At 39.9% G+C, this 139697-nt stretch overlaps 13 protein-coding genes and 1 long non-coding RNA gene across 35 annotated transcripts in view; 7 read left to right on the plus strand and 7 right to left on the minus strand.

The window, feature by feature from the left end:
• LOC131327430 (monooxygenase 2-like) overlaps positions 1-756 on the plus strand; it is a 3157-nt gene extending 2401 nt beyond the window's left edge. The window contains exon 5 of the mRNA XM_058360592.1: positions 68-756. Within this exon, the coding sequence (XP_058216575.1) occupies positions 68-618 (551 nt within the window). The 3' untranslated portion in view covers positions 619-756. The remainder of the gene's footprint in view (positions 1-67) is intronic.
• A 1426-nt stretch (positions 757-2182) lies between these two features.
• LOC131327431 (uncharacterized) lies at positions 2183-5608 on the plus strand. The gene is made up of 5 exons (XR_009200300.1): positions 2183-2429; positions 3840-3938; positions 4102-4158; positions 4709-4777; positions 5368-5608. It is a non-coding gene; the product is annotated as an uncharacterized LOC131327431 (long non-coding RNA).
• A 3341-nt stretch (positions 5609-8949) lies between these two features.
• Positions 8950-29003, plus strand: LOC131327429 (monooxygenase 2-like). Of its 3 annotated transcripts, XM_058360589.1 has the most exons (6): positions 16269-16394; positions 16547-16643; positions 17173-17319; positions 17751-17819; positions 27815-28215; positions 28300-29003. In XM_058360589.1, the coding sequence occupies exons 1-6, from the start codon at positions 16301-16303 to the stop codon at positions 28851-28853; spliced, it is 1362 nt and encodes a 453-aa protein (XP_058216572.1). In that variant the 5' UTR covers positions 16269-16300; the 3' UTR covers positions 28854-29003. The 3 variants fall into 3 exon arrangements, with proteins under 3 accessions (XP_058216574.1, XP_058216573.1, XP_058216572.1); XM_058360591.1 differs by lacking the exons at positions 16269-16394; positions 16547-16643; positions 17173-17319; ... (1 more) ...; positions 27815-28215; positions 28300-29003 and adding exons at positions 8950-9714; positions 10253-10399; positions 11314-11382; positions 11609-12012; positions 12493-13166; XM_058360590.1 differs by lacking the exons at positions 16269-16394; positions 16547-16643 and adding an exon at positions 9560-9714.
• Positions 29004-29818: 815 nt separating this feature from the next.
• LOC131326735 (GDSL esterase/lipase At5g03980-like) lies at positions 29819-32112 on the minus strand. Its single transcript, XM_058359601.1, has 5 exons — positions 31792-32112; positions 30944-31156; positions 30653-30801; positions 30278-30551; positions 29819-30181 (listed from the first exon to the last, which is right to left on the minus strand). The coding sequence occupies exons 1-5, from the start codon at positions 32063-32065 to the stop codon at positions 29964-29966; spliced, it is 1128 nt and encodes a 375-aa protein (XP_058215584.1). The 5' UTR covers positions 32066-32112; the 3' UTR covers positions 29819-29963.
• Positions 32113-34066: 1954 nt separating this feature from the next.
• Positions 34067-41386, plus strand: LOC131326811 (probable 26S proteasome non-ATPase regulatory subunit 3). 4 transcript variants are annotated; one of them, XM_058359694.1, is made up of 9 exons: positions 34067-34256; positions 34412-34507; positions 35332-35522; positions 36778-36915; positions 37019-37155; positions 37371-37425; positions 37524-37634; positions 39522-39761; positions 40412-41386. In XM_058359694.1, exons 2-9 carry the CDS (start codon positions 34423-34425, stop codon positions 40922-40924), a joined length of 1470 nt encoding a protein of 489 aa, XP_058215677.1. In that variant the 5' UTR covers positions 34067-34256; positions 34412-34422; the 3' UTR covers positions 40925-41386. The 4 variants fall into 4 exon arrangements, with proteins under 4 accessions (XP_058215677.1, XP_058215678.1, XP_058215679.1 ...); XM_058359695.1 differs by having other exon boundaries at positions 34101-34256; positions 34399-34507; XM_058359696.1 differs by having other exon boundaries at positions 34113-34256; positions 34393-34507.
• Positions 41387-43412: 2026 nt separating this feature from the next.
• On the plus strand, positions 43413-50867 carry LOC131325719 (probable ubiquitin-conjugating enzyme E2 23). Of its 3 annotated transcripts, XM_058358121.1 has the most exons (9): positions 43413-43616; positions 43694-43740; positions 45629-47623; positions 47889-48026; positions 48346-48822; positions 49321-49390; positions 49490-49629; positions 49767-50078; positions 50218-50867. In XM_058358121.1, exons 3-9 carry the CDS (start codon positions 45629-45631, stop codon positions 50467-50469), a joined length of 3384 nt encoding a protein of 1127 aa, XP_058214104.1. In that variant the 5' UTR covers positions 43413-43616; positions 43694-43740; the 3' UTR covers positions 50470-50867. The 3 variants fall into 3 exon arrangements, with proteins under 3 accessions (XP_058214104.1, XP_058214103.1, XP_058214105.1); XM_058358120.1 differs by lacking the exon at positions 43694-43740 and having other exon boundaries at positions 43472-43616; XM_058358122.1 differs by lacking the exon at positions 43694-43740 and having other exon boundaries at positions 43600-43616; positions 45591-47623.
• A 1537-nt stretch (positions 50868-52404) lies between these two features.
• On the minus strand, positions 52405-58431 carry LOC131326990 (uncharacterized). Its single transcript, XM_058359933.1, has 2 exons — positions 57819-58431; positions 52405-52813 (listed from the first exon to the last, which is right to left on the minus strand). The coding sequence occupies exons 1-2, from the start codon at positions 58254-58256 to the stop codon at positions 52799-52801; spliced, it is 453 nt and encodes a 150-aa protein (XP_058215916.1). The 5' UTR covers positions 58257-58431; the 3' UTR covers positions 52405-52798.
• A 1432-nt stretch (positions 58432-59863) lies between these two features.
• Positions 59864-68758, minus strand: LOC131326960 (transcription factor ABORTED MICROSPORES-like). Of its 5 annotated transcripts, none has more exons than XM_058359888.1 (10): positions 68491-68758; positions 65810-67014; positions 64385-64487; positions 63797-63973; positions 63414-63501; positions 63257-63325; positions 62032-62613; positions 61066-61338; positions 60623-60799; positions 59864-60301 (listed from the first exon to the last, which is right to left on the minus strand). In XM_058359888.1, the coding sequence occupies exons 2-10, from the start codon at positions 65811-65813 to the stop codon at positions 60086-60088; spliced, it is 1689 nt and encodes a 562-aa protein (XP_058215871.1). In that variant the 5' UTR covers positions 65814-67014; positions 68491-68758; the 3' UTR covers positions 59864-60085. The 5 variants fall into 5 exon arrangements, with proteins under 5 accessions (XP_058215871.1, XP_058215873.1, XP_058215874.1 ...); XM_058359890.1 differs by lacking the exons at positions 65810-67014; positions 68491-68758 and adding exons at positions 64831-64890; positions 65031-65246; XM_058359891.1 differs by lacking the exon at positions 65810-67014.
• Positions 68759-70761: 2003 nt separating this feature from the next.
• On the minus strand, positions 70762-78646 carry LOC131327036 (transcription factor ABORTED MICROSPORES-like). Of its 5 annotated transcripts, none has more exons than XM_058360001.1 (10): positions 78519-78646; positions 75986-76088; positions 75534-75710; positions 75074-75155; positions 74903-74971; positions 73236-73581; positions 72712-72905; positions 72313-72594; positions 71854-72030; positions 70765-71215 (listed from the first exon to the last, which is right to left on the minus strand). In XM_058360001.1, exons 2-10 carry the CDS (start codon positions 76081-76083, stop codon positions 70997-70999), a joined length of 1644 nt encoding a protein of 547 aa, XP_058215984.1. In that variant the 5' UTR covers positions 76084-76088; positions 78519-78646; the 3' UTR covers positions 70765-70996. The 5 variants fall into 5 exon arrangements, with proteins under 5 accessions (XP_058215985.1, XP_058215984.1, XP_058215982.1 ...); XM_058359999.1 differs by lacking the exon at positions 78519-78646 and adding an exon at positions 77095-78022; XM_058360000.1 differs by lacking the exon at positions 78519-78646 and adding an exon at positions 76657-78022.
• Positions 78647-78704: 58 nt separating this feature from the next.
• Positions 78705-81479, minus strand: LOC131327039 (uncharacterized). Of its 3 annotated transcripts, XM_058360008.1 has the most exons (3): positions 81453-81479; positions 81354-81413; positions 78705-79800 (listed from the first exon to the last, which is right to left on the minus strand). In XM_058360008.1, exon 3 carries the CDS (start codon positions 79776-79778, stop codon positions 78867-78869), a length of 912 nt encoding a protein of 303 aa, XP_058215991.1. In that variant the 5' UTR covers positions 79779-79800; positions 81354-81413; positions 81453-81479; the 3' UTR covers positions 78705-78866. The 3 variants fall into 3 exon arrangements, with proteins under 3 accessions (XP_058215991.1, XP_058215990.1, XP_058215992.1); XM_058360007.1 differs by having other exon boundaries at positions 81354-81469; XM_058360009.1 differs by lacking the exons at positions 81354-81413; positions 81453-81479 and adding an exon at positions 81168-81261.
• A 1228-nt stretch (positions 81480-82707) lies between these two features.
• LOC131327040 (uncharacterized) lies at positions 82708-88491 on the plus strand. 5 transcript variants are annotated; one of them, XM_058360011.1, is made up of 9 exons: positions 82737-82942; positions 83152-83212; positions 84149-84274; positions 85452-85601; positions 85988-86160; positions 86330-86570; positions 87054-87190; positions 87282-87510; positions 88110-88491. In XM_058360011.1, the coding sequence occupies exons 4-8, from the start codon at positions 85478-85480 to the stop codon at positions 87507-87509; spliced, it is 903 nt and encodes a 300-aa protein (XP_058215994.1). In that variant the 5' UTR covers positions 82737-82942; positions 83152-83212; positions 84149-84274; positions 85452-85477; the 3' UTR covers position 87510; positions 88110-88491. The 5 variants fall into 5 exon arrangements, with proteins under 5 accessions (XP_058215997.1, XP_058215995.1, XP_058215996.1 ...); XM_058360012.1 differs by lacking the exon at positions 84149-84274 and having other exon boundaries at positions 82727-82942; XM_058360010.1 differs by lacking the exon at positions 83152-83212.
• Positions 88492-89760: 1269 nt separating this feature from the next.
• LOC131327046 (14.7 kDa heat shock protein) lies at positions 89761-91439 on the minus strand. The gene is made up of 2 exons (XM_058360020.1): positions 91032-91439; positions 89761-90291 (listed from the first exon to the last, which is right to left on the minus strand). Exons 1-2 carry the CDS (start codon positions 91192-91194, stop codon positions 89993-89995), a joined length of 462 nt encoding a protein of 153 aa, XP_058216003.1. The 5' UTR covers positions 91195-91439; the 3' UTR covers positions 89761-89992.
• Positions 91440-96711: 5272 nt separating this feature from the next.
• LOC131327503 (uncharacterized) lies at positions 96712-98858 on the plus strand. Its single transcript, XM_058360665.1, has 3 exons — positions 96712-96964; positions 97086-98372; positions 98701-98858. Exons 1-3 carry the CDS (start codon positions 96712-96714, stop codon positions 98856-98858), a joined length of 1698 nt encoding a protein of 565 aa, XP_058216648.1.
• Positions 98859-101359: 2501 nt separating this feature from the next.
• Positions 101360-103621, minus strand: LOC131327041 (aquaporin PIP2-7). Its single transcript, XM_058360015.1, has 4 exons — positions 103127-103621; positions 102032-102327; positions 101786-101926; positions 101360-101577 (listed from the first exon to the last, which is right to left on the minus strand). The coding sequence occupies exons 1-4, from the start codon at positions 103422-103424 to the stop codon at positions 101452-101454; spliced, it is 861 nt and encodes a 286-aa protein (XP_058215998.1). The 5' UTR covers positions 103425-103621; the 3' UTR covers positions 101360-101451.
• Positions 103622-139697: the final 36076 nt, after the last annotated feature.

Raw genomic sequence — 139697 nt, forward strand, 5'->3', positions numbered from 1 at the left:
CTATAGAATTTGGTGTGCTAATAATTACCTTCTTTTATTAATGTTATGCATTCGTCGAACGATATAGACAAAGAGGTGGAGGAAAACCCAGCTAAGATGAAAGAATTTGTTCTTAGCAACCTTGGCAAAGTACCAGACAAAGTAAAAGCTGTTGTGGAGATCACTGAACTCGACAATATTGCTTGTTCTCCGTTAAGCTTCAGACGTCCGTGGGAGCTTTTCTGGGCAAATACCAGCAAAGGCAATGTTTGTGTCGCGGGCGATGCGCTCCACCCGATGACACCAGACATCGGGCAGGGCGGGTGCGCAGCGCTGGAAGACAGTGTCATTCTAGCTAGGTGTTTAGCAGAGGCCTTGAGGGAAAAGCCGAGCGGCGGAACGGAAGAGGGAGATGGGAAAGAGGAGTACAAGAGGATTGAGAAAGGGTTGAAGTTGTTTGCTAGAGAGAGGAAGTGGAGAGGGTTTGTGCTCATCAGTGCTGCTTATATGGTGGGTTCTGTACAACAGAGTAGTGGGGTTGTGGTGAATTTCTTGAGGGATAAAGTGTTGGCTACTTTTCTGGTTGGAATGTTGTTGAAGATGGCTGATTTTGATTGTGGCAAGCTGAGTCTTTCTTGAAGTTGAACCAATCGGCACTTGTGTGTCTTTGTTTTTTTGTACAACTTTTTGGGCATTCAATTGGAGACTTTTGTACTTCTTTTTGGATCTTCTTGCTATGAAATTTGACAAAATTAGTGACTTGAATTTCTCCACCAACGTTGTTTTGTTTTGCAATCTCCTACTTTTTAGAAAATGACAAAAAAATTATACTCCAATAATAGCAAAAATTCAAGGAAATATAGGTGCAACCATTACAACAAGAATAAGCCCTTACTGATACTCTTCGTCGGGCGAACCACTCAATTTTGACCTATGAATTTTGAAAACGACTTTACTGATATTCGATTGTGTTGACTTTTTATGAGAAGTCATAAAAAAATATTTCTAAAAGAATGAGTGGTTCAAATCATATTTGCAAGACTTGAAGCGGGCCCCGTAGAAACATATTTGTGGGGGATTATGTGTGCAAACAGACTTTCCGAATGTCATACAGAATGTGTGGCATTTCGTGAGGACATTTGATTTTCACCACAAAATGCAATGCCGGTGGCTGGGCTCATAATATCAAGAATGTCATTGCCACATCAGCTAGTGGGAGTGTGGTAAGTGTCACTCGACCCTCAATTTCAAGTGAATTTTTTTTACTTTTGCACTAAGGTAATTCAGTTAGGCACTTACCGGTATTTGGACAACTTAGTATTTTATACAAATAATGTAAAAATTTCTTTTAACAAATTGAACAATATGGCCCATAACAATAATAGCTTAATGGCTTTCCATTTGAAAACCACAAGAAAGTCGGTCCAAATTTTCATCTTTTGAATTAAAAAAAACAACACACGACAAAACGTAATTATATGGAATGTTTACGCAACCTCCATCTTCTCATTTTGTGGACAACGGACAACAACAAAAGTGGAAAATTTGGACCGACTAAATTGCAAACCACATTAACTTGAATAATATTCTTCGAATTTAAGACTGCGATAGAAAATCTCATCATGCCATCTTAAAGAATGACATATTTTCGAGAAAGTCAACCCCAACATACTTGCCACAATTTCTTTCAAAAGGTTTTTGGTAGGTTAATACAGTTAAACGTTGGCACAAAATATGAGAACTCATCTAGGATAACTATAAATATATCCCTTTATTCTCAAAACATTGTCTATTACGGAACACAACTTTCAAAAAAAAAAAAATTTAAAATAGTATATATTTTTAAGTTTTCATTTTGCTTGGTATTTAATTTTTTTACTAGAATAGAGGTTATGTTTTCTGACCTCACTATTTATACAATGAGATGAGATTTTGTACATATGTCATTGGCTAATAGATCAGCTAGTAGAGTTAAGGCAAATTCTGAACATTGTACTTCAAATTCCTGGAGTCCCACTTCTGTAACTTGCCTTCTTTGTGGGCAACGTACAGTTTCTGAGAACTTTTGCGTTTTGAAACCTCAGCAATTTTGGCAAGATGAGATTTTGAGAGGTTTTGTTGCAAATGATTTCACAGTATCATAAGGAAGCTTGCTTTGCCACTATGGTCAAGCACATATAGATCGAGGAATAGAGTTCCAAAGTTATTAGAGGACTGCATGCACAACCTAATTTGCTTCTGGACTAAATTGTTATTGATGTTAGAAGTGCTCCTATCTGTTCGGTGGAACCACCTACCCACCCTTTTGTTGTAATGGTTATCTTGCATTATAAAGAAAAGAGTAAAATACGATAATTCGTTTACTCACTCTCATACTTTTAGTTACTTATGGTAGCCAGAATTTTTTTCGCGTATGGTTTCCTTAGTTATATTGGTCTCATCTTGTACAGGTGTTTGTCTATTTTACTTACAGTCGACGAATCGAGTAAGAGTTGTTGAGCGTGCTGGAAATGTGGGTGTTTGTGGTGATGGAGTTTGGTTTCTTGCCGTATTTCAGGACTTCTCTGGAAGCAAACTTATTGAAGTGAATGGAGATGAAAGAAGAACAACAAAATGGACTTTATTATTCCTCGAGGTAGAAGTCAATCGACTATGAGAACACAATCGAACAGACAGTTATGTTACAAGCTACTCCTAGAGCAAGAAATGTAAAGTACAGATAAAAGTAGAAGCCTTTGGGCGATTGATTGGGGGTCCTAAATATCTTCTATTCTTGTATTTATAGGCTGTCATCGACTTGAAATTCAAATCATATGGAATTCCCTCCTTCGATTTGAATTAAGTGGCTCCATGCTCCCTATTTTTGCTCCACCACCCGCACGAGGCGGTTACTTCTCCATGATCTCACATGTTCCAATCGTTGTAATTACTTCAACTGCCTGCTTGCATTAACTGTCTTGCCCACGATCTGTATATGATGCATATTCCGAAACGTGTTCAGTTGAATATCAACCGTCGATCAGTCCACTTGATTTTCCTTAACAGGCTTTACATTGCATTTTTATTAATTAGTCTAAAACGTGTTGACACGTGTAACATTTTGACCCAATCGATCATATTAGACTAAAATACTAAATTATGGTGTAAACAACAGGTTCAACGAAATGTTAGACCCAATCGATCATATTAGACTAAGAGTTGTTGAGCGTGCTGGAAATGTGGGTGTTTGTGGTGATGGAGTTTGGTTCCTTGCCGTATTTCAAGACTTCTCTGGAAGCAAACTTATTGAAGTGAATGGAGATGAAAGAAAAACAACAAAATGGACTTTATTATTCCTCGAGGTAGAAGTCAATCGACTATGAGAACACAATCGAACAGACAGTTATGTTACAAGCTACTCCTAGAGCAAGAAATGTAAAGTACAGATAAAAGTAGAAGCCTTTGGGCGATTGATTGGGGGTCCTAAATATCTTCTATTCTTGTATTTATAGGCTGTCATCGACTTGAAATTCAAATCATATGGAATTCCCTCCTTCGATTTGAATTAAGTGGCTCCATGCTCTCTATTTTTGCTCCACCACCCGCACGAGGCGGTTACTTCTCCATGATCTCACATGTTCCAATCGTTGTAATTACTTCAACTGCCTGCTTGCATTAACTGTCTTGTCCACGATCTGTATATGATGCATATTCCGAAACGTGTTCAGTTGAATATCAACCGTCGATCAGTCCACTTGATTTTCCTTAACAGGCTTTACATTGCATTTTTATTAATTAGTCTAAAACGTGTTGACACGTGTAACATTTTGACCCAATCGATCATATTAGACTAAAATACTAAATTATGGTGTAAACAACAGGTTCAACGAAATGCTAAACCACCTGTTTGTAAGCTCGCGGACTACAACAAGGAGAAGTACAAACAACAAATAAAGGAAAAAGACCGTGCTAAAAGCAAGGTAATGGGTTTTGTGCTCTTGATACAGTCTATGCAATTGATCAAGTGGATTGGCTGATATTTTCATTATGATGTATCTTCATTTTGGTTTCTAGCTAATCACCATCAGAATCGCTTTAGAGACTCATTATCAACTTGTTTGTTATGTCTATCTCTTAGTGCAGTTTGAAGTGACTTTACGGAAAGGAGGTTGCAAAGAAGTTCGGTTTTCTGTTAAAACTGTAAGATCTTTATCTGATAATTTGTTCTTTGTTTTACATTCTCGTGTTTATGCTTCCTGAAGCTCGTACTTTAGAAAGCTAATATAAATATCATATTATCATGGATGCCATCGATTTATTCTTTAAAAGCAGGAGAGCAATAAAATTTTCCCAACTCTTTCCAACGTTGTTGATTAAGCTCTGTGTAAATAGTAAGTACTGTTTGGAAATTTGTATTAGATTGTAGATGCCCCTTTCACCCAATATCTCATGAGATACAGGATGGTCCAATGGAACCATCCCATAAGTTGATGGTTCGTCCGAATAATTATTTTACCTACCTATGGAGTTAAACAATTTAACTCATCCCAGGATTTGTGGCTAACTGCTTAGGCATTTGAAAATTTTGAACAATCGAGTTATCAAGCTCAGGTTCCATAGTTGTGAATTAAATAATATCCAAAAATAATAAGTGAAGTTAAAGAATGTTTAATAGATAGTACAAACATAGTATATCGTTTTGTTTGCATGGAATGGAGGTATCACAATTAGATACAGCTGCTATTTTCAGGAACAAAAAGATCTCCAAATGAAAGCAGATACGGTGAAGAGGTTGATGGACTGTGGTTATCGAGTCAAGGTACTCTCTATAATTCTACCCTTTTTCTTAAGACAACCTGCTGATTATTGTTACCCCGCTAATGTACTAGGAGTTATTTTGGAGCATTGTTTAGCGCTGATATTGCTATTTTGTAAAGGCTAAAAGAATCTACCTGGAAGTTTTTACCGTACAATCTTTTTTTGAAATTCACCTAATATTGAAACAGAGCTATAGTTATTGAGCTTTGTACCCACACTTTTATTGAAATTCATGTAATATTTAGACCTGGAACATAACTCAATACAGTAAATTGTGAATACTTGATCTGGTTTTGTTGGTGAACTTTGATAGATCAACTGTCTCTGCGTTTATAATGGTCTTCTAGATGCAAAGACTGTAGAGTGGCATTTTAAGTAATTTTGCTTGCATGACAGGGAAATGTTTTGAATAACAAGCATTAGAAACTTCGAAATGAGAACAAATCTCAGAATGTGTGCTCTTCTCTCTGTATTTTGTCCCAAAACTTGCCTTTTGTACTGCACATTATTTGTGTCCGAGAGCTATACCAACTATTTTGCCCTTCTTTTTTTCATCAGCTAACTATTTCACATTTTATAAGTCTTGAATAGTGTATGGCCTTGGGTAAGGAAGATGACTTGGGGGGAATCTCATCTCGTTTTAGCGCTCTGGTATCGCCTCATCTTTTTAACCATCTCTTGCATTTCTCCATTCTTGAGATTGTTCTTTATGTCTTGTATTTTTATGCACCCTTTACTTTATTCGCTTTATCCAGATTGAAGATGTTTTTGTCGTGGAAAGTGGACCCAGGGTGGAAAAAAAACATGCTTATGTTATTGTTGGGCATGTGAAGTTTGGCCCATCAAAGAAAGGCTCAGGAAGAGGCAGAAACGCATATTCCAGACAAGAAAAATGATACTTGGTCAGCCCTTGAGGCAAACGATGATTATGACAGTGTGTTTGATTTGGGGGTTGAGGCAAAGACTGGAAAGAATTCTGGAGATGCACCAATGAATCCTGCACCAAATAGGTTTTCAGACATCAGCCCCAGACATGTTGATCCTGTAAGAAAAGAAACGGTTTTACCTTCCCCAGTAGAGCCGAGGAATAATAACCCACCTCCAAAATCAGTGGACGGCAAGGACACTAGTTTTGGTATATTTAGTGCTTCAAAAGGTAATGATACTCCCGATAGACATGGTCTATGACCGCGTCGTTCCGTGTCAAAAATAAATTTATAAAAATCAAGAATTAACTACTACTCCGTAGAATAATGGTTAAGACCGAGTATCGTTCCAACGGGGACTGAATGGCTAAGTTACGACAAATTCGATTAGTTTGCAGATTAGTTCAGAAAGAAAAGAGTTGATTGATTTGGTTTGTTCGGAATAACCTAATTAAATTAAAACAATGAATTAAAAGGTTTGAAAACGATGGAGGAAAATATCTAGGGTTTGGAATCCACTCCGACCACATAACAAACAATATGCATAGGTTAGGTTTATTTATTCGAATCAAAAGGGATTATCGCTAGTACTTGCAAATCCTAACAATAATCGTCAAGAAAATAATCATGTTATTAAAAGGCATAAACTATCCCATAGCACGGACCGTCTTTCAGTAACACGATTTGGCCACCTAACGGCACGATCCGTTTTACGAGCATAATCTATCTCAGAACTCTAACCACAATCGATGAAAACCATTGCAAAACTAGGTATTTGAAATCCAGAATACAAATACTCAATAGATAAGAAAAAGTAAAATCATTCCATTCAATTGAAACGGAAAGGATTCTTAGTCTCACAATCGATCCGAATAATAAACCTAAAACCCATACATAAAATAGAGTTACTTGGTGTGAAGTTTCATCTTCCCCCTAGACAAGGGATTTAGCCGGCCATGGAGAAGAAAAATGTGATCGAGATTGAAGAACGAACGAAGAACATGGAGAAAATCTCCCTATCATGCCTCTTTTTTTCTCTCGTTTCTGGACAGCTGCTGGGAAAAGTTAAGGTAACCTAAGTAATAAACTCCCCTTTTATAGTTGGCCCACAAACGAAATAAAGAATTAATGCCCCGCTGCCCGCTGGTCCCGCTGGTCCGGACCAGCAACTCCATTGTCCGGACCAGAATATCAGATTGTTCAATTTCTATTCCAGACTTGGTTGTCCGGGCCAGCAAGTCTTTGGTCCGGACCAGATTGTCAGCCTCTGCCGTTTCGCTCCTCTTCTCGCCGTGGCCTCCACCGGAACATCCTTAATTCACGATTATTACTCCAAAACATATCTGAATGCTCCGTAAGCCCTAAAACACTATAAACCAATTAAATCTCGTTAAATAACATTAGATAGGACCGACAAAACCTAAGTTAATGGGAATAAACGGGTGCTTTTCAGCACGTATCAGTCTACCAGCAGAAGTTAGTAATAGGTACAAGAAAGGAAATTCGTCCTCCAGACGAGTGCAAAGGCAAGTTCATCATTCCAGCCGCATAGCACTATCCGTGACCAGTTTATGAAACTTGTAACTCCAACATTCTCGGGCTCTATAGAACACCATTAGAGGCGGAGAAGTGGTAAAAGAGAACGGAATCTATTTTAGAGGTTATGGGTGTTTCTAACGATCAACAAGTAGTTATTGCTCTTTTATGTTTAACGATGAAGCTCGATTTTGGTGGGCAGCCACTCTAAGAGGTTGTTGACTACTCCTGCAGTTGGGGAACCAGTGCCTCCTGTACCGATAAAAGTATAAATATCAGGGATTATCCTGCATATCAAGAATAATACGTCTACAAAGACTATTAAATTAGTTCTGTTACAAAACTTTCATCCCTTACGAACCAGGGCATGCATCAACATCATGTAGGAGCAGTAACATTACAATCCCAAGGCTGACAAATAAACCAGGGTAGCCTAAACTAAGGAACTGTCACCGCCGCATTATTGGTACCACAAGTCGAGAAGCATGGCTTGCGAAACTCACTGTATGGGTACTATCGTCGAAATTTCGAATAGCTTTCAGAATTCCTGCTGGGTACCCCATTCGAGCTCTCTGTGCTGAATATCCCCCATTTCCCTTGTTCGCCACTATCAACTCCTGGCCTTCCACCTCTATTGGTGTCTGACAAAGGCGTGCGTGCGTTTTCTGAAACCCCTCGAGGCATAGGGTGTCTTCTTGAATCATGCTGGTACATACCTTCTTGCACAATTAGAATTTCCGTTTGAGCACAAGAAGTGTTGCGACTTCAAAAACAACCAACAATAATGTAATCCACATTGTCTGTTCAAAAAAAATGTAATCCACATTGTTTCATTTTCTAAAGTTAAACTTTTACAAAAGCAATATAATTTGCATTATTGGTTTGAATGTGTTAAGGAAATAGAATCCTACATTGCTTGGGAGTGAAATGGGTGATCACTTAATAACATCTGGGACCTCTCCACTCATTGCCAATTGATTTTGAGATGGATATAAAATTTCCACATGGTATCAGAGCGGGGCCCGTTCCATCCCACATTTTAAAAATTAACAATCCACACCCCACGATAACGGACCAGCAAAAAGTCTGCACAATGATATAACCCAAAAATAGCCACACGTGACAGACCTCAAATGCGGCTGCACGTGAGGGGGGATGTTAAGGAAATAGAATCCCACATTGCTTGGGAGTGGAATGGGTGATCACTTAATAACATCTGAGACCTCTCCACTCATTGCCAATTGGTTTTGAGATGGATATAAAGTTTCCACAAAATGGCTACTGTTGCGACTTCAACAACTACTGCAAATAAACTCAATGCATTTGATAAGTGGGCATGAAAAAAAATAAATAATTGTCCCTCATGAGATCACACGTTTGAATCCACGGAGGCGAAACATTTCAAATCTTGAGGTCATTGGAAGGTTTGCCGTGTCGTTAACTGTAGGGCACCGAAATTAATGGAGGTGCGCATAAGATGGCCCGGACATCCGGTTATAAAAAATTTAAAAAAACTACAGCTACTGGGAATAGCCTCCAAGAATCCTCACATGGAATGCATATCACTACACTTGCGTCCAAACTTACATACGCAAGGGCTGCCATCAGCATTATCTATCTTTATTATCCTTAAATTTTTATTGGTCTGGTGACATTGCAATAAGTGCTCTCTGATGCTAAGGACAATCCTCCCCTTGTGAGAATGTAGACTAGCCTACATGTGGGACATCCATACCCCTCCATACCCCATCCATCCATGCTCCTATTTCCTTCGTCCACATCTCAGGTCCGAAATTATGATCCGAACCGTTTAAATCGTAAGACATACATAAAGTACAAGTCTCCAGAATATCTATATGATCTGACATCGATAGATGCATGAACACGTTGCAGATTGTTATGCAAATTTAATGGTAAATATACTCTACGGTTTATCCTTAAAATTTATGGGCAAAGTTTAACTTATTCCAACACGTACACATACACATATATATCTCAGATATCTGATCATTCCGGTGTTCCGTAGTCTTGTAGTTTTTTGCAAGTTCTACGAGATGGACAATTCTGATCATACTTTTGGATCCGAGATGTGGATGCATATTGAAAGCATAGAGGAGGGTACGGAGGGATGAGGTATGGGGAGGAGCTCATCCCCCCACATGCATATCCATGGACGAAAACTTGGTTTTGGTTTATTATAATCTTTAAAAATCTAGTGAAGAAATATGTGACATCTTCTTTTGACAAGAGTTCAACAATTTTTAGGTGGATTTCTCCCTCATTATATACTGTCGTCTCATGGGTTCCATGTGATATGTCTTTCCTTATTCCAGACTTCCAGTATTCTTTTTCTTTTCTTCAAACATAGAACATAGAAAACAGCTCTCAGAAATACTACCATGGAAGGGGTTGAAGCAGAAATTGTGATTGTTGGAGCTGGGATTGCTGGACTCACCACATCCTTAGGACTTCACAGGTACCAACAAGCATATCCGTAATCTATTTTTTACAGAAATTTCAGTAGGACGGAAGAGGGGACTAGCTTTTTAGGTGGCTGACTAGTCGGGGCCTGAGCCGTTTTTATGTTGGCATTGGATCCCGCATAGTGCCAAGGCGCCGACTAGTCAGGTGTCTAGACCAATTACACAGAGGTGCTAGAGGTGCAGCTTGCACGGATCCGTTTTGATCGGAGCCGTTCATTTTGTTCAAAATTTATTTTTTACGGTCGTTGTAAAAAACCATCTCAGTCCGATATCGGTAAGGATGTTTACGAATCATCCAACTTTGCTTCAGAATTTAGCCAAAACAAATTTTGAACAAAATGAGCGGTTCCGATCATCTTTGTTGGACCCGATTCGGGTCCAAAACAGATCTGTGCAAGCTGTTTGTACAACTGTTGCTGTGCTCATATCATTTATGTTTTTGGAAACAGAGGGTGTGAGTACTAGGAATTGTTGGTTTTTATTTTTTTTAAATTTTATTTATTATTATTATTATTATTATTTTTTCTGTAGGTTAGGAATCCGGAGCTTGGTACTGGAGTCATCAGAGAGTTTGAGAGTGACTGGATTTGCAATCGCAACATGGACAAACGCTTGGAGAGCATTGGATGAAATCGGCCTCGGCGACTCTCTCCGCCAACAACATCACCAACTCTATGGGTAAATATCATTTTCTCCAAATTGGGTCTTCAACTTGAGAAGTTTTTGGGTGCAAATAGGGTATAGTTCACGTGGTACTAGTACCCGAGCACGCAATCAAGTCGTCCGAACGTGTTTTGAATGGCCAAGATTTTAGAGAGAGAAGGAGGAGAGAGAGTGGTCGGCTGAGGGGGAGAGAAAGTGTTCAGATCTGAGCCGTCCAAAACACGTTTGGACGGCTCGGATGCGCGTTGGGTACCGCCAGGTAAATATCATTTTCTCCAAATTGGATCTTCTACTTGAGAAGTTTTTGGGTGCAAATAGTATATAGTCCATGTGGTATCCGAGCTCGCATCCGAGTTGTCCCAACATGTTTTGGACGGCTAGGATTTGAGAGAGAGAGAAAGAGGAGAGAGAGTGGTTAGCTGAGGGGGAGAGAGAGTGTTTGGTTATGGGCCGTCCAAAACAAGTTTGGACGGCTTGGATGCGCACTGGGTACCGCCACGTGGTAACCAAATATGGTATACCTACGTTCAAAATGGTGAATCTAGTGATTCAAAGTGATCCTGAAGTTTTTCCTCTAGATTTGTGATAATTGAATAATTAGACAAGTAGCATGTCATACTCTCTGTTTTATTGGAAGATTATCTGTTGAAATAAAATGCTTTCTCAAAATATAATCTGTAGAAGTCTACTTCTTGCCTACTCCTACCGTACCGCAATTTCAAGCATGTGCCGTAACACGATTCTGTACCTGTTCCTCATAAATGAACGATCCGCATCCACATAAAGCAGGTTTACATTTTCACACAAAAATAAGCCAAGAAATTATGCATTCCATACCCCTACTTCCCACACCTTGTTGCTTTTGATGAATGCTTTTGTTTACTACTAGTAATAAACACTGCCTGTTTCGTGTTTTGAGATGTGTCCAGGATAGTGGCTGCATCTACGATTTCGGGGCTTCCCACTTCAGAAATATCATTTACGACCAAAGCGAGCCGGTGAGTTTTCCATGGAGAAGTTTAAGCACACACTGTGCATATGGCTTTGAGTTTAGACAGTACCATTGATTTCAGAATTACCATTGCCACATTCTTTTATGTGCACAATACTTCAAAATGGATCTCGTTTCCCTTGAGAAAAATGTTACTACTTCTGAATTTTCTGCATCGAAATTGTTTCTCCCCAAGGTCCATTTTTTCTCACTTTCTTCCTTTCGGTGTGCAGTGGACACCACGAAGTTCGATGCGTAAGAAGGAAGGTGTTACTGGAAGCCCTTCAGAAGGAGCTTCCCAGTGGCACCATAAGGTTCTCATCCAAAGTGGTTTCTATTCAAGAGGAGGAATCAGGAGGTTGCTTTAAGCTGGTCCATCTTGCCAATGGTTCCGTAGTAAAAGCCAAGGTGCTGATTGGGTGTGATGGGGTGAATTCAGTGGTGTCAAAGTGGTTGGGCTTCAAGAAACCGACTTTCGTGGGCCGATCCGCCATTAGGGGGTTTGCAGATTTCAAAGGCAGCCACGGGTTTGAGCCCAAATTCCTGCAGTTCTTCGGAAAGGGCGTGCGATCCGGTTTCATCCCTTGTAATGAAGACACTGTGTTTTGGTTTTTCACGTTCACTCCCTCCACTAAAGGTTAGAAGCCTCTCATGCCATATTTTGCTTGTATGCAAACAAAAAAACTAGGTGCACTCCCTCCACTAAAGGTTAGAAGCCTCTCATGCCATATTTTGCTTGTATGCAAACAAAAAAACTAGGTGCGCAAAGCCGGTCACATAAGTGTGCTGAAAGCTCCAGATTATCGGTTTTAAAAACTTTTTTAGACTACATTTCGAAATTTTCGATTTCCCTATGCGAATTATGGGGGGGCGCTCCTTCAATTGTATGTTGGCACGCGATCCTGATTTGTTCCAAAATCCTAATGCCTCTCTAGCCCAATGCACATCTACTCATTGATCATTTCTCGAGATTCTTACATGATTCTTCTACTGTTGGGAGCGCATTGGGATACAAGGGCATAGGAATCTGGGACAAGAGGATCCATAAACCCATAGAATTTGGTGTACTAATAATTACCTTCTTTTATTAATGTTATGCATTCGTTGAACGATATAGACAAAGAGGTGGAGGAAAACCCAGCTCAGATGAAAGAATTTGTACTTAGCAACCTTGGCAAAGTACCAGACAAAGTAAAAGCTGCTGTGGAGATCACTGAACTCCACAATATTGCTTGTTCTCCGTTAGGCTTCAGACGTCCGTGGGAGCTTTTCTGGGCAAATACAAGCAAAGGCAATGTCTGTGTCGCGGGCGACGCGCTCCACCCGATGACACCAGACATCGGGCAGGGCGGGTGCGCTGCACTGGAAGACAGTGTCGTTCTGGCTAGGTGTTTAGCAGAGGCCTTGAAGGAAAAGCTGAGCGGCGGAACGGAAGAGGGAGTTGGGAAAGAGGACAAGAGGATTGAGAAAGGGTTGAAGTTGTTTGCTAGAGAGAGGAGGTGGAGAGGGTTTGTGCTCATCAGTGCTGCTTATATGATGGGTTCTGTACAACAGAGTAGTGGGGTTGTGGTGAATTTCTTGAGGGATAAAGTGTTGGCTACTTTTCTGGCTGGAATGTTGTTGAAGATGGCTGATTTTGATTGTGGCAAGCTGAGTGTTTCTTGAAGTTGAACCAATCAGCACTTGTGTGTCTTTGTTTTTTTGCACAACTTTTTGGGCATTCAATTGGAGACTTTAGTACTTCTTTTTGGATCTTCTTGCAATGAAATTTGACCAAATTTAGTGACAAAATTTAGTTAGGCTCCGTTTCAGAACGGGTTTAATAACTTATTTTTTGTCTAATAATAATAAGGCATGTTCTACAAAATGGTGAATAAATACTTATTTTTTAAGAAGACAATTTCAAGCTCAAAAATCATGTACTTACGCAAATAATTTTTCTATCAATATGGATTTTGTTTGATAGATCTCATTGAGATCATTAATACGGTGCAAACAAATTTGAAAAATTATTTTTCATTTATATTATTTTTGAGTTTGAAATTGTGAAACAAACTGCTTATTTGGGCTTTGTGAAACAATCCTTCTTTTTTTTCTTGGAGAAGTTTCAAAATAAGTACTTATTTTTTAAAATCGAAAGTTTCTGGAATGGAGCCTTAGGCACCTACCGGCATTCGTCCAACTTTGTATTTTATACAGATAATGTAAAGATTTCTTTAAACAAATTGAACAATATGGCCCATAACAATAATATCTCATTGGCTTCCATTTGAAAACCACAATAGAGTCGGTCCAAACTTTCATCTTTTGAATTAAAAAATAACCCACGACAAAACGTAATTATATGAATATATACGCAACCTCCATCTTCTCATTTTGCGGACAACGGACAGCAACAAAAGTGGGCTCCTATCAAATAGTGACACTTCTGAATTTCATTCCACGCATCGCTACGGGTTATTCTGAAATGTCATTACCAAGATTTCTACAAACAAGTCTGGCACATACCTTCTTGCACAAATGCAGTGTACTTCTTCTGCCAACAATAATTGAATCCACATAGTCTCATGACTCTAATTGCCCACGAAAACTTACACAAAAGCGACATAATTTGTGTTTTTTTTTGGCTGCTGTTGAGGAGAAGTTTTTGGATGGAAATAAGGTATAGTCCACGTGGACCTGAGCACACATCCGAGCCGGCCAAGCATGTTTTGGATGGTCATGATGATTTAGAGAGAGAGAGAGAGAGAGAGAGCACTGCCGGCTTTGGGCTAAGGCCCAAGAGGCGTGGGCCTTAAGCCCCTCAAAAATGTCAAAAAAATAGGGCCCCACTTATTTTTAGGACTTAATATATATGTGTTGTTTTAGGGACCAATTTTAAACCCAATAAGATATTTTATAATTAAGCCCTAATGGCCCAGAAAAATGGAACACGGAATGCAGGAAAAAACAAAAGAAAAAAAACAAAAAGGAGGAATAAAAGGTCACGGGATCGCCAAAAATATCTGGGGCCTTTCAAAATTATTCAGTGTGGTGGATGTATGGATGTATCTTTTTGCCCCCTTAAACGCTACTACTCCTGTACTTCTCATTACAAACAAATACTATATCCGAATCAAAATTATTCAGTGTGATTGACTTTTTATTTGATTTTCGTTTACAATTATTAAGGGCCTCACTTTCGAAGACCGTCTTAGGCTTCCAAAATCTCAGAGCCGGCCCTGAGAGAGAGAAAGAAGAGATAGAGTGATCGATTGAGGGGGAGAGAGAGTGTTTGGCTCTGGACCGTCTCAAACACATTTGGAAGGCTCGGATACTCGTTGGGTACCACCACGTACGTGGTACCCAATCTTGCATTAAAAAACTTCTGGCTGTTGAGAGTCTTGAGATCGACTTGTTTGACTAATAGCCTCTTGAATCCTACATTGAATGTATACCCACTCCACTTGTGTCCAAACTTATGTACGTAATGGCTGTCTTCAGCATTATAAATCTCTATCCTTGGCTTTTTCTGAGGTCATTGCATAGGTACTCAAGATTGGATTGGCTTTACAGCAAGTGATTGGATCAATGGATAAGTATTCTAATTTTCTTACTCAAGTAATTGTGTTCAAGTCTCTGCAGCTGCTTTGCGGGGGCTAAACTTACTCCTTTCATGCTCAAAACACGCGGTGGGACCTAAGTTTCGGCCTCGCACATAAGTGCAATGGATCTCTTGCACGACTAGGTGATGCTGGGGACAATGCTCCCGGCAGGTAATTAAGTTAATTGAGTAGCCTATCCACTTATTCATATCAAAAAATAATTGGTTTTCAGGGGCAACTGCACTTATAGTTGAGGGGGTTCGACCGAACCCTCTGGACTCAAAAACTTGCATTAAGATTTGTATTGTTGTTTACAAACAATTAGATTTCTCTTTCATATTGCATGTCGGCAATGAATTGTTTATAGGTAGGCAAACTAAAGGAACACCACTTTATTTGTGAGTTATATAGATAGTATAGCTTAACAAAACAAAATAAATTAGATCCAATTCATTTTCAATCAAAATAAATATGTTTATTTTATCCAAAGCTTTGTATACGAAAAATTTATTTTTGTTTTCGTTATCGTTGAACTAAATTCTGAAGCCACCCTTGGGTGTTTATATAAATTTTTTTAAAATCTAGGGAAGTCATTCTTGGATTTATTCTACTATATTTTGTGGACTAGCATATTCATTTATATTAAAAGTTCTAGATTAGTTCGACTATCAAATTTACAGAGTATTTGTTTAGACTCATTTGGTTAATGATCACCATTTTGTAATAGGTCATTTTCATGCACTTAATTTTATTAATAGTATAAATTTCGTTAAGTGTGGGCTTAGTGTTATATGGTTAATTTGAACCCATAATGGGCTATGTCATTTTATAAGCATAAGAGGAGATCCTACTCCCATCCTCATGTATATATACATTAGTGTTTGTGCCCGTTCAATGCACGTGATAAAAAAATCACATTGGTTTTTTTCGGTCTTGTGTATCGAACGGGCACAACTCTAGTGATAAAAAAGATAACTTAATATTTTTTTGGTCCTGTGTTCGATGCACGGAAGCACTGGTCTCGTTTTATGCATTGAAAGACATATGTGTGGTAGAAAGTAAATTTGGAGTACCACGTGACGTTACCTCTGGGAGGACACAGAATAATTTTTCCTCCATATTCAACCTTTTTTCCTCCATATTCAACCTCCAAGTCTCTCTCTCCCTCCCTCTCCCACGTTCCTCTCTCTCCCCCACTTCCCCACGCTTCTCTCTCTCTCTCCCACTCCCCCACATTTTTTTCTCTCTCTCTATTTTGTATAAACATAAAAAAAAATGTAGAAAATTAAAATCGAAGGTTTGGAAGTTTTTGAAGAAAAAACACATTTACTTATAGTATGTATGTATATGATTGATCGATTGATGTGTGCGTCTAGCCCATTGAAACACACGACTAAGAAAAAGGTTTCACCTATGGCGTCTTCATCTCCCACAAGTATTAACAGTCATATGTGACATCTTCTTTTTACAACCTTCCTCTTTAGGTATATTGCTCTTTATGTACTGTTGTGTTGTGGGTTCCTTGTGAGTTGTGATGCATCCGAGTCTTTCTGTCCTTTTCCCTCTTTATCTTTTCTTCAAACATAGAAAACAGTCTCAGAAATACCATGGAAGGGGTTGAAGCAGAAATCGTGATTGTTGGAGCCGGGATTGCCGGTCTCGCCACATCCTTAGGACTTCACAGGTACCCATAAGCATATATGGTTTTCATCATTTTCAGAAGGTGCAAGTCTATGTCGCATAGACACGGGCACGTGACACGACACCCCAACACGTAAATTTCAAAAAATTAGAGGGCACGAAACGTTCGCGGACACATTTTAAAAAAAAAAACATATGCGTGTACAATTAAAACTAACAAAGTAAGGCTATATTTTAAAAATATGCAATACCACATATACCTTAAATTGTACTCATCATCTGTGTGTCTTTCTAACTAATAAACCATGATCTGTCACACACAAAAATACAGCTCCCCTAATTAGATCCTACTATTTCGTTTGTCACCCCAACTTGTTTTTCTGCAGTGTCCGGAGCATTTTTTAAAGTGCTGGGAGTGTCCAAACAGAAGACATTGAGATAAAATACGACACTTTAAATTTGAGTGGAACTCGTGTCTGGATAGTATCAGTGTTCCACAAGTGTCGGACACAGATACGTGACCTCCGACGAAGTGTCTGCTACATAGATGTAAGTACTAATTTTTTTGGCAGGTTAGGAATCCGGAGTTTGGTACTGGAATCATCAGAGAGTTTAAGAGTGTCTGGATTTGCATTTACAACATGGACAAACGCTTGGAGGGCATTGGATGAAATCGGCATCGGTGACGCCCTCCGCCAACAACATGATCGACTCTATGGGTAAATTCAAATTGGGTCTTTTCATGATTGATCGTGTTTACTAAATGCTAATAGCCTAGAGAATTATGCATATTTTTTCGAAACAGTAAATCTAGTGATTCAAAATGATGCGAAAAGACAAATCTTATGAGATATTGGACATAACGCTTCGAATTTTGTTAGGATTGAATAATTAGAGACAGGAACGTAATACTTTATTTTATTGGAAGATTATCTATTCAAATAAGTACGTTCTTAGATTATAATTTGTAGAAGCCCATCCTATCCCTCTCGTACCTCAATTTCAGGCATGTGGCGTACACGATCCCCTACCTCTCAAACGGAAACGGCCACAAAATTATGCATTCCAAACCAAACCCTACTTCCCCATGCTTTTGATGAATGTCTTTCGTTCGCTACTTATTAGCCTATGTGTTTTGTGATTTGTACAGAATAGTGGCTTCATCTATAACCTCGGGGCTCCCCACTTCAGAAATGTCATTTACGACCAAAGCAAGCCAGTAAGTTTTGCATGGAGAAGTTCAAAGCACACATTTGTGCAAATAGTTTTTAGTTTTGACTTGAAAGTTATATAAGGGCGCGTCGGTCGGCCTTCGGGTGGCCTAAGGTAGTGATACATTTATGGGTAACGTCAAGCGAACATAATATTTGTACAAGAATCGCTTTCCGAATGATGCGGGACTCGCTGCGGGCGAGTCGGTTGGCCTTCGGGTGGCCTAAGGTAGTGATACATTTTTGGGTAACGTCAAGCGAACATAATATTTGTACAAGAATCGCTTTCTGAATGATGCGGCCTTTTCTAGTCCTTTTGTTGGAACTAATAGAACTGCTATTGCAGCTCATAATTTCATAAAGAGTAACAATACACAAGCAGAAAGCCGACATAGAGAATAGAGAACTCATACCGAATGTCGTGGTTGAGCTAATTAGGGAATATTTTAAAATACCCCTGAACCTTTATTTTAAATTTCAATTAGACTCCCAACCTTTTAAAAAAATCAAAAAACTGCTCAAATCAAGTCCCCTCCTTTTCGGAACGAATTTCGATGATCTAAGCCGCTCAATGTGTTCAGAATATAATTTTAAGGGTACTCGCGAAAAATCAGAAAAAAAATGATCGGGAAGGGCTTCATCTGAACAGTTTTTTATTGAATAGTTCAATAAAAAAATTGCTCAAATTTAGCCTTTCCCGATCTTTTTTTTTTTTATTGATTTTTTGCGGATACCCTTAATATCACGTTCTAATCATATTGAGCGGCTCGGATCATCGAAATTCGATTGGGAAAAGTAGAGGTGCGGACTGTAGAGACCCGTAAATTTCCTTATTTTAATTTTAATATTTTATAAAGGGATAAGTGATGGTTTAGTGTGGAATTTGTGGTTGCGGGTTAATGTGCAAGAGTATGAAAAATGTGGGTGTTAGTGTAATATAGTGCATGTGTGTATATGTGTGTGTGCCAGGAGAGAAAATTCATTTCTCTCCTCCCTCTCCATCTCTCGGTTCTCTCTCTCCTCTCCCGGCTCTCTTCATCTCTCTCACTCTCTCACCCAAAAACTCGCCTCTAAACTCAAAACCCAAAACTATCAACCTCAACTCCATTTTCTACTTGTGTAATCGGGCTCGTAACGCATTGGATAGAGCTCGGTTCGGTGTATTTAGCTCGGTTGGGATTCCGGAAGCTAGGGCTTGCAGAATCTCTTTGGTTTCGGCTTGGATACTCGAGGTAGGGAATTCTACCTCTCTTTATATGTTTTATGGGTGATTTGGTGCATGAATCGTGCTTGTAATGTCGTGTTTAAGTTTGGATTGAAAATTCGTAGTTGCTGTTAGAATTGTCTGTTTTTCCTAGATTCCTACCGGTAGGCCTGTCCTTTCTACCGGTAGAACGTTGTTACTTTACAAGAAAATCGATTCCCTACCGGTAGGAGCCTTTTCCCTACCGGTAGAACAATTGAGAAATTTCTTCGTAACCAGCTCAAACGTACAGCAGCAGCTCAAAAGCTGCTCAACGTATCGAACTTCTACCGGTAGGAATTCCATACCTACCGGTAGGTCAAGCACAAATTCGAATGTTGACCTTTCTGTTTCCAAGTTCTACCGGTAGGACTTGCTTGCCTACCGGTAGGTTGCGTGAATTGGAGTTTCTACCGGTAGGACTTGTTCACCTACCGGTAGGTCTAGGTTCTACCGAAATGTTGGCCTTTCTGTCTTCAAGTTCTACCGGTAGGACTTGCCTACCTACCGGTAGGAGACTAGGAGTTTGAGCTGCTTTCAGCTGCTTCCTTGAGCTGCTGCAGTATCTTTCAGCTGCTTTCCTATATCCTTCAACTCGCGTGTCGAAGCTTTTCATTGACTCTATTGGGTTCGTTTACGCATCATTTCTAGTGTTTGGAGAATAATACATATTTCATACCTAAAAACATGCCCGATGGACTTGAATGAACTTATTGAGTTAATTATCACGGAAACTAGGATCAACGGATTGACTTTAATGGATTACGAATATAATGTGATATGCTACCGCCTAATTTGAACTGAAAACCGCAGTGAGTAGTTGATGCGTGGGTCATGGGTTTAACTTGAAGTAAAAGGTTAGTAGATTGCTTAAAGGGGAATTAATGACGGTTTACGAACATGTGAAGAACACAATGATATAAAAGATAGCTATTCGATGTAACGTGAAGCACGTATTGTGAATGTTGATATCTTTGAAACCTGAAGCTGAGAATAAAACATGAGAATCAGATGTACGGGGTCTTAAGAACCCGGAATGAGAATCGGATGTACGGGGTCCCGAGAACCCGGAATGAGAATTGGATGTACGGGGTCATGATCACCCGGAATGTAAATTGGGTATACGGGGTCCTAATGCCCGGAATGTCTTTTGATTGATATCATAAGGTGACGATGTGAAAGATTTCTTGCGTGCCCATCAAGGATCCATAGGGAACTTATGAGATACTAAGCGGTTGTAACGTAACCATATGAGGTGGATGCGTGAAGATCGAAAGATGAGTAAAAAAATGAATTCGAAGGACAAAGATAGGTTAACTGTCAAGAGTGAAGTGTTCGTTTACGTTCTAAATTTCTAATATAGTACTTGTGTCTCATCCATGCTCCCTTTGTTATTCGAAAGTCTATGTTTCATCGACATCTTTCATCTCATTTGCATATAGAGTTTGCGTAGACTTTTCTACTGGGCTAGTGTAGCTCAAGCCTTATATTATTTTCAGGTGCTAACCCGGAACCATAGCTTGCATTGCTTGGCGTGCTTGGAGTGTGGACATTATTTTTGAAAGTTAACCGAAGGAGTTGCCTATTCATCTTTGTAAATTTATTTTGAAAGATGTATTTGTAACTAAAATTGTAATTCTTTTGACTCGAAATATTGTAACCACTAATTCTTTTTCGAACTTCGCTACTTATGATGATCTGGGGCCGTCGAGCCAATGTTGTAATATGTTGGAACATTATGGACTTGGAAGCTTAATTGAGGGAATGGGAACACAGTGATCTTTTGGGTACAGTACGGATATTTGTGAGTATTTTAGTATGAAAATCATTTATAATTATGTTAAAATTCGAGGGCGTGACAACTTGGTATCAGAGCGTCTAGGTTTGAATACTTTGAGACCGTGGGGAGACTTTAGTCTCATGGGTTCAAAATCATAGCAAAATTTTTACATGATATGTGTGCTTGCATTAAGGAGTCAGTACATTGGCATCACATTGCATTTACGATAATGTAGATTGTCAAAGCATGGTTGGCTTGTGTTGGGAAAGTCGGACGTTTAGTCACACGGTGGAGTCGTGGTTGTTATTGTTGATAGTTGTTGTCGTTGATTGTGTTATGTTTTCAATCCTTGTAGCGCGATGCCTCCGAGACGTGAGAATAACCTTGCTAGGGAGATTATAGCGGCACTCGCAGAGTCGAATCTTCTGAACCCAGCACTTAGGGCTAACACGAATGACCGTGCCATGGAAGCAATGAGGGCATTCCATCGTATGAAACCACCAGAGTTTGATGGGGAGAGTAGCGATCCTCTTGTGGCTGACCATTGGCTTGCACAAGTTCGTAAAATCTTTAACGCTCTTAGGATTACTGAAGATGACCTACGAGTGAGCATTGTGGCCATTCAACTTACTGGCGAGGCGAATGAGTGGTGGGAATCGGTTTTAGGAGCAAGAAGAGACGCTAGGAGAATGGCAAGGGCGGTTAATCGAATAAATGAACCTGATGCAGAGAACTTGACTTGGGCTGAGTTTGAAGAACTCTTCGAGAATCAATATTTTCCAGAAACGTATCGCGAGCAACTTAGAGAACAATTTGAGAAACTAGAACAAGGTAATATGACCGTCTCCGAATATGCTACGAAATTTCAGTCTCTGTCCCGTTTTGCTCCGGAATTAGTGGCATCAGAAGAAAGAAAGTGTAGGCGTTTTGAGAAGGGATTACACCCATCCATTAAGTTGTTGGCTGTGAGCCAGCGCATTGGAAGGTTTTCCGAGATTGTTGAATGTGCAAGGAGTGTTGAGAATCCAGTGGGTGCGCAGGGAGAACCAAAAGTGTGGGAAACTAAGCAACCGACCTCTAGTGCAAGTTTACCTTCGAGAAGTTCTGAGAGCCAAGGGAGAAAGCGACAGCGAGAACCACATCAATCATTGCATGTTCAACAGAGTTTGGGGCCGCCTACTTCTTCGGGAAGTCATGGAGCTTTTGTCAAACCGCAAATAGTGTGCCATCGGTGTGGTCAGTTAGGTCACTTTCGTGCTCAGTGTTCACAACAACAGAAGACATGTTTCATTTGCGGTGCACCTGATCATCTTGCGAGAAGATGCCCTCAAAAAGTAGGAGAGCATAGTGGGCCTAGTTCAGTGAGACCAGGGCAGAGTCTAGTTCGACATCACTCCCAATTCCAGTCTACTTCGGGTCAAGGGTCACGCGCTGAGCGAGGAGCGAGTTTTACCATTTCTCAAACTCCAGAGACACCAGATGTGTGGGGTAATTTCTCCTCTCTCGTTTAATCCTTTGCTAGGATTCTTTTAATTTGGGAACATATCATCTTTCCGTGGTTTGCATCTTTTCTTTTACTTGAATTTGAACACCAAGGATTCCTAGACCATTCTTATTTGTTGAGTAACACCTCCAGATAGTATTAGCCGAGACAATGAGTTGGTTGTTTCAGGTTATCGTTTTGTCTGTGATCTCAGTGTCTTACGTGAGGTGAGGTTTGGTCTTGTCTTGAGAAAAGATTGGCTATGCCAGTGATTGCTTGCTATATGTCGAGCGTGTCTTCATCCGAGTTTTTCTTTTCCCGCTCTTCTCTCTATGGTTTAGTTGAACCTTGATTGAAAATTGTATCTGGGCTTGCTATCCATGAAGTCGTTTGTTCATTAGCTTGAATAGATTTTGACATCTGCATCTATTACCACACGATCCTTTCAAGTGCTACTCTGTGCTACACGAATCCTTGTCATGAAGTACCATGTGGTGTACCTACTATTGATTTTGAAGTAACTATTGTTGAAATCTATGAGTACTTCTCGTCTATTATTCTCATTCTACCCCTTATGTTACGATTCATGGTATAAAATCTCGTTAGTCGAATTGAAATTCTATTGCTATGGTTACAAGTTTCTTAGTTTGCAGTAGCTATTCACTTGATCTCTGTTGTTACAGCCCCTATCTATTAAAGCTAAGTTAGTAGTGATGTCTTCAACGACATCGCATCCTTTTGTGTTGTCAAATTCAAATCTTGTTGTGATTGTGGCCTCTCTCGGGCGTTTAAAAAAAAAAAAAAAATCTGATATAGTCCTCAGCCTTGGAGGTATATAGTTTGTTCTATACTATTTCGTTCTAGATTATCAAGAGTTATGCACCTTTCGGTATTAGTCTAAGTATGGTTGCGCATCATTCGTTAGTTTTGGCGCTATCTTTTATATTGTGCTTATCATTGGTATCAGGATACTCGTTTGCCAAGGCGTATGTACTAGTTTCCTAGACTCGTGGACTAGTGGGGCAGATGAAGTTTCTTTTCCTAGATTCTTGGGTTTATTATGAGTTGGTGCATTGAGTTTGTGGCCGCTTTAAAGATTTTCCATATTCCATATTATACAAATTCATTGGTGCCATTAGATGCGGACTTGCCATTTTTGCCTACTTTAGCATTACAGTTTGTTGTGACTCCTCAACGTTGAAGTTACGAGATTTGAACTTACTTTTGCTTCATATCGGCTTGCTCATTTAGACTTTATCGATTGGTCTAAATTCCGTCATTGCAGCCTCTGGTCTATTTATTGAAAACTGCTACTCTATTCAAGTTCTTGTGTCTTAACACTCACTTATTGGAGACAAATTTTTTTTTTGGTGACCTATTGGTTGATATTGATTTATAGTTATTGTTCGATTCAAATTCACTTGTTGTAGTTGGTCTCTGTGATGTTCAGATTTGTAGCCTTCGTGGTAGTCCCTCGACTCTGAAAGTATAAAACTCATTCTATATTGCTCAATTTCACTCTGTTAGAAGTTTTGCTTATCCTTGGTATTGGACACATTGTCGATCTTGCATCAGTTCGTTTACTTAGTGAGCTGTCCTGTTGCTATGTGTTTGTCCTCAGTATTGAAATCTATCATTTGCAAGAGATTGTTCACCAACTCATTTGGCTTGTAGAGTAATGAGAAGGTTACGATCGGTTATTTCTATGTTCCTCGGTACGTTGAGTTGGTTGTTTAGCGAATTTAAAGATTTCATGTGTTCCTTGGATTCCGGATGCCTCGTCTCCATTCTTTGAGTCCTTGATCAGTGTTGTCTGAGTCTTGAAGCTCATTGTTTCGTTTGAGATAACCGAAGGATGATGTTGACCGTTGTTGATACCCCTTTGTCATTCGAAGTGGGAGGACGTATTTCGTAAATTATTGCCGCGTTGAGGTTAGTTTCGTTGAGGCAGAAAAAGGAGGAGCTTTTATAGTTTGAAGAATACGTTATGTATCGGATACGGTGCGTGTCTTTCGGATACCCAGGCGACAACCGACGAAATCCAGTTGGAAGAGGCGATTGATCACCGCCCATTCCAGATGGAAGTCTCGGGAAGTCAATTGGACTATCGGGTATTCTTGATGCATTTTAATACATAGGTATTGAAGAAGTATGAAACGAATCCGTTGCATGTGTTAGAGAGGTCCGAAGTTGAGTTAAAAGCCGACGTGTCCTAAGGTGAGAATCCGACACGTATCCTAGATTTGTGTAGCCAAGTTTTGAGAGGCAATACGATACGATTAATATGAGTTTACATGGGGAAAGGGGGACGAAGTTCGAAGGAGATATCCACCTTCGTTTTAGTTGATTGATGTGAGTATGACATAGCACTTTCATGATTATTGAACCGTTGTATATGTAAGTTGTTGTGATTTTGCGTATCAATATGATACTTGGTAGCGTTGGACCTGGTTTGGCAAATTTCGGGACGAAATTTCTTTAAGGAGGGTAGAATGTAGAGACCCGTAAATTTCCTTATTTTAATTTTAATATTTTATAAAGGGATAAGTGATGGTTTAGTGTGGAATTTGTGGTTGCGGGTTAATGTGCAAGAGTATGAAAAATGTGGGTGTTAGTGTAATATAGTGCATGTGTGTATATGTGTGTGTGCCAGGAGAGAAAATTCATTTCTCTCCTCCCTCTCCATCTCTCGGTTCTCTCTCTCCTCTCCCGGCTCTCTTCATCTCTCTCACTCTCTCACCCAAAAACTCGCCTCTAAACTCAAAACCCAAAACTATCAACCTCAACTCCATTTTCTACTTGTGTAATCGGGCTCGTAACGCATTGGATAGAGCTCGGTTCGGTGTATTTAGCTCGGTTGGGATTCCGGAAGCTAGGGCTTGCAGAATCTCTTTGGTTTCGGCTTGGATACTCGAGGTAGGGAATTCTACCTCTCTTTATATGTTTTATGGGTGATTTGGTGCATGAATCGTGCTTGTAATGTCGTGTTTAAGTTTGGATTGAAAATTCGTAGTTGCTGTTAGAATTGTCTGTTTTTCCTAGATTCCTACCGGTAGGCCTGTCCTTTCTACCGGTAGAACGTTGTTACTTTACAAGAAAATCGATTCCCTACCGGTAGGAGCCTTTTCCCTACCGGTAGAACAATTGAGAAATTTCTTCGTAACCAGCTCAAACGTACAGCAGCAGCTCAAAAGCTGCTCAACGTATCGAACTTCTACCGGTAGGAATTCCATACCTACCGGTAGGTCAAGCACAAATTCGAATGTTGACCTTTCTGTTTCCAAGTTCTACCGGTAGGACTTGCTTGCCTACCGGTAGGTTGCGTGAATTGGAGTTTCTACCGGTAGGACTTGTTCACCTACCGGTAGGTCTAGGTTCTACCGAAATGTTGGCCTTTCTGTCTTCAAGTTCTACCGGTAGGACTTGCCTACCTACCGGTAGGAGACTAGGAGTTTGAGCTGCTTTCAGCTGCTTCCTTGAGCTGCTGCAGTATCTTTCAGCTGCTTTCCTATATCCTTCAACTCGCGTGTCGAAGCTTTTCATTGACTCTATTGGGTTCGTTTACGCATCATTTCTAGTGTTTGGAGAATAATACATATTTCATACCTAAAAACATGCCCGATGGACTTGAATGAACTTATTGAGTTAATTATCACGGAAACTAGGATCAACGGATTGACTTTAATGGATTACGAATATAATGTGATATGCTACCGCCTAATTTGAACTGAAAACCGCAGTGAGTAGTTGATGCGTGGGTCATGGGTTTAACTTGAAGTAAAAGGTTAGTAGATTGCTTAAAGGGGAATTAATGACGGTTTACGAACATGTGAAGAACACAATGATATAAAAGATAGCTATTCGATGTAACGTGAAGCACGTATTGTGAATGTTGATATCTTTGAAACCTGAAGCTGAGAATAAAACATGAGAATCAGATGTACGGGGTCTTAAGAACCCGGAATGAGAATCGGATGTACGGGGTCCCGAGAACCCGGAATGAGAATTGGATGTACGGGGTCATGATCACCCGGAATGTAAATTGGGTATACGGGGTCCTAATGCCCGGAATGTCTTTTGATTGATATCATAAGGTGACGATGTGAAAGATTTCTTGCGTGCCCATCAAGGATCCATAGGGAACTTATGAGATACTAAGCGGTTGTAACGTAACCATATGAGGTGGATGCGTGAAGATCGAAAGATGAGTAAAAAAATGAATTCGAAGGACAAAGATAGGTTAACTGTCAAGAGTGAAGTGTTCGTTTACGTTCTAAATTTCTAATATAGTACTTGTGTCTCATCCATGCTCCCTTTGTTATTCGAAAGTCTATGTTTCATCGACATCTTTCATCTCATTTGCATATAGAGTTTGCGTAGACTTTTCTACTGGGCTAGTGTAGCTCAAGCCTTATATTATTTTCAGGTGCTAACCCGGAACCAGAGCTTGCATTGCTTGGCGTGCTTGGAGTGTGGACATTATTTTTGAAAGTTAACCGAAGGAGTTGCCTATTCATCTTTGTAAATTTATTTTGAAAGATGTATTTGTAACTAAAATTGTAATTCTTTTGACTCGAAATATTGTAACCACTAATTCTTTTTCGAACTTCGCTACTTATGATGATCTGGGGCCGTCGAGCCAATGTTGTAATATGTTGGAACATTATGGACTTGGAAGCTTAATTGAGGGAATGGGAACACAGTGATCTTTTGGGTACAGTACGGATATTTGTGAGTATTTTAGTATGAAAATCATTTATAATTATGTTAAAATTCGAGGGCGTGACACGGACCAATCCGGATTTTGTTCAAGTTAGGACGTCCAGATTTTACTTCAGTCCGCACCTCCCCTTTTCCGATCGAATATCGATGATCCGAGCCGCTCAATGTGCTTAAAAAGTGATTTTAAAGGTATCAACGAGAAATAAACAAAAAAAATGACCGGGAAGGGCTTGATTTGAGCAATTTTTTATTTAACTGTTCACTAAAAAACTGTTCAGATGAAACTCTTCCCGGTCATTTTTTTTGCTGATTTCTCATGGGTATCTTTAAAATCACGTTCTGATCATATTGAGTAGCTCGGATCATCGAAATTCGATCGGGACGCTATTTAACGGAGTTTTTAACGAAATCCGTTAGTCATTCGGACTGAAGGAGGCGTTTTGATTAACGGAAGATAACATTATGAGTAAAATTGACTTTTTTGAAAGGTTAGGAGTCTAATTGAAATTTAGAGTAAAGGTCGGGAGTATTTTGAAATTTTCCCAGCTAATTAACCTACTATATAATTTTAGAAGAAAAAAACGCTTTCCAAGTACCATTGATTTCAAAACTACCATTGCCACAATTCTTCTGGTAGCTACTGTGTACGATAAGTCGATACTTCAAAAGGAATGACATGTCCCTGAGAAAAATGTTACGTCTAAATTTTCTGCATCGATCAAAATCTCTTTCCCGGTCCATTTTTCCTGTTGAAATCCTTTTGGTGTACGTGCAGTGGAGACCATGAAGTGCGCTGTGTACGAAGGAAGTTCTTATTGGAAGCCCTTCAAAACGAGCTTCCCAGTGGCACCATAAGGTTCTCATCAAAAGTGGTTTCTATTGAGGAGGATTCAGGAGGCTGCTTTAAGATGGTCCATCTTGCAAATGGGTCTGTAGTAAAGGCAAAGGTACTGGTCGGGTGTGATGGGGTAAATTCAGTTGTGTCAAAGTGGCTTGGGTTCAAGAAACCGGCTTTCGTGGGTCGATCTGCCATTCGGGGGTTTGCAGATTTCAAACGCAGTCATGGGTTTGAGCCCAAATTCCTGCTGTTCGTTGGAAAGGGCGTGCGATGTGGTTTCGTCCCTTGTAATGAAGGCACTGTGTATTGGTTTTTCACCTTCGCTAGCTCCACAAAAGGTTAGAAACTACTTATTACTGTGTTACAAACTTTCTTAGATCGAATTTCGGAATAATGTTGGGTGCCTTGATTGAATGATACAGACAAAGAGATAGAGAAAAACTCAGCAAAGATGAAAGAATTTGTACTAAGCAACCTTGGCAAAGTACCGGACAAAGTTAAGGCTATTGTGGAGATTACCGAACTAGACAGTATTACTTATTCTCCATTAAGGTCCGGACGTCCCTGGGAGCTTTTATGGGCAAATATCAGCAAAGGCAATGTTTGTGTCACTGGCGACGCGTTCCACCCGATGACACCAGACATCAGGCAGGGCGGGTGCTCTGCGTTAGAAGACGGTGTCGTTTTAGCTAGGTGTTTAGCAGAGGCCTTGATGAAAAATTCAAGCACTGCCGAAGCGAAAGAGGGAGATGGGAAGGAGGAGTACGAGAGGATTGAGATGGGGATGAAGAAGTTTGCCAAAGAGAGGAAGTGGAGAGGGATTGTGCTCGTTTGCACTGCTTACATGGTGGGTTTTGTGCAGCAGAGTAATGCGGTGGTGGTGAGTTTCTTGAGGGATAAAGTGTTGGGTTCTTTCATGGCTGGATTGCTGTTGAAGAGGGCTGATTTTGATTGCGGCAAGCTGAGTATTTCTTGATGTTTTGTACCAATCCACACTTGTTTTGTTTGGGTACGTTTTTGACAACTTTTTGGGCTTTGAGATGGACAATAAAAATCATGCTACTCTCATTCGAACTGCTTGCTAATTTGTTACTATAAATTTCGATAAAAGGTTCTTTTCGTGGACTGAGAGTTATATATCCTAACATTTTTTATAAGTTATTGTAGTAACGAAAGTATAGAAAAATACACTCACCGCATGCAGCTACTACAAGAAGATCACATGGTAGCGTTAAGAGCAACCAAGTAAAAAAACATTTTTGCCAAGATAAACTCACCCGGATTAGTTATTGATCGATATCTAATCAACGTAATTCTGTACAAATTAAGTTGTTAGGCTTGACGATCTCTACCCAATGAACGAATCCGGATCCAAAAGAAAATCAGAAATCATTGAACTGCACCCTTGCAATCCACTGTCAAATTTGAGGCAAGCTGCCTCCGAAAAGATCGAACATGAAAAGATCTAGAAAAAACAATTCAAACAATCAATGTATTTTATTTTTATTCTTAATTTTTTTATTTCTCAAAATTTTCTACGGAGTAGTACTTAAGAAAAGTTGAAAAAGTATAAAAAAAAATAATAATAACGCAAAACTGAAAAAAAAACAAAAACAATAATTAAGGCCTTAAATAGCATCTTCCATTTAGGATCATACTAAAAATTATTTGAGACTCTGCAATAACTAAATCAAAATCACAATTAATCGTCCACGGTAACTAAATAGAATTACCGTGTTCGTTTCGGGGTCTCAAAATTCCTGGGCACGGTCTCCAATAAATTTTTTTTATTTCTCTTCACTCAATACTTTCAAAAACCTCCCTCAAAACCAAAACCGAACATAGTAGCTTACTGGGATTTCCATTGGCTTGAACCATTCATCAAGGACAAGGGACACTTGAGCAGTTGATATTGAACTTTTCTAATTCTGAATAAAATTAATCAAATCATGCATAGGAAAGTAAGATTTCACATGTCAAATTAATTTCTCTTCCAAATTACTAGAAAAAAAAAAAGCCATTAAAAAACTTTGAATTCTAATTGTTCCAAAATTCTATACCTAAAAACTGTTAAAACACAAGCTAATTAAAGACGGCACTGAAGCTTGGGCAACAGGTCACGCAAGAGCCATGCAGTCATGAGCTTGTACGCCTTTTGTGTCAAATGAATTCCATCCCAGCTGATGAGTCTATCGGGATTCCGACAGACGGGAACGTCCGGAGCTCCGCACATTCTGCCGAGACTGAAATTATAATCTCCCCCAGCTCCACAACAAGATCTTTGCGTAGTTGACGCATCAAATCCTTCATCAAGACAAGCGAAACAAAATTTAGTCGTCAAAATTTAATCCTCACTATGAAAAAAGCCGATAATATTCCTCATGGTGTATAAAAACTTACCTAGATAATCGGCACTTCGGAAAAGCCAGTCGAAGGCGTTATAGTAATCGCCATACGTAATGACCGCGTTCGGGAACTCTTTGTTCAACTCGCTAATCGCTCGCTGCAACTGGTCGTTGTGGAATTTCGAAAGCTCGTTTAGGTCTCTTAGGCAAAAGCTTTCGTCGTAAGCAGCCGAGTTGTTGGTCTTGAATCCAGTTAGGTAGATGGGGAGACAACCGATCGGGAAATTTCCGGGTACCACCACTCTAACTGCCCCGTGGTTGATGACTCTCTGCAGGCCAAACGACAGGAATTCGCGCGAATCAGAGTTTATTTCAAGCGACTAAGTAAGAAGTACCGAAAACAAAGCTCGATCGATCAATGGAAACTTACCCTCACATCATTTGCTATGGCTTGTACAACGCTAGGAACAAGGCTCTTCACTTCCTCAATGCTTTTTCCTTGAAACAAAGCGTAGTTGTAATCGTTACCGCCTATCTCTCCAACCATGAACAGAGCGTCTTTAAGTTTTTCCGCGCAATCTGTTAAAACACAAGCAAATAAAGTTTGAATCATCGCTCAAAATAATTCAAAATTCGCATATCTCAACGTCAAACAACTGTTTCCAAACATATATACATAGTTTATCGTTTTTTGAAAAAAAAAAAAAAACGGGAGACGAACCTCTGCCACCGTCGCAAGTGGAATTGAAATGGGCGGACATCCAATCGAGTTGCACGCCGAGAGAGCTGGTGGTTACCGGGGATAGAATGTTCTGGTTGGCGAGAGTCTCTACCGGTAATGCAGTGGAGCCGGCGACCGCGAAGTCCACCCCGTGTTTGAAGTCTGCACCGGTGTTTTTGTAGGCGTTGAGAAGCGGAAGCCCTGCTGATATTGCTGTGAAAGTACATACATACATTAACGCTTGAGTAAACCAAGTCAATTGAAAGTATATAGTCATTCGTTTTGGCTAAGCCACCTGAATTATTTTCTTTTGTCTTTATTCAATTTTTTTGCATTCGTTAGTTTTGTGTCAATTTTTTTTGAATTGTTGGTTCGTCTCGACGAAAGGAATCGAAAAAACAAAAAATTATGGTCCAAACTTAAAATTTTTTAATCAAGACAAAAATCAGAAAAAAAACCCCCATATTTTTCGGCTTTATTCAAGAAAAGTCGAGTTTAGATCACAATTTTTTATTTTTTCGATTCTTCTCATCGAGACGAATCAGTAATTCACAAAAAATTGACTCAAAACTAGCGAATGCGGAAAAAATTTGGATAAAGACAAAATAGTTCAAATTCAAAATACTCTTGTGCTAACACCTGATTTCCGTGCAAATTATTTTCCCCCATTCAACTTTATTCAAATAAGTCATACACCTTATTTTAGATGTAAAATAAATTACAAACGAGATATTATTATGATCTCTTGATCCGTTATAAATTAAATTTATTGAAGCCAAATTAATAAGGATACTAAAATGTAAACATAAATACAGGAAACAGAAAACAAACATATTGATAATTCGTACCGACAAAGTCAATCATAAGTAGACCGTTGGAGCAACGACCTGTGGCATTGTGGAAGAAAGTTTCGCCGTACGGAAGCCTACTAAAGGGAGACGCTGCTCCCATGGGGCTCTCACGTATCAAATTTCCAGTGTCGGAAATCGAATCGCCCAGCTGGTATATCCGGTGGAAGTTGCATATCCTAAGCAAATTGCCATTGCACGGACGAGGGATTTGGAGAAAGGTTGCGCTTAGAATTATAAGGAGAGAGAAGAAAATCGCTCGAGTCGCAGCCATTATAGTTGATGGATCGAGAGGAGAGAGAGAGAGAGTAAATCAATGGAATTTTGTGCTGAAGGAATACACTGAAATTGCCTTGGGTACTGATGATATATATAGAGAGGACCGTGCTATAAGTCCTAATACGAATCAAAGTAGGATTTCCGTATTTTTCTTTATGTATTTATTATGTATGCATCCTATAACTATAAGGACTAATAGATCCTGTCACTCTGTTCGTTTTGAGTTTGGAATGAGGTTTTTAACGTTTGATGTATCCGCATTCCTATGTGAAGCCAAATCCTTGTCTTTTCTTGGCTTTGGGATTTTCCTTTTTCATTGCAAGTATATACTCCCTTCGTCCCAATTTATTTGTCTCAGTTCCATTCTTACTGGATAAAAAAAATAGTTATATCTTTAAATTGGTAATGAATTTTATATCCAATATGAATCTTGTTTGATAGATCTCGATTTGTTCTATAATACAATATTTTTAAAATTACCTAAAACATTATAAATTACAAGATATAACTAATTGAAAAGTGGCACGAACTCCCAAAAGTGACAATTAAATTGGGACGGAGGGAGTAATCTTTTTTTCTTTTTAGTCTCCCAGCATCACTCTTCTTCTTTTTTCTAACCGCATGTCCGGGTCAGTTTCTGGACACCTCGACTAATTCCTTGAAGTTAACCGCATGTCTGGGTCAGTTTCTGAACACCTCGACTAATTCCTTGAAGTTAGCGATCGAGCAAAATCCTCCAATAGTTAGCCCTAAAGTTTGAAATATTTAGCCTTTATGGAATTCGAACATTCGACTTTATGAAGGACAAATACTTGTTTTCTTTTTCATACCCATTTGGCTAAACTTATTGGATTCCGGCATAATCTTAAAGCCACGGCACAGGCCCAACATCTTTGCCCCAAATAGATTGTTACTCCCTCCGTCCCTATTTAATTGTCCACTTCGATTTTGCATGCATTTTCAACTACTTATATTTCTCGTTGATATTGCTAAAAATATACAATATGGATCTTGTTTGATATATCTTTTTTATTTATTTATAAGACATTGATTTCAAAAACCTTTATATTGAATATATTTTGCATCTTGATTGTTAAAATGGGCTAACTAAATTGCAACATTTTATTCTTTCTTCAATAAATAGTTAAAGGGCTCTTCAAGCATCTTGATTGTTTGGAAAAATTCGATCTTATGCTACTTGTTTTTAACTCAATGATTTGATATTTAGGTCCAATTTCTTACAATTCTACTAATTTTTAAAACCTTTTACTGTTGTTAATAGTACAATGTCCCCAATTGGGGGATGATGTGCTGCGCAGTGGTGTGCTGCGCACACCACTGCGCACCTTCGAGCCGTCAGATTGTACATCCGACAGCTCGGATCATCTCGGCAATGAATGGCTCTCGATTGTTGGTTGCCAAAATGAGATCTGAGCCGTCGGAGGTCACTAACAAATTTCAAATAGACACATTTCCAACCCATCTCAAAACCATAGAAATTCTTTAAGATTTCCGAATGTTTTCCGCAACTAGAATACATTATTGTCACCTGAAGAGAATTTTTCCCTCAGTTCCTCTTAGTTTTTTAGGCTTTTTTTTTGTTGTCTTTATCCATATTCGCGTTTGTTAGTTTTAAGTCAAACTTTTATGAATTATTAATTTGTCTCAACAAGAAAAATTGAAAAAATAAAATTTATTTACTTTTTTCCAAATATTTTTAGAAATATCAAAAATAAAGCTCAAAAAGCCTAGCTTCTTTCGAGACGAATTAATAATCTATAAAAATTTAGCGTAAATTTAGCAAACGTCCAAAAGCTTTTGGGTTTTTTGAGTTTTTTCAATTTGTCTCGACAAGACGAATCAATTATCTATAAAAATTTGAGACGAAACTAACGATTGCAAAAAAATTTGAATAAAAACAAAAATAAAAAAGTCCAAAATCTGAAAGTTAAAAAAGAAAATAAAAAATTGCGAATCTGTGGTTCGTTCCTGAACCGGTTCTCTCTCTCTCTCTCTCTCTCTCTCTCTCTCTCTCTCTCTCTCCATATATATACGCAACTGTTCGACAAGCAATGCAAATTTTTCTTGACTTGCAGTGAAAGAAAATCCAGCGAACCCCCTACCCTCTCCGTAGCCGATCGATTCAGATCCACCCGTGTCCGATTGCTTCTCTCTCCCAACTTGAGGTACGTCAATATGAGATTTTGCATTGCCGCATTCATTCTTCGTCAAGTGGATAATATAATTTGTTGTTATGTACTATGTCTCCGTAGCTGTAAGCCTAACCTCTGAATTTTTACGCAAGTTTTGTTAGTGATTAAGTTTTAGGGTTTGTATATAGTTTGTGCAAAGATGACTCAAGATGTCGAGATGAAAGAGCAAGCAGCAGCAGCTCCTTCCAATTCGGTTGCTTCAACTGCCCCTTCTACTTTGCAGCGTAAGGAATCAATCAAACTATTTATGTACAACCCCCGTCCCCAAAAAAGAATATTGTCTGGTCTGAAAAACGAGAACTTTTAAGAAGATGCATTTTTGTTCGGAAAGTTTCGAACTTTTTCTTCCGCAAGATTGTAGATATCAACGAGTTCTTGTAATTTTTCAAAAAAAAGAAAAGAAAAGGCTGAATCTTTTGAACAAAATGATTCAACTTTGCAACGTTTGGAACCAATCAAAGTTATCAAACTATGTACTACCTCCGTCCCAAAGGATTATCCGGTCTGCAAAACGATAGCTTAAGAAAAATCATATTTTAATATAAAATTTGGAGAAAAAAAATTCAAAAGAATTTTTTTAATAGTCCGGTGTTGGGGTCAACTCGCGCGCACCTTGACTTATCCCGTTCCCTAAAGTAAATGACCAGGAAAATCTCCAATGGCCCTAAAGTTTGGTACGTTTGGCCAAATTCAACCTAGTGACCTTTTTGGGCAAGCCCTTTAGTTGTTGTCTTATGCCACCCGCCCAAACCCGTTAACTTTAATTTATTTTTTCCCCGCAAGATCCTGGACAGGTTCTTTTAAATTTGGAAAATGTTTGGATTTTTTGAACAAAAATGTGTTCTTTTAAGTTTTCATTTTGCAGACCAGACATTATTTTCGAGATGGAGTATTTTACAGCTACTATTTAAAAAGGTGAAGTTGTACTGTTCAGAATATGTAGAGAAAAGGTGAAGTTGTACTGTTTAGAATATGTAGAGAGGCCAGTTGTTATTGTATGCATTAGAATTTAAGAAACTTTAAATATTGGGCATTGGGGTTTTTCCAGAGTTGAAGGAGATTGCATCGTTGATTGAGACTGGTACATATGCTCGGGAGGTTCGTCGGATTCTGCGGGCTGTTCGCCTAACTATTTCATTGAGGAAGAAGCTGAAGGCCTCTTTGGTCCATGCATTCTTGAATTTTGCTCTTTTGCCGGGATCTGAGGTGCACAGTAGGTTGTCCTCTTTTCTTCCGCAGGTAGTCTCTTTCTCGAATGATGTGAATTTGTTTGCTTTTTAAGTGTTCTGTTTTATATAGTATTGTCACGATAGCTCTTGCTTGATATGGAACATTGTTCGACTCATTGGAGTGTGTTAGGTGGCGCAGAATGAGTTATGAATCATTGTTGAGCTTGCTTAGTTTACATGAGTTCGTTTTGTTCCGCACGTTTATGTAGTATAGTACTGGGATAACTTCTCCTAAATGTCTAGGAAATAACTGAACCCTTTTACGTTGGGTGAGTTATGTGAGTATTAACCAATGCATGAGGTACTATCTTATGAGAGTCTTAAAAGTCAAAACTCAAAAGCATGTGCAGTGATGAGCGCTCAATGGCATATGGATTATGGATGCATAAAAATCAGTGAATTATGCATCTTTAGGATTTTTTACAAAATAAACTTTGATATTTTTCTTGCTTCTTGAGTCCTTGACATGATTATCCAACATTTCATTTTCATTTCCATTTGATGGATTCTGTTTTCTGGAGATTTATTCATGAAAGATTGTCATCACTTATTTGGGACCAAACGGAAGATTGTGGATTGGAGGCTTGAGCTCAAGGGTTCGCACCTTCTTTTGGGTGTTGGACCTCATACCAATCTTAGAGAAAGACCTTTGACCAGAAGACAAATTATTGGACTTCGTATCGTCCCTAATTTCTGATCATCCGACTTCAACGGAGCTCATTGACCAATCATAGCTGCCACTTGACGTTGATATGGCCCCTACATATCACTAACCTCGGACCAATTGTCTTAAGGCCTGACCTCTCCATATTGTCAGCCACGAGTCCGTCGCTAAGTTGGACCTCAGCCTCCATATAGCATTGACCCCATAGCCTGCCCCTTATTTGGTCGGCCTCAGATGACCACTAACAGTTTGCTGTGATGGACCTCAGAACACTCCTCACCTGTGTAAAGGGACTCGTTGCATTGTCCAAGGAATGAATCGATTCTTGTCTACACAAACATTACAAACCTATAGCCATTGGTCACTTGCTACTCTTACCCTCCCTCTCTAGCTCTTCCTTGGCTTTCTCCTCTACAAACTCCCGCGGTCGTTGTTCTTCAGGGTCATCATTCCTCTGTAGCCCACAAGACACAGTCGTGCAGAGGAAGTGGCTAGCCATGTTAGCACTCTGTTCACTGATATATCTGCTATGTCAGTGTATTTACGGACTGTTTAATTGTTTATTGTTGATCTAATTTTACTTGTTTAAATATATCTGTAGGAGGATGACCATGACATGGACGTCGATACAGCAACATCTACAATCCAAGCTTCTGTGAAACACTCCTCGCCTGAGCTTGAGATTTACTGCTACCTACTTGTGCTAATATATTTAATTGATCAGAAACGGTACAATGAGGTATTGAATAGTGCATGTTTACATAGAGTACTTGTAGGTTTCTACATGCAATTGTCAGTGTTTATAAAATCTTACATTAGTTTGTACTGCTGCTATACATCAGGCTAAAGCATGTTCCTCAGCAAGTATTACCCGTCTGAAGAACCTGAATAGGCGAACCATTGATGTTCTAGCTGCCAGGCTCTACTTCTATTACTCTCTCAGCTATGAGCTCACTGGTGATCTTTCTGATATTCGAGGGTTAGTACAACTAATGTTATTTCCGTAGCTTTATTGAGACCACCTGTCTGTGTCATGTATGTCCGATCATTCAAGGCTAGTGCACAGTCACAGACAGGGAGAGGAGCAAGATTAGAGCTAAATAGATGGTTATATTACTTATTGATATTCATTTTCTATGCTACTGGTTGTTTCTGTTCATTATCCTTTTCTAATTTAGTTCCTCGAATTTACAGTACTCTTCTTTCTTTGCACCGAATTGCTACATTGCGCCATGACGAGTTGGGTCAGGTTGGATCATCATCTAGTTGATGTTGCAATTTGGGTGTCTTAACATTTATATTTCAACGAAAGAGTATTTTATCCTTAATTTTGATGGCATTATGCAGGAAACACTTCTTAACCTGCTACTTCGGAATTACCTCCATTACAACTTGTACGATCAAGCAGAGAAGCTGAGGTCTAAGGCACCTCGTTTTGAAGCTCGCTCAAACCAGCAGGCAACTCCTTTTTGCATTCACTCGTTTGTTTTAGCATACCAATCTGTGTGGGATTTGGTTCAATTGTAGAAGGATATGTTTGTATTCCTACAACAGTTTGCGTTCTGCTATATGATTCTATATATAGGGTTCAAACTTTCAGAAGACACTAAGTACATAGTTTATATTAGGTTGTTAGTACTCGTTCTCGGATGGGATGGACAGCAGGAATTAAGGACCAAAGTGGAGAATTTGTAAGGCATGCAAGACTGACATGAACAAATCCCTGTTTGTTTGAGAGGAGAACATTCTGGAAATGTGAATGGTATACTTTGACTCCAAATTAGACTTTCAGGTTTCATTCTTTTATCTTGGCTTGGATCAAGGGGTGGCCCATGGGTTGAGTTTTAATGCAGAAGGTTTTGTAATGACTGTGCCTACTAAGGACACTTTTCTTTTTTTTTTCCTTTTCGTGTGGACACCGATCCTGGGGAGGTAATTCATGACTAATCATCTCGCTCCTAGAAAATTAGTATTGTACATAAGTGTGAGGGAGAGTCAATAATTCAAGATCATGTTGCTAGAGAGATCTGGAGAGTGGAGGTGATGGGATACTGGAGGGGCGGCAAGGTTGGTACTTGGTAGCAATGGAGGAAGCCATGGGCTGTCATACTATTATGCATTAAGTGGATGAATGGCCAAGAGTGAAGTAGAAGATCCTTCCAAGGCTAGGAGGAATATGTGTCCTGTCTTACATGGCAAATTTTGGGTCATTTTTCCTAGCTGGGTGGCCAGGAAGGTGTCTCCAAGCCTTGATGCTTAATTTGATTATTTGAATTCCTTGTATCTTGTGGGGTGCTGTTTAGACTTTATCCAGTTCTCTGAGGATCTCGGTGGAGCTTGGCCTTCCCTGAGCATGATTTGCAAGATAGAACACTGTTAGTGCTTAGCTGGCCGGAGTCGAGCGGTGCTGCGGTAGGCACTCCGATGCCTAAGTCAATCTCAGATGAAGGAGAGGAAAGTACAAAGCTCTTAGAGTGAGTAGTTACGCTGTACCTCCTTAGGGTTAAGAAATGTACTTTATGTAGAGTGACTTAGCTTAGGCTCTAACTAAGCTCGTCCTAGGCACATGCCCTAACTGTTTTTTGGATTGACGTCATGCATGATGCACCGAGTGCCACGTGACCGAGCTGTCTCCGGTTTACGTTTGGACTCTCCTTGATTCTGGCCGGGCCTTATCTGATACGGTCTGGCCCGGCCTAGCTCCACGAATCCACACGCTTGGGCTTATGCATGACAGGCTACGCCATCGCGCCGATCCAGTGTGTTCGGTTCAGCCCAAGTGCTCAGCCTGTTGGGCTGAGGTTGGGCCCATTACATGTCTGGATTTGTGTGGGCCTTACTGGGCTTTTGGCCATTCTTTCCGACTTGTGCGTTTGTCCATACAGGTGCAGTGGCCCCCTTGTTACGGTGTGCATATTTGCATGCACAAAGTTATATATTTATCTTTTCTTCATTGGAAAAAGGAATGTCGAATCTGTTATTTGGCTTTCCTCTTTTATCTACTCCCAAACTTGATGAAGCATTGTTCTTCTCTTTTCCACATTTCCAATGCAATTTAATTCGTCTATCTACTGTACCTTTTACCTATTTGTTAATGAACTCCATACTCAATTTATGGAACATCTTGTATAAGAAAAAGTTTGTTTGAATAACTTTGCTTAACTTCCCTCTGTAAGAAATTGAGGGACACTTGAAACTGACTCTGATTCTGTTGATTGGTATTCTTTTTCACGTGGTTCCCATCATTATTTATTGCTGTATATTCCAGTGTCTCCCTATCTCTGCATATCTAAGTACTTTTAGGTCTTGAATATCCTTTCTAACACTGATTATTTTCTCTTGCAGTTCTGCAGGTATCTTTTTTATCTAGGAAAGATTAGGACAATACAGTTGGAATATACAGATGCAAAAGAGTCACTTCTGCAAGCTTCTCGGAAAGCCCCTGCTTCGGCTCTTGGATTTCGAGTGCAATGCAATAAATGGGCCGTGATAGTACGTCTTCTGCTTGGAGAAATTCCTGAGAGGACGGTTTTTATGCAGAAGGGCATGGAGAAGGCTTTGAGGCCCTACTTTGAGCTTACAAATGTAAGTCTCTGATTTTCCAATGACTCTTTTTTCCTTTTTTCTGAGATCAAGGTCTCCTAGAACCAGACTTGTAAACTCTCTTTCCTGCTGAGAGAGTGTAATCATACCTACACTGGCAACAATTCTTTTTAGCAAATTGTTGGTTGATCCCATTAGATCCGAATAGTGGCTTCTGAGGATCAAGTCTTATCTCTCTAATGAGAGCAGGAGAGTTATTTATTGACGTTAATCTTACAAAAAAATTCTCTGTGTAAAGGGGGGCCCTCTTAGAAGCATGGGCACTTCTAAGTACTTGTGTCAACGTCTAACACGGGTACTTGATGAATACTTCCTGACACAAATGGGACACACATCCAAGCTTGTATTTTTTTAGAAGTGTTTTTAGACCTGGACACACCTCAAACACTTGGTGATACCTGTGGCCATCACGCACACATGAAACATGTATGACTGTTATGACTTCTGTTCATTTGCATATTTGTATTGTGGAAAAATGCAGTACTAGTAATTGTTTTTATGTTCGCGTTATTTTGATATGTATTGTCATTGGCGTTGCACCATTGTGCGCTTGTCTGTGCTTCTTAGAGGCTTATTTCACATCTTGACTTCAGAGGTTTTGCCAATGTTAACGAGAGGTGTGGTCTTTTCAGGCTGTTCGAATTGGAGATCTGGATCTGTTCAAAAACGTTGCTGAGAAGTTCTCCGCTACTTTTACTTCAGACGGGACCCACAATTTAATTGTTAGGCTCCATCATAATGTAATAAGAACAGGGTTACGCAACATCAATATCTCTTATTCTCGTATCTCACTTGCTGATGTAGCCAAGAAGCTGAGATTAGATTCCCCCAATCCTGTTGCTGATGCTGAGAGTATTGTATCCAAGGCAATAAGGGACAGTGCAATTGACGCCACCTTGGATCATGCAAATGGGTGGATGGTATCCAAGGAGACTGGGGATATTTACTCTACAAATGAGCCTCAAACTGCATTCAACTCGAGGATTGCTTTCTGCCTCAATATGCATAACGAAGCTGTTCGCGCTCTTCGGTTTCCTCCAAATTCCGACAAAGAGAAAGAAAGTGCTGAGAAGAGGAGAGAGAGGCAACAACAGGAGCAAGAGCTCGCAAAGCACATAGCTGAGGAGGAGGATGATGATTTCTGATCGACCAATGATTTCTGATCGACCAATGATTTCTTCGGCTTTTGCGCTTCTGCGTCCTTAGCTTTTGGTGTTGGGGATTTCTGTTCTCGTTCTTTAAAGATTATTGTCTGGGTTTCATCCCGACCTTGCGCTTCGTTTTTCTCTCCTGAAAATTTCCACGTTTCGACAGCATTATGTTGAGGATACAATTCAGGGAAGTACTCATTTCTGTCATCAAGTCCATTGGACAGATGCAGATAGATTCCTCTGATGCAGTGGTGAACGAACTGCTAAAGCTGATAGATGTCTTTCCATGATTTGGTTAGCGAAAACTCTTCGGTCCCAGAATTTGTACTAAAAAATGCTTCCCGAATAAATGGTTAGGATTCACTTATGCGTGTGGGGTTGCAAATCCAAGTGAATCATTACCTTTAATTTTGAATATGGTATTTAGATACTAATAGGTATCGAAAATTTGGAATATGGTATTTAGGTTATATGCATCGAAATTTGTGAATCCAAATATGCATGGACGGGGGCAAAATACAACCCGTCTATGGGTACATCGGATTGCACTGATGGTACAAGATAAGCACCCTGGGCCCACTTTTGGGTCTTGAACAATGATCCAAATCGTTTATTTTTCATGTTGCCACTGACAAAACATTTAAAATTAGAAATTAGAATGGTTCGAATCACTTAGGCGAGATCCAGACGTGTGTTCCGTACGCCGATCTGTGCACCATCGGTGCATAAGCGGCCGATACCCATGGAATAATTGGGCAAAATAAGTGAAATGGGGAGAAGAATTGTAAACAACGCCTTCTTTGCTTGGTCTTTGTAACTTGTGATAGTTTATTCTTCCGGATTTTTTTGGTACAAATGTTTTTATATTTAAAAATGTCCCCAAACTTGCTAATAAGAAAAATAAAAAGAACATGAAAAGGGAAACCCTAATCCACAGAAAAGAAATTGGCACATCCCATTTGTTAGAATTGGTGCAAAAAGATGTACCTTTTCTTTCTCCTCAAACTAGTGGTCTCCTATTGCTTAAAGAAAGCCTCTTCTAAATTCTTTGCTTGAACGACAGTAATTTGGGATTTCATATTCGGAAAAAAGAATTTATTATTTCTTTACTTTGGAAATTTATTAATTTTGATTTGTTTAGGAACGTTTCTAAGTTGCATTATTTCAAATTAAATTGCACCCTGGATAACGTTCCCACATATTCTGGTAATTGGTTGACTAAATGGGGATGCTGCCGAGCACCCCCGCAAAGAAAGTACAGAGCGGCCGTTCATCTCGACATTCAACGGCTAAGATCTTTATCGAGCAATAAACATTTCAAATTTGTATGCGTTTCGATACAATCCTAACTGTCTGTGCCTAGATGAACGGCCGGATCAATCGCTGGGCAGGGAAATGCTTGGCAGTGTTTAAGGAAATCAAAAGTGCCAGTAGTAATTTAAACCGAATATTCCTTAATTTCAGATAGTTTCTATATGCGCCCCAATTTGTTCTCACTACACATTTATTTCTGTATACAAAGTACAAACCCACCCAAATTTCTGATACTTTGTACTGTTTTTTTCTGATAAATTTCTGATATTTTAAAATGATCTTTTTGGATTATATTTTTCATTCTCTTAATTTCTTAAAACCCATTTCCAATATGATCACATGCCTCGTTAGCTCATACTGTCTAATCAATAATCATACATCCACTAATTTTATGGCAATATTTTTTTGGGTGCTAAATATATGGTAACATATGGTATTTGTTATTGCATTTTATAAGTCTTGCATTATTATATCCCAACTCCAAGTTATCCAACTCAACTCAATTTATGGGCATCAACTTTCTCTTCGTAATAATTGACTCTATAGTTAAGTGCACCTACGCAACTTTAGAACCGTTGAACTAATATTCAAGTTCATTGTATAGTAAAATTGCACAAGGCATTAGTTAATTTATTACCAGATAAAGTTATACTCGTTAGGCCTATTTTGGCCTAATAAGCCAAATGATTTTTTTTGGTCTTTATTCAAATTTTTTCCGCATTTGTTAGTTTTTCGTTGATTTTTTTTTGTGAATTATTACTTAGTCATGACGAGAGGAATCAAAAAAGTAAATAATCATGATCGAAATCTTCGTTTAAAGGTTTTGGATTTTGGATTCTAATCATTATCCTATTTCTCTCTAATCATCACTTTCATTTTTCTCTCTATCTCTCTCCAATCAATATCCTTATTTTCATTCATTATTCTATTTCTCTCCATATTGAGACAAAAAAAAAATTGACTTATTAGTTTATTTTTGTAAGAGTAATTTTTAGAAACAAAAAAAATTGACTTATTAGCTTAATTTTGTGGGAGTAATTTTTAGAGACCCTATATTGTAGGAGTAATTTTTAAATGGACAAACAAACATACAAATAATGTACTAGGGAGGACGAGGAAAAAAGGAGTCATCGTCTGTAGGGTGTGTAGAGTCAAAATTGGTGTGCATTTAGAAGCTCCCACAATAGAGGGACTCTGAAATTACCCTTTTACCCTGCACCTCTTGCAGCTGCGTGTCTTTCATATATTTCTTTCGTTATTCATATTTCACGACCAGTAGAACGGCGAGGAGCCATCCGTTTCCCAAGAAAACCCAGAACAAGAAAGCCTCTCTCTCTCTCTCTCTCTCTCTCCAAATCCTCCGATTTCAAAGGTACTATCCGTTTTCCCTCTCCTTTCAATCGACCATTGCAATCACCTGTTTCAAACATATGAGCAATTTATATGCAGGTTGCGTATCCGAATGTGCACACCGGATAATCTATGAATTGGTTTCGGTTTGTTTCGTTGTCTTGTTATTGTGGTTTGATCTCGTACATTATTCAAACAATTATTCGAACAAATCTAGCTTGAAGTTTAGCTCGTCTTTCCATGTAACGGTTCAAATTGATGATCCGTTGATCTTGTTATTTTGTAAACCTGATTTATGGTTTCTTGGTTGTATTGTTCTCTAGCAATACTTGGTTTTAATTTTGTTTTTATATTCTTTTGTATTTTCATTTATGAGAGAAACGATAGCTTACCGTCTGTTTGGGAGCTGAGAAAATAGGAATAATAGGAAGATAATGGCTTTTATGTACAACCCTATTTTGGTTATTATCATAACTGGAGAATTCACCTCAACCAAAGATTCTTTTTTGTTTTTGTATCAGCCTTTCAGGTTCAAAAATCCAACTTTGGCTTTTCAATTTTTTTTTTCGACCATGAGGGATGTCCAGACCAGCTTACGCGCACCAGCTAATCCCCTCCCCCAGTCCGATCAAATGCAGGCCATCTATATGCCAGGACTAGGGAATTCATAAGAAATTACATTTTTGCGGCCTGACCCCAAGAATCAAACTTGGTCAATTGTATAGAGAGCAAACCCACCAACCAACCAACTGGACTAACCCTCAGGGCTGCCTAACTTTTCATTTGCTTGATGTGTTTGTATTAAATGGAAGAAAGAGAGCATTGTTATATTCCACGTGTTTTCTTGGTTCAACTATATATAATTGTTGAGCCCCACTTTTGTGGCATTGTATTTTACCCGTAAATGGTAGGAGTTTCGGCCTTGTCATGTCTATAACTTTCATCCATTGAAACCCCCATAGTTGTCAGAATCGTACGATTCACGATTCGTATCGTACGATTCGATACGATTCGGTGGGTAATCGATACGAATAGGCTGCCGAATCATAAATAGCTGAGAATCGTAAGTGAATCGGTGATTTACGATTCGTATCGTACGATTCGATACGATTCGGGGGGTAATCGATACGAATAGGTTGCCGAATCGGAAATAGCTGAGAATCGTAAGTGAATCAGTGAACCATTCGATTCACTTAAAATTTTCGAAATTCATTTTTTACTCTTGTTTTGCTTCTTTTGTTGTTTAAAAAGGGTTCAAATATTTTTTTATGGTCTAATATTGTTATATGTCATTTTTTGTCTATGTTATATGGATAGATAATAAGAAAAAAAGATTTATTACGAGAGTGAATCGAAAATGAGGAAGATAAATGGAATATAACAACCCTATAGACCTTTTAAGGGTTTGTTTTGTACTTATAACTCTTTCGTACAAAAAGAACCATAAGTAGGCTTTACGAATCATCTTCTCTTGGTAGTTGCAATAGAAGCAACTTACCTAATATTCCGTGTTATTATCAAATCATCATTTAGAAGAAAGTATTTATTGATTTAGGCCTAAATCTTTCATTTGTAGTATATATTGTTGATACTCTAATCAATAACCATAGGTTTCTATGCATTATAGAAGTCATGACCGAATCAGAGCGATTCACGATTCGAAAAATGACCATTTCGATTCTCGATTCGATTCACGATTTGACAACTATGGGAACCCCAGAAGACTATATCATTTTTTTTTTGCTCGGCACCTGAAGACTCTATCATTGATGATGGATGAGTAGTTGTTTACGAATTCAGCGGTTTTCATATTGACTTTGTTTGTGTGAAGGTCTGATTTCAATATAATGACAACGTTATATTTCTTGTGCATCACTGCGCTGTTATTTGCTTGTTAACATAGTTGCAATGGTGAAACTTCTTTAAGAGTCAAACATACTAGATTTGTTGTGTAGAGGATGGGCAATCAGCTTTCTGATTTAATTGAACGTTGCAGTTGTGAATGATTTATTGCCCGTGTCTTTTGAGTGTTAGATGGAAAGCGAGCTGCATTCGGATGCCTCAGAAGTTAACCAACCCACCACAACTGGGGACGTTGATACTACTTTGAAGGGCTCTGACACAAACGTTAATTTTGAAAGCAACCCGGGTGACGTTGTGAGGAATCTGCAGAATGTCACTTATATGTATCGGCAAGATGTTGTAAGGAGCAACAGTAGTGGAAAGATTGGGATTGTGACCGAAATTGCTGGTGACTCAGACTCAGACAGCAGTATAACTGACGATGAGGATGAGGATGATAATGATGAAGAGGCTAGAGGAAATGAGGAAGGAGGTAGTGAGGGCAATGAAAATTCTAGTGGGAGAAGTGATAGCAGAGATCCTCTTCCCTCTGACCAGGTTCGAGTACTTTGGATGGATGAGTCTGAGACAACCCAAAAAATCAGTGATGTAACAGTTGTTGATAGGGGGTTCTTACATGGGGATTTTGTTGCTGCTGTTTCGGACCCAACTGGTCAAGTGGGTGTTGTGGTTGATGTCAATATTTCGGTGGACTTGTTAACTACTGATGGATCTGTTATAAAAGATGTCTCCTCGAGAGACTTGAAACGTGTGAGGGATTTTACTGTTGGCGATTATGTAGTACTTGGTCCCTGGCTTGGTAGAATTGATGATGTTGTAGATAACGTGACAGTGTCATTTGATGATGGTTCTGTGTGCAAAGCTATGAAAGTGGATCCACTGCGTCTCAAACCAGTCGGTAGGATGCTCATGGAAGATGGCCATTTCCCTTACTACCCCGGGCAACGGGTAAAGGCTAGCTCTTCATCTGTTTTCAAGAATTCTAGGTGGCTATCTGGTTTGTGGAAACCTAACCGGTTAGAAGGTACTGTAACTAAAGTTACTGTAGGGTCAGTATTCATATACTGGATAGCATCTGCTGGATATGGACCTGATTCTTCTACTACTCCAGCTGAAGAGCAGAATCCAAAGAACTTAAAGTTATTGTCTTGCTTTGCTTATGCAAATTGGCAATTGGGTGACTGGTGTCTTTTTCCATCACCTCCGCTATCTTCTTCCGTTTTCCTGGACAAGGGTTTATCAAAGCTAGGACTTCATGAGTGCGGCAAAGGTGAATCAGATTCTACTAAAACAGGACCTGATTGTGATTCAGAAGTGGTTTCTCAAGACGAAGCAAATGGATTTTGTGAATCCATGGACGTTGAAATGGAAAATGTGTTGGATGGATCCAGCAGAAATGTAGATGGTAATGCCTCACAAGAGTCCAGTACGTGCAGTAGTTCATTGTCAGTTTCGAAGGAGCCTGTCCAAGAAACTTGGCCTCTTCATCGCAAAAAGATCCGGAAAGTAGTGATTAGGAGAGACAAAAAGTCTCGAAAGAAAGAGGAAAGTTTTGAGAGGGCTCTTTTGATCATCAATACAAAGACAAGAGTTGATGTAGCATGGCAGGATGGGACAACAAGGTGCTTATTAGATTCTACAACTTTGATTCCTGTCGATAGTCCTGGCGATCATGAATTTGTAGCGGAACAGTATATAGTGGAGAAGGCCACTGATGACAATAATGACAGTAGTGAAGTCAGACGTGTTGGGGTTGTGAAAAGTGTTAATGCAAAAGAGAGGACAGCTTGCGTGAGGTGGTTTAAGCCAGTTGTCAGGGCAGAAGATCCTCGAGAGTTCGAAAAGGAGGAAGTGGTGAGTGTTTATGAGCTTGAGGGTCACCCTGACTATGATTATTGTTATGGGGATGTAGTTGTTCGGTTGTTACCTGTTTCCGTAACTTCGGACACAGCTGCTTCTGGAGGTTCTGTTGAGGAAGCAAAACTGATGGCGGGTCCAAATAATGTTGAACGAGATTCGAAAAAGCACTTGGGACATGAGGAAACAGAGGGTGCATCCACCAATGAAGCTTGCATGGACTTCTCAGATCTTTCTTGGGTTGGAAACATAACTGGTCTTAGAAATGGTGATATTGAAGTCACATGGGCTGATGGGATGGTTTCAACGGTATGTTCACGACCAAAGCCTTGTGAAATGTTCACTGCTCTCTTTCATTTTATGTCATCACTGTTTTTGTAATTAATGAGTGGTTGTGACTGCCAGATTTCCTATATGCCTTTCTTTTCTTCCAAAGTCTCAGATGTTGAAGCAGTATAGAAAAGGACGTTGTCATAGGCAGTTTTTCTGCTCTTTTGGTTATTACTAATTTTCAGCCCTTCTTGCAAGGGTGAGGTTACAGTTCTTGATTAACTGGAAATTTGCTTGATACTAGGTTGGCCCTCAAGCAATTTATGTTGTTGGGCGTGATGACGATGAATCAATTGCTGGTGGAAGTGAAGTCAGTGATGATGCTGCTAGCTGGGAAACATTTGATGATGATCAGATGGATGCCCTTGAGAATGCAAATGAGGTTGGTTTACGCTTGGGACTGTATTCTGAATTCCTTCATTTAATGTGATTACCTGTAACTAGTAAAGCCTTAGCCTCACAACTTGTTTATGGACTATTATTTGGTAGTTTTGGTTTGAAAATCTCCTAAAAGCAAATGGGTGGGTACCCTTAAACTCATGACTGAAAGGGAAATGAAAAAGAAAAGGGAAATTATTTATGCGTTTTCAGTTGTAGCCACCATAAATTTTAATCATGATAGGTCACTCGGTAGATTTATTGAATCCCTGTTGATGTGTTTCTTTCTTCTCATCAAGTGAATTTTCATTTTCTTTGTTCAGGAAATTGAGCTGCAAAATGCTACTGACATCAGTCCTGGGTCAGAGGAGAGCGAAAATTCTGGAAGGAACGGAGCGCTTTCAATTCCCTTTGCTGCACTAGGATATGTGACCCGACTGGCTAGTGGGATATTTTCGCGGGGAAGAAAACACTTTGATCCATTAAGTTTGGACCACACAAGAGAAAATGAAGTTAAAGCTCATGGAATGGAAAACTTTCCCATCAGAGGTGATTCTGGCCGTGAGTCTAGCTCCCACATTTCCACTGAAATCCATGGTCCAGAAACTACTCAAACTAGTCGTGGAGATGAACATGATGACGAGGCCAAAGATTTGTTGGACGTAGCTGAAGCTCTTTGCAGCTTGAAACCTGAAGCACATCACGTGCCATCACAGTCCGGGGAGACTATTTCCAGTTTCAAAGGCTTTGATATTGCAAAAGATCCTTTGGACCATAATTTTTTGGGTGCAAATGGACAGGTAATCATTTTTTTGTTTTTTTGCTTCTCTTGATTAATAGCATCATTTAGCAAACTGTTGATGACTTGCGTGTTTGAAAATTGAAAAAAAAATCTTCCCATTCATGCAATTAAGTTTATGCCCGAGCTTGCATGAGAAGCTTTTTGTACAGTACATTCTGGCAAAGACATGCAGGTTATATATTTGATGGATGAAAGAGCCATAAATTTTGAAATTTGCTGTTGCCTAACAATTTTTAACAGCATGTAATTACTTCAGAAAATTTATTACTGGTCAGTATTAAGTTGATTCCCATAAAAGAGGGGCTAAGTTGATTCCCATAAAAGGGGGGCAGAATTGGTTCCGGTGTCTAGGTTGCTAACAGGGGCCTCTAATTGGGTGGATTGTTTTCCGTCCTCAACCTGAGCTTACTCGAAAAAGTTGGGATTTTCGGTCCTTGTGACTTGTGCACTAGTTGCTTTATGGATGATTGACTGATTGCATTAACCTCATGTACAGAATAATGCCGGAAGGAAATGGCTGAAGAAGGTCCAACAAGATTGGAATATCCTTCAGAATAACTTACCGGGTATGTATTTTTTAATTTCCTTCGTTTTGGATTTCTGAAATTTAGTTTATCTTGTCCAACACTGGTAGCTTCTGGTTTAATTGGTTAAAATAATAACAGATGGAATTTACGTACGGGTATACGAAGATCGAATGGATCTCTTGAGGGCTGTGATAGTTGGACCATATGGGACACCTTATCAGGATGGCCTTTTCTTCTTTGATTTTCACCTTCCACCAGAGTACCCTGATGTCCCGCCGGTACAGAAAAACTGATATATATTTTGTTCTGTAGATATTGGTCTCATTTCAAGAGCTACTTTCTAATTCTATTTATGCATATTCCATAAAAATAATGGTGTACTGTTTCTTTTCCGATGGTTTCTGTGGTGTTGCAGTCAGCATACTATCATTCTGGTGGGTGGCGTGTAAACCCTAACTTGTATGAGGAAGGCAAGGTTTGCCTTAGTCTTTTAAACACCTGGACTGGCAGAGGAAATGAAGTTTGGGATCCTTCATCCTCAAGCATCCTTCAAGTCCTGGTTTCACTCCAGGGGTTAGTTTTAAATTCTAAGCCATACTTTAATGAAGCTGGGTATGATAAGCAAATCGGGACAGCCGAGGGAGAGAAAAATTCGTTGTCCTACAATGAAAATACATTCTTACTGAACTGCAAGACAATTATGTATCTTTTGCGAAAGACGCCAAAGGTGATAAAACCGTGCTCTGCCTGTAGCTCTTTTTCTGTCAAAATTGCATTGAGTGGATACTTATGGTGGTTAATTGATTGTGATTCTAGAGTCCGCCATAATCGTTGTTAATTTCTGACGATGATTTCAATGTATCCAGGACTTTGAAGATCTCGTGAGAGAACATTTCAGGAGGCGAGGTTATTACATCCTCAAGGCCTGTGATGCATATATGAAAGGTTACTTAATTGGTTCACTGACAAAGGATGCCTCTTTAAGCGAGAGAAGCATCGCAAATGCAAATTCGGTTGGCTTCAAGCTAATGATGGCTAAGATTGTGCCAAAGCTTTTATTGTCACTGAATGAAATTGGAGCTGATTGTGACGCGTTTAAGCATCTACAGCAGTCATAACAGAAATCGTACAAGGGGTCAGCCTTGATCAAGAGAAAGAGATCATCGTCTCTCTTAATCTGAAAATTATAAACACTGTCCAATGTAATTGATTTAGAGGGTCTAGGATTGATTTATAGTGTGGACTTGGATAAGAACATTCTTTTATCAAGTTTGAAAGCTTGGCAGCCTGAACTTTCTGGAGCAAAGTTGAAGGGTCTAACCAAATTTGCCCACCATGTGATTCAGCAGATCTGGAATGAGCAAAAGCTCGTAAAACTGGCTGCTTTTGCTGTGTGAACAAAATTGTTGTCATCTTTTCCTCTCCCTATGGGGGTTGAGGGGGCAGTTAGGTTTTCTCATCGACTGTCCAATTTACTCTCTCAATCAGGAATGAAAGATAAATTTTATTTGTACCACATTGGTTATGTTTTGCATTATGAATCACAAGAATTTGTTGTAAAGTTTACTTGTATTTCTGTTGCAATTTACTTGAGACACTCTTGGAATGAAGCAAAATATTTCGATAACAGCATATGCTAGGCTAACAACTAGCTCTGAGCTTTTCTCGGGCTTTAGGTAGAAGGTCGGGAAAAGTCCCTTCTTGATAAGGTCTATGCTTTCAATGCTAGGCTAGCAAATAGCTCAGCGGGCTTCAAGGTGCCCAAAAAATCGAGGCCTTCGCTTTCTTTAAATGATTGGCAGTTTCATTATTTGTGAACTTAGTTTGGCTTTCCATTTCTTGTTTTTCCTTCACAAATGAACTGGTTGAGCCTCTTACGGCCACATACAACCAGTTCATTTCTTATATTGTGGTCCTCATCTGTCATTCAATCTCATATTAGTTTCCTTCACAGTTCAGAAGTTTAATTGTAAAATGTCTTTTTGCCACACAAAAAAAAGTCAGGTGGGAAAAATGGCCTCCAAGTCTCCCAACTTCTTCAGGAGCATGGCACAAGCGTTATATATGTTGCCTAAGGACAATTTGTGAACAAGAAAAAAAGAACAAAATTGGTGCAAATTACAGCGGTGCGCGCCTATGGGTCTCGGGTCTGCTTCAAAGGGCCCCGCTAAGGGTCTAGAGTTCCTTTGATCGCACGCCCAAAGGAGAATTGTTATGCTTGGTTGTCCCTTCCTTCACCCTCTTATCAAGCCGAAGGAAAAAATATGGCAAAAGAAAGTGGAATAGTCAAGATCCAAAACGAAATGAAAAAGAACTTTGGTGCTGTGAATTGAACTCAAATCTTTGGATTAGTTAATGGAAAGGGAAATAAAGAGAGAAATTTACTTATAAGAACTTTAGTTTTCATGAGCACTAAAACAACTCAAAATGATTATCTTGCGAAATAGCCATGCATGTTCTTCTATTTCTCCCTCTTGGAAGCTATAATTTCTCACTTAATTTGCTTGCTCTCTTAATGCTTCAAGTCCGCGTCAATTAGCCCAAGAGTTATATAGCAAGATGTACTCAAATATAGAGACGAGTTTGGTACCCATTGGAAATGCTTCCGTCGGTGTTAGACCAGAGCAGGTACTTCTATCCTATGACAAAATAAATAAATAAAACCGGGAAAAAAAAATAAAAATGCCGTCAAGTCCACATGAAATCTGCCTCTCTCTTTACTGTTTAGAAGGCACAAGGTTTAGAACCCACGTTAACAGGCAAGGCCATCTTAGGCTGGAGTCTCATTCTTTCGGTGGATGAACGCCAAATGCAACAAGTTCCAGTAATCCAGAAACCTACACTAGAGAATGCAACAAGTTGCGAAACTGAGTGGTTGCACACCAAATACATCCTATCTACGAATGACACGAAATTTTGATTGAGATTAGGAATACAACAATACAGAATTTCTATGGTAGCTCTTCTACATACCGAAATTGAATTCCTCATGTTCAGTCAATAAAACCCGAACCTTTTCAGCTCAAGAATATGACATAAAAGGACAAGGGGGATGCGAAATGAACAATAACTGGCTTTAAAACAAAAGATTAAATCCAATACAAAAAGGATACAGAGGGCAAAAATTGTACCAAACCACAATCTCATGCAGCTATTGAGGACAGAAAACAACACACAGCCTCATCGCCATTTCTAGGGGAAATGGAAAAACCTGGAAATGACGAGGGCTTTGAAATTCAATGTGGTTTTTGACAATGTAGCGGCCGGAATCAGCACAACTTATCAAGGGAAGTTGACCAAGATACAACCATTATATAAATATTAGTCCTGCATACACAAGTCTTATTTCAAGAATTCCTATGTGCACCATTCATGGGGAACCAAAGCTTGACTGATGTACTCCTTGATTTGATCCATCTCCATAGCACCATCCTTCCACACAGATGATCAATTACCGAAACCCTGCCATAAATAAGATCAACTATTTGAGGGGCTGATTGATGCGAAGGTACAAACAGATGGATATAACATCAATACCTCGGGCTAAACTAGAAAGTGTCTGGGCTAAACTAGAAAGTGTCTTCTAACTTTGTATCTTTGAAATACAAGGCAAGTCCTAAAAAATTGGGTCAGGGGTAAAAAAAAAAAAAGTTGGGTAGGACAAACATACAGCAAACCACAAGTCTAAGAAGCGAATAAGTAAGCCTTCAGCACACTCATATCAAGCTCTTACTAAGGACACACTTTCTTCCGCTTCTTTCTTTACTCGGTTAATTTCTATAATTTAGACAAGAACCCTAAACACGTTATGGATTTTCTCCTATTTTCTACTTTTCCCTCCAATAAATAGTTCTTGTGATTTCAGTAAATGAAGCAGCTCTTGACAGAGACATGGCACCACATGTATCACAACTTTCACATATTTACACCAGGGATACGCCAATTAATATTCTTAAAGGATTCTATCTTCTATGGATGGATATATTTAAGATCCGGATATTACTAAAATTCAAAAAGTAACAATAATTCAACATAGAAAAGACATGTTTCCCTGCATGGGTAAATATCCTTCAAAGCACATTAAATTGACTTGCTAATATAACAACACAACAAGGAAGATCAAGTCACAAGATTACTAACCTCATCAACAAACTATTGCACCCTAGGATTTTGTTCACCTCTTTCAACCTAGTTACCACTCACTTGTGAACTAAGGACAGGAATGAAGCATGGACATGCAGCCCGTGCTGAGTGCTTCATGGAATAGGAGGTATTTTGGAAGTAACAGAAATTGTCCCTAATGAATCCTGAGGCGAGTCTAGACAACGGTTTCAAATAGCGGTATCGGTTGGTGTAACGTTCGCAAATAGCATATATCAGGAATAGGGTCAATGTGAAATGGAATCGAAAACCACAAGTGTGAATTTCTTCAAGCATTAGCAAATGTGAAAAAACCCATTGATACACATGTTTTAACCTTATCTAGAACAAATGGAATGTTTTTAAAGGGTTTTAACTGTTATTTGACTCTTACAAGTAGTTTTGTAAGTAAGATTGAATTCAAAGTCGCGTTTTAAGGCAATAAATATAGAATTTCCATGGTGAGAGAATCTTACTATCTAACAAACTAGAAATGGTACTAGAAGAGTTGATTCATAAAATAAAGAAAGTGAATGCTAATATCAATTGGAACATTGATGCGAGTACCATAGGGAAAGAGAATCTTACTACTCCCTCGGCCCCCATTGGATCCTACCCTAACCGGATAGAAAATTAGTTAGTATATTTTTCAATTGGTAACATTTTTTATATGCAATATAGATCTTGTTTGATAGATCTCAATTAGTTCTTTTAAACAATGTTTTCAAAATCACCTAAAAGGTTATAGATTACAAGACATAGTCAATTGAAAAGTGGCATGAACTCCCAAAAATGACAAATAAATTAGAACAAAGGGAGTATCTAACAAACTAGAAATGGAACTAGAAGAGATGATTCATAAAATAAATAAAGCGAATGCTAATCAATCACTCATACTATGATACAAGAGTACCACCATTACCATGCTAATACCTCACAAAGATACAAGAGATGTACTATAGAAGAACATGTTGGGTCAAAGAAACGAGAGAAAAGTCGTTTCTAGAATTTGTCAATGTAGAGGTAACTCTAACATTGAATGTACGGTCCGATACTAACCGTTACACGATACGTCATGGGACTTATCAGCCGTTAGTCTTGTGATTTTCCGTATCACCATTATTCTACACCGTAACCGAAACAGACCCCAAAATAATGTTATGCATTGGCGGTGATGTTACGTGATGGCCATTTTTTAAAACCATATTCTAGACACATTATACACATGTCAAGCTATCTCCTAATGTGTCTAACAAACAATATAAAAAAAACAGATATGTAACGTGAATCCTCATTATGGCATAGTTGTCACTCTTGGTTAAAAGGATTTGTGAGTCCTCTTTCGATTTTATAGGTGAGCTCAATCTTGGAGTTTATCTACTTTGATATTGTAGAGCTTTGCCTCTTTGTTATAAAGGTTCAGCCCCTTCTCGCACATTTTATATTACTTATCAGTTATCAAAAACTAAGATATGCCACGTGGCGTGGCCAGCACATAGCCCCGCTGCCCAAGGCATTCTGTGTCCGATACATATAGACCACTACTACACATCGTAAAAATGACGTGTTTGTGCTTCCACATATGACTTAAGTTCCTTGAGGAATAGTTTCCTTCCAATGACACCATAAATATCGTTTTATTTCTTCTTCTCTATTTGACTTATGTTTTCCATCTCCTTCTTTACTTTGTTGGTCCCTAAGTAAAGAGCCTTTGTGTTCACCACCTAAATGTACTTTCAAAAATGTCCCTCTTTCATGGTTTGTAAGGACCAATTTCATGTTTCGTGAAGAGCATCCACTTGGAGTCATATAAGCGTATCTATCAACTTACATGTGAACCATGGAAAGATGGAAGTCGTTTAAATGGTAAGTAACAAGAAGTACAACATATGCTCTGTAGATTTCTGTCTTAATGTCACTTGATGAGCATTTTATCATGTGGCTTACAAGTTAACGGTCAATCATTGGAAATACTTTGTTCAGTATCCATTGATCAGAAGGTATAACTGATACGCAATGAGAAGTATGAAATATTCAAGTTGCTATAAATAGCTGTTTTTAAATCATTTAAGGAGCATTTTACTGTGTGCTTACAAGTTAACCCATAAGAGTTATTCGGAACCAGTATGTATGCATATAATAGGCATCTTATCATGTGGTTGGAAAGATGATGTTGAGCGATATCAACTGATCATAAGATATAAATGCTCCATAACGTGAAGCACTACTTATCCAATAGCAATTAATAGCCGCTTTTATGACTTAATGAGTATTTTCTAATGCCCCTTTCACGTTAATCGTTGGGAAATCCATGCCACTACTGAACTTCAGCTGATCAAAAGCAACACTTCAACGCAAATTCGAGTTGTTCAATTTGATCATTATGCTTTCACATCGATACTGGTTAATAATGCAAGACATTCTCAACAGATTTGAGTACCTACTCTCTTAAAACGATGAGAATGATCAAACATTCATGCTTTTTTTCAATTAAGTAAATCTAAAATATAAACTGAAACAGAATCATCAGAATAACATCCACTTACTCTCAAACCACATTGAGCAAGTTCACAACTTTCCTTTTCACATCTCCTATATAGGTATTTCCAATCCCACATGTGAAAAAACAAACAAATAGCAATAAAGAGTAAATTAATATACCAAATCATACATAGGTCCATAGTTGTCAAATCCTGAATCGAATCGAATCATGAATCGCTCTGATTCGGTCCTGATTTATTGATCAGGGTAACAAAAATATATACTACAAATGAAAGTTTTAGGCCTAAATCAATAAAAACCTTCTTCAAAATGATGATTCGTTGGTAAGCTGCTTATATTGCAACTACCTAGAGATGAGGATTCGTAAATCCTGCTTATGGTTCTTTTAGTAAAAAAGAGTTAAAAGTACAAACAAACCCTTAGAAGGTCTATAGGGTAGTTGTATTCCCTTTATCTTCCTCATTTTCGATTCACTCTCCTAATAGGCCTCCATTTCTCATTACCTATAATGTTACATAAGGAGGAACATAGACAAAAGATGGTATATAACAATACTAAAAGACTTTAAAATAATAGTTTGAACCCTTTTCCAACAACCAAAAAGCAAAACAAGAGTAAAAAATAAATTTCGGAAATTTTAAGTGAATCGAACGATTCACTGATTCAGATCACTGATTCACTTATGATTCACATCCAATTCCGATTCAAGTAGCCTATTTGTATTGATTACCCACTGAATCATATCGAATCTTACAATACAAATCATGAATTGTATGATTCTGACAACTATGCATAGGCCACAATAATCTACTGCCTCGCCAAGAACCTCGCGACCGTTGGTGTAAGCGCTTTATGCTGTGTTCACTTTAGTTTTCAAAAAGAATTTTTCAAAAAATTCCCCCTACTTCCAACATTTCTCTCTCTATCTCTCTTCACTTATTACCCCTACTATTTTTCAAAAAAAATTTCAAAAACCAAACGAAACGCAGCATTAGTAATCGGAAGTTCGGAACTTGAATCGGAAACAGAGCCTTGTTACACAACACTGCAAGAGCAACCATATGATCGCCCTTGCACGCTATCAAAGCAAACATGAATCCAGAGTTCCCTCCTCTTTGTCACAGCTAAGCTCAGTTAGGGTTCGGGACAACGAAGTTTTTCCCTCTTGAGACCCTTCCTCTAGCGTGTCCAAAATATGCACTGTGAAGGAGGAGGAGCCCCGCCGGTGGTGGCAGCGGCCTGAAAAGTCCTAGACTACTACTACTCCTTCTGCCCCCCTAATCCGAAACCCCCCAAAGTCACCGTCGCTCTCTTCACTGGCTGCCACTGCTCCTCCTTCCGCCCCAACCGAATCCAAATGCCCCCAACAGTACTTGACCACTACTACTTCTACAGCCGCCCTAACCAAATCTGAACCCACCTCGCCGTCTCCCCCTTCACTGGATCCTACTCCAGTTGCCACCACCAGCGGGGTTCTCCTTCTTCACCCTCAAACTCTTGGTCAATTCACAGCGCATATTTTGTACATGGTGAAGGAAGTGTCTCCAGAGGGGAAACATAGGACGTTACCTCGCTCGCTTAGCTGTGACACGGAAGAGGAAGCTCTGGATATAATGTTTGCTTTGATATCGTACAAGGGAGATGATGTGGTTGACTTAATCTCAAACCACAACCACATAGAGCAAGTTCACAACTTTCCTCCGATCAAATATATATATATTCACAACTTTCCTATCCACATCTCCTATATATGCATTTCCAAAATCAGACATGTGAAAAAACAGACAAATAGCAACAGAGAGTAAATTAAGATACCGAATCATACATTGTTCTTAATGATCTGCCGCCTCGCCAAGAACCTCGCGATCGGTGGCGTAAGCGCTATAGTAATCGGAACTCGAATCGGAAACAGAGCCTTGTTACACAACACTGCCAGAGCGAGCGCTCCGCCGCTCGACGCCGCCAGCTCGGCCGTCCGATTCCTCTTCTTCACCGCCACCGCCGCCGTTTCCTCAACCACGAACCCATCGTTCGTTTCGAGATTCGACTGAGGAAGATTCTGTATCGTACTTTGTTCTTCTTTCTGAGCGGTTTTCTCTTCCACGCCTTTCATGCCGACCTTCGCGAGCATGGACTCGACGTCGACGTTGTTGTTGATGGCGACGTAGAGTCCGGTTATCGACGCCGCTGATACCGAAAAGTGAACGCCGAGGGCTACCTTGCCGTACTTCTTGAGGAGCTCCCTGAATCGACCGCCGGCCATTGGTGGTGGTTTGAGGTTTTGCTTTTCTGGTTTATTACGGTTTTGGGTTTACAGGTTTTCTACTAGGGTTTTGGAGTTTCGGACAGAGAGATTCGAAAGCGGTGGGAATTTGAGTTGTTTTGAAGAAGACGTAAACGACGTCGTTCGGCCGTTTGGGTTTTCTTGAGGCAAAAGCCTTCTATGTGATGGGGTTTATGCTCTGTTTCAAACCTATGGGAAAAAAATTTTAAAAAGTGAAAAAAAAAAGAGAAAAATTTCCGCGCATTGTTTGATTTAAAGAGAGAGAAGAGAAAATAGAAAGATATAAAATTGTGCATATTATAGTTTTCCTCACATTTTTCTCTGATTTTCATTTCTCACTTTACTCAAGTTCCGAACACGCATTTTAGCGCCGGTTCTAGTGCTTCAAAGGGTGGGCCCACGTGTCCGATAATGGGGTAATTAATCAATGCTCGTGCCCCAACATATTTTTTTACCATAAATTCATATGGGGTCCATATATTAAAGTTTCAAGCCCCACATGATTTGAGAAAAAAATAGATATATTTCAAATATACACACTATATATGGAAGCTTAAGTTAATGTTTCTAAAATTTAGATTTTGAAACCATTTTGGAAATGTCATTAAAATTGTCTATATGGCTTCAATTGGAAGAAAGCAAGGAAAGAGAAATAATTAATTGAGGCAAATATGGCTATTGAGCCAACTTTTAGGACCCATTTTGGTAAGATTTTTATTTTTTGAGTACTTATTTTTTGTTTTTACGAGAAAAGTCATTCTCTCACAATAAATCACATTTTTAATTCAAAAAATAAGTACTACTAATTTTTAGTTAGTAGCACTCTAAACCGCTATTCACTTGTGGTTTGAGGTGATAATATCTGAAATGTGTACATGACTGTGATGACAAACGTGTTCTAATATTAACAAAAAACCAAAAAAAAAATTTAGTAGGTTTGATGTGTTCAATACATCGGATTTGCATTGCATTGTCGAAGACCTAGAAGTGAGTTATATTTATACTGGTCAAATCACTCAAAGTGAAGAAAGATAAGGGAGGATTTCCCAAAGTTGGACAACTCGGTATTCGGTTCATAGAGGGACTAATCCAAAAAGTCAAGAGCACAAGGGCACATGGTAGACCGAACTTAACTCAGGCCTTGTTTCCATAATTTTTTTTCTCTCTACACAACTTATTGCCTTTAGTTTAAGTAATTTTCACTATACTAAAACAACCAACACATTTCTTCCTCTTGAGGCCCAAAGCAATACGACAAGTTGCCTACAGATAGTTTAGTGAAAATAACTTGACTAGAGATAGTTGCTTAGCAGAATCGCCAGCTCGGTAACTTCTCAACTTCTCCAAATTTGGACGTAAAAACTTCACTCTCTTATCTTGGTATATCTGGCCCTTGGGCCAGCCATGGGCTGATATCTTGAAGCTGTACTAATATTTCGAGAGATTTTCCAAAAAATGTTATGCCTCCCACAAGGCCAGCCCGGCCCAAGATAAATTAGCTAGTGTCTGTTTGGATATTGTTTGAATTTTCCCAAAAAATTGGCAGAACAAAATAAAAGATCCCACTTCCCATATGCCTTATTACTAGCAGTACAAAAGTCTACCCTCAAATGCATTGATTCGCAGTTCTGTTTATTTTCTGAAACACTTCCAAGCAACCAAGACAAGTAAGAAGTACTAATGCCTAAACCAAACCAAAGCAGTTATCAAACTGGAGAATACCAATGGTATTGTAAACTTTGTCTATGAAGAAAGTCCAAGAAGTTAAAGAAATGACACTTTCATTAGAAATCTCATGCGATTTCTGGTCAGTGACGAAGGTCGTGGAGGTGGTGAGAGCAGGTTTGGTGGTTGTGGAGGCCGTTCGAGCAGTTGCTGCCATGGACATGATGATGATGATGATAGTCCATGCCATCTCCATTCTCAGATGTTTTGGCCATTTGATCAGGCCACCCTCCAAATCGAGTTATCTCGAGCAAGGAGTCTCTAACATCATCTGCTTGAACCATTTCACTATCCATCTTCTGAAACCACAAACGAGCAGAGAGACAACTTCGATTATTATATCAACTTAACAACTTAATAACTCTAGTGTAGCCTTTTTAAAGATTTAGAAATCACTATAATCCCCTCTATAATCTCAATCTGAGTACTAAGTCTTTGAGTCAATTTGCGATGTTCTTGTGTCAGCCACTTCTATCACTATTAAGGATCCAACCACATCAATCACTTTTGACTAAAATTCCGGCCCAACATCATTTTCTTTGGAAGATAGGCAATTTAGTGCCAAGACTCGCTCATTGTATGTGCTTGGACAAGGAGATGGTATGTCTTGAGGATCTTACCTCGACTTGGAAAACGTTTGAAACAAGAGATCTGTAGCTAGTCACATTCAAGCTTGTTACTTCCAAGCCAAGAGAATTCAAAGCCTCCATCAAGATCACAAAGCCCCCACTCTTGTGCTCACAGAATACCCTCACAAAGAACTCATTCCCATCTAGCTGTGCCACTTCTACTTGAGGCTGCCAATTTCATCACAACACAATGCTCACAAATGAAAAAAGTACGAATAAAACAATTTGGTATCATTTTGTTTCTATTTTTTTTCCCTCCTTCAGAAAACAAGTACTTTTTTGAAACAACCCACTTTTCATTCCGAAATGTTCATAATCATTTTTCATGCAAAATGTAACCAATGAGTGGTTTCAAACATCTCATTGTATTTTCATTCCAGAAAGGAAGAAAACAAACGCAATACTGAACTGACTAAACTCTACTATGAAGTAACCTCCATTTGCCGTGGTTTGTGATCATAAATACTCGCATCATGATTTTGTTTTTTGGGGTTGGCAACACCATTGTTGGCTGCTCCCACGTTATTTCCATCAGGAGTCTCTTCATGTTCACATTTCAATCCAACATTCAGTTTCTCAGATTGCCCATTGTTTTTTATTCCTTCGTCATCTGATTGCTCTTCAAGTTCATGTTGGAGATCGTTTACTTGTTTCTGCAATTCCTTCACAAATTCAATTGCATCGCTGAGGATTGAAGCTTTATCCAACTGCAAATGAACAAATCCGTTAGAAATCACTATCTAGCACGAGTAACATGGTTTACTGTATTCTGTGTGCAACAAGTCATTTGTTTGTGAAAAGTGTCATACACTATTTGACTTATTAAGTTCAAACAATTAGTACACCGTAGTACATTGTCTAAATGGCATGTAAGATAGTGTGATATCCACAAGATTTAAAGATGCTGCACAAATTGTTGTATTTTTTTTTTTTGCTCAGCCACAAATTGTTGTGTTTGTAGAATAATTGAGTTCAACTCGTGTTTGACTCATTCGAATGGCTTGTTTAAAATTCCCAGCATAGTTATTCGAGTTTGGCTCGTGATTGTTTCAATCAAACTTGTTTGATCGATCAACTTGACTAATATGCAAAAGAGGCTTGACCCCAAGTTCGTTTCAAATTAAGCTTGGACAATCCATTGCTCGGTACATTTAGCCCTCCTAATTGAGATATTGCATAGAGATTACCTTTTTTTCAGCAAGTCGAAGGACACAAAATGGAAAAAAACAAAAAGAATATAGAACATACAGTATTGACAACACTATGTTCATCTCCAATAATCTTGTGTGGGCTCCTTATAACAATACGCGCTGTGTTGTTGACACTACATGCTGTGGTTCATTATGCATCCGCAGACTTATTGCAAATTGTGATATGCAATTATTCAAGATGGAGAGTACCTTGGTAATTTTGGGAACCAAAGAACGAAGAGCGAATAGCCGGTCATTGAGCTTCTTCCTTCTATTCCTCTCAGCAACAAGGTTTTTTGACTGAGGCCCTTTCCCTGTCCTCCTTCGCCACTTGGCATCATCTTCGTCCTCATTTCCATCACTATCATCGGATATCGACTCTGATCTACCCGTCTCGTGTTTAACCGAATCCTTATCCGTCTCCTTGTTAAGTACCAAAGAAGAAGATTCCATAGTCATGGGTTGTCCAGTTGAATCCATAGCCTGAAGTCCATTACTGTTGAATCCATCAAAGAAGGCCGCCTTGCTACTAGCTCTAGTTTCTGATGTGTGATCGAATGGTTGGAAGGAATTCATCGGAGAATGGAGCTGCATTCTGTCAGCAGTGACGCCGTATGGCAGGTTTGAATTTTCCGGCGATGATAAAAACAGATTATTGTTGAGGTCCATTTGGTTGTTTTCGTTCATTGAGAAGTTCGGATCCATGCTGCTTGAATGGATCATTGATTGTTGTTCTAATAACATGGTGCATTGAGATGCAATGCAATCTACAATTTCTTGATCTTCGGGTACCTATTGTAAGAGAGGTCCGAAGTGTGAGTCAAATGTTCTCTGACCAAGTGGTGTGTGCCGGAGAGGTATGAATAATCAATGACTAAGATTGGGAGGAATGAAGTGATCTCTTGGAGGTGAAGGAGAAGGCAAGGGGGTACAGAATGACCATGGTAGTCCTCTGTGTGTGCGGGGGTTGACTCGGATACCCAAGGAGAAAGACAATAGAGATGTTGGAGAGAGAATATTCTTCTCTCTGAAAGATATACTATACAATTATATCACTTATAATCTATCTAGCACGGACACGCGACACAACACAGACACGACACTTCAGATTTGAGTAAATGGCCTCTCTCACCACCCATGTCGTAAAACGTGTTACATAAATATCATTTTTTGGAGTGTCCAAACCAAAAACGTTGAGAAAAAGTAGGACACTTCAGATTTTTTTAGAGTCAGGCACATGTCTGGAGAGTGTCGGTGTCTGAAAAGTGTCCAACACTGGTATGTGGACTCCGACGAAGTGTCAACTGTTTCTATCGCATTATTTTCTTATGATAATAAAACCATGCAGTGAGTGAAAACTAATAGTTACTTTGAAGCATTACTTAATCACAATCGAAAGAAAGAAAAGGAGAAAGCAAGAGGAAAAAGAGTTTACTTGTTTGGAAACAAACAGCTCAACCAGTCCAACGGGAACCGGAATTAGCACCCTAGTCCCCACTGTTTCCTGCAAAAGTATAAGATGGCAATGTATCAGATTGAATAAAAAGGTTTGTATGATTTATATATTGGAAGGAGGGGTTTAGGGTATTCACTTCCAAAGGTTTCGAGTCTGCGTTGTTCGAGAAGTTCAACCAACTGGCTTGGTTTGACATTAAGGCTTGAGCATAAATCCTGTAAAATCTAGTAGTACAGTTAGATAAGTTCATGGGTATCAGTAAAAGAATTTCTTACAAATTGATGGGTGTTTTTTTTTTTTGTGATAATTATGTGAAACAGTCTCAAAACTCAAATCTGCCACAACAATCTGAATGAATTTTTTGCATTCTCATCTTATTAGCAAGTCATTTGCCCAAATTAATGTGTATGCTTGTGTGTTATGTTGCGCGCGCGCGCGCGCTTGTGTGTGTGTGAGAGAGAGAGAGAGAGAGAGAGAGAGAGAGAGAGAGAGAGAGAGAGAGAGAGAGAGAGAGAGAACCCAGAATCTAGGGGAATGGAGGAGGGCAATTCAGCAAGAAGTTCACAAGGTTTGGCGATTGGATGCTGAAACATGACATCTCTGCAATGAGGAACCGAGGAAACAGGAAAAAGATCCTCCCCAACATTTTGGATATTCTCAGATCCAGCACAGCAACAATCTACCCAGTCAAGAAACCTAAAACACATCCAAATAATAAGTTAAATATCCGAGGAGATCGGTTGTGGCTCTTGTGAAACTTTCATAACCACAAGGGCGACAAAGATGTTTTGACCAACTCAATTGGCCGTACTGCAATAAATCATTGCTGAATTTATCAAAATCATGAAGGGAAAATCAGGCGTCACAGTTGTGAAGTTTTTAAACTCATCAAGGGCAAAAAAGTGCTTTAGACCAGTTAAAACAGCTACATCAGCTAAGTCCATTAATCACATAACTACGAACATGTACTGGAAATCGGCTATGAGATTTTCAAACTCCTGTCTATATCGGGTAATATCTCAGCAAACCAATAAACCGAGATGGATCTGCCAATGTCTAAGATGTTGGTACATAGAGAAACTTATGTACTTTAGTTTCTGTGCAAACCTTTGATCGTCAGCCAATTGCCAAAGAACACAATAATCCCAGCTTTTGAAATTCACAATGGCCCTTAGCCTCTCCAACAGTTTTTGCACAAGGTTCATTGTTCCTGCGACAAACATTCCACATCAGAGAGAGAGAAAGGAAGAGAAAAGGGGCATCCATATGAGTCATATGACTATCTGATTGACAAATTGAAAAGTGCCACCGAAGCAGCATAAGCAGGCTTCTATTGCTAACGTAAGAATAGAGCAGGATAGCATTTTGCGCCCACATGTTTGAATTATAGGGTAAAGAGCTCGTGTTATGGAATCTTAGGTGTCATAGTGTGGAATTCAAAACCATTGGAATTTTCACATCCAATAAAACAAAGAGGATCCTCGGTTGTGAATCAGAAGATGTTAAAGGATAAAGTATTTTCTCAAGATATGCTTATGTAATCAAAGCAGTACCTGCCCAGAAAAGTTTTCTCCTTTCACTTGCTACAATACCTGTGATTTTGCCTCTTTTGGCTGAACAAAGTAAGTAAAACAAAAGAAGAAAGGAAATAGAAACTAAAGTGAAGTAGGCGAAACAAAAGCAGAGGTTCAAATGATGTTCAGCTGATAGCAATGGTTAACTGCACCATATCATCCCCACAGAAAATGCCCACCTCATCCAACAGAACCCATTTCAGAAAATGCATAGAAAAGGGTCACTGATTTGGATCCTTGTTTTGGAGTTGATGAGGGAGTAAAATGGGACATAACTAATGAACTCTGTTTCTTCTAATTATGTGGAGAGTTTGGCTGTAATATTGGTAATTTGGTAGGTGAACTGCAGAGCATGCATGAGAGAGAGAGAGAGAGAGAGAGAGAGAGAGAGAGAGAGAGAGAGAGAGAGAGAGAGAGAGAGAGAGACAGAGAGAGAGAGAGAGAATTTGAGTAGTTAAATAGTAAGTATTTAGAGAGAAAATGAGTATTATAATGTAATGGGAGGAGGAGCATATGGCATGACCTATAATGCCGTGGAGAACACTAACAAACTACTGAAGTTTTGCATTCGTTATCGATTCCATATTTGCTTCACGTCTCAACTACTCTGCAAATATCAAATCAGAATTTGGAAACTTTGGCTCATTGGCAAATAATTCTTGTAAGAGAACTACGAAAAAAGAATCAAATTGTTGAACTATAAAGACCACCCAGATAAAGATAACAATAAATTCCTTGAACTGACTGAGAAAAAAACAGATGAACTATACCCTTTCATGTTCTTGGTAAATAAGATTTATTAAACCAAAACTAGCACAGGTGCAAAGGGACATACCCCATAAACGAGAAAAAAACAAGCAAACATACTAGCCTAAAACTGACCAAACAACCCAAACCCAGGAACAACCAAAGCACCAAAAGCCTAGAAAGCAACTGAAAAACAGGCAATCTAACTCACTCATGAAGAGAACACCTTAGAATATATGTGCCTTTCAAACCACGCAAGCCTACTTCAGACTCCTTAATATGCATCTGGGCATCAATGCAGCATCTTACGTCTTTCTCAATCCCAGAATAACGGCACCAGGATCTAAGGCTTGATTTCTGAAAATTCCGGTATTTCTCTCACCCCACAAATGGTAGGCGATAGCATACAAAGCCAGTTTGTGAACATCCTGAAGCATGTCTTAACCCCCATACTGGCCACAAAGCCCCACCACTTCTTGCTCTAGAATAACAGTAGTCCTCTGAGCTCTGATATTTCTCAGGAAGAAAGTCCACATCTTGTTAGAATAACGACAGCAAAAAAATACGTGATCATGGCCTTCTGGAGCACCATTGCAGAGCACACAAGTGCTGATTGCAGCCACACCCCAATTCAGGAGCCTGTCTCTAGATGCCAGGCCATCCAATGCATAATAGCCCACCTTGGCGCCTAATGTTTGAACCAAACAGCCTTGAACCAGGGGACAATTGGTTCAGATCTCCTCAAGGCGTCCCAAGCTGACTTAATTGAGACGGAACCAGTCGGAGAAAGGGTCTAATTTACAGAATCCTGAAGATTTTTACAAGGAAGAAGCTGGTTTGGAGTGTTTGCCATGATCTCCGCAATGGTAGCGTTCCTGCTTCTAGGCCATCTTCAACCTCCTCTATGAATGATGGAGGCTACTTTAGCTCTCAAGGATCTCCCCAAACTAAACACAATTCTTTCCCCATAAACTTGGTAAAGGGGCCCCAGGGGTGCTAATTATCAAGCCAAGGCTGAACTAGCTCCCTTAAACTAAAAAATTTTCTCGCTGTCCCGGAAGCATTAGCTGGGCACTTCATGAAACCAAAGGTTTTGATCCCTTAGTATATAAGTGTAGATCCACTTCACCCATAAGGTCTCAGCCTTCTTACCGATGGCCCTTATTGAACTAAACACTTTCTCTGACTGGACAAGTTGGAGGTCTTTTATTTGGTGACCATGGGTAGGAAGAGACTTCAGCACATTATCCTGGGTTACTGATATCTTGTCACTATGTCTTGACTAGTTGACTCAGATTATGGCCCCAAGTTCATCTTTGAGAGAGCATCTCCGGATCTCCTTGCGCACAAATCAGTCGCGTTGCCGGCCCATACAACTATACAAGTCCCTCTAATCATGCTTCTCGGCGGTTATTACTGTCTAGTTTAGCATGCAAAAGCAAAAGGGTTGACAACGAGCCGAACAAAATGAGCATTAGTTTTTTTTTTTTTTTGGGTAAATGATGCATTTTAAAACCAACCAACCAAAAACCACGGGAATAACCCACTACACAGGAAAAAAACTGTACAAAGAAAAACCTATAAAATGAATGAATAAAATGAGCATTAGTTTGTTCAAGCTTGATTTGAAATGTTAACTAGATTCAAACCAGTTTTGAACCGATCACGAGCCAATCTCTGGGAGCTTGTTCAAACTTGGTTCGAAAACTCAACGAGTTCTAATAAAGATTCAAACTAGTTTTATCCAACAATCAATTTGAAAGAACTTTTATCAAGATGTCGAACTCAGGTAGCACGATCCATTAATTCGATTATCGAAAGCACCATGTGGGACTGTTGTCTACAGTTCAACCGAGCCGAGCTCGAATAAGCTTTAGGATATTTGAGCTCGGCTCATTTAATATTCGAGCTCAAATTCTTAAATACTATTCAATCCGAGCGGAGCTTGAGCTTAAATCAAGCCCAAATATTCGAGCTCGATTAGTATTTAAGAATTTGAGTTGGGTTCCAGAACTAAACAAGCCTCTATAAACGAGGTGAACCGATACATACAAGCCGAGTGTAGCGGGCCGAGCAAAATGGCTCAAGTCATACCGAACCTGATCCACTGGCACGATTCGATCCGAGTCGTTTGACAATAGACGCTCAGCATTCCGAACTATCTTGTAGCCGAGGACTCTCTCAACTACGGTCTATCAATTCAGCTTCCTATCCTTGTTCGGATATGAAACATGTTCCGCGAAGAGGCCCGTTTATGGTCTCACATCACGCTTGGTAAAAGATGAGCGTGGCCGCAGTGCCAGCTCATCCATATGACGATATTGACCTTGAACTTAAAGACGTTCGTGACGTCATCCGAGCGGTTATCAGGATAAGGATAGAAGCATGTGAAGGTGCCAGCTCATCCTACAAAACGGTTACAAAACCCTAAATGTGACGCAGGGTGACATCAGCCAACATATGTAGAGTGTTGGTGCAATCTTGGAGACCAAGCTAGGGTCTTACTATAAATATCTTATTATGCCTTCTTAGAAAAGGTACGCAAAAAAAAAACCTTAGCTCCTAATTCCTAATTCCTCTCTGCAAGTGAACTGACTCTTGCACGGGAGGGCCATCCTGGAAAACTTCCGGTGTGGTCTTTAGTTGTGCTTCATTTTGTAGGGCAAAGGGAAAGGCTAGGAGCGGACCCCAAATCCAAGGACAGAAAGAGTACACCAGTCGGAATGGAGCCCCACACCGAGCCACGACGCTCGAACTTCGCATGTTTACTAAACGAGCTAAAAATTCTGTTTGAGAGCTCATTCACTAAACAAACCGAGCTAAACAAACCGAGCTAAGAATAAAATATGGGTTGTTGTTATTATAGTACCATAGTAATAACATTGTACATACATTGGTCTTAGATAATCTGCCGCCTCGCCAAGAAGCTCGCGCGCGACTGGAGGCGTAGACAAACGTGCTAGCGATCAGAAATCGAATCGGGAACAGAGCGTTAATGGTAGTACATAATAGGGGAAGATCAAGTGCTCCGCCGCTCGAAGCAACCATCTCCGCTGTACGATTTGCCGCCTTCGTTGTTTCTTCGAAGACGAGCGCATTGATAAATTCAGGATATACTGGCGTTGGTCGTTCTACTTTCGGGCGGTATTTTTGTTCTAAGCCTTGTCGCCTACAAATTTCAGTGCATACAAATTTGAGCCATCGATTGCTCCGCAAACATTTGAGATGTTGATCGTCAAGATAAATCGATTGCTCCGCAAACATTTGAGATGTCGATCGTCAAGATAAATGACCAGATAAGTACTTGTGTTCTGTATAATTTCAGCCGCACGGTAAGAGCATCTCCATGCCAATACTCTCTAAAACTTCATTTGATAGGATGATTTTATTCATACAATCTCCGATCACAAATGTCTTGCCTCTCCATTTCAAATATTCTTAAAAATTATGTAATTTAATCGGATACTACAAAGGTGATCAAAATCGCTCATTATTTTTCAAAATTATTTTACGAATTTCTACAAAAAAAATTAGCTCAATCGGATACTAATAATCTCTTTCATTAATTAATCTACCAATTCTTAAAAAGACTTTACTAGTTTCAGATTGAGCTAAATTTTTTTTCCCCAAAAACTCTTAAAAAGGCATTAGGCATTTTAAATGTGGGACCGATGTGAACCCTACAAAATCATATGTGCATTGCACACATCTTTATTGTTGCGATTTAGAGGATCCATAGTTTTGTTGGAGGATCTCTGACCCATTTTTTTTTAAAACCAAGATATGGGTGGAAATTTAGGTCAAAAGCTTTGCACAATGCTAAACCCTTAGTCTTACTCAAGTATAGTTTTTATGTATTCCCTTCAAAATTTGGGTTAAATTGACACATTTATAAATAAGAAAGTGAAACGAGGTGGTGAGAAAAAATGATTTTAATTTCTCCTCATTTGGGTAAGAAAAAGGGTAAAACTCAAAAAGATAGGTAAAATGTTGTGACATCAAACATGGTTTTTTAGTGCTTTCACAAAATATTTTGAGTGGAGATGCTCTAACTTGTGTGGCTAGGGTGGGCAAAAAGTCTTCAAACCCACGAAATCGACCCGCGCCACAATGGAGGATGAGCAAGTTGGGTTTGGCAAATAAACAAGCCAATCCTGATTCATTTACTAAACCGAGCCAAGCCTCAAGTTCCTAGGGCTTCAAACGAGCTGATCAAAAATAGGGTTGGCTTGAGCTTGAACTGAGCCACAGAAAATAGGCTCGCGCTCGGCTCTTGATCAAAACGTCAGTAGACAATACTCACACTCATTTGCAGTCCTGATTCACGAGAAAGAATAAAACAGAAAAGTAACTCTTGGGGCCACCTCACCCCACGCGTAAGCGTGTGAAACAACTGTGGGAGGGGGGGCCGTAGAAATTAGTCTGAGGTGCGCACAAACTGGCCCGGACACCCTGCATTACCAAGAAAAAAAAGAGCAGAAAAGTACAATGCGAGATTAACGGTTCACAAAATGTATGATGCAATGATGGATTAATTACTACCATGTACACAGATCAGCAGGACAAGGGTTACGGAGCAGATGAACCCAAGCATGGCCATATTTTTCTCCCTTCTGTAGACTGCAGTAGCTCTGGCGTTTGAGATACGATTTCTCTGCTTCGCTTCGTTGCGAATTGTATATAGTTTGAGGAATTCGTAGGATCTTCTCGTTTTAGGTAAACATCGTTAACCATGTGGGATCTATGTGTGCATCCCACAAATTTGTATCCAGGTTGTGCTCCTCTGTCTGTGACGGTAGCATTGTTGCTTGTCTTTTAACTAGGCAAGAAGGTTAATTTCTTTCCGATTTTAGATGAATTTATAGGTACTTACAGCTAGCATTTACCCTCGACGAACCATTTACCCTCGATGAATTTATAGGTACTTACAGCTAGCATTTATAGGTACTTACAATTTATGTCAGAGAGTTAGTAGGTTTGTAGTGTGGAAGACTTGAACCATTTACCCTCGACGAACTTACAGCTAGCATCACCAAGGAAGGTAGCAAATTTTATTAGAATTGATCAATGAGAAATAAAAGAGATCAACTTTTTTCTTTATTTCTCATATTTTCCCACAATTTCTCACCTTTTTAAGCTATTCAGAAAAATACAAAAAAAAAAAAAAAAAAAATTCTCACTCTTTCTCACTATCCATGAATGAACTCTTGGAATCCATTATAGGGCAAGAAAAAAGGACTGTCATATACTAATAGTATCAAATTGGAGAACTCCAGTCTTTTTTGTTAAGAGACATGTCCATGAAGCTCATGCAAGAGCTCACAAGGAAACAGTTAAGAAGTTAATTGAAAGCTGGAAATGACACTTTTATTTGAATCACCCATGCCATTTAGTACTATCAGCGATGAAGTTGGTGGAGGTTGTGAGAACTTGTTTGGTGGTTGTGGAGGCCGTTTGGATGGTCGCCGCCGCCGCGATGGTCATGGTGATGGCAGTCCATGCCATCCTGATCATTCTTGGATGTTTTAGCCACTTGATCCGGCCACCCTCCGAATCGCGTTATCTCAAGTAAGGAGTCCCTGACATAGTCTGCTTGAACCATTTCACTGTCCATCTTCTGATTAAACAAAAAATAAGAAGATCGATCAAGGGAAAGATTTAATCACACCCCACGCCAGTTTCCTTAAAATCAAACTAGTTTCGTTTGTTTTTTTGGGGTCAGCGATCCCCTCCTTACCTCAATCCACCATACTCCCTTTTGCGGGCCCATCCCAACCTCATATAATAGTCCAAACTGTTGATCTCGAACTTGTTTTACAGAAGAACATTCGTGTGAAGAACATTAGTCGGAAGACTCAGCTTGATTGAATATCGATAGATATGGGATTAATTGTATGAAATGGCCGACCAAATACAGTTTTTCAATTACATTGTTCATTTCGTACGAATTATTTGCATATCTAATGATATCCAATCAAGTTGACTTTTATACAATGTTCTTCCGTGCAAAACGTTCGAGATCAACAGTTTGGACTATTCATGTGGGTTCGGGATGGGCCTGGAATAGAGAGTATGGAGGAGAACATGGTCTGCCCCAACAATAATTTCTTCGGAAAGTACATGCTCTAGTGCCATGACGCTTCATTGTATTCTGGATGCGCCCTACAGGACGCTCTGCATGGAGCTACTTTGCAGGGTTATCGATTTCCATTGTATGTGCTCGAATATGAGATGGCGTGTTTTGCGGATTCTTACCTTAACTTGGAAAACGTTTGAAACAAGAGATCTGCAGCTAGTTACATTCACGTTTGTTACTTCCAAGCCAAGAGAATTCAAAGCCTCCATCAACCTCACAAAGCCCCCACTCTTGTGCTCACAAAATACCTTGACAAAGAACTCATTCTCATCTATTTGTGCCACTTCCACTTGAGGCTGCGATTTCACCACAACATATATATGCTCATAACTAAAGACAGATAACATAAAACCAAAACTGTTTTGGCACCATTTAAACTATTTGTAGGGCCGGTTTGTGATAGCGGTGAATACAGTTTGTAGATTGTACGTAGCTTTGGATTCTGCTGTAGATTCTTGATTTTCGATTTTAGTAGAAGCAGATAAACATGTTTACTATTAACTGTAAAATCGTTATTAAACAACCCCAAGGTATTGACTGAGTGGTCTTGACTAAATTGATCATGTGCTGTGCAGTACCTCCATTTGACGTGACTTATGATCATAAGCATCCGAATCGTGTTTTCGGTTTGTGGGTTCTGCAACAGAACCATAGCTTGCTGCTCCCATGTTATTACCACCGACAAGAGTGTTTTCATGTTCACGTTTCAATCCGGCATTCAGTATCTCAGACCGGCCATTGTTTTTGGTACCTTCATCGTCCCCTGACTGCTCTTCAAGTTCAAGTTGGAGATCACTTACTTGTTTCAGCAACTCCTTCACAAATTCAATTGCGTCGCCAAGGATCGAAGCTCTATCCAACTAAGAACAAGAAACTCCATTAGGAATCAATACATAGTCCTAGTACCATGGCCTACCCCATTATGTGCACAAGTCATTTGTGTGTGTGAAAATTTTGGACATGGAACTTGTGAGTACCTTGGTAATTATAGGGACCAAAGAGCGAAGTGTATATAGCCGGTCATTGAGTTTCTTTCTTCTCTTCCTCTCAGCCTGCAGGTTTTTCGACTGAGGCCCTTTACCCGTCCTCCTCCGGTACTTGGCATCATCTTCATCTTCATTTGCATCACTGCAATCGGATATCGACTCTGATCGACCCATATCATGTCTACCTGAACAGGAGCGGCTCCAGGATTTTAGGCCAATAGAGACAAAAATGTACTAAAAAATTTGTATACAAAATATTATGTAAAATAAAGATATGTATTCTGATTGAAGCTTATTGGGCCTAATGTATTTTGTTTTATTAAGCTATATATGATCTACTTACTCCTAAATTTAACAGAAATTTTTGTTATTTCGGCTTTGTATGAATTATCCAGGGCAAACAATATAAAAAAAGAATCAAATTACATGGATAAAATTGTAAAATTTGAGTACATTTTCTTAACCCAGGAGGTTTGCTTGAACCCCCTGAAACACTACTACAGCCGCCCCTGTACCTGAATCCTTATCAGTCTCCTTGTTAACACAAGATGAAGATCCCACAGTCATAGGCTTTGCAATCGAATCCATCTCCAGAAATCCGTTACAGTTTGATCCATCAAAGAAGGATGGTTGTGCGAAATTCATCGGAGAATTGAGCTGGATTCTATCTGCAGTGATGTCGTATGGCAGGTTCGAATTTTCCGGCGAAGGTAGGAATGGATTATTGGTCAGGTCTATTTGATTGTTTTCGCTCATTGAGAAGTTTGGATCCATATTGCTTGAATTGATCATTGATTGTTGTTCTAATAAGATGGTGCACTGAGATGAAATGTAGTCTATAATTTCTTGATCTTCGGGTACCTATAACAAAATAAGAACAAAAAATCATTAGGAGTTATTCAAATTTCAAGAAATTGAGTTTGGGTTCCTGTTTTCGATTGATGATTTCATCAGTGCTACCTGTCCATGGTTTGAGCTGGGGTTTTCTTAGGATCCTCTACTACCTAGTTACGGATAGGACTATTATGCCGACTCCTAGTGTTGGTTTGCTTTGGCAGTGTGTTTGAGCCTGCTTTTCGCAGTACCTCATGTCTTAGATCTAATAGTTTTGGTTCATTCCTGTTTCTTGTGATGAAATCTTTCGCCTTTGAGTGTTTGAACTGAAATGAAATGCTCAACTGTTGATCGAAAAATCCTACACAGATTTTTTTGCAATCGTTATGTAATTTCAAATTGAAACATCTACCATTGAGACAAGAATGTTCCTGTCATCGTCCTGTATATTACTTGTGTGTGGATTGTTTAGAAGTAGCTTCCATATGAGCATGGATTGTTTTCCATCACCGCTATTGCAAGTCCCACCGTGCGTTAATTGTAGTGATTTGAACTGTATATCTTCTACTACTCACAGACTAGTATATCCACGCCAAAAATCAATTTGATCATATATATATATATATATATATATATATACACACACAAATTATCAAGTGAGGGATCCCTCACTTTGTTAAAATGCGAGACTTTCATTTCCCGATCAAATTTTGAAAATCCGAACCGTTCAATGTGTGCAGAACGTGATTTTAAGGGTCCCCGCGAGAAATCAGCGAAAAAAATGACCGGAAAGGGCTTCATCAGAGCAGTTTTTTTTGAACCGTTGAATGAAAACTGCTCGGATGAAGCCCTTCCCGGTCATTTTTTTTGCTGATTTCTCGCGGGGACCCTTAAAATCACGTTCTGATCACTTTGAGCGGCTCGGATCATCGAAATTCAATCGGGAAGGGGAGTCCCGCATTTTAAAAAAATGCGGGATCTCTCACCGGAACCCGACTGATATATATATATATATATATATATATATATATATATATATATATATATATATATATATATCGAAAATTAATTAAATTACGGTTTATAAAATCAACTGTCATGGAACACCTTTAAAACTATTGACAGTCCCCTAACTGTCAAGTTTATAAACCAAAATCCAATTTTTGATATACTCCGTCCGATCACACTAATTTTTTGCATAATTATACTACTCTGCGGGTCCCACAAACTGAATGAGGCCCACAATGACTGATGGAAACCGTGAGGTTTCCACCCCTGCGTACAGAATTGAACCTCATTGAATTAATCCAAAGCAATGAAAGACAAATCAGGAGGGAAAGTGGGTCACTTGTTTGGCAACAAATAGCTCAACTAGTCCAATTGGAACTGGAATCAGCACCCTAGTCCCCACTGTTTCCTGCGAAGTGCAAAGGAATAAGATATCAATGCATTAGCTTAAGACAGAAAGGGCTGTGGAAATTTGATCTTTGGAATGATGGATTTAGGAAGGGAGTCTCACTTCCAGAGGATTTGAGTCTGAGTTATTAGCAGAGAAGTTCAACCATCTGGCTTGGTTTGACATCAAGGCCTGTGCATAAATCCTGCAAGATTTATCGGTATGCTAGATAAAACCCGCGGGTAATTATTTGCTTCCGATACAAATTTTATTTTCGATTACCTTCATTTCAAATTCAAATCGCCGCTATTATTGCATCTCTAAGTACGTAAACATAGATGATTTGTACATAGAAAGGTTATCCATACAACAAGGTACATAGTGTTGATTCAAAGTTAGTGTGGTGCGGGCAGTGAGTCACACCGAGAATAAATTTAGTCGCGATTCAAAGTTAGTGCGGTGTGTGCAGTGAGTCACACCGAGAATAATATGGAAATTTTTGCAAGAAAGTTACTTGAAGAAACTAATTGTGCTTGTGTGTACATATGTGTGTATTTTTTTAGGAGAGAGAGAGAGAGAGAACCCAGAATCAAGGGGAATGGAGGGAGGGAATTCAGCAAGAAGATCACAAGGTTTGGTCCTTGGATGCTGAAACATGGCATCTCTGCAATGAGTAACTGAGGAAACAGTAAAAAGGTCCTCTCCACCATTTTGCATGTTCTCAGAACCAGCACAACAACAATCCATCCACTCAAGAAACCTATTAAACAAACAAAAAAACCAATGAGATATAGGGCTCGGTTATCGCGGTTTCAAAATACGTAACGATGAATATGGCATTATAAATGCATCAGGAGAACGAAAAAACCGGTGCCCTTGCCATGGATATGTAATATGTTGTACATATGAATTTTAACTTGTACGGGGAAACAACTCATACGTATGCGATTTTCAAACTTTCTGGAATAGTTGCTAATGTAATGAGAGCTAAGTAGCCTATACATATGGATTGTATTATTTAGCTTCTGACTAAACCTTTGATCTTCAGCCAACTGCCAAATAATACAATAGTCCCAGCTTTTGAAATTCACAATGGGCCTTAGCCTCTCCAACAGTTTTCGTACAAGGTTCATTTTTCCTGCAACAAACAATCCACGTGTGAGAGAGAGAGAGAGAGAGAGAGAGAGAGAGAGAGAGAGAGGAGGAGGAGGAGGAGGAGGAGGAGGAGATCGAAGAAGAAGAAACTCCACAATTGGGAAATCAGAAACCATTGGAATTTTCACGTACATGTTGGGAATTGGGCCAAACCAACAAAAATGCAACGAGCAAAGATAATCTAGATATAGAAAACAAGCACAAGACACAGACATTTATGTGATTCCCCAACAAATTGTTAAATACATCCACGCCTCACACCATTTTTTCATTATTTATCGAATGAAGAAATAATACACATTACATCGGTATCGCGAATGGCAAGTATAAATTCATATCCTGTGATTTGCATCACAAATTACTCAAACGGCTCAGCGAAGTGCGACCCAAGTTGAACTAGGTTTTCACAAGCCCAACAAAAAAGTTACTACAAAACAGAGGATCCCCTGTTCCCATTAACATGGGAGAGCTTGTCAGCAAATCAAAAGATACATTAAAACATGAAGTTTCCGCAAAATCTGCTTACGTTATGCATGCAATCAAACAAATACCTGACAAGAAAAGGTTTCTTCTCTCAATCTGATGTTGGGTCGAGACCGATCCCAATCCACACCTCTACGCACACAAGCGCGCACACACACAAGAGATTGAGAGAAAAATCACTCTATATATAACTCATATATTCCCGGAACCACGACCGCTTCCTCTCCAGGGAGCCACGACCGGCCCCCCTCTCACTCTCCTCACCCTTTCCCTCACATGGCTGCACCACTCCCCTCCTCTCTCTCTCTCTGCTCACACATACATATATGGCAGGAAAGAAAAAAGGAAACAAGGAAGCATGGGGAGGGATCCCCTGTGTCACTTACACGTGGGAGAAACCCAACATCTGATTTTGCCTCTTTTGGTTGAACAAAGTAAGTAAAACAAAAGAAGGATGGAAATAGAAACAAAAGTGAAGTGGGCAAAACAAAAGCAGAGATCCATACAAGATTCGGTTGACAGCAATGGTTAACCGCACGATATCATCTCCAGAGACAAAACCCATCTCATCCCACACAACCCCATCTCAGAAAATGCAGAGCAAAGGGTCAGTGATTACTTTGTGAGGAAGAAACACAAGATGTAATTAATCATAAACTAATGAACTTTGTTTCGTTTTATTTGGAGAGTTTGGCTGTTATGCATGTTGGTAATTTGGTAGGTGAAGTGCAGAGCATGCATGAGAGAGAGAGAGAGAGAGAGAGAGAGAGAGAGAGAGAGAGAGAGAGAGAGAGAGAGAGAGAGAGGTTTTTTTTTAAAGGAGTTGTTAAAGAAGTAGAGGAAAATGAGTATTATTATATTGGTAATGAGGGATGAAGCATATTGCATGAGCTATGATGCCGTAGAGAACTCTAACTACCTACAAAGTTTTTCATTCGTTTTTACAGAGGCTAAACATTCCGAACCTTGGGGTCACTGGAGGGGATAATTATTCCGTACTCTGGGCGTATACCCCCTCTCTCACATTACATGTGGAGCTTACATGTGGGCTCCCCATGTTATGTGAGAGGAGGGAGTATACTCCCGAAGTATTGAATAATTTTTTCATTCGAAGGTTTGCCCAATCGTTAACTTCAAGGCCCCGGAAATTAGTCGAGGTGCGGGCAACTTGGTCCGGGTAGGGCTGCAAATGAGCTGAGCTTTACCATGCTCAAGCTCAGCTCGCCTTAATTTACTTAGGCTCGAGCTCAGATCAGCAATCACAGGCTATTTTGTCAGATAAACCAAGTTACTCCAAACACCATGAACATTAGGTTCAACGTCTCCTAAACTGATACTAAAATTTAGGGTATAATGAATGATTAACCCTTTCCCCAGCTCCTCAATACATGAAGCACCACAGGAAAATGCCTCTTCAAATTATTAGCAGCAGAGAATGGCTTACCCAAATAAAAAAAAATGCTGCCTTAAAGGAACCTCTGTTGCTACAACCCCGCCAGGCACCAGGGACGCCGAAGAAAATCATCTTCTACCTCAATCGGCTAAATCATTCAAAGTGTCAGGACAAGAAGGCACCAACCTATGAAGTACCGACACTAGTAACTGCTTCCCCAATAATAGACACAGAAAATAAGAAAGTGGGAGAAAAACGTGGACTCTCCAACTCCACAGATGACGGAGAGCTAATATATGCCCGTTCCCTGCCCTGCAACTTGGCCAAAACAGTAAACTGCGCAGAAAGACTGGATTTGCCCTCAATAAAAAAGGTAACAAACAAAAGAGCCAGGGGAAAAACCGGAAAGAAATGACTCAAGATGGTAAGCGATGCCCGGGCAATGTAAAGAGCAGCATTTCCTTTTGCACAGAGCTTCTAGATTTGAACTGTACTCAAAACTTCTTAATAACCACATGCATACTTAGAGAAACTTACCAAATGATGGATAGCCTCTTTAATCTCTTAACCTAACATATGCAGTAACAACACCACATATCGAGATCATTCGACCAAAGCACAAGACCCTCTGTTTGAAGGAAATTCCACTGACCCAGAATGCATCTAGGACCTGCATAAAAAACCTGGCACTACAATGCCTAAAAGTGAAGTGTAGTACGACGGATGAAAAAAGAAACAAAACAGTTGTGTATAAATTGCCATTGGGACATTAGGGAAAATACCCTAATTTTGAACGAGCAAAAATTCGATCGAAACTCAACCCAGCTTCCCACAAGATGGAAAACTTGCCATTCAATTGGTAAAGGCAACAAAATAACTCATCTTTCAGTACTTTCCCCTCAATGAATGCCATTTCAGTTTCAACTGGTACCACAAAGGAGGAATACCCAGAATCCCTGTTGCCAATCTTGGATCAAACACATCAAACTGCACACGATTCAGGGAATCCAATAGAACCTGGGCAGGCACAGCAGGTAAAAGCACTGCCCGAGCTTCCTTAGGCACTGTTGCAGCTAATTCCCTGGCCTTCTGGAGATGTGCATTAGCGGTAGTTGACATCTCAAAAACGGCATCACACATTCCCTCATGAGAGTCCATGCGAATCTCCAGTGGACCCCCCTGGTTAACCAAAAGTCCATGGTTGGCTGCTACTTTAGAGGGAATATAAGAACACAGACGATTGCGACTAGCGTGGTATGGCAACGACTTAAGCAGCAAAAGAAGGCCACTAGCCTTTCCAATATGCGAAGCTGCATGATCTGCGTCGGTGGATTTGATACCCCCTGCTTGAAGTGTCATGTACAAGATCGTTGATACGGTGTCCTCCGCATATTTTTCCAAATCTTCAATGGTTTCTGGGATTTCGTTAACCTCTCTTTGTGCATCGTTGATCCGCGCTTCAACTGACCGCTTCAGCCAGCTTTTGCTGGTTTTGTGCTCTGATATTACTGATGAAAGGGCCTGAGCTGTTGGATGCTCAATTAATTTGTGGGCAAATATCTTGTCTATGGCTTCTCGCCACCAAAGTAGGCGCATAAGGCCGATTTTGGGATCAGAAGCAACGTCCATAGCTCTTGCTGTTTCGACGTTGAAAGCGCGGAGAGCAAATGCAGCCTTGCGCATGCTTGGGGGAAGTTCGAGGAGGCAGAGGTAATGATGGTAGTCATAATTTCGCACTTGTTGTACACAGTAGGAGAATGCTGACTTTATGCCACCAGAAGCAGAAGCGCCATTCATTAAATAATGATTATGGTACCTCCTGCAAGTGAATAAGATACTTAAAAAGCCAACAAAATCAAATATTTGAAGGGAAAAAATGGAGAAAGAAAGTTTGAAATATACAAATGCGACACATGGTATATGGACTGGATTAAATCATTGGAGTCTTACGCAAGATATCAACATCTCTATTAGTCAATGTCATATGCAAAAGGCTCTCATGTACACTAGAATCTGCAAGAGGCAACATTACTGGCAATTTCATGGATAGGTTGCTTCGCATGACTCAGAACCTACACCGCTATTATATTCAGCTGAACAATTTGCAATACTAAAGCATAGCATGTGTGAAAGGTAATAGCCTTGCTCAATGTACACCAAAAGGAAGAAAGCGAAGACCAATTTTCAAGCATGAACATCAAAGGAATTAGGCTACAATGAAGATTCAGAAACCCCAACGTTAACAACCAAAGAGAGTAGTGCTTAAGTTCCAAGGATAAACAAACTCAAAAAAGCTACAAACAAATACGAACTCCCAACCAACCAACCAAGCAAAGGAACAAAAATCAGAGTTCTCCAAGAAACAAATTCAAAAACAAATAAAAGAAAAACAAAACAAAAGAAGTGCGAGTTAAGGAGAAAGAATAACTGTGTGACATGGTATGGATACCAAATAAAACGGTTGGAGAAATGAGAATTGCATAAATATGTTTCCTTTACAAGATCATGCACTCTACTTCGTTTCAACATCAGGGCTCAAGTAGTAACGGCTCAAGTAGCAGCGTGCATGGCCATTGCATTAAAAAAATAGTTAAGCTTTCAATACAAAGGTTGAATTGTCGACTGAATTGAAATCCATATCTAATAGTCTGTACTTGATGTTTGGACTTTTGACTCAAAATATCCATAAAATCGCATAGGTTTGTGATGGCCTAAACTTTTGGACCTGGATTAAATTAATCAAAGGAAAATCCAATGACTAAATTCCTCAATATGGATTTTTCTTAGACCATACAACTTAAACTGGGAAAGGTACATATCCAGCAAAAAATTCTCTCATCAAACTCTGAGAATCCCAACTTGCGGAGTTTTAAGCTTTCCCACACTTGGTTAATTCCACTATTGGGATTTTTCGAAAGGTCCTGGGGGAAGGGAACTGAATTTGATCCAGCAAAGTAAGGGAAAACTAGGGGAATTCCCACAAAAGGCCAGCAACTAACTTTGTCAAAATGGAAACCAGAAACCATAGACAGCTATGCCATATTCCATCAATAATCCTCTCATCTAAACTCTGAGAACCCTAACTGGCAGATTTTCAAACTTTCCCACATTTGGGGAGTTCCTCTATTTGGATTATTCGAAACGTACTCACGGGAAGGGAACTAATGCAGCCTGGTAGTGGAATACTTGGTGAATTCCCACAACAGGTCCAGCAACTAGGTTTGCGAAAAAACAAACAAACAAACCAGAAACTATAAGTACTGAACCTCTGAAGCTAATGCGTTCGGGAATCATAAACTGGAATAGTCAGTCAGTGTACGCAGCGTACATTCATAAGAAATAGCGAGAGAGAGAGAGAGAGAGAGAAATTACCCGTGCAGACAAGGCGGAGGAAGATCGGTGAATGGCGGAGGAAGATCGGCAACGGGTGCGTTGATTTGGGGTGGTGAGATCGGCAACGGGTGCGATGATTTGATTTGGGCCGGTAGTGTGCTGGCGTGCGTGCGGGTTTTCAAATCAATTGCATTGCGATACGTGTCAAAATAGTGGTCTCAATCAATAAAATATTTCGACGTGGCGCAATGCAATTGATTTGGAAAAAACAAATGTTTACACCGGCGGTATAAATAATTTATTCTCTATGTTTTTCACATATTTTGCACATACATTTTTGTGAGGTCCATGTCGGGATCTCACAAAATAATCCGAACAGTTTATCTTTTTTTAAATACTTTTTAGAGGGTTCCTGTAAAAAATCAGCTCTAACGGATATCGGGCAAGACAAAAAGATTTTTGAGAAAGCCCTTACCGATATCCGTTAGAGCTGATTTTTTACAAAAACCCTCCAAAAATATTTAAATAAAGAAGAGCGATTCGGATCATTTTGTGAGACTCCGATATAGTCCCCACAAAAATATATATGCAAGATATGTGCAAAAACATATGTGTGTGAATCATTACTGTTACTCTAATTTGAATAAAAATCGCCCAAGACACCACTGAAGTCGTTACTCAAACTCATACTACTAAATCTACTCAACATTTTTATCAAATTTGGTTTGAATCAAATTCTTACTCAAATTTTGAAGGCTATTTTATCCTTCTCAAATTTACAACTATGCCATTAATGAAACATTTGCTCAAATTTATGCTTATATTTGCATTTGTCCATGGATTAGTTCGTACTCCCTCCGTCTCATTTTATTGTGCCTGTTTTCTTTTTGGACGTCTCATAAAATTGTCTATATCTCATGATTTATAATATTTTATATATTTTATATATTCAATATAGATCTTGTTTGATATGTTTTAATTAATTTTTTTAAAAAAAATTGTAAAAATTATAAAAAATATTATAAATTGTAAGATATATATAATTTTTGTGAGGTGCCAAAAAAGAAACATGCAAAATAAAGTGAAACGGCGAGAGTATCAAATGAAGCTTTTGCTCAAATTTAAATAAGAGATGGAGATGCTCTTAGGAGTATTTTTAAGTAATTATTTTTTGATAAAATAAGTACTAAGTAATTGAAAAAATAGGTACTTATTTAAAAAATTCGTACTTACTATAATTATTGGAACACGCTAAAATTATGAAAACATAAGAATCCTAAACTTAAGTGTGTGTACCTGGTGCAAGTTCGGACTCCCGAGCAGAGACTCGAGTTAAGTTTGTCATTGCTCAAGTTTGGCTCGTTTGGTAAATGAGATATAAGAAACCGATTTCAATCTTTTTTCAAAATTATAAACCAAACCGAACAAAAAAACAGAAAAAGAGGAGAGAAATAACAGTTTGAAAGGTTGTCCGAGAAGTACTGCGCTGCGTCGTACCCTCTTCGAAACGGAAAAAAAGTCCTGCGGGTATACACGCAAGTCGGCAAACTCTCACCCCCTCCCCCGCGAACAACCACTGCACTGCAGTGTCCACCGTCCACCGCTCACCACTGCACCGCACCACCAAGGTTCCTCTCTCTCTCTCTCTCTCTCTCTCTCTCTCTCTCTCTCTCTCTCTCTCTCTCTGTGAAATTAGGGCTTCGGATTGGATCCTATATTGAAACATGGCAGCTTCAAATTAGGGCTTTTCATCATGAATTAGGAGCTGTGTTGAATATTTTTCTATCTTTGATTGCTAAATTACGGCTTCTTATACCTTCTTTCTTGAATAAACTAGGGCTTTGATGTATCTGGATTGCAAGGGGAAGTTGGGGCCTTTGGTGTGTTGTGGTTGATTCGTAAGCTGCCTTACGTGTTTTTTTGTTTACTTAGTTTGTGGATACTAGGGCTTTTTTCTGGTTAGGGTATTCTATTATCATAATTGTCTTTTCAAGTCACGGAAAATACTTCGTAGGAGAGTTACTCGGACCCTTTTTTCTTTCCGGGATTGCCAACGATCCTTGAATGTTTCATAAGCGGCCTTACGTGTTTTTTTGTTTACTTAGTTTGGGATACGAGGGTTTTTTCTGGTTAGGGTATTCGATTATCATAATTGTCTATTCGAGTCACAGAAAATACTTCGTTGGAAAGTGACTCGGACCTTCTTTTTTTTTTTTCAGGATTGCCAACGATCCTTGAATGCAAAATATTTGAAAGTTTTTTTTTTTTTTTTTTCCCTCGGCGAAAGTTATTAGTATTGTTAGAATAGTTAGATTAGCACCTTAGTGGAGTGAATCTTCCAACGGAAGAGGGGCGCTAGTGTTGTAAAAGTCGATAGGTGCTAGTCAGGCGGAAGAGGGGCGCTAGTCGGCGCCTAAGCCGATTTTTATATAGGTGCCAACTAGTCAACCACATAGCCCGATTTTTAGAACAGAGCTCCTTAGTCCTAGCACCTAAGTGCACCCACTGATGCCATTGGCTCTTGGCCAAAACATTCGAAAGATGAAAGCTCGTCAGGTTCAATTGTACAAGTATATATGTGACACTTTATAAACTTTTTGTGCTTATGTTTGCAAACCTTAATCAAAATATGCAGTATTAACTTGTATGCCTGGTTTAGAAACTTGATTATTGATTTACTTGTCATTTGTGGTCTTAGTTTTTAATAAAAATATGCAGCATAAACTTTCATGCCTAGTTTAGAAACTTGAGACTTCTGCTAGATTATTGGCCTTGTCATTTGAGATGATAATATCTTGGTTGTGTAATGAACCTCTCCATTGCATTGGTCTAAGGGAGATTAATCTTATGACTGGGGGAAAAATGCAAAATGGAGAATGATATTGATTTGGACTGTCGAAAGGTCGCTTTTAGACGGTTGGATTGAATCCGGAGGCAGGTTTGACAAGCCTGGTATAAAGGTGAACTGGACTTTCTTATTCCCCTTCTTTGTCTTATGGTAATTGTTGTCCCTACACCATTTAATTGTTACTCTTAGAAAGTTCTGATTTTGGAATCAGTTCAGTCGGATGACAATTGACAACTGCTCTCTCTCCCTCTCTCACTCTGAGTGTGTGTGTGTGCGTGCGCGCGTGTCTGTGTCTCTGTGCGGGTGCAATGTATGCGCATACGATTTTGACTTCATATTGATTATTTTATTTTTCTATCAGATTCTCTCTCTCTCTCTCTCTCTCTCTCTCTCTCTCTCTCTCTCTCTCTCTCTCTCTCTCTCTCTCCGTGATTTGAGAAAGAGTAGTTTTGGTTTGTGGTGATTTCTGGCTTTCAATATACTGAAGCAGAACCTTGCTTACTGTTCGGAGTTGAGTTCCAGTAGATAGAGTCTTGCCATTCTGTGTTTTATGGATCTTGTGCATCTTTTTCTTATAGGAATATCTTTTTACTCTTAGTCTTTGTTATGACGCAAACCAAAGCTATGAACATATCTAAGAACATGAGTACGTAGCCAAACCAAAGTTTATTGTTATATTTCAGCCTAGGAAAATATGGTTTTGATCAAATGATTAGATTGTTCATACATTAAACAAACTATCTACCTCATTACCTTGCAAAATTATACTTGAGGCTGCTCAAAACTGTTGCACTTAATTTTTTCAGTTGAAGAAAAGAATGTGCATTGCTAGACCACATCAAAAGGGTTTCTGGAATCATGATTTGGGTTGGGATCCCATAATTTCCCTGCATGATAATGTAGCATTATAAATTCATGAGTTGTATTGGGAGCATTCAATCTTCATTTGTTGGATTACAATTTTCATTAGTTACTTTAGGAGGGATTGTATTTTTACTTTAGCTAGAGAACTTAAATGCTATGAAACAAATAACTAGGTATTGATGTTCCTTATGGCTTTTTTTAGTAACTTGTTGAACGATTTTGTTACCATGTCCATAATTTTGAAGGGCGCTACTTTTCAACTTCAACTTATTCTGTGTGAATATATATTTACTTGTACGTTCTCATGAATATCTCCTCTTATATTCTAAAATACTAATCAACTAGTGGGAGGCTGGGAGCAAACCTGGCTGGGGAAGGTGTAATTAAATCCAAACAAATGTTCACATATTGGTTACTTTCTTCAGGCAATCCAAGCAGTATAGAGCATATAATGACTGAAGAACGAAGAGCGCATCCAAATTGCAGAAATGCATCAAACCTTTATCATGAATGTAATGATTATTGCTTTAAAGTAATTGCTGAAGCAATGGCGCGGAATGATGCAAAAGAACAAGGCAAGTTATTTTTTGTGGTCTCTTTGTTTGACAGATTCCTAAAAACATTCTTACATTCATAGATTTAACGATGGATAACTCTTATCTGATAGTTTTTTTCCTTCGTTGTTTTCTTATTGTCATTTATTTGTTCACAATGATATTGTATCTCATTCAGTACGGAGATGAATGACTCAGTCCATACTCTTTGCAACTATGTTCCCCTTCTTATCACAACCCAGACAGCCTGAGATCTTTAGTTTCTAGGTGTTAAATTGAGAGTAAAGACAAAAAGTTAACTGTATTTTGAAATAAAGTCATTCTAGGATTCTTAACTCAATCAATGCTTATACGTCTTGGCTGTTTATCTCTTAACTTTCCTAATTATATTGTCTACACTTTTTCAGAAGTAAGTCGAGCTACATTTTCTGATCAGGCTGAAGATCTGCATGATGAAATAGATGATCTTCAAGAGCATCAGAATGGGGACAGTGACAATGTTGTTGAAAAGAATCCTGAAGTTGATTTCTCTAACCTCTCCGGGAGACAGAAAAAATTGTTTGAGTTGAAGCTAAAATTGGTAATGATCAGTCATAGTTGATACATAATTGTCTCTCTGTTTCCCGATTTTGACGGCAAATTCTATTTTTTATGAACATCATGTTGACTTCTATTTCAGTTGTCAGGTTATTTTTATGCTTTGTTACTTACCATGTTTTTATCCCATTGTGGGGTCTACACCTATGCAGAATGAGGCAAAAAAAGCCAATCAAATGGCCATGGTGGCGGAGAAGAAAAGGATGGAAGGTCCAACAGAGTCTAGGGGTGTCTCTAAAGAGAAGTGGATTGAGGAGAGGAAGAAAAAAATTGGCAAGCTTTTGGATGCTAATGGTTTGGATATGACTAAAGCATATATGTTAGACACAGAAGAGATGGCAGAGGCTAAGTACAAGAAATGGGAAAAAGAGCCTGCTCCATATGGCTGGGATGGTATGGTTTTTCTTCTTGTTTGTGTATCTGAATACGTTTCACTTTGCGAGTCATACATAATTCCTTTCCTTGGATGTTTATTTGCATCTGAACAGAATAGTCTTCCACCCTGAACTTCACAAGCTTTGATTTACTAATCTACTTGTGCTAGGTGCTATCGTTAACTTTGTCTCTTGGAAGATTATTGTTATGTTGGAAATATCTTTCCAAGAACATGTGTGATTTCAGATATTTCCCGCAATCTGCATTTGCTCTTGTAATGCTGGAAAAAGCTTTGTTGAGATTCAATAACAATTTTTCTTCTCTCCACCATAAAGAGAAGTTTTATTAACGTTTCCCACCTTCTTCGATTTCTTACTTGCTTGTGTGTGATCATATCATGTTTTCCTCCTTTTTGTTGCATACTTCGGAATAATGCTCTGGGAAGGAAATATAAATACGGTGTGATAGTGAAATTGACATTTTACCCTCTTGCTTGAACAGTTTTTAATCAGAAAACATTGTACAATGCTTACAAGAAAAGGACAAAGAACGTTGAGATTGACATTGAAGAGTACAATAGAATGAAAGAAGCTGATCCAGAATTCTACAGAGAAGCTTCAAGCCTTCAATATGGAAAGGTAACCAGTTAACTGTGGAAGTCTTTTGTGCCAACTCGGGCTCAATACAAGGAAACTTGAGTAAAACTCATTGTTTACACCTATTTGACAGGCCCCGAAAACTTCAGATGACAAGATAGAAAAGATGGTGAAGGAGCTCAAGGAGAGAGATGAGAAGCGCAACTCATTCAGCCGGAGGAGGAGGTTCCGTGATGAGAAAGATATTGACTCGATCAATGACCGTAATGAGCATTTCAATAAGAAGATTGAGCGAGCCTTTGGTAAATACACATTGGAGATCAAGAATAATCTCGAGAGAGGAACTGCTTTGCCTGACTAAGGTACTTGAAGATACAGTGCCACATCTTTAACTCGTCCATTTTAAGCATGTTAGTCATCTTTCAAAATGTGTAATGTGCCTTTGTTTTGTCTGCAATTCTAGAAATGTAATTGGATGGGAGAGATGTGCATATTTTGTGAAAATTCCATTTCATGTATTTGTTGCACATGTTGACCGACTTGTGTTTGGTTTTTTTTAGCATCCATAATCGTGTTTATTTCTCTTTCATCTTGTATTCTTGGCGTCGACTACTACTCATATGGTTGTGCTTCAGTGGTGGTAAATAGATTATTTGCCTATGTTCATAATTTTCAGAGCAGGTACTTGAATTGATTCTCCCCCGTTGTTTCCTTTCATTCCTAAGCTCTCTTCCTGCCAATCTTTGTGATCCGAGAAAAAAATTGAAGTTTAACTCTGTTGTTTAGATCTGAAGATTGAAGTGTGTTAAAATTCTGAACCCAGGAGACATAATTAAATGAAGTTCGTTTATTTTCCTCGAGTGATAAGATCTTGATGCATGCAATTGTAGCACTTATTAGCATCACAATCTGTTCGCACCCTGTTCGTTTTATTCTGATTTGTTGTAAGGCTTTCTTGCAGGTACTTCTGTAGCTTCTGATTATATACAAAATGGTGGAGTTTGGTTAAAGTATCACTCTCTCATCCTTCAGACAATCGGAGGGATGCTGTATTTGCTGGGATGAGTACTCTTTCTGATTTGATTCTGTATGTTAAGTTGTAAACCTAATACTGCAACACATCTAGTTTTGTCACTGGAAGGTGGTGGGGGTTTCCATTTGCCCATAGAATTGAAACTTGTTTAAAGGCTGTTTAAGCTCTAAAATTTCATTTCCGCTCGTTTTCTTTTTCGTATTATGGTCAGTTTTGCATTTAAATCTTATCGGTGTGTAGTTCATTCCTGTACTTGAGGACTCCGAATTTCCATAAATTTGCATCGCCAACGGTACTCGATTTGATTCAATGCGTTCACGGGGATTTGAATTTTACTTCCAAACAAGAGTTAGGTTATGCCTTTTGTCCTTTTACTTTTTCCTATCAAGAAATCTAGGGTTGCAAGTTGCTTTCTAGTTTACAAGATGAAAGATGGAAGAGGAAGGACTCTCACTCGCTCTCTCCTAACCTTACTGACAACCCCCTTTGCAAGGGTGGGTTTTTGACGTTTCTCTATGACTGGTTCTGTTTTGCAGAGAACTTATCAGTCGACTTTTCTGCCAACCTCCAAAACACTGGACAAAGCCCTCCTTTTATAGGAAAACAGGCTTTCACTGGAGCACAAAAATGGCGCGCATCGTTCCGTTGTGGTGTGCGCTGACTCAGTTGTAGCGTGCGTGACTGTCTTTACAAGACTGGCCTCGTCATTTCAGGCGTACAATCTCGAAAAGGTGCTAAACTAGTGTAGTGTGCGTGACTGTCTTTACAAGACTGGCCTCGTCATTTCAGGCATACAATCTTGAAAAGGTGCTAAACTAGCGTGAGACTAATATTTATTGGGTGCGCGTTATAACCATCTAGCGTACATCGCTTCCTGCCGAATATCCTGGTTTTCCAGCCAAGGCTCGACTCGAACACTAAGTGCATCCGTTTCCTTCAAGTTCGAAAGGAGTTCACATTCGATTCAATCGCCCTTTCTCTACGCTACCTGCCGAATATCCTGGTTTTCCAGCCAAGGCTCGACTCGAACACTAAGTGCATCCCTTTCCTTCGAGTTCGAAAGCTACCTGCCGAATATCCTGGTTTTCCAGCCAAGGCTCGACTCGAACACTAAGTGCATCCCTTTCCTTTGAGTTCGAAAGGGGTTCACATTCGATTCAATCGCCCTTTCGAGGTTATTTTTGTCATGGGGTAGCATCTTCGGGACTAACCTGGGGGGTCCCAAATGGGGTTCTGCATCGATCAATTTGATTTTTGAATGAAAATAGTCGACCAACCCATAGGTGAACCCACAATACTCCATAGCACCCTTGTATTAAATGTACACACCGTGAGACCTCACGCATGAATGAATGCAGTTAACATAATGTCTCGTCGATGAGAGAAACTTCTTTACGGAGCAATCCGTAAATGAAGTTTACGGTGCTCAATCGCGTGTATCCAAAAGTGTATTAGACAGTCCGAATTGAAAACCAATTCTGACCGGTAAAAATTACTCGTTTTGTTATCGGTCAAAATTTAAAAAAATAGATTTCAACCATTGATTGCCGAAATGGACAGCTAAGACTGTGCAAAGCCGTGAATAGATTATGCTCTGCCGTGAATAAGTTTCTCTCTCATTGTCGATACATGTCATGGCTAAAAGTTTCCACCCCTACAAGGAAGCAAACTATTTCCATCTCTGCATCAACAAAGCCATTCAAATAGTACATATATATAAACATTTTTATACATCCACAATGTTTATGTATGTGTTTGCAACATAATTTGTTTATATATACCTAATGAAAGAAATTACAGAAACCAAACATCTAATTCTTCACCCTTGGGACCAACAACCATAGAACTCCATCCTTAACCTCTGCCCTAACTCCATCCGAATCAAACCGGTCTTTGTCGAAACCGATGGACCCTCCGAAAACCCGACCTTGATAATTGTATTCGGGTAGCTCGGAGCCTTGAGCATGGAAGTAAATGAAGCCAGACTCCGTCCACACTTTCATATCTACCTCGGCAACGCCTGGCACATCCACTCTCATATAGCATTCGTTTTCTGCCTTATCAACCCTGCAGGACCCTACCTCTCCGCTCCTCAAAAATGGGTTTGGGCCTGCATCAGCGAAAAAATCTTCAATGCAACGGTTGTTTGTAACGCAAGTAGTGATAAACCATAACGTACCCATCAAATTGTATAAGTTCGTTCTCTCCTTAAATTATTGTCAAAAAAGATTTGCATTTAATTTGCAGAGAGTATAGAAAAATCATCGAAATTGAATTGGCTGCTGTGAAATTATTTCACTTTTAAGGCGTCAAAACGATATAATTACACTATTTTACATTCCTAAAGAAAATGTGCATCTATCTAGTGAGATTTTATCAATGTTTGGTAGGTGCCATGGTCTCGACCACCACCCTGTCTCTCATCTTTCGGTCATCAATGTGTCTTAAAAATGTTTGTGCAAGAAAGTAAGGTTGCGTTCTGGTAAACTTATAAGTTTGAAACTTATTTCGGTATTTTTTATTTTTCGTAACTTTTTGTTTAGCTTTTCGTCATAATTTTTGGATTAATCGTTTGGAAAAGTATAAAAATATGGACCGATGTTAAAAAAATTCAAAAAAGACTGCACAAACAATACAACTGTTTTATACTTTTTCGTCTTAATTTTTTTGGCTTTTGGTCATAATTTTGTACTTTTTAGACTTCTCTCGTCGAGACACATGATCAATCTAAAAAAAAAACACTCGAATCTAACAAAAATTCAAAAAAGACGAACAAAACACACGAAACAAGGAAAACAATCAAGTTTAGAAGAATGAGGCCTCAGTCGGACGAGATTGAGTTAGACATACCAAAGTCATCGCGTTTGGTGGATTTGCGTGGCGGGGGACCGGTGCAGAATGTTTGATGGGCAAACACAAGTTGGACGGGAAGGGGGTGGCGTTGGTGGCCTGCGTGGTGGCGGAGCAGCTTGGATATGAAGATTGGGGCACTCGCTGCCGCCTTAGAGCCCATTTTCTAGGTAAGGGTCTGAATATTGGCCCGGTTTTGGGGTGTGGGATGTTTTTCTTACTTTCTATTTATGCCCAAAGGGAAAGGGGGGAGATTAAGCCATCCCATATTGTTTGGAGTCGAGAAAGTATCGGCGGTTAACGCGCACGGAGACAGACAAGAAGAGGAAATAATTAAGAAGAAAACGAGAGGGAAAATTAAAATTTTCTCTTCCGCTCCTCTTCCCTCCCCAAGTTTCAAACAGAGCCTTAATATTTTGCTTCGTCCATCAGAGTTGTCTATTATAAGAGAAGCTTGTCCAATCAATATTAAAGTTGTTTATGACCGTTTGCATTTCTAACCCTAATCTGATTCTCCACACCGAAACGTTGTTTTGTTGTCTATAAAATTAGTTGGGTTTTTGCTTAAAGATTGAGTGCTGCATTTAGACCTAGTTTAATAAGCATTCTACAATGGAATATTGTCCATACTTGATGAGCGAAATAACAATTTTACTAGAACAACAAACACATTCTCAAAAATACTTACAACATCTGTGGGCTCCGCACACACTGGACATCTCCATTGTGTTGGGTCCTACGAATTCAGATGAGCAATTGAGTAATTCACCTTTACAAATTTAGAAAATATACCTACCGATATTTGTTTGATCGAGCTGATTTTTTACAGAGCTTCATAATTTTTTTACAATTTTTTTGGGTATTTTTTTTTGTATATGGTGGGACTCGGGGTGGACCCCAGACGGAGTGCGGTCAAATGTGTGGTAAGGGTAGACTTAATGTTGTACTAATTTGACTCGGGGTGACTTCATGTAACAACCCATATTTTTACCATTAATAATATCGTTTTAAATAAATAAATAAATATTATTCGTAATAATTAAAAAATTCCTTCCTTAATAGATATATACAAATATAATTACCTTATTTTTATTTTTTCTTTACAATTTGCATGCATGCATACATACAAACTCCTTCTGTCTCTTTCTCCTACTCAGTCTCTACTTTTTCCCTGACCATATATTCGTCCTTATCTCGTCCATCTCAAAGCCCAAGAGATAGAATTTTCATTAATTCAATTTTATCACCATCTTCAAAATTTTCTTATAAATACTCCATCACTCCGACCCTAGGGCATACCACGATACTCCCCACGCCCCACCAGTCCACAAGAGAGAGAAAAATCGGAGAAAACCAAGCTCCAATCCGTGGAGTTTTAGAGAGAGAAAGTGAGAGAGAAAAGTGGGTTTGTGTCCAAAAACCAACCGAAACCCAAATTGACCGTTCCAAACTTTTTCCCCAACCCCAAGCATCCCTAAACATCATCCAATTCGGACCCAAGGTCGCCCGATCGAAGAAACCGAAGTCATCTTCTCCAAAAAAAATTCAAGTTTCGTTTTTAATTCAATTCGATCCAATCGAGGTATTATAATCATATCCAACTACTTCTCTACTTTCCCTAAGTATAATTGAATTGTTTTGACTATTTATTAGGGCATGAAATGAGCCCGAACGAAAAATATAGCTCACTGCACGTTTTCTGCAATATTCATCAATTTGATATTATTTTTGAGCCCAACACTTTATTTATAATTATTTATGTAGAAGATGACCCTTATGATATTTATTTTACAATCCTTTTGATATTAATATTATGAAAAACTACTGATATGATATTATTTTCTTACAGTGAAATATTATATTAGTATAAATTATATTAATTATATCAGTTAATTTATCTGGTAGATTGAGTTAGTTAATAAAAGTTTTTAAGTTAATAATACTCCTATTTAGAAATTTTTAAATGTTTCGAAACAATTTTGCAACCTTCCAAACCTCATTTTTGTCATCCGAACTATTTTTTCTAAATTTTTTACACCTCAAAGATCATACCTTGTTAATATCATATTTTATTTATCTTATTAATTATTTATTCGTTATCTTTCAAGATTTTACAAACGAAAAATTTTTACGACCTTCCGAAGAATGTTTTGCCACCAAACTATTTTTTCTAGACTCATCGCATTTCAAAGATGATATCTTGTTAATTTCATATTTTTTATTTACTTAATTTACTATTTATTATTATTTTTACAGTGTTTCCAATTAAAATTACCTTACGACCTTATAAACCTTATTATTAATGCCTGAGTAATTTTATTTAGACTCATTTCCTTCCGAAGATAAAACGTTATTAACCTCGACCTATTTTATTTATTAAATAATTTATTATCCATTTATTTTACTTTCGACAACTTTTGTTAGTATCTTTATTTAAAATAATCTCGCGACCCTCCGAACCCAACTTTTGACACTCAACTGGTTGCATAGGACCTTTAGGACTCTTATTAAGGTCATGTTAATTATTCTAATATTTTTACCTAATTAATGTATTTAATTAATTTTTAATCAATCTAATTACTTAAAAATAATTAATGAGAGCTTAGAAAAATATTTTTTTCAAAATTCTTTTAAAAAGTTCTTACTTATTATCATCTTGGCCATACGAGATTAAGGGTAACGGCCCATTCATAAAATGTTGCGTGATTGCATTGCTTACTAATTGTTTTGTTTATTATTTGATCAATTGTATGTTGTATCACTACTTGATTTGAATGCTAGATTGGACCCTAGAGACATGAGGTGATATGTGAAATAGAATTCACTTAGACGGTGCTAAGTAATGGATAAATTGAGAAGTTTTTCTTTTTAGAGATTGCTTGCGTGCGGAATGTTGAGATGTAATGAGATTTGTGATGAGATTGAAACTGGCGGGAGTCCAGTGACGAATTGATAGACTGGCAGGAGTCCAGTGATGATTATGAAGTAATTTGTGAAGTGATATATAAAATAATCGAACCCTAGTTGTGATTCAAGCATGATAAGCTTTCCCTTTGTTGTAGTTATTGGGGTGCACACTCGGTATATAACTTAGGTGTATCTGTGACAGCAAAGGAAAGTGATCTCATGGGACCGAGCATGGCTAGCGGTTGGGGAGGAAATATCTCACGGATGAGATCTTAGATCACACGATAGGTTAATGGATAGTAATGAACTAGCTTATGTGAAAAATATCTGTTTGACTTCTTCGATTCAATATTATCTTGTTACCTGTTAGTTGTATAGTAGGAGGGGTGGTTGGGTTAGATTATTCTACTGGGTGATTTATCATTCACGGATACGTCTGTATCCTGGCAAATCGTTTGCTTCGATATTCAATTTGCCAGAGGGCGCAGGATTCAATGGAGAGGATTCAAAGATGGTGCAGTTCGACACGAAAAGAATATCAGGAACGAAGATCGAGTATGCTTTGGATTTGTATCAAGTCTAGAGTCAACTCTGAAGTTAATGTATATTTTGAATCAGTAAATTTATCTTGTGACTGTAATAGCTAAACTTTATTTTGAAAAATTATATTTATTTAGCAAATTTTCTTAAGATTTTATTTTATATTGCTTCCGAAAAATCGGGGCATTACACTACATGCTTATACTTTGGGAATTGATAATGCCAAAACACTTTTTATTCCTGCCAAAATTCATTCATTGCATGACTTAATTGCCCTCCACTACATCACTTATTTCACAAAAATTCCCTTTAAAATCCCATAAGTGCAATGCATTTTCTGTTCCACATTTCAAGCAAAAATGCAAGGATTTATGAGCTAATTTTAGAAGAGAAGCAAACAAAAATTAAACAGCAAGCAAAAATGCAATTCACGAGCAAAATTAGAGGTGATTTGAGAAGAGACGTAAATAAAAATAATCCTCTGGATTTGAAGGGGCATTTCATAAAGTAAGTGGTGTAGTGAAGGACAATTAAGTCATACAAAAAATGGGTTTGACAGCTGTTACTTTTTTGAAAAAATGAAGTCGCCAGGTGTGTTAAGTCACCCTTGAAGGCATTTCTGAAGGGAAATATCTTCAGTAAAATGATTAGCTTACTGTTAAAACTTTAAAGATACTCGACATGTTGAGATTGTCACCTTGCAACGTGTATAAAAATGGGTTTGACAGCTGTGCCTTTTTTGAAAAAATGAAGTCGCCAGGTGTGTTAAGTCACCCTCGAAGGCATTTCCGAAGGGAAATATCTTCAGAAAAATGATTAGCTTACTGTTAAAACTTTGAAGATACTCGACAGGTGAGACGTATCTGAAAAAGATGCTACGCTCAATCATACATTCATATCAAAGTATTAACAGTATCGTCATGTTAAAGATAATGGAGTCGGGACTTTGAAGATGTTCGATAGGAGAGGCCTATCTGAAAAGATATTACTCTTGTCTCAACCATACTTTGATCATATCAACGTACTCCATTGCAAGGCTAATGATAACAATGTCTGGACTTTGAAGATACTCGATAGGTGCGTGAGGCCTATCCAATAGAAACTGCACTCAACCATACTTCCATATCAATGTCCTAAGTCCTAACATTGTTATCAACGTGAAAGGTAATAATGCCGAGACTTTCACATCAGAAGTACTAACATTATTGGAAGCCCCTCTGTTCGATCAATTGGAAGTTGCACTCAACCGTAATTTCACATCAAAAGTACCAACATTATTTACACATTTCAAATAATGAATTAAGTTCGTATAGGCATTTTGGATGCTGCTATCGAAATAGCTTTTCTGGCTATATTTTCTGCTATATTTTCTATGTGTGAACAAGACATTTTGTTCAAAACCGTTCACTGACTTTTTGTTCAAATTTAATTAGTTTTTTTTATTTTGAAATCAACTTATCAATGTGAGAGAACAAGGGGATATTTGTGTGTAGGGTTATATTATAGGGCCCTGAGAGAGTGACCGATGAGAATCCCCTTCCTTTAATTTACTGACTCCCCAAAACTCAAAGACAAAAAACCAAAGGAATCAAATTAAAGGGAAATTTGTGTCGAAAAGAAAGGAAAAAGGCCTCTGGAATTTGATGGAAATATATTATTATAATATACAAGCCTTGCATATTAGTAGTAGGGGTGCAAACGATCCGAGCCGCTTGCGAGCCGCTCGAAGCTCGGCTCGATAACGGCTCGGCTCAGTTCGGTTCGAGACACAAACGAACGAGAACGAGCTCGAGCTAAAATGTTAGGCTCGTTTCATAAACGAGCCGAGCTCGAGCTCGTCGAAACTCGGCTCGAATTGGCTCGCGAGCCCAACTATATTATATATATATATATATATATATATATTTGTTTCATAAACAAGCCGAGCAAGCCGAGCTCGAGCTCTGTAAATATAAATATATATATATATATATATATATATATATAGACACACACACACACAAATTATCAAGTGAGGGATCCCTCACTTTGTTAAAATGCGGGACTTTCATTTCCCGATCAAATTTTGAAAATCCGAACCGTTCAATGTGTGCAGAACGTGATTTTAAGGGTCCCCGCGAGAAATCAGCGAAAAAAATGACCGGGAAGGGCTTCATCCAAAACTGAGGTGTTTAGGTACGTAAAAGACCGAGTTTTTAATAGGCTTCAAAGTTGGAAGGATACTTTTCTCAATATGGCAAGAAAAAAAGTGTTAATCAAGTCGGTACTGTTAGCTATGCCTAATTATGTGATGCAGTGTTTTCTTTTGCCTAAGCGGGTGTGCAAGGATATTTGTAGTGCAATTCGAAAATTCTGGTGGGGTTCAAAAGAAGGGGAGAACAAGATTAACTGGGTTAGTTGGAGCAAGCTTTGTGATAACAAATCCGATGGTGGGCTTGGCTTTCGTGATCTTTATGCATTCAATTTGGCCTTTCTTGCGAAACAAGGTTGGCGTCTCTTACAAGGCCCGCATTCTTTATTTTTACAACTTTTTAAGGGCAAGTATTTTTTTAATAAGTCTTTTTGGGAAGCTTGTTGCCCGAACTCTGCTTCTTGGGCATGGCGTAGCATTTTGGCAGGAAGAGCCATTCTCAAAAAGGGCTGGAGATGGAATGTGGGGGATGGTTCTTCCATTGATATTTGGAGCGATCCTTGGCTTCCGAGGTCTCTCTCTTTTCAAGTGCTTAGTCCTCCCCCAGCAACCACCTCCACCCTTAGTCACATTCACCGTGTCTCGGATCTTATCGATAGCACTTCCCATAGCTGGAATGTTTCATTGCTTAAGGAGCTTTTTTTGGAATCTGATGTGGAGTCAATTCTCTCGATTCCAATCAGTTCACAGGGCTGCGGAGATAAGGGTTTATGGCACTCTACCAGCAATGGGTCCTTTTCAGTTAAGTCGGCTTATCGTTTGGCAAAACAAAGCAACTTTCCACGGCAGTCTCGAGAACGCGGTGAGTCGAGTTCGGGTATTCCTTCTGACTCTTTCTGGAAATCTTTGTGGTCTTTACCAATCCCTAATAAAGTCAAGATGTTTTTTGTGGAGATGTTCCCATAATGCTATTGCTGTATGTGCTAATTTGAATCGTAAAGGTATTGATGTTTCTCTCTACTGCCCAAGGTGTAAGACCAATTATGAAACTCTAGAGCACTTACTTTTCCAATGCAAGCTATCGCGAGCGGTGTGGCTTGGTTCCCCGTTTTGCCCTGTGGTTTCTTCTATGTGGAATTCCTTTCAGTTTATTGATTGGTGGTATTCGTTCCCCCATAATTCTTACGCGTCTGATACATCGGTGAATATGGGTGCGTTTTTTGTTTCTATTTGCTGGTTTATTTGGAAGGCAAGAAATCAAGTGTATTTTGATGGCCTTGGCTGGAATGGTACTGTGATTCTGGAAAAGGCTTCTGCTCTTTGTTCCGAATTTAAGGCTGTCATGGTTGATGATCATTCTCTCCAAAGCCCTGCTGTTTCTAAGAGCGTTCCTATGTGGCGTCCACCTCTTGTTGATGTGATAAAACTTAATGTTGATGGGGCTGTTCAAAGGGCAAATGGCTCAGTTGGGGTCGGCATTGTGGCTCGAGATCATTGGGGGCAGATTGTGGGCATGATGGCCATCCCTTTTATTGGGCTTTTCTCCCCTAGAGCTGTTGAGGCCATGGCCTTTCGGGAAGCTTTGGTCTTTGCAGCCAATAGAGGCCTTTCGAAGATTGTTCTGGAGGGTGATTCTCTCCAAGTTGTTCAAGCACTTACTCAAGCGGGAAAATCTTTTGCGGATTGTAGCTCTATTCTCTTGGATTGCTTAGTTCTTCTGTCTCTATTTTCCTCTTGTACTTTCGTGCATGTTAATCGTTCTTGTAATAGTTCTTCTGCCTCTATTTTCCTCTTGTACTTTCGTGCATGTTAATCGTTCTTGTAATAGGGTAGCCCATTCGTTAGCTAAGCATTCCCTATTAGGGGTTAGACTAGAAAATTGGGGGGGTCCTGTCCCCTATTGGCTAGCTAATCTTGCTTTGGATGATGTCCGGTCCTTTGACCGGTTTCTTCGTTAATAAATTCTTCTCTCTTTCCATTGGAAAAAAAATATATATATATAATTATTTGAAAATTTATCAGCTAAACACACCTTAAAAATCCATTAAGAGTAATATGAAGCGTGTTGTATGATTGTATCTTCCTCCCAAGTGACTCCTCATTTGCCTCCTCGTCTTCTCCTCCCACGGTTACACCGCCGCTGCTACCTCTGCGCCACCAAATATCTCCTCATCGAGAAAATTTTCAGTGCCAAGCAGTTACCACGTGGTGCCCACTCGGTGCATCCGGGCCGTCTATTTCGATTTTAGACGGCTCGGATTTGGAGAGAGAAAAAAGAGAGGGAAAGAGGAGAGAAAGTGTTTCAATTTGAGCTATCCAATATACTTTTGGACGGTTCGGATGTGCCTACTCGGGCACCACGTCAGCCAGGTGACGTGGTACCCACCAGACACTGAAAAATTTCTCTCACCTCACCGGAACCATTTTCACCTCTCATGGCGGCCGACACCATCCTTTTCTTGCATCACCCACACGACGACCAACAAAACATACAATAGCCGTAACATTCCAAAACTGAAAAAGAATCAAAAATCAAAGAAATTGGCCCCATTGCAAATCGGACAATCACCCCATCCTAATCTCAAATGCTCGGAAAAACCAAGCTTGTCGAGTTGGTTGTCTCATTTCTCTCCCTAGTAGTGACCTGAGTTCGAGTCCCATGGAAAACATGTTTGGGGTTCAGAGCTATGGATAGCCATTGAACCCTTGTTGACTAACGTACTAATACCCCTAACCCAGAGACGAAACTAGACTTGGGCACCACCACTCGGGCCGAACCCACCACAGCAAATCACAAAACCAAAAGACTTAAACAAAGCTATGTGCATCGATCTCTAACAGAACCGTGAAACCGGTGAAAAGGACTTCCGCGACGAGCTAGCCACATGATCAGCACCACAAAACCTGCATCAAACATACCAAAAACGAACCCCAAAAGACTTGCATGCACAAGCCGGAACCGAGGAAGCCGATCGAACTAGACAGGAAGGGGGAGAACGAAGAGGGAAAATTAGACTTGATCGGAGAGGGAAAATGAAAGTGATAAGAACAAAGAGAGTCCCGATCGAACGGGGAGTGAAAAGCCGAAAAAGGGGGAGGGACGACAACCGGCCGGTATGGGGAAGGGGGGACTGAAGGAGGGAACCGATCTGCTGGGATTAAGAGAAAGAGGGGGAGCCCTTCTCAGTTGGTCGACAGGTGAACGAAGTTTGCGTATTTTTTGTTCGGTCTTGCTATTGTCAGTTCACTGAGCTGACGATAAGTATACTAAAAGACAAAGAAATCACGTATTTCTGTGTACTTTTTATACCTGTAATACACATTCACACACTCACTATTGTCAGGCCATTGGGCTGATTTTAGAATTTTCTTTTTTTGTTTGGATAGATTATTCATTATTTTGAATTTTTGTTGAATTCAAGTTTTATTTTTTAGGTTAATCATTTGTCTCGACGAGAGGAATCTAAAAAGTTAAAAACGAAAAAATACTAAACTGGTATTTTTGTCTACACTGTCGTCTTACATGTACTTTTTTCAACTTCGTTCCGCATTTTCACAATTTTTCAATTCTTCTCGTCGAGATGAACTATTAATCTAAAAAACTATGACAAAAAATTAGGAAAAAAATAAGATTTTGTCAAAAAATATAGCGTGAACTCACTTTAAATATTTGTTCAGACACGGTCCTTAATGAAATAAATTGACCAAAATCTAGACACAACTATTTTCCAAGTTGTCCGATGATTCCAGTACACGTAATTCCAACAAGATGCATGGGGGACCTTAGAGCATTCACAGTGGAATAATCAAAAGTTGCCACATCATTTTTTAATTATCTATTTAAGAGATTGCTAAAGTTAGCAATGTGGAGGTCCACAATAGTACAATTAAAATTGAATAACCAAAACTTTCACATCACTTTTTTAACTTATAAAAATCTAGAAATTGTGACATAGAAAATAATTTTCAAACTAATAAAAATAGGTTATTAGAAAAAGAGAAAATAGTTTTTTGAAAATTTTGATTAAAAAAAAGTTTTCTGGAAAAAGTTTAAAAAAAAACAGTTTTTGAAAAAAAATTTAATAAAAAAATTGTTTTGAAATAAAACTTTTCAAAAAAAAAAGGGAAAATAGTTTTAATAAAAAAACTGTTTTTAGAAGTATTTTTGTTATGAACATGTTGAAAATGGAAGAAATAAGGTTTTTGTGTAATGATGGTGTACTTGATTGAGAAAATGTGAAGACAATTAAATTTGATTATTAGCTAAAAGTTGGTAGTTTTGATTATTCAAGAGCCAAAATTTAATAAGTTTCTAAGACGTTTCTAAATTTGGTTATTCTAATGTGAGCTCTTTTTGAACAAATGTTGCTAATTTTATAAACCTTTTTGTTTTGATTATACCACTGTGGATGCTCTTAATCACATAATTCAAACTGCATGTTCTATGCTCTCACTCCCAATCCTTAGACTGTACTCGTGCTCTAAATTCTCGCTCGCAAATCTGGGTAGATTGGAATGTGTTTCAAATACTCTTTTACGCTCGTGCTCTCTCATCTGCTCACGCACGCAAATTATGTGACCAGTGCAGGACTCACAATATCGGATGACTACAAACACGTCTCAATCACTTTCAGAGAGAGACATATATTCAAATGTAGTCCAGAGAGAGAGAGAGAGAGAGAGAGAGAGAGAGAGATATTCAAATGTAGTCCGAGAGAGAGAGAGAGAGAGAGAGAGAGAGAGAGAGAGATATTCAAATGTAGTCCATTGCTCATTGACGTCAACAAACACCATTGAGTACTGTTTGACACAAATAGATTCACGACCAAATTAAGCTAACACCTAACACCAGTTGGTTGGGTTTCTGCGGAAAGATCCCAAAGCCTTAAAAGCCGCAGCTCTCAGAATATACTCGTGGTATGCCGCTGCTGCCAAAGACCCCACAAATGGCCCAACCCAGAAAATCCACTGCCCAAAACCAAAATCAACCCTCACGTCAATACAAAACATCATAAAATTGTGTATATATATACGGAGAGAAAAAAAAAGTTTATTGTGACTGGCATAGATTGCCTGTCTTTGACTGGAACTGAGAGAAAATTCGTCGAGGTATGCGTAAGCTGATCAAGACACTCTGACTGTGGAACCTAAAAACTAAAAGAGAGATTGAACTTACTTGGTCATCCCAGACTTTCTCATGGTTGTAGATAACGGCAGCACCAAAGCTCCTAGCCGGGTTAATTCCAGTCCCAGTAATAGGAATAGTGGCCAAATGAACCACAAACACAGCAAACCCAATAGGCAAAGGAGCCAAAACCTAATCCCACAACATATATCAAAAAATCCAAATCAACACATCAAAAATCGCACTAAAAATAGCTAGAAGTGGAAACAAAAAAAAAAAGGTTAGGGCTAAACTTACCGGCACGTGAGAGTCGCGTGCGCTCCTCTTGGGGTCGGTGGCTAAGAAAACAGTGTAGACGAGCATGAAAGTGCCGACAATCTCGGCACCAAGTGCAGTGGCTTTGTCATACCCAGGAGCAACAGAGTTGGCACCACCACCAAGAGCATTGTAGTCGTGCTTCATAAACGCTTTCACTAACCCAACTCCAGAAATTGCCCCCAAGCACTGTGCTACCATGTATGCCACGGTCCGGATCAGTGACACCTTCCTTGCAAGAAGCAGCCCGAGCGTCACCGCTGGATTTATATGGCCGCCTGCACAAAAGATATTTGGGTTGGATCGTCGATTTGGATATATTATATGCCAATATGGTATCTGAAACTGAAAGGATTCAGATCCTCTCCGGTTCCACTCTGTAGCCCCTCCTCGTATCCACTTAAAACATTGATTTTGTAGAAGTCATCAACTTATAAATCATTCATGTCGAAAAATATGTTAATTGGATATCAACCAACACTCCTTATTGTTGGAAAATATTCGATTCCACGCGCGCAATGTTAGCGTAACGATAAAAATAATCACACAATATTACGTATTTTCTCCAAACTCGGATACGTCCACAGGAGAGAGAACAATTTTTACTAATATTTTTGAATGAATACAATGAGATAAAAATAACATAACCCAAGCGCTCAAGCTCACTAGTATTTTTATCTCTCTCAAACTCACACAATCTCTCACACACTGACACACATGTACCTTGAAAGTATACCTTGGTGCCTTTCTCTAAATAGGTGTTTCCTCTGTATATTCTAAATACAGTGAGGATTTAAATACTACGTAATACTAAGGAAACTGAAGTCTAAACCGGAGGGAATCCCAATTCATTTATCCAATTACGAGAATCCAACCTTTTTTTAGGAAATACAATTATGGCACCTAAAAATGTTTCCACTATATTTACCTTTAACTTTTTCCAAAAATTACTTTACTCGAAAAAAATAAAGGGCAAGAAAAGAAATTTGATTTGTCTATAGTTAAATGAACAAACATTTTTGGACATGTTTAAAGGTGGATAAATAAATCGGGACGGAGTGTGTTTTATGGGGTTACCGGAGATGCCGGCGGTGCAGTAGACGAGGACGAAGATCATGCCACCGAAGGACCAGGCGATGCCGAGCAGTCCAACGCCGTCGCAAGGGTCAGTTTGCTTCTTGTGTCCAATGACGGTGGCGACGGTGACGTAAAGGAAGAGGAGTGTGGCGACGAACTCGACTATGAGAGCTCTGTAGAAAGACCATAACTTCAGCTCCGCCATGCCTATGAGCGGTGCTGATGGCGGGTCCACGTACTCCTTCCCATTGTGGTGGTCGAGGCGGTGGTGGTGGGTTTGTCCCTCTTCCTCCGACATTTTGGGTTCTCTCTCCCGCCCTAAAGAACTCTATCTCTCGGTTGTTGAAAGGCCTCTGTTCTCTTTGTTTTATGGACAAAGGAAAAGATTTTCGTGTGGTTTACTTATATAGACAATATTCTGTGTGGTAGATGAGAATAAATTCTTTCCACCTGAGGTGGAAAATTCGTTTTTTTCCACCAATTATTGTGAATCCCATCGAGCGTTCATTGAAATAATCTGAATCGTTTTGTATATCTTTGACAAAATTAGTTTCGTTGGACATAGATATGTATATCAAAAATTGAATTATGAATTTTTAAATAGACAGCCATAGACAGTTTAACATTAAAGAATCAGACCGTCCATTTTACAAATGAAAATCAAAATTTTGACATTTCTATCGATGTCCGATGAAACTGATTTTTTGCGTAAATATACTATTCAACGGATCCTACAAGATAAACGATTTAGATTACTATAATAAACACATGGTAGGACCCTCAAAGGACAGAGATGGAAAATGTGGATTTTTTCACATGAGGTGGAAGGAATTTAAATCTTGTGGTGATATGCATTTGGAGAGTGGAGAGACACGATCGAGAGAGTAGAAATCATAAATAATGTCAATGTCCATAAACAAATAAAAGTTAAAATACCCGTACACTATTAAAGTTGTACCCTATTGAAGGTGTGCTCTGCGTTATTTTAGAGAGTAAAAATAATTTATTATTAAAATTTGAGTCGATATCTTGAACAAGTTTATATATAAATGAAGTGGGCTAAAATTTTACATATGAAGTTTGATTTATTTATTTATTTTTACTTCACCAAGGCTACACAGTCCACCTCTATTCCTCTTTACAGAGTTTGGGAAATTATTAGTAATTGCTCGAACGCTCTTCTCTACGAGTGTGCCAATAAAATTATTACTTTTATAATTAAAAATGAAAGAATAGTGATATTTACGTCTATGTTCTTGTAACGGTCACTACGTTAAAAATTTGAATCTACCCACTACTATATTCTTTTTTCCGTCTTTAGATTGATTTACGAATTTGTTTGGGTGCACGTAAAAGCACATGAGGGGTCTCAACAAATAAAAATTGAGTGCAATGCATAGAAGCGTAGCAGGTACTCTATAATCTATTGCAGTATCAAATATCTTTTTTAGGTTTCGGGGGCACTGCCGAGCTCTCTCGCCGTGGGAGCTGCGCAACCTCACCGGACAGGTCGAAGTCCGAACAATCAGCGAAGTGCGAATCTAAACGTGGGAGAGAGAGGGGTAGGACCACTGACCACGTGAGGGATTGGGGACAGCACCTGCTGTCCTGGCCGAGCGGGGCCCGCTTTGGTCTCTCTGTGATGATCGGAAACGTTCACTTTGTAGAGTTCGTGGAGTAGAATAACTTTGCAAAAAAAATAAAAAACTGTTCGATCGGATATCATTAAGTGCCTAATCAAAACATTTTTATCATGAAAAAAACAAATCCAAAACACTAAATCAAATTTATTGAAACCCATTATTGACCAGTTATATGTGTTCCGATAGCGTGCGAGTTATGCTGTGCTCACAAAAATCTTTCCAATCAAACAGAGACAAAAAATGGATATTTCCCCTAGAAGGCTAGAAAATCTATTTTCTCTCCACGGAAACGGACAAAAGTGTACTAGGTAGGAATTCATTTACTTGATTGCCAAAGACCAAGAACCAAAACTCTATTTTCTCTACTTGATTGCTAAAGACCAAGAACCAAATATCTGTAGGAAAGACTACAATACACATTTTTTATTTGTGTGTGTATCATATGTGCCTCCTAAAATGTTACTATGAATTATAGAGAAAATGTTACGAATCGTATTGCAAAAAAGTTACGAATCGTATAAAGGTTACGAGATACACAAAAAATGTTATGAATCATAATAAAAATGTTACGAATCGTACTGCTGAAAAATTATGAATTCTGGAACAAAAGTTACGAAACACGCTAAAATGTTATGAATGAACCATAAAATAGGTGTATATGGTACATTCTTTTAAGCGGTGTGTATTGTAGACTTTTCCCTTTCCCAATATCTATCCTTTTTCTTTATCTTTGGATTCTAGAACCAACCCAAATGTAGAAGAGAAAAACTTCTTTACGGAGCTTTCTGTAAAGAAAGTTTACGGAATTTAATCTCGACCGTTCAAAAGTGTATTGAATGGTTTGATTGAAAACAATTTATTACTGTTAATAAATTATCTATTGGCGGTACTAGATTGTTTTTAATTTGGACCATCCAAAACACTTACAGACAGTTGAAATTGAACGCCCCGTTCCGGAACGATAAATAAGTACTTATTTTTTAAGAAGGCAATTTCAAGCTCAAAAATCATGTGCTTACCCAAATAATTTTTCTATCACTACGGATCTTGTTTGATAGATCTCATTGAAATCTTTAATATGGTGCAAAAAAAATTACAAAATTATTTTTCATTTACGTTATTTTTGAGTTTGAAAATGTGAAATAAGTACTTATTTTTTAAGAAGGTGTTCTGGAACGGGGCCAAGTATCATTCAATGTAGAATTTATGGGAATATTTTCGTACGAGATCGATCAACAAGACAATAATGGGGAATAGACTTGTGGGAAAAGAGGAGGACCCTTCACTGATTACTAGTAAAAACAAAAACCAAGTCCCAGGCCTTAATTTCGTCTCTCTATCAAAATAATTTGTGCAAAACATGAGAACTTTTTTTTTTAATTTTTTAAAATTGACCTCTCGTAACCAAATTAACAAAGACAAAAGAAAAAGAAGACTAGTAAAAACAAAGCATTTGTTTGGTTGTCAATTTTGAGATATATTTTCGAGATAAAAATACTTTATAAGTTTGGATATTTTTCTGTCTTTAGTTTATTTTCTTAACATTTTAACAAACTTTTTGACTTCGGCAGAAATCAGTGGATTCATGAGAAGTTCCTCACACCAAAAAATAGGAATAATTAATGATATGATCAACTAATGAATGCTGATGGAATTATTCCATCACTCAAATTCATGTTACCAAAGAACTTCGAATTGGGAATATTATTGAATCCTAGAATTGATTACTTGCATATCTTCTATCCATAGAGTCGTTGTGAGTCCATACGACTTTCGTTCTTCCATTTCTTTGTTCCAAAAGGTTCTTTAATTCTTCTATCTTTTTCTTGATTTCATTTTTTTGAATAGAATTACGCAATATGCATTCAAAATTTTAAAAATAAGTAGAAAATTTGATTAAAAAATTACTTGAAACAAAAAAACACGGTTGACAAAACAGTCATCCGTGTTTTATTGAATTGACTAGAGACCTTATTCTTTTGTTATTCAGACACCTACGGGAATCACACAGTGTGTGTACAAGACTTTTTTTTTTGTTGGGAAACAAAACCTTATGGACGAGCCTGAGGCTAAGCTCGAACCCAAGCCCTTAGCCAAGAGATGTAGGGACCGTAGGTTGGGCCACGGCCTAGATTTTCTAACATTGGACGAGCCTGGCCCGCTCTTTTTTGGTGGCTGCCCGATGGGCTTGGAGCGGGCCAGCCTGAGCACGATCATTTATAGGCTGAGCCGGGCCGGGATGGGACATATTTACACCTCTGTTTCGGGGCGTTTCTGGTAGTGAATAGGTTTTGAGAAAGATTTGTTGCAATCAAGTTGTTAGCTGTTTCTGATAAGTTGTTAGAAAATGTCAAGTTGTTTTCAGTAATAAATAATTTGTAGATGGGTATGTGAGTAAAAAAGTTTTTAATAAAGAAGTTGTTGTTGACGAGTTTTTAATTAGTGTAAATAAGCTAAAATGTCAAAACTTTATAATTAGTGTAAATAAAATGGTAAAATGGCCTACGTTTTTCCACCAAAAACTTAGTGAAAAGTGAAAACTCTATATGGAAAAGTAATAGAGAGAAGGATGGTTAATTGAACTGTACAGCCTGCTGTTTGGTCCAATGTTCTATTAACCTCCAAAACTAGAAATTTACACCTAAGAGCTTCAAAAGAGTATGGATCGACAAGGAACCTACCGAAAATCCTGGTGTTGCTTTCTGTAGGGCACCTTATAGAGCGCATCCGGACCGTCCATCTCAGTAATTAATGGTTTAAATATATTTGTTACCGGTCAAAGATATATAACAAACATACTTAAACCATTAATTAACTATTAGCGGCCAAAGATAACAACTAAATTTAAACCATTAATTGCCGAAACGGACGGTCTAGATGCGCCCTACAAGCCCTGTAGGACAGCCCGTCCGACATGATTCTCGGATCTCAGTGGGAACAAAGACGATAGTAACAGGACACTGTTTAATTAATCCACATCCAATTCTTGTTGAATTAGTGTACCAAAATACTATTCATGATATGCACTATGTAGGCAAGATTTGTAACAGGTCACTGTTTAATAATCAACATCAAATTAATAATCCACGAACTACTTATATGCACTCTCCCTTACTATTCACATGCACTCTCACTTTATATGTAGGGAAGATTGAGAAGAGGGTGTGTTTGTGAAAGGGCGCATCAAGTGTCGACTTATTGGTTGTTCCTTTATGTCGCGTCCCGAATTTTTCGCAGCCGACTCCATGGGAAATGGCAGGAGAAAAGTCTTGACTACATGCAATGTAGAGGTGGCAAATGGACGGGTTGAAATGGGTCGTGGATTAAATATGAGCGGATTGAACGTGGGTCAAAAATAGACGGGTTGGAATAGATCGGATCAAATATAGGTCAAGCCATACCCAAGCCCGACCCAACCCGAATTTTTATTTTTTATTTGATGTTTTCTAATATAGTAGTGGAGAAAGGCTTGTTTTTGGTGTAGTGGAGAAAGACTTTTTTTTCCCGGAGTCGAAGGGATTTTGTTTGGGGTTTGATTTTTGAGTTTTTTTCCTTCGGATTTCCTTTGGAATTTTTCCTCCCCTTTTTTTGAACCAAATGGATGCATTTACGTTGTGTTCCACTTTAACTTGTACGATTTTTTTAAAAAAGTTTTGTTCTTATTCAAAAAAATCACATTCTTTAGTTTTGCACCAAACTTTTGTGAATTATTGATTTGCTTCGACAAGTGAAATTGGAAAAATTACACAAATCTTTTAGAAAATATCCATTTTTGAGCAGAAAAAAATGCAAAAAATGGCACTTTTTGCATTAAAAGTGGATATTTACCAAAATATTTGGATAAAAGTAAAACATTTTAGGTTTGGCAATTAACTTTTTACTTTGTCTTTATTCAATTTTTTCGCACTTTTTAGTTTTGCATCAAATTTTTTGTGACTTATTGATTCTTCTCAACAAGAGGAATCGAAAAATTATAAATTTTGTTTATCAAAACTCATAATTTAAAAAGAAAAGAAAAGAAAAACCACTGTTTTTTGACTTTTTTTTTTTTATCTTTATTCAAAATTATGAGTTTCGATAAAATTTTTATACTTTTTCGATTGCTCTTGTCGAGAATAATTAATAAGTCAAAAAAGTTTGAAGAAAAACCAAAAAATGCGAAAAAAATTAAATTAAAAAAAGAGTTAACCTTTTAAGCCAAACTTCACTCTCTTTGAATAAATTTCCTTTTGTCTGCAATTATTTGAAACCTGGTTCAATCACTCCCCATAACCCACGTCAAGATCCACCAATTATCGGGCCTGCGGTTAAAAAACGTGGCCTCCGATCACGGCCACCACCTACAGAGTAGCATATATAGCACGTACTTGCAGGTGAAAATTACCCCCCCGCCCCAAACCGATGCATGAGCAGGGCGGGTTGGGTTGGATTATAAGTGGATGGATTTGGACGGTTTAGAAAATATGAGTTGGAATTGTCATCTCGCAACGTGTATAAAAATGAGTTTGAGAACTATTACTTTTTTGAAAAAATGAGGTCGCCAGGTGTGTTAAGTCACCCTCGAAGGCATTTCCGAAGAGAAATATCTTCAGAAAAGTGATTTGCTTATATTTTTAAAATCTGATTTTGAAAATGACTCCTTTTGGTTTTTGGTCTGCGAAATCGGAGATTGAGTCCAAGGATTTTCTATTATGAATGATGAAGATATTAGGCACTCCACATTGTCCTTTCGGTACTAATCTTCCTTTTTTAACCTTTTTTCAGCAAATTACCCTTGATTTTAACTAAACAAATGGAATGTACAGACTCATGATTTACAAGCAAACAAGGGTCAAAAATTGTTTAACAACAATTGCGTTAAAACTTTGAAGATGCTCGATAGGTAAGACGTATCTGAAAAAGATGCTACGCTCAACCATACTTTCATATCAAAGTATTAATAGTATTGTAATGTTAAAGATAATGGAGTCGGGACTTTGAAGATGCTCGACATGAGATGCCTATCTGAAAAGATACTACGCTTAACCATACTTTCATATCAAAGTACTCCATGACAAGGTTAATGATAACAATGTCAGGACTTTGAAGATGCTCGATAGGTGTGTGAGGCCTATCCAATAGAAACTGCACTCAACCATAGCTTCCATATCAATGTCCTAAGTCCTAACATTGTTATCAAGGTGAAAGGTAATAATGCCGAGACTTTCACATCCATCTCTACTGCTCTCTCCCTCTCTCTACTGTTCTTTCCCAAATCTATCTCCCAACTCCGTCTCCCCATTTCCCCATCAAAAAAAATGAAAACTCGCCAAACCCCTAGTTCTCTCTCCCAACCCCATCTTATTATTCTTTTTCAACCCCACCCAAACCCTGAATTTGAATTTCAAAAACCCAAATTTTCAAACAAAATCTAGATTGTGAAAAAAAACCCAAAATTGAAAAAATTTGTACTGCCCTCTCTCTCTCATCTCTTCTTCTCCTCTCCCATCTCTCACCCATCTTCTGTGATATACATCACCAAAACCTAGACCTCAAACTTGGGTTTCGATTTTCTGGGTTTCATCCATGTCGGGCAAAGAGAGAGACAGAGGAGAGAGGGGGGGAAGAGGAGAGGGAGGCGTGTGTATTTTTCGAAATCCTAAACCCTTGTTTCATAAACAAAAGGAAAGGGTAACTTAGTCTTTTCATGTGTTTCCGACCAAGTTTTTAACTGAAATAAGGGGATGGGGTGTAGTTGATGAGTTTTGATAGATGAGGGGGTGAGGTTAATGAGTTTTAAATAAACGTGAGGGGATTATGTTGACAAAACATGATATAGTAAAAGGGGTGTCCTTAAAAATAATCTGGATATTTAGGTATGAGAAAAAAGACAAAGGGGAGGAGGACCGTTCACTGATTACTAGTAAGTAGTAACTATTAACGCATGTTCTGTTAAGGTTTTTATTTTTTAAGTATTTATTTTTCGCTTTACGAGACATCTCATTTTCTTTACAATACATCACCTTTAATTGAAAACTTAGCAGAACGGGGCCTAATAAAACTAGAAGAGATTAAATTATTTACACTGTAGGTGTAATCATTTGTTTCATCAAAATTAAATCAATTACATTACGGCACGTTACAATGTTCCATTAATTGGGATCCCCTGTTTTGACAACGTAACGAAGTGTAATTGATTTGAAGGAAACAAATGCTTGCACCGCAGGTGTATATAATTTATTCTCAAACCAAAAAACCAAGTCCCTAGCCTTCTCTCTCTCAAAATAATTTGTGCAGAACAAGAGAAAAGGCTTATTTTTATTAACCTCTCCTAACCAAATTAAAAAAAGAAAAAGAGAAAGAGAACAGTGAAAACAAAGCTTCTTTTTTTTTTTTTTGTTTGGAATTGACTAGAGACCTTATTGTTTTGTTTTTGGACACTTATGGGAACCACATGCACTGTGTGTGAACAAGACATTTTTGTTGGGAAACAAAACCGTTCACTGACTTTTTGTTAAAAAATTAATTAGTTTTTTATTTTGAAATCAACTCATCAATGTGAGAACAAGGGGATAATGGATATTTGTGTGTAGGGTTATATAAGACCCTGAGAGAGTGACTGATGAGAATCCCCTTCCTTTAATTTACTGACCTTTTCCCCAAAACTCAAAGACTAAAAACCAAAGGAATCAAATTAAAGTGATATTTTGTGTCGAAAAGAAAGGAAAAAGGCCTCTGGAATTTGCTGGAAATATATATATTATCAGTCCCCTTCAGGTAAGGGCGCCCTTACCTTGTTAAGGTAAGGGCTTCCCTTTTTCTCCCTTTTCCCGATCGAAGTTCGATGATCCGAGCCGCTTAATGTGTTCAGAACGTGATTTTAAGGGTACCTGCGAGAAATCAGCAAAAAAAAATATTAGGAAGGGCTTAATTCGAATAGTTTTTATTTGAACCATTCGATAAAAAACAAACAAAAACTGCTCGGATAAAGCCCTTCTTGGTCATTTTTTTTGCCGATTTCGTGCGAGTACCCTTAAAATCACGTTCTAGAGTACCCTTAAAATCACGTTCTAAACACATTGAGCGGCTCGGATCATCGAAATTCGATCGGAAAATGGGAGGTCCTTACCTTAACAAGGTAAGGTCGCCCTTACCTGATTGAATCTGTATATATATATATATACACAGTCGGGTTCCGGTGAGGGATCCCCATTTTTTTAAAATGCGGGACTCCCCTTCCCGATTGAATTTCGATGATCCGAGCCGTTCAAAATGATCAGAACGTGATTTTAAGGGTCCTCGCGAGAAATCAGCAAAAAAAATGACCGGGAAGGGCTTCATCCGAGCAGTTTTCATTGAACGGTTCAAAAAAAACTGCTCGGATGAAGCCCTTCCCGGTCATTTTTTTCGCTGATTTCTCGCAAGGACCCTTAAAATCACGTTCTGCACACATTGAACGGTTCGGATTTTCAAAATTTGATCGGGAAATAAAGTCCCGCATTTTAACAAAGTGAGGGATCCCTCACTTGATAATTTGTGTATATATATATATAGACACACACACGTACAAGCCTTGCATGTTAGTAGGGTCATTGCTGTGCATGTGTGATAGGTGATAGATAATATATAGATAATAAGATGAGACTTGAGACTTGAGAGTAAATGAGGAGTGGAGAGGTCATACCAGATAGTGTTTGATTAATTTCCATTACGGCTCCGAAACTGATGCAATTGGACAGTGTTAGAGTTGTTAATTACACTAATAAATAGCCAACCACCACTGGATAGAGTTATAATCATAGTATTCCATATCTACTTTGATCAATCAACTAACCCATGGGTTATCTTTTTCTTATCTTTTTTTTTTGCCCGATCGGCTAAGAAAATTTTCATTTATCACATTAGTAATTAAAAAGATGAAATCATCGGCAAAAATAATTTCGTTCATCGCGATAAAATCGGAATACAAAAGCAGAAGAAATGCATGAGAGTGTTTCGAAAAGTAGCATAAGATTTTTCTATTGTACTCACAGAAACTTTACTTGCCCCTAAACCTCGCTATTTTTTTAGTAATAGACAACAAAAAAGAAAACAACCAAATTAAAATAGTTATTTGAAAATTCATCAGCTAAACACACCTTAAAAATCCATTAAGAGTAATATGAAGCGTGTTGTATATGATTGTATCTTCCTTCCAAGTGTCTCCTCATTTGCCTCCTCGTCTTCTCCTCCCATGGTTACACCGTTGCTACCTCTACGCCACCAAATCTCTCCTCATCGAGAAAATTTTCATTGCCGAGCGGGTACCACGTGGTGCCCACTCGATACATCCGGGCCGTCCATTTCGGTTTTGAATGGCTCGGATGTGTCCACTCGGACGCCACGTCAACCGGGTGACGTGGTACCCATCCGGCACTGAAAATTTTCTCCTCCTCACCAGAACCATTTTCACCTCTCATGGAGGCCGACACAATCCTTTTCTTGCATCACCCACTAGACCATCAAGAAAACACAATAGCCGTACCATTTCAAAACTGAAAAAGAATCAAAGAAATTGGCCGGCCCCATTGCAAATCAGACAATCACCCCATCCTAATCAAACGCTCGTGGTGTCAAGTTGGGTTGTCTCTCATTTCTCTCTTCAATGCTGACCTGAGTTTGAGTCCCACGGACAACAGGTTTGGAATTCAGGGCTATGAATAACCTCTGAACCCTCTATTGACTAATATACTAATACTGTAACCCCTGTTGATGTATATTGTATGACAAACAAAAAAAAATCAAACGCTCCACAATTAAAATTATTTGAGACACTACAACGCTGTAGCAGGCGACAACAAAAACTAAATAACGAAAGATCCTCGTTAAATTATTACTCCCATAGCCAGTGAACAACCTCGATCCACTCCTGCACAGTGCCGGTCCCGACATTTGGATTGCCCAAGCCCGACCTTCCGCTTGGTTGCCCACTCGAAAATTCTAATCGCAAGGAAGATTTGCAGGAAACCACGCAAGGAAAAATGTGTTTGGACTCATTCCGGGTCTCATAAAAATCTAGAAAAATATCCAAAAAATTTTGAATATTTTTTTATGAGGCCCTGTAAAAAAATCGGCTCCAAGTGATATCGATCGGTAAGTATTACTTTTGGATTCGTTGGGGCGAAACTGCTCAATTCGCCCATATGAATTCAAAAGTAATACTTACTGATATCCGTTGGAGCTGATTTTTTACAGAACCCCATAAAATAATATTAAAAAATTAATGGATATTTTTCTAGATTTTTGTGGGACCTGGAATGGGCCCAAACGAGTTTTTCCTTATGTGGTTGTCTGCAAATCTTTATTGCGAATAACAGGACTCGTTGCCCACTAGTGTTAAGTATAAAAAAAAGACAAACAAGCAACAACAAAAACAAGAGAGGACAAAAACAAGATTATATTATCCATTTAGCTTGAATTACATCATCCGTCCCTTCTCATTTTGGCTATAGCGTCCCTTTTCTTTTTTTCTTCTTATCTGATAGCCCTCCTAATTTTCTCTCTTAATAATTTGCCCTCCTAATTTTTTTTATCTGTTATTTACCCCAGGTATGTAAAAACCTCTCTTTTACCCTCTTAATTTTCTCAAGTATCATAATTTTTTAAAGTAGGTGGAAACCATACATATTTACTTTTTTTTTAAAATTTGTACAAAATTTTTTGAATGATGCCCTTAAATATATTTTTTGCTGGATTTCTTTTTTTTTTTTTTGTATACATACAAATATTTTTTTTTTTGTTGCCCCTTGCCGGGGGTTGCAAAAGCCGGCCGGCTTGCGGGGCTTACCCCTGGCCGGCCCTGCTCCTGCACCAATGAAGTTGGTCACCCGAACCCAAGCCCTTAGCCCGGATATGTAAGGACTCCCAAGTTGGGTCTGGGTCTAGATTTTCTAACACTGGACAAGCCCGGCCTGACCCGACATTTTTTTACACTAGCTCGATGGGCTTGGAGCGGGCCAGCCTCAGCTTGATCAATATTTATGGGCCGAGCTGGGCCGGGATGAGCCAAATTTACACACCAGTTCGTATGGGAAAATAAGAGAGAAAATGAGGGGGAATCAACAATGTTACCACAACACACAAATACTTACATGCACACTCAAAATGAGGATGAACCTCACATACATTGGAGATATGCAGGGTATGTAGGGTCCACTCCATTGTGAGTGTTTGTGTGTGGTGCAATAGTTATTGGAGGGAGAATTGGGGAATGGACTGTACTGCCTGCTTTTTGGTCCAATATTCCATTAGAGATGCTACAAGTACAGAAAAAGCAGTACAAAAAGCGTACATAGATCGATTTTGGACCCGTTTTGGGTCCTACAAAAATGATTAGAGCCGCTCATTTTGTTTAAAATATTTTGTTTAAAATATTTTGTTTAAAATATTTTCTTTAGAGTCCTTATACAAATCTATCTAAATCCGATACCGGTAAAGGTGTTTTTACAAATCATCCAATTTTGATTTAAAATTTAGGCCAAATTCCGAAACAAGTTGGATGATTCGTAAACACCCTTATCGATATCGGATTGAGATGATTTTTTACAAAAACCCCTAGAGAAAATATTCTGAACAAAATGAGCGGCTTTGATCATCTTTGTGAGACGCTAAACAGGTCAAAAATCAATCTGTGTCTGCTATATGTACAGCCTTTACTGTACTCATATCCTTTCTGATATTCTATCATCTCCAAAACTACGAAATTTACACCTCATACCTCAGAGCTTCAAAAGAACATGGAAGGAAAACCTAGAACTAGTACCAAAATACTTTTCACAGGCACTCTCCCTTTTCATGTAGGGGAGACACTGTTTAATCCACACCAATTATTGTTCAATTGTGAGAAGGCGAACCAAGAGAACTGTTAGACTTCTTATCGGCTGTTCCTTTACGCCGCGTTTCATTATTGTTCAATTGCGAGAAGGCGCATCAAGAATTGATTGTTCCTTTATGTTGTGTCCTAAATTTGTTGCTACCACGTCCTACATGGGAAATGGTAGGAGAAAAGTCTTGACTATATGCAACGTGTATAAAAAATGAGTTTGACAGCTGTGGCTTGTTTGAAAAATGAAGTCGACACTTAACAAAGAGTTTGGGTGTGTTAAGCCACCCTCGGAGACATTTCCGAAGGGAAATATCTTCAGAAAAATGATTTGCTTTATACTTTAAAAATCTGGTTTTGAAAATGACTCCTTTTTTATTTTGGTCTGCGAAATCAGAGATTGAGTCCGGGGAAATACTGTTACAAGTGGGGCATGTTTGGCAAGTGAGGCCTATCTGGAAAGATACTACACTCAACGTACTTTCATATCAAAGTACTCCATTACAAGGCTAATGATAACAATGTCAAGACTCTGAAGATGCTCGATAGGTGAGGCATGTCAAAATAGAAATTGCACTCAGCCATGCTTTCATATCGAAGTGCTGACATTGTTATCAAGGTGAAAGGTATTAATGCCGAGACTAGAAGATGATATATTCGGTAGGTGAGGCCTATTCAGTTGGAAACTGCACTCAATTGTACTTTCATACCGGAAGTACTAACATTTACTTGAGCAAAATTTAAGACCCTGTTCGTTTTGAGATTTTGGATTTGGATTTGTAAGTAATGAGTATAGAGAGAAATTGAGTAATGATTGGAAATAAGGGTAATGATTGAAGAGAGATAGTCAGATAGAGAGAAAAATGAGAGTAATGATTAGAGAGAAATATGATAATGATTATAATCCAAAATCTAAAACCCTTAACCGAACAAGGTCTAATTGTTCGTATCCAGGGTCAGTGGCGGAGACTGTGTGCCGAACGGGGGCACAATGCCCACTGCAATTTTAAAAAATATCAGTTTTACTCCTAAATTATAAAGGTAATGACAATTAAGTGCTTTATTGTATATTCTAGGTTTTAGACCTTTGGGTATTATGGGCTTCGTCCCTTTAGGAGTGGTTGGGCTTTGTTCCCAAAAGGCTGTATTTTCAAACGTTTTGTCAGAATCTCATTTCCCTTTGCTCATAAACAAAATATTTTTGCCGATAAAAAAAAGTTCTCAAAAAAGTTTTCTTTTACATATATATTTTTTCATAAAGACCCATTATCTATCTGTATATTATAGCAATTATATTCTAAGTTTATTTTTTTATATTATGGTTATTTACTATGAAAAATAAAAAATACTAAGACATATTTTTTTGAAATGGCAAAATTTTTATTAAGAAACTTAATAAGAGTACATCAAGTGGTGGGAGGGGATGCAACCAAAAGTTAGAAAAGAGCCGAGGCCTAAAAACGGGCCAAGCCCAAACGCCTGAGGGGAAAGCCCAAACACACCCTACGGGCCTCACAAGCCCAAACACACCCTAAGACCATGCTAATTAATGCTGCCCCATCGCGCTAAATTTCTTGGCTGCGCCACTGTCCGGGGTGGGAGATAGTATAGCGAAATAGACAGTGTATGCATTTCACAATTCTATCATGACCCGCTAGGATTTGTCCGTCTACATTTTGTTGTTGTGAGAATAAAAGTAAAAATGTAGAACAAAGAATAAAATGGAAGTGGCTTTATTGAAGCTCGGGCAGAATCCCGGTTAGAATTGCTACATTTCTCACCTTGTAGGGTGATCACAACCCAAAAACGAAAGACCAAGGCTCTGTTTGGTAAGTTGCGAGTTTATTTATTTTTCATTTAGAAAAAACAAGAAATGAGTTTTTGTTTTTGTTTATTAAAAAATAAAAATAAAAAACATATTTAATGACCATAATGGTTCAAGGATTTCAAAGGAACATTGGTTCCAACTCAGCTTTTGGGACAGAATTGTGGGCCCTAAGAGCATCCACAGTAGAATAAGCAAAACAAAAATTGTTAAAGTTAACAATGTTGGATCAAAAAGTGCTCATATTAGAATAACCAATATCCGTTGAAGCTAATTTTTTACAAAGCCCTATAAAATAATATTTTAGAATTTATGAATATTTTTCTGAATTTTTTTGAAACCTGAAATGAGCTCCACATAAAATGTAGTGTAACGTGTAGTATAACTATGTAGTGTATGTAGCATCTCTCTTATTTGTGATTGCAGGCGACTCATGGAGATGTGCCAAGCCCGTGATCCTCGCCAGGTTCGAAGGAAAGGAAACCGATGCGCAGATATTATTGCAAAGAAATCGTTTTTCAGTTGTGTAATTAACTCAGTTTATGTTTTTCTTGTTGAACCTCGATCATTTATTTCTATTGAAACAATTAGCTGATGATACGGTAGGGGTTAAATATCCCGTGACTACCTATGCTTAAGTTTCTATAATATTGTCTGGTTTACCAAAAAAAAGAAGCCGTAAATCGAAATAGTGAATAATTTAATTATTGCGAGTTATGCTTAAAGCCTGAAACTAATACTCACAAAATCTTTCTAATCAAAACAGAGACTTGGATATTTCCCTAGAAATTAAACTGTCTATTTTCTCTCCATCACGATCTCCATGGAAACGGACAAAAGTACATGTACTAGAGGAATTCATACAATGTAGTATTCCGAATTTATGGGAATGTTTCTGTACGAGAACAAGACAATGGTGAGGAGACTTGAAGGCCAAAGAGGAGGACCGTTCACTGATTACTCCTAAGGCCCCATTTCGTTAAGGTTTTTATTTTTGAAGTATTTATTTTACATTTTACGAGACATGTCATTTTCTTACAATACATCACCTTTAATTCAAACCTTAGCGGAACAGTGTAGCCCGCGACAGATTGGAATGTTTAGGGTTCCGGTTTGCATCTCCGTTGGGGTGGCTAGGTGGATCTTGGTGGTGGCAGACAAGCAGTGGTGGAGGCTCTGATCGATGGTGGGTGGCGACGTTTATTCTTAGGGCTAAGTTTTGGCTTTTGTTTGGCTGTGTTTTAATATGTAATCTGGGCTTCTTAGGCCTTTTGAATTGTTTGAGTTAGTTATTTACAGTATTGTTTTATCTGGGCACAACTTTAGATGTTGTATTGGGCTTTGTCTTTCTGGCTATATTTTTCAATTTTTGGTTGGAATTTCTTTCTTTCCCTCTAATAAATGTTACTCTTGCCGATAAAAAAAAAAACGGGGCCTAATAAAACCAAAAACCAAGTCCCTGGCCTTTTCTCTTACTATCAAAATAATTAGTGCAAAACAAGAGAAAAGACTTCTTTTTATTTACCTCTCCTAACCAAATTAAATAAGAAAAAGAAGACTAGTAAAAACAAAGTTTTTTTTTTTGGAATTGACTACAGACTTTTTTTTTTTTTCCCCCTCCCGTTTTCGGGACACCTATGGGAACCACACACTGTGTGTACAAGACTTTTTTTGTTGGGAAACAAAACCACAAAACACTGACGTTTTTCAAATTTAGTGATCTTTTCTTATGAAATCAAGTCATTAATATGAACTAGGGGATATTTGTGTAGGGTTATGTAGGACCTTGAGAGTGACTGATGAGAATGAGAAATGCTAAGTGCAAAGAAAATTTATCCGGAAATTACTACGAAAGAGCAAATCAATGGAACATATTCACTTTGAATTGTATCTGTACCGTTGATTTGCTCATTCTGGATAATTTTTGGGTAGATTTTTTTTGTACCTAGCACTCCTCGATGAGAATCCCCTCCCTTTTTTCCTTTTTTCCAAAACTTATGTTGTGTTTGGATGAGTTTTTGAGAAATTTTTGAAATTTTTTGTACTTGTGTCGATACCAAAGGAATCAAATTAAGTGATATTTGTGTCAAAAACTAAGGAAAAAGGCCTCTGGAATTTGATGGAAATATATATAAGCTTGCATGTTAGTAGGGTCATTGTGTGTGATGGGGTGATGGATAATAAGATGCTTGTTGGGACAGAATGTTAAGATGATGAGATTCGAAGACTTTTGAAGCATATCTGAAGACACTATCTTATGAACGTAATTTGCCCCAACTCGATGAAGTTTGTTGTTGGGTTCAAGCAAAATCGTTCCCAAAATTCAACAAAGCCTAAAGGCGAAAAAAAATTTAAAGACTTCCAAGAAATCTTTTGTATGAATTTTGTGGAGTAGTAGTTTACACTCTTTCATGTAAACATCACACTCCTGGAACAATTGGTTCCATTCACACCTATTTGTTCGAAAGACACACCCTTTGAAGAATTAGCTAGTTTATTTAATTACCCATTCGTTTGAAAGGCACCCATTTGTTCTATTAAATTTGGACCGTTGATCAGACGCTTCAAAACCAATAGTTTCACACCATTGATTTTCCATTTAATGAACCGGAACCGCGCCGTGTGTGCGGGGTGCATAATCAAAGATGAGACAAAATGTCTCAACAACGAGAATTGAGAGTAAATGAGGAGAGGGGTCATAAGAAAAACTTCTTACGGAAGGTACCGTAACGAAGTTTTTACGGAGGTGTATCGGGACCATCCAAAAGTGTTTTGGACAATTCGAATTTAAATGAAACTTACTCTTTCCCAAAAAAGTTTTTTTAAAATCCGAACTGTTCAATGCCAAAACGATAGCTGAGACCATTTAGCTCCATAGAGAGCTGCTTTATAGCGATTCCGGAAATAAGTATCTCTCATAGGGTCATACCAGATGTGGAGAAAGCTGTGAATTACATGGGTGTGTCTAACAAAAGTTAATACGAGGAGTTTGAAATTGGTCTATGGACTTTTATGTGAAGAGAAAACAAACGTTGCTTTGCATTTTTTGTGTCTCGATAATATAGGTCTTTCATTATTCGAGTTTGTTTAGCGACAGAAAATACTACCAAAAATATTCCGAAGTACACCAAAAAAAAAAAAATTACTACCAAAAGAAAAGAAGAAGGGGTTATGAATGTAAATTATGTAATCGCGCGTGGACCTCATAATCAAAAGGGGTCAAACTTTAGTCACATAATTCTTCGAAATATCTCGTGCTTCCGCTCTCAATTGATGCGCTGCAATTGCGCTCTTAATCCTTGGTCCCTCAAATTTTAGTAGGTTGAGATGTATTTTAAAGATGTTTTCACACTCGTGTTCCCAGTCTCACTTCCGTATGCAGGAAAGGGGTGACATTCTATGTTGGGGTACACCCTTTTTGGGTGGGTGTGACCACAGGGGATAAAACCCCTGGTGGTATCAAAGTGCCGTGTGTGCACACTGTGTAGTGTGTGCTGTGTGACAGAGAGAGGGCAAGAGAGTATGAGCGGAGAGCTCCCCGGGCTCCTCGGAGATACCGGAGAGATTGTCGGAGTGAGGGAGAGAGAGAGGAGTGATGGCAGTCGGGTTGTGACGTGCCGGGGAGGTTTTTTCATGTAAATTGTATTTGTTTTGTGAATAATACAATTACGGAGTTTTTCCTCGAATCTCTCATACTCGTGCTTGATTGATTTCGTGCTTGTGCTTGGAGTGCAGATTTGGGGATTGGGGTCTCGACCCAACGTTCTACTCTCCTCGTCTCTTTATCTACCGGCACTTCAATCATCATGTAATTTATGTCCTAAATTTTGTCCCAGCTCGAACCATTCAAACGTTGGCACGTTGCATAATAGATCATTGAAACAGTGTTAGATGATTCCGTATATTATTTAACTACTTCCTCAGTCCCAAATTTTTTGTTCGGTCCGCAAAACAGAGTGTTAAAAATAATATAATTTTTTAAAGAAAAAATTCAAACTTTTTTTACAAATTAAAAATAATCATTGATATATATCTAGTAAGTTGTTGAAAAACTTTTGATTTTTTCTTGCAAAAATTGTATTATTTTTAACACTTCATTTTGCAAACCGAACAAAAAATTTGGGACGGTGGATATAGTAATGAACCGGTGCAATCCCGGAACTGGTGCAATCACGGGATTTGGAGAAATTATGTTTTCAACTACTAATTATGTTGTCATTTAATACTACGGATATTGTTCCAAGTAAGAGCAACTTTGTTATATAAATGAACTAGTAGAAGGCATGGCGCAATACTTTCGAAACATAGTTTAAATGAAGTATCAAATTATACTTTTTTGAAAGTTTTTTTTTGGATACAACGGTTCTTTTTAACGTCATCTCACATGAGGTGAGTGTCGGATATACGTATGGTCCAACCTCATGCGAGAGTAGCATAACAAATAATCGTGAATTAGAAAAAATTTCCTTCTCTCAACAAAATCTACTTCTCGAAAATTTTCATTTTAAGAATAAGTTTCAAACATGGCCATCTAACAAAGTTCATAAAATAGTCTAACATAACAAATGTTACCAAATCTGTTTAATTTCGTTAGCTGCATTCAGGGATACCATCAGAGATATTAAGCATGTATAATCAAACGGGCTTCCAACTCGAATTCAATTTTTTGAACGTCCACTCACTTAGAAGTGACACATCTATCGCAATTGTTTCTATAACTGACCTAAAAAAATAGAAAAATGAAATAGTTCCAAGATTACATATAACCAAGTAAGGAGTAGAGTTTCAAACTCTGTTTACCCAAAAGGCTCCAACAAAAAACCTACAATCTTCTATCCTAGATAGATCATGAGACTCCAAATCATCTAAACCAACAACTCAAGTTGTATTGAACAACAATTTTGTTCTCTTACCTATTAGTTAAAAAGAAAAAGAATTTTATGCGAAGAAAAACTATTGGCCGCAAAGAATTACTCCTGACCGCAAAGAATTACTCTTGGCGACGAAGAATTACTCCTGGCCGCGAAGAATTATTTTAAGCCGCAAAGAATAATCTCTTCGCCGCATTGAATTGCACTTGACCGCAAATAATTGCTAGACCATAAAGTAATTCGATGAGGCCAAGTGCAATTCAACGCGACCAAAAGCAATTTGATGCAGCCAAGAGTAATTAGTAGCGGCCAAGGACAATTCGATGTTGACAAGTACAATTCAATGTGGCCAAGTGCAATTTATAGCGGCCAAGAGTAATTTTTCATGGCCAGAAGTAATTGTTCGCGGCCAAGAGCAATTCGATGCGGCCAAGTGCAATTCGATGCAACCAAAAGTAATTCGATGCGGCCAAAAGTAATTCTAGGCCAAGAGTAATTCATTGCGGCCAAAAGTAATTCTTTGTTGTCAAATGTTTATTCTTTTCAATTATATTTCTAGTCTTACTATCCATAAATCTCAGTTATAAAAAAAATATGTACAAATTCGATGGTCCAAAATATAACGAATTCAAAAATATTGCTCCATATTATATAGATATCAAAAATGCTACACGCGTACAACATCACAACACAACAAGCAACACAACCAAGTAGAGTTATTATTAGACAGCAGATAGGAGCTGATTGTTTACAATGGATTTGGACAGCAGATAGGAGCTTCACGGTTAGATCAGCTTATAAACAAAGGGAGTTATTGATGAGTCAGTCAAGGAATGCCGTGCTGGGTTCCCTATGGAAGAACTTGAACCCCCAAAAGTGGAAATCTTTTCGTGGCTGGTTGTCCAATAGCGAGTGGCAACGAGGTCGGTTCTACGAAGTCGAAATATTATTACGGAATCCCAATTACTGGTATGTCCCCTTTGCTCTTTGCACCTGGAAACTCCCCAACACTTGTTCTTTCATTGTAAATTTTTATGGGATGTTTGGTCCTTGATTTTGGATTGGTGGGATGTTAAATGGGTGTGCCCTTCATCGGAAGAGGCTTTGGCTAACTGGTGGTTTGGGAATAGGTTTCGAAACTTAGACAAAGATATTTAGGAAACTTGTTTCTATGCAACACTTTGGTCGTATGGCTAGTGCAGAATGATTATATCTTCAACAATGCTTCTACGCTGGTTTGGGATATGGCGGATCTAATTAAAACAAGGGTAGCCATGTGGATGAAGACCAAACACGATATCAAGATATACTCGATTGAGGACTTTAAGGGGTATTTGGACGGGATTCGGAAACTGAAATTTTAACTTACTATTGAGGTGTTTGTTTGTTTTTTCGTTCTATCCTTTTGAGATGCACACCTTGTGTTCTCTTTTTTTCTTGATGTACCCTTTCGAGCTTAATAAAAATCTTCGTTTGTCGAGAAAAAAAAAAAACACAACCAATATTCCTTTGTCCTCACCATTGGGAGATCGAGGTGAACTACTAAAATAGATACTTAGAACCTTCACAAATAAACACTGACTTAATTAAGTAGGACATGAGATTGCATATGAGAGCATCTCCAATGTGCGAAACAAAATTTCATACCAAATTTTGGACTTGATCGAAGTGCTTTTAGAAAAAAGTTTACTCCAAAGAAATCTTCAAATTGATAACATTATCTATCACTTCACTTGGACATCATGAGCTTAATTTTGAACATAGTATTTTCATATTCATGTAAGGACGTCGCACAATATAATTCACTTAAATTTGCACAGTTTTCTACATCAAAATGAATGAATTATAGAAAATTTAAATGGGAATCATTTCTCTAAGTCAAAGAATCACAAACACTATTTTAACATGGATTATTCTAACCTCCACCCAAAGAGTGTAGGATAATAGGTAAAAGATGCATTAATATCTGAGAAAAATGTATTGATATTTGTGAGATATGCATTAATATCAAAGCTTATTTGAAATTATCGGCATATTATCCTCCGCATAATGGGCGAAGGTTAGGAAAACCGTTTTAACATATTGAAGAGCACGACCACTTAGGCCAATGACAATGTATTTGTTTTTCTTCATTGTACCTCATGCTCAATTTATGTGTGACCAAATTTCGAAACCCCACCACAAAAGTAATTTTGTTGCCCTTCAAATATTAAATATTCATAATAATATTTAAGGTTCCATTAAATAATGATTATGAGCAAATTAGTAACCAATTGACTACTTACCATAACCTGATAACCACTAGCCCAACCATGGCACCATCATATCCCCACCCATTTTAAAAGTTTGCAAACGCATCCATGCCTCAACTAAAGAGCCATGAATACGCATAAGCTATTACCCGTTACTATTTGTTGCACTACATAACCGGAATCTTGAAAAAATAAACCTGGTCAAAATAAAAAGAATTTATATCAAGACTTCAAATGTACCTGTATAAATCAAGTTAATGTAATGTGTTCTTGTGATTGGGTGAATAGAGCAAAAAACATTCACATATTGTGACCGTCATAACATAAAAAAGAAAAAAAAAGAAAAGAAAAAAAGAAAATCACGTTCCTGTACTCATTTTTTAAGGAAATGTTTAATTAAAATCAACACTGTACATCCATGTTATATTTTATCTTCTATTAGTGACATAACTCGAGCACAATCGGAGAAATGTTTAAGTATAGAAGCTCACTTAACATGCTTGATAGTCAAGCTCCTTGACTCTTGCAAAGAGTAAATTCGAACTCGATCCCATGAGGTTGGCCTCGTGCCCAATGTCCGGGGCTTATGAGTTTGCTCCATTCTAAGCTCTTTGGCACAAACCCTTCAGGTGCTATCAACTCATTTGGGGTCGGCCAGAAAAATGCCGCCATCTCCCTGACCAAAACCGAACAAATCGGTCGGTTTTCCGTGAATTTTTGTAACACATCTAGATTAAGAAAACTATAATTTGAAATGATAAAGACGTGATAGGAGAGGAGATTACGTACACTTGTAAATCTAGAAATGAAATCTCATCGTAGCAGCTTAATTTCCGGATGGTTATTAATTGGTTGATTCTATCAAGAGTACGCCAATGAATTATCTCTGGCCAGCGATGAAATCTAGAATTTGATAATGCTATATTGGATAGGTATATATATATACTTATGCCATATTTATCTGATTGCGTTCCCCTCATCTATCTCCACCAATCATTGTATCGTTTGAAAAATTTACCCCACAAATCAAGGGGTTTGCTTATTAAAAGAAGATATATTTTGAAAGTTTTGACAAAATGATAATTAAGAAATTGCTTTGGCAAATCAAATTGTACCACTTGTCGCACCTATGTTCCTCCATACAAAACGTCATTCTACTATCCTATACAGTATATAGATTGCCCAGAACGGTTTCGTGAAGAAAATTACTCCCGACGCATGTATTCGTGACGACAAATTTTTGGATGCAAAAAGGGTATTGTACACGTGGTACCCGGTAGCAGTGCATCTGAGCCATCAAAACGTGTTTTGGATGACCCAAATTTGAGTAGAGGAAGAGAGAGAAGGTGATCGAATTTGGACGGCTTGGATGGACACTGGCTGCCATTGAGATACCAAATTTGCACCCTGAAATTTCTCGTCCCTAAGTCCGAATACATTGCCCACAAAGATTTCCTTTGTATAAAATCTTCTCTACATGTATTACCCCCGCAACAAGACATATACATAGAGAGAGAGAGAGAGAGAGAGAGAGAGAGAGAGAGAGAGAGAGAGAGAGCCGTGGTAGTACCCTTGGGTTTAGGGTTTCGGATTCAAATCTTCTTCTTCTTCCTTTTCTCTCTCTCTCTCTTGATATCACTAATTCATTTCTGTGTGAATCAATGGCGGAGGAGCAAGTGTAGGGGTTCGATTTAGGAGGAGGGACCTTCGCCTGAACTAGTACTTCACTTCCGCTGCTCCGTTCCTCCGCCGCTGACCCTGCACCAAGTCACTAAGGCTGGAATAGCCTAGTGACCCTCCGACGACCAAGTTAGATGTAAGGAGAGATGCTTTTAGGTCTAGGGTTAGGGAAAGATGGCATACCTCTCAAAGATGAGTATCCCTTTGTATTTATAGACCTAGGTTAACTTGGGCTCCAAGCTAGTGCGTGGAGATCACGCTTAGGTAACCGCTTCGGGTGACGTCATAGATGACGCACTGGATAAGACGGTTACGAAGCACATGGGCAGGCCTGGCCCAGATGATCCTTTTCGCCACGTGTTGCTCATGGTCCCCTCCTGCTATGCTGCATTCTGCCAAGAGACCCAAACGGAATGCACACCTCGGTAATTAACCGAAGTGTCAACAGGAGACCTGATGCCGAGCGAGTAAACAGAAAGATATACACAGGCTCGTGTTAATATGAGGCCTCGGTTGATGGTGATCCGGTTAGATACCGAGACCATGACCGAAGCCTCCACAATAGCCCCTCAAGTCCCTGGGGCTAGGCACCTCTGCTTCAGGGTCTTGACCCCGTCGTATGAGATATCAGGCTTTGATGTTTTTAGAGAATAACCGAAGAGTGAAATTGCTTCGGTAGATTCCTGTTCAATCCGCGCCAGAGAAGAGCCACGTGTCAGCTGTTGCCGAGGTCTCAGAATCAGAAAGCTGCCTCGGCACGTGCCATGTCAGTTGATTGGTACGAAACGTCGCTTCGGTGACACGCGTCAACATGCCTAAGGTCTGAATATCCGGCGCCTGTCCTCGGTGTATAGTCCTTGATACTAGCCGTCCGATGGCGACACGCGTCGAAGATCTGACGGCTCGGTGCACGACGCTTCGTTTCCCGCGCCTAACTCCGTCTCTCTTGTTATAAATAGGGAAGGCAGAGGGAAGATGGCTACGCTCTCGCTGCTTCTGAAGTCGAACCGCCGCCGCCGTCTGTTCCCAGCATTTGATCGAGATTTTGAGCTTTTTTGGCGCGGATCTCGTCACGAAACTCAGGTATGACGATCTTCAGTCGCTAGTTTTCGCGTTTTGATCATTTTCCTCAAGTTTTCTTCATTCCAATCCCCATTTCTCAAGCGTTGGGACTGTTCCGCCGTTCGCCGTCGCTCTTCCCGCGGCGGCGCTGGGCGTTTCCTGTGCTGTTCTTAGTTTTCCCGAGCTCCAGATTAAACCCGAGGCCCGTATTCTTCCCGAGGCCAATCTTCAACCTGAGACCATAGAAACGACCACCGGCCTCGGGCGCCTTTCTCGGGGAGAGATGCCTAGGAACCTACCGAGGAGCGATGACCATTTCGCCCCATGCTTGCTAGGTCATGTTGCTTTTCCCTGAGCATATAGCTAACGGGTTTTTGCACGTCTTCTCTTGCTAGGTAGGGGCGAATGGTCATTGAAGTCTCCTCGAACAGTACCAGTAGCTCCCTTTCTGCCGATCTTGAGGAGATTTTTGAGGAGTGTCGTGCCCAGGCCGTTTACCGAATTCCATTGGACGTCATCGAGCCTTCGGACCCTCTTAGAGCTCCACGCCCAATTACAACCCTCGCTTCTTGGGAGATGGAAGCCCCAAGTACTTCTGGCCGCGGACCCGGTCCATTTGCGGATGCCCCCGAGGAGGTTCGGGGACGAAGAAGGCCGATGAGGCCGTGCCCCTACGTGAGCCAGTATTTTAATGGGACCCCGGCTGCCTACGCCGAGTTCAAAAGGGTTTACAGCATCCCTCCGGGCGTAGAGGTCCGGCTGCTTCCCGACAACAACCCCAAGGTCCTTCCTCACCGACCAGGGGAGTTGATCTTTCCTTTGATGGCTATCACCGAGGGAGGGATTAGATTCCCCCTTCATCAATTTGTCCGACGAGTTCTCCGGACCGTCTCCCTTACTTCCTCCCAGCTTACAGTAAACTCCTACCGAATCATCACAAGCATTGTTGAGCTGAGGAGGCAGTTCAACTTGACGTTTGGGGTCGAAGAACTCTTCGGCGTACACCTCCTAGGAGTAAACTGAGAGAGCAACCGATATTATCTCTCGTGCAGGACGGGGTACGACACGTTCCTCGTCGATCAGCTCCCCGATTCTGAGGAGTGGGCAAACATCTACATCTCGGTGACCGGCAATTTTATGTTTGGGCCCGGGGAGAATGTCGATACCACTACCAGAGTACAGTTTGGGACCGGGGCTCCTGGTTGGTAGAATTTACTTTTCGGTAGAGGCTTCATTTGTTTTCGTATGCCTTGCGTACTTCGTGTTGATCTCTTGTTTTGATTTTGCCTTGCAGGCGAGGGAATCGTGCAACAGCTTTGGGAGAGAGCTGACCGGGCTCGGATTACAGCGGCCTACGCCATTCCCATAACAAGTCGGTACGCGCCAGAACTGCTTGGGTATACCCCGACTTATACAGGCTTTCTGAAGAAAAAACCGAGACAGCAGGGGGTTCCACGGGCAGGTCGGGGACGAGGCCGAGGAGGGAGAGCCGGAAGAGGTGTGGGAAGAGGACAGAACGAGGCCGAGGGCAGCACATCAGGGCCTCAGGGAGTGATTCGCCACGAGGTTGATCGTGAGACCCCAGAGAGGACCGGGCTGAGCGAGGAAATGGAGGGCACGGGAACCCGAGAGGTGCTGAACCTGAGGCGCCGAAGGCCTGCTGGCCGGGGCAGGGGGACAGTCCCCGGTACTCCTGGTGCCGGGACTTCAAGACCGACCCCAGTCTCGCCGCAGGAGCCCCCGGAAAAGAGGACTCGGCGGGAGGAGGGAGCCGGAGGTCAGGAGACGATCCTGATCGAGGAGGAACGGGAGGAGCTCGGAGGGAGAACCGGTGGAGAAGAGGAAGGCACCTGGGTCAATCCAAGGGAACTCCCCTGGGCTCCCGAGTTTCGGCATTTTGCTGGCCGCCCGATCCACCATGCCGACAGTGTCAAAAACCTCGGCGTGGCCTTCGGGATGCTCCAAGGAAGCATTCTTCCTAGGGACGCCCGGGCTGTCACCGGCTTGACGGAGGACATTACGGCCGAAATTGCTCAGGCCCTCTTCAATGTAAGTTAATGGTTTGTGTCCCATTTTCTTCAGTCTGAAAGTTTGCACTTTGTTGAATTTCTTGTATTTTTCTGTTTGCAGGCTGGAGCTCGGGCATTGGCCATCAATGACCGATGCAAGAAGCAGGAAGAGAAGAACGACAAGCTTGCCCGGGAGCTGGCTCAGAAGGAGGAGGACCTCAAGCTGGCTCGGGAGACTTGCGATCTTTACCTGGCGGATTTCCAGAGATGCGACAGGGAGAGAGTGGAGGCAGAGGCCAGAGCCGCCAAGGCCGAGGAGGATGCCAACACAATGTGAGTCACCAGGGCCACAGAGGTTGACTTCGCGAGGAAGGGAGGCTACGATGAAGGCTGGGATGCAGCCGGAGTAGAGTACAAAAAGCAAGTTCGGGAGATTGAGGCGGAGCTGCATCGGGACCGTTTCTTGGACGGCCTTCGGTATGGCCATGAAGCCCTGGTGAAGAGGCTCGGCCTCCCCGAAGACTCTGATCTCCGAAACCTCCCCGAGGCGCCTCTCGAGGAGCTTGTCCTTCCAGAAGAGGAGGAGGAAGTGGTGGAGCCGGCGTCCGAGGACCAAGGTCCTGGGAACCAAGCTGATCCAAATGCCCCGGCGTCCGAGGTCCGGTTCGACCTGCCAGCTTGCTCTTAGGATAGCGTCTTCTTTTACTTTTGTCTTTGAATTCTGTAACTTTTGACTGGACGGCTCCGAACATTGGGAGTTTGCTGTTCCAGAGTTTGCAAATATTTGATATTGAAGCAGTACCCTTTTTGTTAATAGTTCGTGAATGAATGCTCTTTATTTTCTTGAATGTTTCTCTTTGAAATGCTTGTTTGATTGGTTTGCTCCTTAGGTTATGATGCCCCTGCTTCGGTGGGACTTGGAAAGTTTGTAGAAACAAGTTTAACCGAAGCGTTAACCGAATCGTTTTGCCAAGCATAAAAAAGATGTTTAATCAAGAAAAAGTGACTCGTCCCGAAGCCCCAGCTAGTAGGAGGGCCGGTAGGGACCGAATCAGAGCCACTCGTTTTAATGAATTTTTGACATTGCACGCCCCTGCTGAGTAATGAGCTTATCGAGCAGGCGCGGGATGGTATTACTGCAAGGGACGTAGGCCGGGGTAACGAAGTGGTATGGCTTCTGCCATAGGTTCGTTACGCGGCGAGTCCGAACAGTGAGAGGTTTCTGGTGGGTCGGTGTAAGGGGCTCGGAGAGAGAGGCTGAGTATCCTTACAGCGAGTGACCAGAAATTCAGACGACCGAAGAGGCCTGGGTGACTTGGTGGGAATTTTGTCCGAGGGTATCACCTATAGGAGAACAATATCCCCGAAGTCGGTATAAAATGGTCCGGGCAAGAATAGACCAAGTATAAGTAATTTAAACAATCAGTTGTACGAACAGTTCCAAAGAGAATTCTCATTAAAACTCGGAGTATTGTCAATACATAAGCTGATTGCCTTCAAAAATTCTCAAAAGAAAACGCAACGTAATAAAGATCAAACGGGCTTCGGTAACCGAGCACTATCCGTAGAACTTTTTCAGGTTGTTTGCATTCCATGACTTAGCGATGGGGGAACCATCCAGCTTCTCCAATTTGTAGTTACCCGATCCGAGGTGCTTGAGAACTCGGTAAGGACCCTCCCAATTGGGCATTAGCTTTCGCTTTTTGGATTTCTCCACCACCTTTTTCCAAACAAGGTCGTCAGGTTTGAATGACCGGAGGCGCACGCTTTGGTTGTAACCCTTTGCAACCTCCTGTTGGTATGAAGCGAGCTTTATCCTTGCGTTGTCCCGTTCTTCTTCGGCTAAATCGAGGTCCGAAGCAATGGTGGTGTTGTTGACCGACTCATCAAAATTTTCTGTTCTCATTGTTGGGAGTCCGACTTGGAGTGGGATGACCGCCTCCATTCCGAATGCCAAGGAAAAAGGTGTGCGACCGGTTGATCGCCGAGGCGTCGTACGGTAGCCCCAGAGTACCCTGGGCAGCTCTTCGGCCCACTTTCCTCGCCGTGACTCGAGTCGTCGCTTTAGTCCGGATGAAATTGCTTTGTTTGCCGCCTCAGCCTGTCCGTTGCCCTGGGGGTAAGCCGGAGTGGACGTGTCCCATTTGATACCGTATTCGTCAAGCAGAGCCCGGTACTTCTGTCCTGTAAACTGCCCTCCATTGTCAGTAATTATGGCGAACGGCACACCGAAGCGTGAGATGATGTTGCGCCACACAAAGCGGATGACGTCTGTTTCTTCGATGGTTACCAGGGGCTCGGCCTCGACCCATTTCGAGAAATAATCTGTTGCGGTTAAAAGGAACTTGAATCCACCCGGAGCGACTGGGAGCTTTCCAACGATATCCATGCCCCATTGGGAGAAGGGCCAGGGGCTGGTGAGAGGGCTCAGGTCCCGGGCCGGCTGATGGATAATGGGAGCGAACATCTGGCACTTTTTGCAACGCTTGACGAACTCTTCAGAGTCCTTCTTCATTGTCGGCCACCAATATCCCTGAGTGAGGGCTCGGTGGGCGAACGATCGTCCACCGGAGTGACAACCGCTGTCACCGGCATGAAGCTCTTCGATAATGCCCGGAACTTGATGTGGGTGTGCAACCAGTAAGTACGGCCCGGTGAATGATCTTCGGTAAAGCTTGCCGTTGGGATTGAGCCAGAAGAGAGCAGCTTTGTTTCGGAGTCGGTGAGCCTCCTTTTTGTCAGTGGGCAGGGAGTCCTCTCTCAGGTAAAGGACGATTTCATCCATCCAGCTCGGACCGAGCTCTATGTTGAGTACTTCCTTCTGTAGGTCTTCGAGCTCAAAACTGGGCTTGTCGATAGAACTGAAGGAAATGGATCGGTGTCCGGTACATGAGAATGCCGAAGCGAGCCCTGCCAGGGCGTCGGCGTGGGCGTTCTGTTCCCTTGAAATATGCTCGACTCTGATTGCTTTAAAGCGTTGAATGAGCTGGACTGCGGCGCTGAGGTAGGTACGCATCCGGTCATCCCGAGCTTCGTATTCTTCAGAGAGTTGGTTAACCACCAACTGGGAGTCGCTGTAAACGACGAGCTCCTCGATGCCAATGGCTTCGGCAGTCTTGAGTCCGGAGATCAACGCCTCATATTCGGCCTCGTTGTTAGAGGCTGGGAAATTGATGGAGAAGGAGCTTTCGTGCAAGACACCGGAGGGTGAAAGAAGAACGACGCCTGCACCTGCGCCTCGGCTATTGGATGCGCCATCGACGTACATTTTCCATACATCTCCGTGAAAGAGCTGCCAGGCTGTGCTAGGGTTGGCCTGGAGTACTGCTTCGGTGCTCGGTGGTGGTGCCGAGGCAGATACGTTGGGCGGTGTAAGCTCTGCGATGAAGTCAGCCAGCACCTGAGCCTTTATTGCTGTCCGAGGCTGAAAGTGGATTTCGAAATTGGCAATCTCAACGGCCCATTGTGAAATTCGGTTGGAGAGATCGGCCTTCCGGAGAAGAGATTTGAGGGGGAACTCGGTCAGGACGATGATGCGATGGGACTGAAAGTATGGGGCAAGCTTTCGGGAGGCTGAGATTAGGGCGAGCACGAGCTTCTCTAGGGGGAGGTAGCGCGTCTCGGCGGGTGTCATGGTTTTGCTGGAGTAGTAGATTGGCTGGTGCTCCCGACCCTCCTGTCGGACGAGCACCGAGCTTACGGCGTGCGGGGAGATAGCTAGATAGAGGAACAAGTCCTCCTGGTCCCTTGGAGTGACGAGGAGTGGAGCCGTGGAAAGATACTCCTTTAGTCGCTGGAGGGCTCGGTCACATTCTTCTGTCCAGTTGAAGCTTCGTCGGCTGCCCTTTAGTAGAGCGAAAAATGGCTGACATTTGTCCGAGGAGCGACTTATAAACCGATTCAGAGCAGCAGCCATCCCGGTTAGACGCTGAACATCGCGCTTGTTGTGGGGAGCCGAGAGCTGATCAATTGCTCGAATTTGGGAAGGATCGGCCTCAATACCGCGCCGGGAGACGAGATGGCCAAGAAATTTGCCGGAGCTGACGCCGAAGACACATTTCTCGGCATTGAGGCGGAGTTTGTGGCGCTTGAGTATCTCAAAGACTTCGGCGAGGTGAGTTAGATGATCACCGGCGCGAAGACTTTTAACCACCATGTCGTCAATGTATGCCAGCATAGTGTCGCCCAGTAATTGCTCGAACATCTTGGTTATCATTCGCTGGAAGGTTGCTCCGGCATTCTTTAAACCGAAGGGCATGACAAGGTAACCGAAGATCCGGTGGGGGGTAATGAAGGCGGTGTTCTCGATATCGCCTTCGCTCATGGCGATCTGGTGGTAGCCCCGGTACGTATCCAAAAAGCTGAGTCGCTCGTGTCCGGAGGTGGCGTCGACAAGCTGGTCAATTCGGGGAAGAGGAAAGAAGTCCTTCGGGCAAGCATCGTTAAGGTTGGAGTAGTCGACGCAGACACGCCATTTGCCATTCTTCTTCTTGACTACAACGGTGTTAGCCAACCACTTGGGGTACTGGACCTCTCTGATTGCCCCAGCGTTTAGGAGTCGGTTGACTTCTTCAATGACGGCCTCGGAGTGAATAGGAGAGGACCGTCGTGCCTTCTGTACGACCGGTCGCTTGGTTTTGTCGACGTTGAGCTCGTGGCAGATGAAAGAGGGGTCGAGCCCCGGCATCTCGTAGGGAGTCCAGGCGAACACTTCAATGTTTCGGTTGAGAAAAGCTACCGTCTTGTTCCGATCAGTGTCACTAAGTGAGGAACTGACAAGGAAGAAACGGGAGCCGTCCTCGGTGATTGGGATTGTGGCCACATCTTCAACGGTTTTGTCGTCGGGGGATCTGCCGACGTCCTCCAAAACTGGGGCTTGGGTGCTTCAATGAGATTCACCCGGGGGGTCTGTTTGGTGCTTCGGACAGCGTTGACGTAGCACTGCTTGGCCGCGGTCTGGTCTCCGTACAGGTCTTCCTGGTGCCCGTTAGTGCCGATGAAACGTACCACTTGGTGATAAGTGGAGGCAATCGCTTTAAGCCTATGCAGCCAGGTTCGACCGACAATGGCGTTGTAAGGGCCAGGGACGTCGACCACCACAAAGTCTATTTCAAGCGTTACCGAGCCGGCACGGACAGGAAGAGTGATCATACCGATGGGCCAGACAGGAGCTCCGTTGAAGCCGATAAGGGGAACTTCGGAAGGACGGAGGTCGGTCTCGGGAATCTTTAGATCCTTGAAAAGAGAGTAGTACATGACTTCGGCCGAGCTGCCCTGGTCTACGAGGACGCGACGGACGTTGAAATTTCCGATGCGTAGCGTGACCACGAGGGCGTCATTGTGGGGAAGCTGGACGCGGTCGAGATCTTTCTCGGTAAATGTTATCGTCCATTTGGAGCCGTCGTCGGTTCTGGGGCGCTTCGGTTCGGGGCCAACTAGCATGACCTGCTTGGAGGAGGAGGCTTCATTCAATTCTGCCCGGATGACTCGAGCTGCTTCGGGGTTCAAGGGACCGTGTATGACGTTGATTGTCTGTACCTCTTCCTCGGTATGTGATTCGGTCCTCTGTGTCCGAGCCGTCGTCTTCTCGTGATCGATGAAGTTGCCGAGGTGGCCACCAGCAACAAGCTGTTCCAAGTAGGCCTTGAAGGGCTTGCATGCTGTGGTGAAGTGACCTTGCTCGCTATGGTAGCTGCATCGAACGATGGGATTCTTGATTTTTCCATTTTCGGTTCCGAGCTTTTGATTGGGGAAGGAGAAGAAGGGCTGATCCTTCACTTGATCAATGATCCGGTAGATGGGAATGGTGAAGACGGTCTTTTCGGCGTTGAAGTCACTTGGTTTCGGTCCCCTCCTCGGCGACTGCTTGATTGTGTTGACCTGTTTTTTCGGTGTTGAGACAGGTGCGGGGGCCGGTATGGATACCGAAGTGTTCAACGCTTTTGAACTTATAGGCTTCCCGATGCCTCTCTCTGCCTTGGACTCGATGAGCTGACACCAGTTCTCGATTCGAGTCATAAGGTCCTTCATAGAGTTCGGCTTATGGCGAGCAAGGTCGTCGTAGACTTGCTCGTCCTGGGATGTGAGACCGAGCTTGAATCCTCGGGCAGAGATGACACCGTCGCAACCTTCTATCTCATTGAACAACTCCCAATAACGGCCGGCGTACTGCCGAAGCGTTTCGTCGTTCCTCTTACGGAGGGCTAAGAGGGAGTCGATCTCCTTCTCGTGCTTGTTGCTCGTTACGAACCGTGCCATGATGGCGTCACAGAGGGAGTCGAACGAGGAGATTGACCGAGCTGGGAGTTGATTGAACCAAGTGAGGCCCAGGTTGCCGAGGCTTGCTGGAAACACTTTGCACAAGAAAGCGTCGTCCGAGGGTTCATTCCGAAGAAACAGAGACATGACGGTTTTATATTGGACCAGATGAGTGTACGCCTCGGTCTTGCCGTCATATTTGGCAAACTTAGGTTGGGAGAATCCTTTGGGGGGGGTAACCGAGTCGATCTCTCTTGTGAATGGAGAGGTCGAGAGTCGTGCAAGTCGCGCATCGCGATGAGGTCGGATCGAACGGTCGGGGCCGTCTGGACGCTCAGTCGCTGTACGCTTCTTGGGGACGAGTTTGTCCAATCGTTCGTGCTCCTTTCTCTTTGGATCGATACTAACCGATTTTCTGGGAAAATGCTCCTGGCGATGATGTCGGTAGCTATCCCGAGCGGAAGCCTCGAGGCGCTCGGTGACCGGGCTTCTGCTGTTTGCGCCGCCGGGGTGCGAGACGATGGGACTTCTGGCTCGGGGGCCCTTCAGGCGCTCGCGGTATCCTCTAGTCTGGATCTCGACAAGGCCGTCATCTCCCCTGGATGCCCTTGTGAGGCTAGGGGTAAATTCCCGGCCTGTCCTGCCCACAAGGACGGAGTGGGTGGAGGAGGCAGAGACGCTCCCACCACCGAGCCTGTCAAAGGCCGATGGCCTCCTTCGAAGTTGCGCAGGAGAGCGAGAACGGTCCCTGCGCGATGTTTCTTTTGGGGCTCGTGTGTCCACCGGTCTTGGTGACTCAAGACGATCCTTGACTGAAGGGCAGGGTCTGTGCTCTAGCTGGTGACCGGCTTCGTGACTGCGTGGGGGGGGTGCGACGGTTTGTTCTTCCGCCGCGGCTCCCGGAGGAATGGGATGGGGAGATGAGGAGGTGTTTGATCTCCGCCAATTCGTCTCGGACGTGTCTGTCGCGGTCCACGACCGTCGTGAGATCGTCGATTTTGCGCTCGAGATGGCAGATGTAGGAGTGGAGCTCGGAAGATGGGCCTGCGTCTGGAGCTGATGCTCCGGCGCCAACTCCGATGGATATGTGGTTCTTTCCATGGGCCGCCGCTCCGCCAGAAGCCAGGCTGTGGTCCACGAGGGAACCGAGCCCGTGGGCGGTACCACCGTGATGTGCGTCGTCGATCTCCACCATGTTTGATTCTGGATGTTTTAACGGAGCAGATGGGGGGAGGTGAAAGTTGAAAGGATGGCTAGGTCCCCAGCAGAGTCGCCAATTGTAGGGGTTCGATTTAGGAGGAAGGACCTTCGCCTGAACTAGTACTTCACTTCCGCTGCTCCGTTCCTCCGCCGCTGACCCTGCACCAAGTCACTAAGGCTGGAATAGCCTAGTGACCCTCCGACGATCAAGTTAGATGTAAGGAGAGATGCTTTTAGGTCTAGGGTTAGGAAAAGATGGCATACCTCTCAAAGATGAGTATCCCTTTGTATTTATAGACCTAGGTTAACTTGGGCTCCAAGCTAGTGCGTGGAGATCACGCTTAGGTAACCGCTTCGGGTGACGTCATAGATGACGCACTGGATAAGACGGTTACGAAGCACATGGGCAGGCCTGGCCCAGATGATCCTTTTCGCCACGTGTTGCTCATGGTCCCCTCCTGCTATGCTGCATTCTGCCAAGAGACCCAAACGGAATGCACACCTCGGTAATTAACCGAAGTGTCAACAGGAGACCTGACGCCGAACGAGTAAACAGAAAGATATACACAGGCTCGTGTTAATATGAGGCCTCGGTTGATGGTGATCCGGTTAGATACCGAGACCATGACTGAAGCCTCCACAGCAAGTACTTAGATCAGAGCCTCATCCTCCTCCTAAAGCGAACCATGATAAATCTTCAGGAGGAGGAGGAGGAGAACAGGCCGACGATGAGAAGTTCGTGTTCTGGGTGGAACGAGTCGCGGCCTGTCTCGTGATCAACTGGTGGGTTCCAAGTGACCCATGGCACTTCTTGCTTCCAGCCATCTTATTACTTATTCTCTCCAACAGTTTCTACATTCTCAACTTCAAATATCCACAGGTACATCTCCACAAAACCCAATATACCAACAATCAAAAAAAAAGAAAAAAGAAAAATACACAATTTCCGAACTCAAGTCCAGAACACTGGAGTCAAAACCGTTCGGCGCATGCGAGTCTCCGAGCATGAACTGCTCTTGGACGCAGCTGTGTTCTAAACTTGTGTTTCTTGCATTGCTCGTCTACGTGTTTCTCGCTTGGCAAAAGTTAAAATCTTGTAAACACTTATTTTTTGTGGGCGCAAAATATATAATGGTCCTCCGGAAAAGGCAAGCAATTTGGAACGGATGGAGTATTTTCTTCCATGTATATTCCTATGGATATGAAATGATACTAGACCAACGCATTCTATCTGTAATTGCCATTGTTTTGTGAAACTTGCTACAGCAATTAATCTATTCTCTCACTCTCTCTGGGTTACAGTTACCCCTAGTTTTTCAATCCCATATGCTCAAATTTTTTTCTACTAGTGAATTCCGATCTCCACAACTCAAAATTAAATTTTAGAGCACATTGTATGTATCACACATACGGTATGTGGGAAACCAGTCCGACTTCGCTAATACTTTTTACAGAGAGAGAGAGAGAGAGAGAGAGAGAGAGAGGAGTTAATTTGATCATGGTTGTTGTTGCAGGAATCTGGCAAGGATAAAAACGGAACGGACAAGAAAAAAATTGAACAAGAGAAAGTTAAACTTGATTTTAGCTTGAACGAATCAAAGGAAGAAGTGAAAGCGAAAGATGGAAGGAACAAAATGGATGAGGAAAATACCGGGCAAGAGAAAGCCAGCTCGAAGGATTCAAAGGAAGAAGTGAAAGCAAAAGACGAAGGGAACAACAAAATAGACGAGGAAAATACCGGGCAAGAGAAAGCTAAACTTGATTTTAGCTTGAACGAATCAAAGGAAGAAGTGAAAGCGAACGATGGCAGGAACAAAATGGATGAGGAAAATACCGGGCAAGAGAAAGCTAGCTCGAAGGATTCAAAGGAAGAAGTGAAAGCAAAAGACGAAGGGAACAACAAAATAGACAAGGAAAATACCGGGCAAGAGAAAGCTAAACTTGATTTTAGCTTGAACGAATCAAAGGAAGAAGTGATAGCGAATGACAGAAGGAACAAAATGGATGAGGAAATTACCAGGCAAGAGATTGCTAGCTCGAAGGATTCAAAGGAAGAAGTGAAACAAAAAGACGAAGGGAACGACAAAATAGACGAGGAAAATACCGGGCGAGAGAAAGCTAAACTTGATTTGAGCTTGAAGGTATCACAGGAAGAAATGAAAGCGAAAGATGGAAGGATTGTCGATGAATTCCATGGATGGGAAGAAGAGAGAAGCCAACTGATGTTTGAGCTCGGTGCTGCTAGGGCATCAATGGAGATCTACAGAGAGCTTCATCATGATTTGCATCTTCATCATCAGCCTTAATAATTTGCTTGCTTAGTTGCTTAATTAATTTCTACCACTTTTTTGCATCTTCTTGTTCTGTTGAATTCAATTCTAGGAAACTGTTTTTTTGATTTAGGAGGCTAGCAGTACTATTTACTAATAATATTTGAATTTGGAATTCGCACGAGAGGGTATTTAGCCCTAGTATACTACCACGTGGTGCTCCAGACCCATTTTCATCTCACATTAAGGTGGAACATATCGGCTGCTACATAACATTTTGGCCGCTACGTAGTGTTTTTTGGGTCCTCTGGTACCGCTATACACCACTATACCGGTGTTACCAGAAATTCACACCCATATGTATCGTCTGATACCCGCTATTTATCTGATTTTTCGTCGCTTCACAGCCGCGACATTACCGCTATGGCCGCCTCAGGTGCTCTGGCACCAAAAATAATTTCAACAAATTCACAATCGCTACACCTGATTCCCGCTATGTAATCTTGGGTGGGACTTACACACTTGTCTTAGAGCTCACACAAATGCGGGGTAAAAAAGTGTAGCCTGATTTGTACATAATGTGGAGGTGCACCAGGAAAATTGATTAATATTTTCCAGAATTGTGTTGTAAAGGTTTTAAGATATATAAGTGGTCTTTAGT

Source organism: Rhododendron vialii, chromosome 5a (assembly GCF_030253575.1).
Source record: "Rhododendron vialii isolate Sample 1 chromosome 5a, ASM3025357v1".
Taxonomy (NCBI): Eukaryota; Viridiplantae; Streptophyta; class Magnoliopsida; order Ericales; family Ericaceae; genus Rhododendron; species Rhododendron vialii.

Coding starts and splice junctions, on each gene's coding strand:
- LOC131327503 (XM_058360665.1), top strand. CDS start 96,712: ATGGCAAGAAAAAAAGTGTTAATCAAGTCGGTACTGTTAGCTATGCCT. Junction 96,965..97,085: donor GGCCTTTCTTGCGAAACAAG/GTTGGCGTCTCT, acceptor GGCATGGCGTAG/CATTTTGGCAGGAAGAGCCA. Junction 98,373..98,700: donor CGTGCATGTTAATCGTTCTT/GTAATAGTTCTT, acceptor CTTCCTCCCAAG/TGACTCCTCATTTGCCTCCT.
- LOC131327429 (XM_058360589.1), top strand. CDS start 16,301: ATGTATATGATTGATCGATTGATGTGTGCGTCTAGCCCATTGAAACAC. Junction 16,395..16,546: donor GGCGTCTTCATCTCCCACAA/GTATTAACAGTC, acceptor CTTCAAACATAG/AAAACAGTCTCAGAAATACC. Junction 17,320..17,750: donor CAACATGATCGACTCTATGG/GTAAATTCAAAT, acceptor TGATTTGTACAG/AATAGTGGCTTCATCTATAA.
- LOC131326735 (XM_058359601.1), bottom strand. CDS start 32,065: ATGGCTGCGACTCGAGCGATTTTCTTCTCTCTCCTTATAATTCTAAGC. Junction 30,802..30,943: donor CACTTGCGACGGTGGCAGAG/GTTCGTCTCCCG, acceptor GTGTTTTAACAG/ATTGCGCGGAAAAACTTAAA. Junction 30,182..30,277: donor CCGAAGTGCCGATTATCTAG/GTAAGTTTTTAT, acceptor GTCTTGATGAAG/GATTTGATGCGTCAACTACG.
- LOC131326960 (XM_058359888.1), bottom strand. Junction 63,974..64,384: donor CAATTGGCTGACGATCAAAG/GTTTGCACAGAA, acceptor GATGTGTTTTAG/GTTTCTTGACTGGGTAGATT. Junction 63,326..63,413: donor CAGACTCGAAACCTTTGGAA/GTGAATACCCTA, acceptor ATACTTTTGCAG/GAAACAGTGGGGACTAGGGT.
- LOC131327036 (XM_058360001.1), bottom strand. CDS start 76,083: ATGAACCTTGTACGAAAACTGTTGGAGAGGCTAAGGCCCATTGTGAAT. Junction 75,156..75,533: donor TCCATTCCCCTTGATTCTGG/GTTCTCTCTCTC, acceptor TAAATCTTGCAG/GATTTATGCACAGGCCTTGA. Junction 72,906..73,235: donor GGAGACTGATAAGGATTCAG/GTACAGGGGCGG, acceptor GCTCCTGTTCAG/GTAGACATGATATGGGTCGA.
- LOC131327039 (XM_058360008.1), bottom strand. CDS start 79,778: ATGAATGGCGCTTCTGCTTCTGGTGGCATAAAGTCAGCATTCTCCTAC.
- LOC131326990 (XM_058359933.1), bottom strand. CDS start 58,256: ATGGCCGGCGGTCGATTCAGGGAGCTCCTCAAGAAGTACGGCAAGGTA.
- LOC131327040 (XM_058360014.1), top strand. CDS start 85,478: ATGACTGAAGAACGAAGAGCGCATCCAAATTGCAGAAATGCATCAAAC. Junction 86,571..87,053: donor TGCTCCATATGGCTGGGATG/GTATGGTTTTTC, acceptor TTGCTTGAACAG/TTTTTAATCAGAAAACATTG. Junction 87,191..87,281: donor CAAGCCTTCAATATGGAAAG/GTAACCAGTTAA, acceptor CCTATTTGACAG/GCCCCGAAAACTTCAGATGA.
- LOC131327046 (XM_058360020.1), bottom strand. CDS start 91,194: ATGGGCTCTAAGGCGGCAGCGAGTGCCCCAATCTTCATATCCAAGCTG. Junction 90,292..91,031: donor CACCAAACGCGATGACTTTG/GTATGTCTAACT, acceptor TCGCTGATGCAG/GCCCAAACCCATTTTTGAGG.
- LOC131327041 (XM_058360015.1), bottom strand. CDS start 103,424: ATGTCGGAGGAAGAGGGACAAACCCACCACCACCGCCTCGACCACCAC. Junction 101,927..102,031: donor CACGCGACTCTCACGTGCCG/GTAAGTTTAGCC, acceptor TTGTGGGATTAG/GTTTTGGCTCCTTTGCCTAT. Junction 101,578..101,785: donor AGAAAGTCTGGGATGACCAA/GTAAGTTCAATC, acceptor GGTTTTGGGCAG/TGGATTTTCTGGGTTGGGCC.
- LOC131326811 (XM_058359694.1), top strand. CDS start 34,423: ATGACTCAAGATGTCGAGATGAAAGAGCAAGCAGCAGCAGCTCCTTCC. Junction 35,523..36,777: donor TGTCCTCTTTTCTTCCGCAG/GTAGTCTCTTTC, acceptor ATATATCTGTAG/GAGGATGACCATGACATGGA. Junction 39,762..40,411: donor CCTACTTTGAGCTTACAAAT/GTAAGTCTCTGA, acceptor TGGTCTTTTCAG/GCTGTTCGAATTGGAGATCT.
- LOC131325719 (XM_058358121.1), top strand. CDS start 45,629: ATGGAAAGCGAGCTGCATTCGGATGCCTCAGAAGTTAACCAACCCACC. Junction 48,027..48,345: donor CCCTTGAGAATGCAAATGAG/GTTGGTTTACGC, acceptor TTCTTTGTTCAG/GAAATTGAGCTGCAAAATGC. Junction 50,079..50,217: donor TTTTGCGAAAGACGCCAAAG/GTGATAAAACCG, acceptor CAATGTATCCAG/GACTTTGAAGATCTCGTGAG.